Consider the following 120,061-nt stretch of genomic DNA (forward strand, 5'->3'; position numbering starts at 1 on the left):
GTTATAATTTAAAACTTTCACGGTCCAATAGACTGAGATGACAGGTAATGGGTTAAAGAACGAGAACACACTTTATATATATAATATTTTATTTTAAACTAGCAATTTTTTTAAAGAAAAAGTTGACTAATAATAACAAATATCTCTTGTAACCATACTTCTTATGAAAAATACATTGATGCCATACAAACATATATATTACAGAAAATAAACGGACAGAATGTTATGTTTCTTGGATAAAACCGAATTTACTTACTTTCCATATATATATATATATATATATATATATATATATATATATATATATATATATATATATTTATATATATATATATATATATATATATATATTTATATATAGAAATATGTATATGTAAATATTATGCAGAAATAGATGGGCAATATAAACTAAATATACATTGCATATTTAATTTAAAATTTATAATAATCGGGCGTGATAAATAATTTAGTTTAGATCTGTAGTAAATTCCATTCGACATTACATTTTTAAATATTTTGCAGGTCATCCAATTTGACCATTTTCACACAGGGTTACTGTATTTTAGGGATTGTAGAGAATCGTGAAATAATGAAAATTTAATGTTATTTTATTATTACTTATCAGTTCAGAGATAGTTAATGAAAAATTGCAAGACAAAAAAGAATGAATTTTATGCTCTCTCATTTTTGATTAATTGGTGCAACCCCTACACTTACCCTAATATACTCATTCTTAATTTTACTTTTTTTGTCACTCCACTCATCCATTTAAATGCCTATTCTTATTTCCGCCATATGCATTCGCTGTTCCCCTTTCTTTTTAACTGCTAACATTCAGTTCCGTACATAATAAATGGTCTTAGCACAGTTTTATAAAGAATTTTCCTTTCAGTTGCATTGGAATCTTTCTGTCACACAACATACCACTCGCTCTTTCCACTTCACCTATTCCGCCCTAACTTGCATGCATCTCCATCTCTTTTCCCATTCTTCTGAAATACCGATCCTAGGCAACATAAAACTATTACTTTTCACAATAAATTCACCATCCAAAATTATTATTTCATTTGTAGTGATAACTTCTATACTTATTCTTTAATAACGAAGTTTATTCTTTAAATAAACATTCCAAATACTCTGTTTTTGTCCTACTAAGTTTTAAACCTTTTTCCTCAAGAGATTGTCCCCACTGTTTCAGTTTTTGTTCTAAATCCCTTTATGCACCACGGAATGTTACTCTGATATCGGATCCACCATACAGAATAAATGAAATTCTTTTCAGTCCTCTGGGTTACTGTTCTCTCTATTTGTTGTGGGATTTGTGAGTATATCATAATAGAAGGCCTAAGAATAATGACTATCAATTAAGAACACCTCCAGAATGTCCTTAATTTTTACATACCCACTGGGAACTCCTTTTTATTGAGGGCCCATTACAGAACCTCTCAAGGAACTTTATCCTATGCTTTCTCAAGGTCAATGAATACCATACGAGCATTTGTCTCTTTATTCCTGCATTTTCCATCGGCTGCCTTATAATTAAAATTGATAGTGTATCACTCTTGAGAATGGCTCCAAAATGGGTGCCGAAACGTCGAGTAATAAATTCTCAACGCGGTTCTTCCCGAGAACTAAGTAATTTTCATATATATATATATATATATATATATATATATATATATATATATATATATATATATATATATATATATATAATACACATATATAAGGTTCTTGAACTCCTAAGTGGAGCATAGAGCTTCAGTGAAAACGCGGCATCGGGTTCTATTTTGCGCTAAAACCTTCACCTCATTCCAAGACTTTCCTTGACCTCTTATCTCATCCATGATGGATCTTCTTCAAGTTTGTACTAGGCGACCTCTTTTTCTTCCTGCACGGGGATTCCACTCTAATCTTTGCAATACTGGAATTATTTGTTTTGAGTGTGTGACCAATCCAACCCCACTTTCTGGATTTTTATTTGATGTTCTACCCTTTTTTGTTCGGTCAGGTGTAGTAGATCTTCGTTTCTGGTGATGTTAGGCCAGAAAATACGAACAATTCGTCGTAGACATTTATTAATAAAGACCTGCAGTTTAGTAGGGTAGTTCACTAAGGGTTTTTGTCAATTTCCAGGTTTCATATCCGTAGAGTAAAATAGATATGACATTTGACTGGAATATGCGGATCTTTGTCCTTGTAGTATACTCGCCAGATCTCCAAACAGGGTTGAGCATGCTGAATGCTTGTTAAGCTTTTTGTATCCTCATACGAAAATCGTCCTCTGTAGCTCCGCTTTCTGTAATGACACTTCCAAGATACGTAAAGGTTTCCACATTTTTAATCTGCATGTTGTTGATAGTAAATACCGTATTGTTTCTTGTATTTACTCTCATGGATTTGGTTTTACTAATATTGATTTTCAAACCTACTTTATTGGCTTCAGTCTAAAGTGTTTCCAATTGATCAGCCACATCTTGGAACCTTTGTCCTAACAGGCAGATACCTAACAGGCGTATTCCAGATCGCTTAGGCGTGTGGTTAACGTCCATTGTATCCCTCTTGTGTAGGAGTCTAGTTTGGAGAGAACATAGTCTACTGCTAAGTTAAAAAGAAACGGAGAAAGCACGCATCGCTGTCTGACTCCAGTAAGTATGCCAAATTCGTCGCTGTTGATTCCATTGTGTGTCACGTTGCATTTCGTCTCAGTGTACATTGACTTTATAATAGAAATTATTTGATGCGGGATGTTTCTTAAGCTGTCAAAGGCACGCTCGAAGTCAACAAAAACCATGTATAGGGGGTGTGTTCAATACAAACCATTGTTCCATTATTACTCTCACCGTATTAATGTGGTCTATGCAGGAAGATTCTGGTCTAAAGCCTGCTTGACCAGCTCGAGCTGGTCAAGCTCGAGCTTCAGCCCTAACTCTATTAAGGTGTGGACACACCTATCATACAGCCTTCCGATCCTACTGCGATCATACAGCAGGACGACTGTATGCCAGCGAAATAGACTGTCCGAGTGCCAAAGGCCACATATGTTTAAAATTAGTTTATTCAAATATAATAAAAAAAGATTTTATATGGAAGCAATTTATAAAATAAAAATCATTAAAAACTTTTTCAATTTATAAAATAAAATTTTACTAATTTTACATGGAGGCAGTAAAATGCAGATACTAACTAATACAGTATCTTATCTAATACAGTACTTACAAAATAATAATACTGTTACATTAAAAATACTGCCAAACGGAGCCTGGAAGTGATAGCTCTTCTAAAATTTGTATCTCACCTGCACAATTTTTCTTTCAATTTAAGTTCTCATTGAACTCTATCATTGAACACTCATTGAACGTGTACATCGGCATTCTGAAGTATTAAAAAAATTTAGTCTCGTCATCCAACAGATGAAGTAAAAGTGTAACAAAATCTGTTTCTTCGTTATTTTTTTCCAACCGTCAGGTACCCAATATTTACATTCATTGCTCTCGCGCGGTTATTTAAATGTTTTATTTGAAAGGAATATAAAGCGAGCATGACATGTGTGCCCATTCCTTTCAGATCGATAATTGGAAGGATGCATACCAGGTGTGTGCAAGCCTTTAGACGGCCTCATTATAAGGTTTAAAGAGATATTACCATTCACATTCCATTCTCATTTGATGATTTTCAAAAGAAAATTATGTTTTTAATGTAAATTATTTTTATAATATGTAATTCTGATTATATTAATAAATTTAGAATTATTTTGTTTTATAGGCTTCATATTAACAATAAAATAAAATGTATGGAGATGTTGTTCACTACTCAAAATATTATTTAAACTAAATCGTCTGAAAACCCAATATATTAATGAACATTTCATCTATAAAACACAATAAGCAGTTGAAAACCATAGAACTATATAGTGATCTTTACGAATTCATACGTTTAGGAGTGTCTTATTTAATACCTGTCATATTTGACAGGTACCTGTCACTTTTGAGTTCCGTTTGTCCATTATGACTATTTGATTTAGTAGCAGATTCTCTACTATCCCAAAAATACGGTAACTGTTTTCGAAAATGACGAGGGAAAGAATAATGTAATACTATCGATTTTTATTAAAATTGATCATGACCAAATGATACAATTAAATCGTGAACATTTCCATATTTATGCTTTTTTTATTTTTTTATATAAAATTATTTGTGTGCATTTCTACGTGGAAAATACTACCTCAATAGGGTATCGATCGACTCAATACGATTCTTCGTATCGTAAGATGTTCGTAAAGCTTGTCCAAATTCGGCTGTAGTACCAGAAAACATTATTGTTTTATAATACAATACATTTATAATTGCAAAATTTTGTATTTGTTAGCTTTGGAAAATAGCAAAAGAAAAACTGGTGTCCACTGGTGTAAAAAAAGTTAAGGAAGTTCAATTGCTGTGCTCCAAAAGAGATATAATTCTTCGGGTTCATATATGCATCTGAAGCTGAAACTAGACATCATGATTGCCTGTTTCTTAGGAAAAACTTATGGAAGGGTCGTTACCCAAAGTCGGAAGAGGTGGTGATTTGTTTTTACTTGCAGTTAAGAAATCTTAAATAATAAACTTCATATTTTACGTATAATCCAGTTTTCATTTTCATAACCCATTCCGGTAGGAATCAATGAATAAGCGTCACCCAGTAATGTCTTTAACCATAATACTCATCCATCAGCTCGACTCCTTACAGGCACGAATTGGAATTCAAATACACCTTGCGTGTGCGCGGCTAGAACCATACACCTAGCAAACTACTCACTTCAAAGGGAATCTGTCAGCCCGTTCAGCCATCGAGCCAACTCAAACTTCGTATTAAAATTATTTATATTATTGACTTAAAAAATGATAAAATCAAAGGGAATTTACTAAAAGCAGTTAAATTGAGTCTAATGATTAATTTATTAAAAAAAAATTTGCTTTACTGCCATGTACTTCCTCAGCATACTATACAATAAAAACTTTTAAAATATGCCCCCAACTTCCTTCGATTTATACGTTTTCAGTGGTCCACCGAAAACAGCTCATCCCGATATTTGCTCTGAAAATGCTCTGCAGCGTTAAAATTTGATATATTATGTATCCCTTTTAAAAATGTTTCAGCATGTTCGAAATATCTAATGGATATTGCCAAATATCAGGAGAGACTATCATCAGGTTTTCAGTGGTCCATTTATATATATTATATATATGCGAATAAATCAAATAACACAACATGTATGTATTTTTAAGTAAGGGGCATTTGAAACTTTTCGTCAAATAATCGAACTATTGTCCTTTTTAAGCAAATGCTCGGTATCACTATCTTTTTCAATGCTGACATAACCGTCATTAAATACCACGCTGGCGCTGCTAACACCTCTAGCAATTACAAAATTATCGGAACTAAAAACTGTATCATAATGGGTCTCAGATATGTTTCCAATAGACCTACTTAATCGTTTGTTGTTACCTAAACCTGTTTTAGGTATTAGAGAACTTTTATTAATGGGGAAACTATTGTTACGCGTAGTACTTAGCCGTGACAGTGACGGAAATGCTGATACTTTACTAATAATCGACTGCAAACCGCCGGATATAGTTTTATAACTATCTGAAACTGATGAGCTATCTACGTCATGTGGAGGCCTCGATGTATTTGGAGTATTAAGTGTCAAACTTGGTCTAGTTCTATCTAAATTTGGGGCGCTTTTCGACCATAAAGCAGTTCTATTTGGGCTTGGTAACATAATTTGACCTCTTTCCCGTTGATGACATGTACTTGGGCCCCAGGTTTTGCCTTTTACTCCATCAGCTGGTACTAAAAAAGACAAATAATACATAAATACTATATAAATTTAACCGAAAAAGTTTTGCTCCACCAAAAAGTATGATCATTTTCATAGTAGATTTTCTCGTGAACTGATTAAAGGATTCCGCTAATTTTCTTTTTATTAAGCAATAAAACACTAAAAACTTTTGTTTTCAACACTTCCACAAATTTTTATTATAATTAATTATCACTACAGATCTTTCGGCAGAGTGTCTTTCTCAAGTGAGCTATTTTTGTTATGTATTTTTTGATTTGTTAATTTCCATAGATTCTAATAATGATAGCTAAGACCTTTATTTTGAATGTAAAGAATTTGAAATTGGTTATTAAAAGAATCATTATGACCTAGAAGGTGAAGTGCGTAAGTAGAATGTGTTTTTATATTATTGAAAGCCCTTTTGTGATCTACCATCCGTTTGTTAAAGGTTCTACCCGTTTGATCGATGTAAGTTTTTGGGCAGTCGCCACATGTAAGTTTGTATACCCCAATGTGTAAGTTCTTTTTCTTTTGGCTCTTGTTCTTAATATATTTACTTGTTTGTTCTGAAAGCTGGAGTTATTCCTTTATTTTTTATACGTTTGGCTATTTTTGATATCTTGCCTGAATATGTAATTGAGCAGAAAGTACGGGGTTGTTCTCTGTTGGTGGAAATACTAATTTCAGGTTAAACAGATTCTACCTACGCACTTCACCTTCTAGATCATAATCATTCCTTTAATAACCAATTTCAAATTCTTCACATTCAAAATAAAGTTCTTAAGCTGTCATTATTAGAATCTATGGAAATTAACAAATTAAAATATTCAGATATAATTCTTAATGACCAATTTGAGACAAACAGTTCTCATCTCCTCGACTTATTTAGTTAAAGACTATAAATTGTTGGACGTATAACAAAAATAGCTCACTTGAGAAATGTACTCTACAAAAACAGTTGTAGTGATAATTATAATGAAAATTTGTGAAAGTGTTGAAAACAAAAGTTTTCAGTGTTTTATTGCTTGATAAAATGAACTTCCATCAAGTAACGGTCGAATCCATTACATATTGTTTTTATTATTTTAGATTGTTTCTTTGACATTTCCATATGGCTTTTTGGGCAAAAGTTTACATAAACTTCTCTTTTGGGCTCATACTGGTGGAAAAAAGGGAATGTTTTTCTTATGTTAAGTTTGAGACACCGTGTAGGGAGGACAAGGTACAAGGGTGGGTATACATCGAAATCATTTTGTAATCTCATATTTTGTGAACATGTTGTTTTTTGAATTTCCCTGATATCTTCAAAAACAAATAAAATGGACGGTTTTATTTTTTAACATGTATTTTAACTGAAACAATACTAAATTACGAATAAAAAATTAACAACAGTTAACAAAACTTAGAAAGAGTAACAAAACAGAAAGAAACATAACGTAAACTAATATCAAATGTTTCCCCCTCTACTTTTAATAACAGCTTCACATCGCCTAGTCATGATGGATATTAAGCGGGCTATTTGATTATGGTCTATGTAAATTGAGATACCAATAACTATAGTTTCTATATCTTGCAGGGAAGCAGGAAGGGACTGACCAAGTCTTAATTGTCTACCGATAATATCTCATAAGTGTTCAATAGGATTCATGTCGAGACTGTGATTGAGCCAATTAAATTTTTGAATATTTACCTCACTTAAATAATCAATAACATTGTGTTATCATGTTTTATATTCTTATATAAGGTATGAAAGGAACCATGTGTTCAAAGAAACAAAATTTCTGCAATGTACCTTCCGCTTTTTAAAGAGCATCCGCGTAAAGACACCAAATTCAAAACATCACAGAGCCTCCATTAAACAATCTCGTCTTTCTTATGTTACACTTTGAATATCCCTCACCTACCGACAACTAACTCTTAAGCGTTGATCAGAATAATTGTAAAGGCAATACTTAGACTCATCCGTAAAAAGAACGTATTCCTGGATGTTCTAGTTTACATGTTTTTTAGCGAATTGTATTTCTACGATGGTCTGCATTCAACTCAGGTTCATGGATTTTTTTCAAAAAAGAAATACCAAACCTAAACAAAATTTTACAAGAAGTTAGAGACGACCCGGATTTGCCTCATATCGGACGAACTAAATTGTGGCAAGTTTTAAAAGAATTACATTTTCGGTGGGAGAAATCAGACCGAAAATCACTTTTGATTGACCAGGAGGAGATAATGAGTTGGAGAAGAAATTATCTAAGATCCATACGAAAATTTCGGGCTGAAGGAAGGCCAATCTTCTACCAGGATGAAACGTGGGTAAACTCAGGTCATACTCTAAAAAAAATTTGGTTAGATAAAAATATATTAAGCTCCAGGCAAGCCTTTATGGAAGGTTGGTCTACTGGTATCTCCCCACCTTCTGGTAAAGGCAGTAGATTAATAATTTCTCACATTGGCAGTGAAAAAGGATTGGTTAAGCATGGTTTGTTGGAATTTCAGTCCAAAAGCACAAAAGACTATCACGAGGAGATGACAGCTGATGTTTTCGAAGAGTATTTTGAGCAGATGATTGAACACATACCACCAAATTCAATTATAGTATTAGATAATGCACCTTATCATTCACGACTAGTAGAAAGACTTCCAACAACTGCGTGGAAGAAACAGGATATTCTTGACTGGCTGCGGAATAAGTATCTGTCTTACGAAGATGGAATGGTAAAAGCAGAACTTTTAAAAATTGCCCGGCAACACAAATCTAAGTTCAAGAAATACGTAGTTGACAAAATGGCGGAAAGGCGAAACATCACAGTCCTTAGACTTCCACCCTACCACTGCGAAATAAATCCAATTGAACTCATTTGGGGACAAATGAAAAGTTATGTGGCTAGAAAAAATACGTCATATAAAATACAAGCTGTACGTGAATTGTTATACGAGTCTTTACAACATATTACAGAAAAAAAACTGGAAAGATGCAGTAAGACATGTAATAGAAAAAGAACAAAAAATGTGGGATCTTGATAACATAATTGATGCAATCGTAGAGACACAACCGCTAATTATTAACCCTTAACACGACTCGATTCCGAAGTTGATCCTATTTATTTTGAATTTGAATAGTTTTCTAATCGTAATTATATAAGGTAAGTAAAAGTAGTTGTAATCGTAAGGTATTAAAGGGGAAAGACGCAAAATGTCGCCTGTCAAAATGTTCAATGTGTTTTAAATGTATCCATTTTTTTTTCAAATCCTGAGAAAACTAAAAAGCATTTTTGAAAAATTTAAAGGCAGAATGAAATATTTATTAGAATAAATAAAGTTTCTTTTGCATGCAATATTTTCAATTAAAAATTATACTATATTTTCTCTTTTATTTTCACCCCTGTTACATAACATTTTAAAATAAACATTGTAGAAGTTTTCAGTGACTTTCTGCCCTCAGTAATAATGTAATCTTTCATTCTGCGTTTAAATTTTTCAAAAATATTTATTAGTTTTCTCCGGATTCAAAAATAATGGATACATTTAAAACACATTGAAAATTTTGCCAGGCGACATTTGGCGCCTTTCCCCTTAATTAAATAAATGTATCTTTTACAAATGGCAAAAAACTTTTTATTTTTGAATAAAATAAAGAAGTTTTATTAAAACAAAAATACAATTTACATAAGCACAATTTAAAAAATATATTTATTTAGTTCAAATAAATGTTTCAATCATATACTCTACGACACTGGTCGGTCATCTGTAACTAAAATACCTTCGTAATCGGATTATAAGGTTGACTGCTGTATTGTATTCCTTCAGATACAAGGTGGGTTAGTCGAAAACATCTTAAACCGTCAGTTTCAGGTTGGTTTTTACTATTATATCGTATTACCTATCCTCTCTGTATTTCAGTTCTCTAATTAGGGTTAAACTTGTAGTGAGCTATCGACAAATTGTGAACCGATTATAGTTTGCTTTTGAATGGAAATAAGCGTTTCATTAAAATCCGACAAGGAACATGTTAATGACTAAAATTGTCTATTTACTTTGTTTTTAAAGATATCAAGAAAATAAAAAAAATAAAAAACAAAATATGAGACTATTAGGGGTATTATTATAAGCAGAAAATTAAATGTAAGTCATACTTAATGACTTAAGGTATAAACATCTTGGGAATGATAAACTCTGAAACAGTTCCATTCAATGCAAAGTGCCACTGTACATTTTGAGCAACTCCATCTAGCATTTCTGTGATACTTGGTGCACCGTCGCTGTTAAACTATATTTTCTGGGAAATCACCACCCTCATGATGTCGTACAGTTGGTGGTAATTGCGCAGCAGGTCGGATTTTCGGTTTTGTCGATTTTTCATTGCTAGCTAAATAAGAGCGCACTATAATTCGTTCAAACTCTAACAATAAGATTTATGAATTATCATTTGTTAATTGAAACAGTCTCCAGGCATTGACAACAGTTATGTTGATCATGTTTGTAAATAGCACCCACCACCATTTTTTACCTATAACAAAAATCCTTACTTACTTACTTACTTACTAGCCAACGCCCACCCTTGGCATGTTAGCCATTTGGTGGCGCGCTGACCAGTATAGACGAGCCGTTTCTCGTAGGCGATCTTCATCCTCCTCGGGTGGGTCTGTTTTCAGGGCTGGGCACTCTGGAAGGTGAGCAGCATCCATCTGGGGCTGATCACATAGTGGACAGTTGTCATTTTCGCGGACGCCGATGCGATGTAGATGGGAGGCCAGGTAGTCATGCCCCGTAGTTGTTCTGAACACGGCTACACTAATGGGTCTCGGCAAGTTGCGAGGGATTGGTGACTCTATTAGGTCGGCCCAAGATTTTCCAGCACCGACTTGTATTTGCTGCTCTTTTATCTTCGCTTTGATTCCTCTTCTAATGGTGGACTTTGCTGATGTGTACGATTTGAAGCTAGGGGGCTGTGGAAGAGTAGTGCCTTCTTTTGCAAGTTCATCCGCCGCTTCATTTCCTTCAACACCGACATGACTAGGGATCCATTGTAGAGTAATCAGCCACCCTTTTTCCATCAAGTTCGATAGTTGGACGCGGCAAGATATTGTTTTGGCACAGTCGGTGTATCGATTTGTCGACAGGGCGAGGATTGCGGCTTGGCAGTCGATGAAGAAGGCAACTTTTTGGGGGTGTTGGAAATTCTCAAGATTTTTTGTAGCTTCGTGTATAGCAGCAATTTCGCCGTCGTAGTTGGTGAGAGGGGCACCCACAGCTATAGAGCATTTGAAGAACGTTGAGACATATCCTGCTCCTGTTCTTCCCGAGTCCGGCATCGAGGATCCATCGCAGTAGATGTGGAGCCACTCATGTGCTGGGTACTTGGTGTGTATCGTCTCTAGGGCGACTTTCCTTAGGGCAATGTCTGACGATAAGTGCTTCGGGTCGTTATGGTTTTTAAGCAGTAATTCTGTGTTTGGTAGACAGCGGGCCAGTGTGATTTGCGCTGGGAAGGGGGCGGTTTCCGACAGGACAATGTGGTATTTTTCCATGATTTGGTTTGCTACTGTAAGCGGAGTGGTTTGTGTTTTAAGACGTGAGGCTACTTGTCTATAAAAATCCTGTAGTTGCTTACTTCCTGGTCTTGTAAATCCAATCCACCCATGCATTTATTAAACATACTCAAAATGTGTGGTTGTTGCACATCTACTTTCTCTTTGGCTACTGATGACCAGCGCTTGACCGTACTAATAGGTTGCAGTTTGTCATAGTTGGTAACAATTGAGACAGTGTTATTGTCTTGTCCCTAATAAAAAGAGGCGCTTAATCACTATCATAATAGTGTTCAAAAGAACCTCTCCCTTTCTTTTTGAATATTTGTACTTTTGTCATCGGACATTTTTGAGTTCGGTTTTCTCTTATCCTAACAGTGGCACAATAACCTTGATGACTCAGCATTTTTAAAAAACCATGGCTACTAAAATAATTGTCGAAAAAAATTACGTGATCAGAGGGCACTACAATAATTTTCAGTAGATCAAGAACTACCCGAGATCCTGAGCGTAAACTTGAGGATTTCCTTTAACACCATAGTAAGTGTCAAAGGCATAAAAATATCCTGTGGAACTGCACAATATCCAGTTCTTATAACCAAAGCGTACTGGTTTTCCCTTTATATATTGTTTACTTTAATTACTATTTGAATGGGAATAAGCCACAATTAAAGGTTAAAGTAAGTTTATTGACGTTTCAATTTCCACTTCGAAAATCGTTCTCAAAATACATTAAACATTAGTAAATTAAACAATTAATTTACTAATGATTATATTTTAAAAACGATTTCCGAAGTGGAAATTGAAACGTCAATAAACTTACTTTAATTTTTAATTGTGGCTTATTCCCGTTTAAATAGTAATTACTTTAAAATGCCACAAGCAAAGAGCTTCAGAACAATATTGTTTACTTTATTTATGCCGACCATAAAACTTTACCATTGCTTCGTCGATTGACAGGTTTTCATGTAAAACGCCCCACTATTGAAATCTTTGATTCAAAAGTGACATTAGTTGCTGCAATTCAGCCATTCTGTCGTGATTATCCAGATTAATGTCATCTACTAAGTTATCTAACTTTTGATTTCCTGGAATCGGTTCCTTGACATAGTTTTTGCGACCACAGACACTCCAAGATCTTCATCAAGACTCCAATAATTATGTTCGCTTGGTAGTTTATGATAGCCTGTTGGGAGTAAAATTGCCACTAAAAGTTTGAAATTAGCTATTGATAAAGAAGCAAAGAAGTCGTGTCTATTTTTTGTGATGAATACAAATTTGTTTGATGCATCAAATAGTCAAAAATTTCGTCATCTCGAACAACTTTTCAAATACTTCAACTGGACTACAGTTTTCCAGTTCATTTATTAGAATTTCCCAACGGTCAGCCCAACCAGAAGTTGCTGGTATACTAGTTTTAACAAATTTTTTAGTCCATTTTGGACTTATCTTTATTTTTTGGTCCTTTTTGATTTTAAGTTGTTTAACCTTTCAGACAGTGGCAAGCTGTCTTTGTCCTCACTTTCTTATGTACCACTGCTGTTTATATGCTGCAACTCGATTTCACCGACTATGTCTGTAGGAAATATATTTTCGACATCTCGTAAATCATTTTCGTCCAAGTCCTCTTCATCGGTCTGTGGGGCAGCATCGGGCGGTATAATAACAATGTGTACTTTGCTCAATGTTCAATACTTGCTATCTGGTAAAGCAGCATCTAAATGACGATACTTTCTATCATAAAAACTTTTCCAAAATAACCACATGTATTTTATATAGAAGGCTTCCGCCCCGTGTCCCCAAGCGAGTTCACTAAACTTACCTAACTTATGTAATCAACAATTTTAGCAAAATCGACAAAATTTGTTGAAAACACAATAACTTACACTTACAACTACACGTTTGGATATAATAAGCACTGCGAACAAACAAAATTTTAATTTCACTTGTCTTGTAGTAAAATCATGTAGTGCTCTTCCAGACAAAGGCGTGACCTTGCTTACAAAATTGTATAACAATGTAAACTAACACTCTGTCATGGACTCTTGATATTTCTCAATAGGAGGCGCTACAGTGAAATTTTGTTTGCTGTCTCCAAATAGATTCAGGGGGGTATAATGGATTAACATAAGAAAAGCATTTCATTTCTTCCGCCCGGTATAATAATCCCAAAAGAGAAGTTTGAGTAAACATTTGTCCAACAGTGTAAGTACTAAATAAAAAATTTTAAATAATAAAAAAAGCGTTAATCCGTAGAAATAATATTATCTTAAATAACTAAAATAAATTGAAACATGTAAATGGTACAATAATTTCGAAATCGATATTTTGTTTACATTGCAAAATCAAACAAATAACAATATGAATTTTATTATTGGCCAATTTATTAACTTAAACGTAACAATGTTATTCAATGTAGTTATTTAATTTATTAATTAATCTTTTAATACACTAACTTCAAATACTTACATGCAATCGCTCTTAACCGACTAATTGCAGGGGACCCAGGTGGACTATTTGGTGATATAAAACTACCTTTGTTATCTACGGTATGCTGAACCGTAATTGTATGCCTAAAGTCTGACGGGAAACTTATATTTGTACCAGGTTCCTTTTTCAGTAACTTTATTCGGGAACGCTTAAATTTTCCTACAAACGTTGGTTCTTGTTGAAAAAATATAATTAGAAAATAGTATTACAAAATAATAAATTATTAACATCAATGATAAAAAAATTAAACCACTTCCGTTTCGCTGCTGATATCGTGCTGATTTCAGATAAACTGAGTTACCACCAGCAACATATCCATAAATAATGCAGAAATCGAACACGTAATATATTCACAAATACGGTATTCAAAAACGAAATACTAAAATGTATCTCGAAAGGAAGGTTTTTGGTCAGTTCGTGCTCCCAGTATTGACTTAAAGCGTAGACAATTTAATACTTAACAAATCAGAATGGCTTAGCGAGGTATCGAACGGTCGATGTTAGGATCAATTCTAAGAGAAGAATTCAAAATGTTAAGAGCCGGAACAAGGATTACAGATTTTTAAAAACCCAAACGGGCTGTGTTAGACAAAACGTTTTCGGAATCCATTATTCCATCATCGGTGTCCTAGAAAATATGTAACCACTTAATTAAAAAGAACATGAAGTTAAAATTTTGACCAAGGTTAATGTAAAGTGTGGTTAATACTTACTAGGAGTACATGAATGTAGCCACTAAATACATGGGTAAAAACCCTTTAACAAATAATTAGTTACATTTGTTTTACATTATATTTTATAAATTATTAGGATGTTAAAGTTACCGTTGGATTAGGTAACATGGCGACATATGACTCCACGTTGAAGTTGCAAGTCCTGAGACGGTGTGTCTACGAGGACTTTATGGAAGCAGCTGATTGAAATGACAATGTTGACAAGTTAGGACGGAACAAGTAACAGAGTAGTCAATATAACTGTATGTGTCTACTTAAGACAAAAGCCAACGTTATTTAAATTTGTTAGAGTAAAGGATTTTTTGTTATTAAATTAATATAACAGTATCAACCATCAATGTTGTTATTTTTTAAAAATTAATTTTTATGTGTATGAGATGAAATGTGGAGAGAAGATAATGTGGTTATAGTTAGGCAACCAACTATGCATGTGTGTGGTAGTGTAATGAAAAAGAGATTTTTATATTTAGGCCCTTTATGTTTCTTCAACATTTGGTACCTGGAAAATAGAAACTAGACACATGTAGAAGGTTGAGTTATTGAAATTTTGTTTGATATTGGTGAAAATGAATGAATATATTTAAAATATGAAAGTGTTCTTACATGAATGAAATAAAACTTTTGTAGTATAATGGTCATGTGAAATTTAACTTATAACTCGATTATAGAAGGTCCTGTATGTCAAAAAACAACATTTGGTACCTGGTAAATGTAAAATTAATTAAGTTATAAGTACATGAAATTAAATATCTGATAGGGTGTTAACAGACTAAGTGGTATGGAAGTTTTATTTTATTATCTATTATGTGAAATGAATAGAAATTGATGGTTGGGACATGGTTTTTTTAGTAAGTTAATAGAATAGTACCCAACTTATAACTTAAGAAAGGCCCTATCTGTCATAAGCAACAGTAGGTACATGGAAAATATAAAGATAAGTTACAAGTTGAATGATTTGCAGGTGTATAATTATCCAAAATGTGAAAATGGAATGGTTGTGGGTTGGCTCTGTTAGAATTAAGTAAAACAAAAAGTATGGGGTCAGCTTTAATGGTAATTAAGTTGTGGGATTTGTTTTTAATTCTTAATGGATATTAAGGTCTTAAGGTGTTCATTAAACTATTATATAAAATAAACAGAATTTGATGGCTGGAGCATGGTTTTGTAGTATGTTGTAAGTATACTACTCAACTGCTTTATGACAGATAGGTCCTTTCTTAAGTTATAAGTTGAGTAGTATACTTACAACATACTACAAAACCATGCTCCAGCCATCAAATTCTGTTTATTTTATATAATAGTTTAATGAACACCTTAAGACCTTCATATCCATTAAGAATTAAAAACAAATCCCACAACTTAATTACCATTAAAGCTGACCCCATAATTTTTGTTTTACTTAATTCTAACAGAGCCAACCCACAACCATTCCATTTTCACATTTTGGATAATTATACACCTGCAAATCATTCAACTTGTAACTTATCTTTATATTTTCCATGTACCTAGTGTTGCTTATGACAGATAGGGCCTTTCTTAAGTTATAAGTTGAGTACTATTCTATTAACTTACTAAAAAAACCATGTCCCAACCATCAATTTCTATTCATTTCACATAATAGATAATAAAATAAAACTTCCATACCACTTAGTCTGTTAACACCCTATCAGATATTTAATTTCATGTACTTATAACTTAATTAGTTTTACATTTACCAGGTACCAAATGTTGTTTTTTGACATACAGGGCCTTCTATAATCGAGTTATAAGTTAAATTTCACATGACCATTATACTACAAAAGTTTTATTTCATTCATGTAAGAACACTTTCATATTTTAAATATATTCATTCATTTTCACCAATATCAAACAAAATTTCAATAACTCAACCTTCTACATGTGTCTAGTTTCTATTTTCCAGGTACCAAATGTTGAAGAAACATAAAGGGCCTAAATATAAAAATCTCTTTTTCATTACACTACCACACACATGCATAGTTGGTTGCCTAACTATAACCACATTATCTTCTCTCCACATTTCATCTCATACACATAAAAATTAATTTTTAAAAAATAACAACATTGATGGTTGATACTGTTATATTAATTTAATAACAAAAAATCCTTTACTCTAACAAATTTAAATAACGTTGGCTTTTGTCTTAAGTAGACACATACAGTTATATTGACTACTCTGTTACTTGTTCCGTCCTAACTTGTCAACATTGTCATTTCAATCAGTTGCTTCCATATAGTCCTCGTAGACACACCGTCTCAGGACTTGCAACTTCAACGTGGAGTCATATGTCGCCATGTTACCTAATCCAACGGTAACTTTAACATCCTAATAATTTATAAAATATAATGTAAAACAAATGTAACTAATTATTTGTTAAAGGGTTTTTACCCATGTATTTAGTGGCTACATTCATGTACTCCTAGTAAGTATTAACCACACTGTACATTAACCTTGGTCAAAATTTTAACTTCATGTTCTTTTTAATTAAGTGGTTACATATTTTCTAGGACACCGATGATGGAATAATGGATTCCGAAAACGTTTTGTCTAACACAGCCCGTTTGGGTTTTTAAAAATATATACCTTTTACAAAGGATTTTAATAAATTTTTTTTAATATATGGTATACAGCCAAATACAGGAACGTAGATTCCTTGTGGATTACAGATTATGTGGAAAGGGTAACACATATGATGCAAATAAGAGCTGGGCCGGAGACATGGCGAGAATTAATACAGCCAGGCAGACTAAGCTCATAATGGAGTAGCGTCCAGATTTCAGGTATATATAGGTAGGGGAAGACAGTGATGAGTAACTAATGAAATGTAGACAATGAAAATAATCATCATGGGTATCAGCGAAACAAGATGGCCAAATCATGGCGAATGTAAATAAGATGGATACAGTTTCTACTATCAGGAAATGACACACAAATCCTCGCATAGACATGGAGTAGGTATCCTTATAAAAAGGTCCCTACCAAAGTACATTTAAAACGTAATACCTATATAGGAGAGAATCATTATGTTAGAAAATGGGTGACTACAAACAACGATGAAGTTTATAAAGAATATGGAGAAAAAGATAGAGAAGTGAAAAAACAAATAACACAACAAAAGAATGAAGAATGGGAAAGAACCTGCTTAAATATTGAAACATACATAGGAGGTACAAGAACTTCGGAGTCATGGAAAGTACTGAGAGGATTGAAACAAAACTCAAAAGAAAAAATTAAATTGGGAAATATACAGGACAAAGAATGGAAGGACTATTACAAGCAACTGTTAACGGAACAAAGACCACAATTCATTGGAAAAGAAAACAAGCGAAGACGAAGCAGATCCCCACAACACGAAATAGAAATAACAAATAGGGAAATGAGAACGGCCATAAAAGCAATCAAAAATAAGCAAGCACCGGGACCTGGAGGCATCTCACCGGAGTTTATAAAGTACGGCTCAAAAAAATTACACCGGATGATAAAATTGATATTTCAGAAAGCCATAAACGGAGAACAGCTCCCAAAGGAATGGACGGAGGCATATATGGCATCTATATTTAAGAAAGAAGATAGAAAACGATGCGAAAACTACAGAGGAATAAGCGTAATATCATCAATAGGAAGATTATATGGGAAGATACTGCGAGAAAAGATAGAGTAAGCGATAAAAGGCAAAATTGGGGAGAATTAGGCAGGCTTCACGGCAGGAAGATCATGCATAGACCACATATACATACGGAACAACTGTTGGAAAAGAAAAAAGCAAAAAATAGAGATATGCATTTGGCATTTGTGAACCTGAGAAAGGCGTATAGAAGCTACAAAAGCTCTGTATAAAGAAAATAAAGCGTCCATTAAAATGGAAACAAGAATCATAGGAGACTTCACCACAACAAAAGGGCTCCTGCAGGGTTGTTCCAACCCTATTCAAAATATACTTATGAGGAAGCCTTGACTACATGGAAAAGAAAATGCGAAAGCATGGGAGTAGCGGTACGAAACGAATACCTATATACGTTAAGTTTTGCAGACGATCAAATAGTGATTGCAAAAGATCAAGAAGACCAAGAAGAAACTACAAGAAGAATATACCAAGGCTGGCTTAGATATTAAGCTAGCGAAAACAGAGTACCTATTTACAAGTGAAGAAGACATAGAAGATCTACAAATTGACGACAACGTCAATTTGTAGGGGAAGAAATTACAACAGGAACAACAGAGGAAGAAATTAAGCAAAGATTACGACAGACAAGAACAGCAATCCCACAACTTAACTCAGTATGGTGGGATAGACACCTAAATATGAAGACAAAAACACAGATTTATAAAACATTAGTGCGAAGTATTATGATATATGGGGCTGAAAATTGGATTATAATCAAGATAAACAGCAGTAAGATAGTAGCAACAGAGATGGAATGCCTGCGAAGATGCTGCAGAGTAACAAGAATGGATAGAAGAAGTAATAAAGAAATAAAGCAAAGAACATCGATAGAAACAGACATACTAACATATATAGAACAAAAAAGACTAAAGTGGTATGGACATATAAGAAGAACTAGCGACAGCAGATGGATAAAGAGAATAAACGAATGGAGCCCCATGGAAAGGAGGAAAAGAGGGCGACCCAGAAGATCCTGGAGGAACGAAGTAGACGACGTCATGAGTAAGAGAGGCCTAAACGATGGAGAATGGGACAACAGAGAGAGATGGAAGCAGTTGATCGAGGGAAGACAGTGAATACGTGAATACTGTAGAATCCCTGAATATATGTATATATATATATATATATATATATATATATATATATATATATATATATCATTATGTTACAGATATAAGACAAGCCGATTAATATAAATATAATCCAAGTATATGCTCCTACGCCAGATAAACCAAACATAGAGGTCGAACATGGAAATTAAAATCATTCTCGGTGAGCTAACGCCAAAGTGGGAAAGGGAGCGGTAGATGATGGTGGATATTTTAGATTGGAATAAAGAAATGAACAAGGAGATATGTTCGTACAGTTCTGTCAGAAGAAGAACACTAAAAACAATTAAATTTGACATATACATATAAGACACATACACTTGTGAGTAAACTTGACTACGCTGTTGTGCAAGTGTCTATCCACATATATGTTAAATTCTTCTTATTCTTCTTTTTATATAGACATGACTCTGTCTGTTTTTCAATGTGCCTCCAGTAAGTTGTCGTTCCATCGTTTTCGTGGTCTTCCTACTGGGGAACCGTCTCTTGCCGTCTTTACTACTCTATGTGTTGTCATTCGGCTTATATGATCTTTCCATTCTACTCTTCTATTTCTTACCCAGTTCTTGATGTTCTCCACCTTGCATCTACGTCGTATATCTGTACTTCTAACTCTGTCCCATAGTGTTTTACCATAAAACTGCAGCATACGTTGTAAATCATCTTCACTTTGAGAGAGTAGTATTGCGTCGTCTGCATAGCAGATTATGTCAAATTAGAAGTAGAAAATATTGTGAGCAGTAGTAATTTTAATTGCAATGACACCGATATTTATAAAGTTGGTAACTAAAAAATTATATTGTATGTAAGAAAACCTGTTTCTAAGTGTTTTCATCTCTGCTGTTTCTAACATGCTTTTTGTCCTCTCTGTGTCAGGTCTTGTTTCTGCCGCGTATGTCATTATTGGTCTGATGACTGTTTTATAAATTCTGCCTTTCGTTTCTTTCCCGGTATTTTTATTTCTCCATATTCGTTCATTTAGGCAGCCTGCGGCTCTGTTTGCTCTATTCACTTGATCTTCCACTTAGGTTTCGAGCTTTCCGTAGCTAGATAATGTGATGCCTAGATATTTAAACTCCATCACTTGTTCTATTATCTGACTTTCCAGATCCAATTTACATCTTACAGTAGATTTGCTGTTGTAACCATGCATTTTGTCTTTTTTTTGGGGAAATTAACGTGTTAAATTTTCTGGCGGTTATATTAAATTGGTGCAGCATACGTTGTAAATCATCTTCACTTTGAGAGAGTAGTATTGCGTCGTCTGCATAGCAGATTATGTCAAATTAGAAGTAGAAAATATTGTGAGCAGTAGTAATTTTAATTGCAATGACACCGATATTTATAAAGTTGGTAACTAAAAAATTATATTGTATGTAAGAAAACCTGTTATGAATGAAAGTCATTATGCAATAAATATAAAAGTAAATTAACATAAAAAAATCAAAATTAATACTGGGTATTTCCTTCTCTGCGTTGTATTACACTTTTCATGCGATCTCTTAAGGACCTTATTAAATTTTTTGACTGATTCCTGAGGAATCGATTCCTACTCTTCATCTAATGCAGTATTTAGCTCCGCCAGTGTCGCTGGTGCTGGATTACTGATCCCAACCCTGCGTTTGAGCTAATCCTATAGGTGCTTGATCGATGGGATTCATATCCGGACTCAATTGAGGCCAGTCGGCACGGTAGAACCCGATAGAGAAGACCAAAGCCATCATTCTGAAGGGTAAAAGGAACAGGCCACGGGTAGAACAACAATGTGCGTGGGCGTGTCTAACAGAACAAGTTTGCTGCGAGCTGCGCCTACGTGCCCAGTGGAAAGAAAAGAGCTGTATGGGAAAAGAGATTACCTTACTATCGCCGAAAGAAGACAAGAAAGGGACAGGTCAACTGAAAGGTATCAATAAGAATGAAACAGCATGGAAGATGTGGCACACTGGAAAGACTGTGGTCACAGGCAACTGGATTATTTTCTAACGCATGCATGTGTTCACAGGGCACTGTGGAGTCTGCCTTCCCAGGTTCAGAAAGGCTGACACGGATGAACGCCTATACTGCGGACACCCGGACACTGTGGCACATACGATGTTGGAGTGCAACAGATGGACAGTAGAAAGAAGCAGAATGGAAAGAAAGCCAGGTGTAACTTTTGTGACAGTGAGTGAAATGATTCAGAGAATGATTGAAAATAAGAATTAGTTCACAATCCTTACAGTGATCAAGAAGAAGAGAAAGAAAGACAGGAATACGAAGAAGCGAACAAGTGAGTCAGACTGTGAGGAAGGAGAAAATATCCAAGTGGAAGTGACGGCGTTCTAGAAGCGATGAGTGTCTTCCACGTGCTATCTAAAACGGAGTTACCCCAAAGCAGCCCAATTTTTGAAATCAAAAAAAGGGGAAACAGGGAAAACGGACCGGAAGCCGCCCTGCTGACAGTCCGTGGATAATAAACGTAGTGCTTCAAAAGTATTTCCCGGCCTACAGCTGCCATTCCGCCTCCACAGCGCTGAATGACAGAGGAGGGTCTATTTTACCTACTATCGAGCATCTTTTGGGTCCTGATTTAACAGGCATTTAAACCTTTACTTTCCAGGAGTTCCCATTAGTAGCCAAGCCATTCTTAGTTTCACGCGAGAGTACACAGGGTTTTCTATAAAATTTCTATGGAAAATTGTTAATTTTTAATTGCTGTAAACTGCTGTAAACAGCTGTAAACAAGGTCAGGATAGCCTTGATGATTTCCAATCTCCGATAGGCGTGGCACAAGAAGAAGAAGAAGAAGCTTTCTGAATGGTGTTGTTCTTGTAGCGATTTTGCCTGAGAATGTGCTTTATTTTTATTATTTTTGTTATTTCCTTAGATCGATATAGAAAATTACAAAAAAGATACATTTACAATTATTTTAATTAATGAAACCAATAGTTCTAGTTATTAGTTATGCATACCTTTCCTTTTTATAGGCGTAGGAGTTTGTTGAGTTATCATAAAAAATAGCTCCCGTTCTAGTAAATCGATTTCTCTAGCATGCAATTCTTGTTCTTTTTGCTTCAGTTGTTCCTCATGCATTCGTTGTTGTAATTGGGCCCTATTTAAATTTTCCTCTCTACACCGCAGCTCCTAAAATATTATAAAACGAATTATTTTATATATTTATTTAGTGTGGTTAATTGTTTTGCATTGATTATTAAAATTAATTAAGTAATTATTTTTGTTTAACAAATCTCTAAAAATCTTAAAAAAAAGATACATTTAATTTTTGTACCATTTTCATTACGGAGGCACATACGTTAAGATTTCGATAGTTGGGTGTCTTGCAGATGTCCTTCTTTTACCAGACTCACAGTCTTGTTTAGCCTATAATAAATTCAAATAAATAAAGTACCTGCATTTTGAAAAAGGGTTGAATTTTCATATATTGAGCTATACTTCGTAAAATAAAGAAGAATTTTCGGCATGACTACCTTAAAATATTTGTGCAAAAATTTTTTTATAGCTTTAATAGTTTCTGAGATATAGCCCTTTTTTTAACTCCTACCTGGTTGCGCGAGCACATAAAGTACGTAATCTTCTTTAATTATTGAATTATTAGGGCAATAATATAAAAACACCTCAAACAACGTTATTTGAATTGATGTTATAGTGAATTAAAAAATATATAATTAAAAAAATATTTAAATATATAAACAAATAAAATGAAAATGATGAAATTATTTTTGCTTAATTAATTATTACTCATTACTAATTACACATTTAATAATATCTAATAAACGTAATATTAACGTCGCAAACACTCGACTTGTTACATTAAACGTTACGGTTTAGATTGCAGCACACAGACTAAGTATTATATGTCTATGATAAAAACATTCATTCATAATGGCACTGACATATATGATAAGAAAATGTATACTGATCATGGTTCTCGGACACCAAGATCCATCAGGAGAAGACAAGCACACAGGGCTTCCCAAGCCGTTATCCATCGAAATCCCTGTGACAATAGAAAAGAAATAAGAATAAAATCAGGTATGGGAATAGGCACATGGAATGTGAGAGGTCACTACGAGCCCGGTAAGACACAAAACACCATACACGAAATAATAAGGCTCAATATAACAGTTCTTGGGATAAGCGAGACGCGCTGGCCAGGAACTGGTAAATGTAGCATAGACGACCACGACGCATTCTACTCCGGAGAAGAAGGCAAAAAGCACTGGAATGGCGTGGCATTCATTGTACATAATGAAGCCTCTAGTTATATTAAATCTGCAAGTTACATTTCGGACAGAGTCATCATGATTCAATTAAACTCAAAGCCAGTATATATTAATCTGGTCCAAATTTATGCGCCCACAGCGAGCAGTAGTGAAGATGACATAGAGAAATTTTATGATGATATAAAGATGGTAATAAGTCATTTGAATAAATAAACAAGAAACATAATTCTAATAATGGGGGAAAATACTAAAGTAGGAAAAGGTAGACAAGAAAACATTGTATGCAATTTAGAACTTGGACAACGTAATGACAAAGAAAATCTTTTTATATCATCTGGTCCAAACATAACCTTCGATGAAATGGAAAAAGCTATACAACTATCAAAGAATAGGAAAGCAACTAGTCCAGATGAAATTCTCAGCGAAATAATCAAACTACTCGACGATAAAGGCAAACATTCTCTTTTACACCTCTTTAATAAAATATACGAAACAGATACAGAAATATATACCAACAGATTGGTTACTGTCAACATTTATAATGATACCAAAAAATGAGCCCTAATGAGCCATGTACTGAACATTTTCTTAAGAATACTTCACTCGGGAATTTACAATAAAATAGAAGTTAAACTAAGCGAAACACAGTTTGGTTTCAAAAACAAACTTGGAACCAGAGAAGCATTATTCAGTTTGCATGTCCTGGTTCAAAGATTTAGGGATATAGAATAACCAATGTATTTGTGTTTTATCGACTTCGAAAAGGCCTTTGACCGGGTCACCCACGACAAACTCATAATTGTCTTAAAGCATGTGGGAATTGATGACAAAGACCTCAGTATTATCAAAAATTTGTATTGACATCAATGTGCAAACATACGAAGCAGGGATTAAAATCCACGGGATTCATGTCAATAATCTCAGATACGCAGACGACACGGTACTGACTTCATCCAATGAAAAAGAGTTGCAACTACTTATAAAACAGGGTGACCGAAACATGTGTTGAATATGAGCTAAAGCTTAAGACTTCTAAGACAAAACTTTGGTTGTCAACAAAACAGTGAACATCAGAGCGTATGGAATAGAGTTAGAAAGAATCCATAATATCACCTATTTGGGCGCCAATGTTAACGATAACTAGGATATAAGCAAAAATAAGATTTCGCATTGAAAAAGCCAGAGCTGCCTTCTATAAACTAACGAAAATTCTGGCTAATAGAGATATTTCATTAAACCTTAAAATCAGATTAATACGCTGCTACATATTCTCCACATTGCTGTATAGCATCAATCAAAACAATAAAAATTCGAAAGTTACAATATTTTGGTGATGTAATGAGACATCCAAAGAGGTATAACCTCCTACACCTCATAATACAAGTGCAAGATCGCCGGAAGAAGCGGCCCATGCTGAAGAAGAAAATCCTGGCTCCGAGGATACTTAATCCAAAGTTATTATTTGCCAATATGATCGCCAACGTTCGATAATCGGATAGAGTACTAAAAGAAGAAGATAACAACATGAACTCTTTTAATTTTTCAGGTTATGTTTGTGCGCTTCTTAGGAAGCGCACGGACGTATACCGCGTTTTGTTCATGGAGCTACATCAGAACTTCACGAAACGCCTCCAATAACCGCCTAGTTACAAAATTCAAAATGGGAGACAAAATTCCATTGGCCATTTGAGTTTTGCCGAGCTCTGCACCATTCTAAACGTCGAGCCTTATGCTGAGGTGTCAAAGGTAACACCAAAAGCGGTCGGTAAGCTCTCAGTCACAGTCCAAGTAATATTTGATTAACTGTTCTTCTTGAGACTACCCTTCTTGTAGTTGCAACTAAATTATTTCTTACTTGATGTACACTGTCCCGTCTATTTCTGAGAGCAAGAAGTCTAAGATGCCACAAATCGCAGCCTTGCAATATTCTAGGACGTCTAGACCCTCCCCGACGCCGATAAGTCGCATCGGGTCAAAAGTCTGGAGGAGATGGTCGAATACCTCCTCCAAACTTTTAACGCCCTTGACGGATTAGTTCCAACTCTTCATGAAATTTCCGGTAAACCAAAACCGGCCTCGCTCATGCATACAATGCGTCCTATTTCGAAGTCGCTTAAATGACGAAATTGCCGACGATCGCGAATGCGTCATTTTAATTTTTTTAGTAAATCAAAAACAATCCAAAATGACTAAAGACTACAACTAAACTAAAGTTAAATACGCAGAAATAAGCTTTCTTATCTTTTTTGTTTTTGCGAACAAAACGAAAAATATTTCAGTTCAAAAAAAAAGATAACGAAGTAAAAAAATCACACAAATATTTTTAGATAAGACTTACAAAGAAATACTTTTGATCCAAATAATTAACCGTATGAAAACACTATATATATAATAGGTAGTTAAAAAAAGTAAAAAACTATTTAGAAAAGGGACATTTTTAAATACTTACCATTTTCATTGCTTTTTATATTTATATTCAACAAAATATATTGTTGATTGAATTTCGAAGAGTGCAGTTAAAATATGCTATCTTTTAACACAAGGTTTACCATTACAAGTAATATAAAATTTTAAATATAAATATTATATAAACATTCTAGAATGTAAATTCAAAAGGAATTTTAATGTAAATGATATTTGTATAAATTTTTATGACGAAAAATATTTGTTGCTCTAAAAAACTATGTGTTTTATTAAGGGAAGCAATGAAGCAATAAACTAATTCTTTGCAGTTGGATGGATCTAAATGAAACTTATTGAATTCGATTTGTAAGAGCGTTAGGAAATTTTGTGAACTAAACTGATGAGATGGAAATGAAAATTGCATTATTGCACAAGGAAAAAAGCGCATTTTGAAGTGATAAAAATCGATAAATTTGTAATTCGGAAATATATGGGAAATATATCTTTATGGGAATGAGTTCAATATTACTACTCTGGTGTTTATGGTGTCACTGAACTCGAATATTATAACGGCGATGGTCTCCGATGAACCTGATGCATCTGGGCCTCATCTCCTGGAGTTTTGTGACAATTCGATACAAATTAGTGCAAACTCGTTACTTAGGGGTTTTGGGTCGCTGAACACTAATATCACGTCGGCAATGGTGTGCGATGCATTCCGATGCACAAACAAACAAACTAGACTAGGCCCATCCTTGGCAACAGGTGCGTCGAAGACCATCGCCCACATGATATTAGTGTTCAGCAACCCCAAAACCCCCAATTAACAAGTCTGTACTGATTTTTGATCGAATTTACACAAAACTTCAGGAGCCGAGATCGTCTTGGACACCAGGTGACCCGCACACTATCGCCGACACTTATATTAGTTTTCAGCGACCCGAAAACCACCGAGTAATGAGTTTGTATTGATTTTGTATCAAATTTCTACAAAACTACAGGAGACACAGGCCCTGTTCTGCGCACCAGGTATTTCGCACTCCATCGACGACATGATATTAGTGTTGAGCGATCTTAACAACCCCCGAGTAACGAGTTTGCATTGATTTTATACCGAATTTCCACAAAACTCTACACCAGGTGTCTCGCACAAAGATGACGAGCACACCGTTGCCGACATGATATTAGTGTTCAACAAGCTCAAAAGACTCTCAGTAACGAGTTTGCACTGATTTTGTGTCGAATTTCCACAAAACTACAGGAGACGAGGCCCAGGTGCACCAGGTGCCTCAGAGACCATCGCCGTTATGATATTCGTGTTCAGTGACCCAAAAAAACCAGAGTAATAATTGGACCCATTTCCGTCAATTATTCCAAATTACAAATTTATCATTTTTTATTACTTCGAAACGCACATTGGAATATGCATTTTCTTGTTCAATAATGCAATTTTCATTTCTACATCATCACTTTAGTTCACAAAATTTTCTGACGTTCTTACGAATCGAATGCAACAAGTTTCATTGAGATTCATCCAACTGCAAAAAATTAGTAGGTTTTGGGTCTTTTACTGCTTCATTGCCTTGCCTATAATGTTTCAGCAAAGTTTTCTAAGTAACTTCTAATTGACTCAAATGCAAATTCTTTCATATTAAAATTGAGGTTTTTTTTTATTCATTTTATGGCTTTTTCGTAAATTTTTATGTTTGGTAATTTTTCCAAATTATTGATTAAAAAATAAGATAATTCAAAACAAATTTATGCGCGCGCCCATCCAATAGGTAACCCAAAACTAATAAAGGTCTAGAAAATTGTTTTGACAAATTTTTAAGCTAGTCATGCCGATAATAGTTTTCTACAAAAATTTTATTTTTTTTATTATTTTACGAAATACAGCCCAATATATCAAAACTCAATACTTTTTGCAAAACGGAGGTTGGCTAGGAACGTTAACTTATTTTTATAATAATAGGCACTTTCATCTACCTTTTCCCAAATTTTCATTCTCGATTTATTTTTTTGGGCCATAGAAGTCATAGTCAAAGAAGCACAAAACGCGGAACACTTACACTGTGTTAAGCGAACTATTAAAACGTCTTGATTTCTACTGTGAATAAAAGTAATTAGATTTTTATTGAAAATCGTCACTTGTCATGCGATAAATAAATAAAACTTTTGTTTTGTACCTCGTCACTGTATCGTGTTTTAACTCTTAGACTTGTTTTCATTTGATTCATGTAGACTGCACCGCTATCGTATTAGCTGAAATCAAGCATCGATAAACGAACAGAGATATTATTTCTCATCTCATCCTTTGTTGACCAGTAGATGAGGCAAAAATCACAAAATATGTATAAAACAATGGCAAATTAGACGTGTTATTTATTATTTCTATTCCTATATACTTTATAAATATTAAATACGAGTACGGTCCTGACTAAGGTACAATATACCACGTTTAAAGCTTAAAGTCGTATAAAGTAGTAGTGCAACACTAGTGCTCACCAATATAGACTGACGTGAATACTCGAAATTCCATTATTATAAAAAATATCAGAAATATAACCTGCAAAATACAGAAAGAGAAACAAGTTTGGGTCTAGGTCAGGAACGACGACCAGTTTTGGGTCGGACTTGCGGCATCTTAAAATATCATGACTTCAAACGATATTACTTTAAATACCACTACCAAGAATTTCTAACAACCGAAATTGTATTTATTTTTCCCCAAACAGTACGGTCGACTCACTTCTGCACTCTTAGAAGTTTGTAAACATAAAAAAGTCACAAATAGAAATAAGAAGATTGATTACTCCAGCCGATAGACTCGTAGTAATGCATGCCCTACAATTCCTAACAACATTATAGAAGCAGAACTACAAAAGATGGGTATCATTGCTGTGTCTAAGATGACTATCTAAAGAATAGGTATGCCTGAAACAGAATACAGCCATGTCCTTAGTTTTTGAAGGCAAACATTTATCACTCACCTAGAAAATATGTCTATCCCCGATTATTTTAATATATCACATGACAACACCCTGTATCGTCTGTACCTTTCCACACATGCATATAACTGCTCAAATTGTAAAACTATTAGTCACAAAGAAACAAAAAAAATGTCCTCACAGAACTGATCTCACCCCATTAAACCCTTCCCCAGCACCTATCCAACCTAGAACAACAGTTCAGGAATCTAATCAGCAAACAAATTTAACAATGTCTATTCTAGTAGAACCTATAAACAATACTACCCAAAACCCTTCTCCCAATACATCATCAGTCTCAGATACATTTACCGAAAATCTAGCAGAGGAAACATCTCCACCTTCTATAAACATTCCCAGTAAAACCAATCAAGTTAAAAGACAAATATCGTCCTCTCCAGACATTATTGAAAACAATTTACAAACTAACACACAACCTTTTATGCCTCCTATTCTAAACAAACCTAAGAAAAAATTCAAAAAATCAGATAAAAACTCCCGCGAAGAGCTCACTCTTTCTCTGGAATGAATAAATGATAAAATAGAGAACAGATCGCCCGCATTTATTCTAAATTATAATGAGATTAATCTCCAAAAATTATTCCAATGAACCTACTGAACGAATCGATATTCTTAACTCCATACATTGTTATATCCATAATTCAAAACTAAAAACCAACATCACCCGTTTAAAGAAGAAACTAAACCCCAATAAAACATCTTCAATTTAAGAGTCCGATGAACCGCAATCTCAATCCGAAATCTAATGTCAGATTCTTTTATTATGTAGTGGAACCTTAATGAGTTTTACACCCATATTGAACAATTAAAACTTAATAAATGAACTATCTCCTAAAATACTTTGCCTTCAAAAGACCCATTTTAAAAATACCAATATAAATTTTCGAAATTATCAATGTTTTCTAAAAAACACAAACGCACATTAAGCCAGTGGCGGAGTAGCTATCTTCACTAGAACAGATATACAAGCTACCAATTGCATTAAGTACTAGTCTTGAAGCTGTAGCTGTAACAGTTACTTACCAAAAACACATAACACTTGCAATATATATCTGCTTCATCCCCGCGATCTCGATTTATAAGAATTTAGAAATCTTATAGATCAAATTCCGAACCCAAAAATAATTTTAGGTAATATGAATTGCCATCATCTGGCATTGGGATATCATTAAACTGACAAATTCGGTAACTTAATGAATTATTTCATTGATTCCTCAGATTTAATACTACTTAATAATGGAAAATCGACCCGATTTAATTCTTACAACGGCTTATTTTCCGCCATAGATTTGACATTATGTAGCCAATCATTATCAACTTATCTCTTATGGAATACTTTAGAATCACTACATGACAGTGATCAATTTCCCATTCATATAACATTTAATAAATTTCAATCTCCTAAATTCCCAATATATCAATCTTGGAAATTAAAGAATGCCAACTGGAATTCCTATCAGATCGACATCTAAAAGAAAATTGAAAATTTCCAATTAAGCAGTGACATAAACTGACATTAGGTCCTTAAATAATATCATAGCAGAAGGATCCTTAACTAATATCGATAAAACTAAACTTTGTAACAGACAACCAGTGCCTTGGTGGACCAGCGAAATCTCACTAACTCTACCTTTAACAAAACGCGCGTTTAATAAACTTAAAAAGCATAATACGGAAGAAAATTTATTCAATTTTAAAAAACTTAGAGAAAGAACGAGATCATAAAAAAAAACAAAAGAAATACATGGGAAAATTATGTCTCTTCTATAAATTCATTGACCCTTCAGCTGTCATTTGGTCTAAAATTCGTAAACAAAGCCATTGCAAAAATCTATCTGCTATCCTCTATTATCACCATAAACGATATCAATAATCCTTTAAACATCGCCATAACTCTTCAAGAATTAGAATTTGCTATTTCTGAAAAAAATACCTCGGCTGGACCAGATGACATACCAACAATATTTATAAAAAACTTTTTTTTTAAAAACCATTTACAACTAAACTAGTTTTACTAGATTTATTTAATATTTGTTTTCTAAAACATAAATTTCCTGACTTTCGGTCCCAGGTAGTAATAATTCCCATCATCAAGCCAAATAAACCTAAGGATAAGCTCACTTCTTACCGACCCATCTCGCTTACCTGTAGTATGTGTAAAATCTTGGAAAATGGGCATGCTGCTGCTTACTACTCTGATGAAGAAAACTCCTACACTTACCAATAAATTGTAGTATACTCACAGGCGAGACTACAGCTATATTAAAAGTCTTAATTTTTTCTGTGATAATGACGCACTCAAAACGAGTTATCACTGATTCACTGCGTGAAATCAAATGCTTTATTGCAATTAACGCAAATTTATACAACATATCCCATTATACAAGTAATAAAAAATGAATTAGAAATACTTCATTCCATGGGAAAGGACACAGATTTAATTTGGGTACCATCGCACACTGGAATCTGGGGAAATGAAAAAGCGGATCAACTAGCAACTACAAGCCGTATTAACTTAGAAGAAACTACAAAAATTACAAAATATCCTTACAGTGATATGACACCTCTGATTAAAGTTCATTGCAATAAAATTTGGCAAAATTATGGGAAAATTCAGCAACCAAATTAAACCCAATATACCCAGAGATGAACAGCTCTTTGAATAACCCCACAAGTAGACGAGATCACGTAATTATAAACCGTTTAAAAACTGGTCATACTGCTGTCATATACAAATTTTTAATCAGTAAAAATCCACCACCAATTTGCAACAACTGCTCCACTTCATTGACAGTGAAACACTTCTTGATTGACTGCCCATGTTTCCAAAATCAAAGAAGAATACATGGAATTTCAGACGACCTCAAATCTAACCTTACAGATAAAAATTTAAATGTATTAAATTATTCAAGAGATATAAAATTGTATTATACTATTTAATGTACATAATCATTAAAACTATTGTGTTTGTCATCCTACTAATAACCCTGCGTGGTTGATGTTGAGTAAGTGTTTTAAATAACAAAAAAGGTTGAGTTTACCCACGGTTCGTAGACTTACTATGGTTGCCTCTTCCGACTGGAGTGGGGATGCTTGAGTTACGTCACCAGAGTACACAAGAATACAAAACCCATTTATTATCACAGTTTGTTCGTGGTAATTATCTTTCAGTTTATTATTTGCTTTATTTATCGTTTCTTAAATATCTCGGTTTACTTTATATTTTTTATTTGAAATTTTGGTGTTGTTTTCTATAAAAACTTATTTTGAATTATCGAAGAAACGTTATTTATTGTAGTTGTACATCGTATCTATTGTCTTCGTTTTTTTTATAAGGTAGGTTAAAACTTTAAAATTTCATTGTGTATTAACGTAATAATAATGTTGATGAAATTTTAGAATGCCAGGCACAGGTTGTAGTGTGAAGGAAAGATATTAAAAAAATGGAAAAAATAGTTATGTAATTCGGTAATTCATTCAATAGTTAATCCAGTATTGATGGAAATTCAGTATACGCGACAAATTTTGAGTGTAAAATGGAGATTGAAGTCCTAGATTTACGTAAATCCTGCATTAACATTGGATAAACGTTAACAACCGGTTCTGATTAATTTTAAGTACCAAACTGTCTACATATCAACAGTTTTCCATAATTAGGTATTATAATCCACTAGACATCTTTATTTCATAACTATCTTTACTATTTTCCACACATCAAAGACCTAAAAACGACGATTAACAATGTTACGATTCAAATTACTGTACTCTCGTGATGTAATTTCGGGCTTAATGTTCATTGGTTAGTCGGAAGAGGCAACCCTAGTAAGTCTACGAACCGTGAATGTCAACCATGAAATTAAATATTTCGGTTTGGCAGTGTTGGGATGTTTGTATAATGCATATGTTGTATGCTTCAAATATAAAGAGAGAAAGCTTTTAAAAAGTACATTTTAATTATACTATTTTATGAATTATGCAATTTTTAATTTATATGAAACAATAACGAGTAAATATTTGTCTCTTTCGAGATTAATTGCAAACATCTGTTGCAATCTGACAACTGCTGATTTGACGATTGCCAAATCTATACCCTAATATATCAAAAGGCAATTGCCAAAAAATATTTAATTAACTGCAATTAATCTCCAAAGAAACAAATATTATTCTTGTTTTATATAAATCAGAAATTGCAGAATTCATAACATAATATAATCAAAATGTACTTTTCTAAAGCTTTATCTCTTTATATTTGAAGCATACAACATATAAAAACATGCCAACACTGCTAAAACAAATTTTTTTGTCCCACTTTTGACATTTGCGGCTATAATCAGCTTGTACTTTCGGTAAACTCAACAAAAAAAAAATATTAAATACATTTAACAATACCTATAAATATTGATTAATTTAAGTTCTACAATTAGACTACAAAAATAATTTAAATAATTACCTCTTCATATGATCTGCGAGCCTGATGACCAGAAAGCATTAAAAACTTTTTTTTTAATACATGGTTAAAAGAATACTTAAAAAACTAGCACCTTACCTTAGGAATAAAATCTAATATTTATCATTATCATCAATATAGACATAAAGATAGATCGAGGCTTGGAATTTTATCTTCGGGGCGTTTTATCTGTGACTGCAGTAGGTATTATCAAAGTCGATGCGGAGTCGGATGTAACGTAACCTCCTGTTGATCCTATTACTTACTCACTGATAAACTTCCTCGAGTATCTGCGTTATTTGCAGCCATCATGTGTATAGGGGAACTGTCTGACATTTTCGGTACATTTGGGGATGATTGTTTTTATTTTTATTTTTCTGAATATATGTGGGTAGAAGTGTGATGTACTATAATTTGTGTTTCTTCAAATAAAATTCGGGCCTATATAGTCGGGTTTTATACGACCAGAATGTAAGAATTCTTCTTGTAATACTATTGTACTTCCTAGCATTGCCTAGCATCAATAAAAGGAGATGTTCAAACACAGGAACACAGGCTTCAAACTTGGACTCATCACTCCAAATAATTGGATCACATTGACGTTTATGCTCTTTTGCCCATAAAAATCGGTTTCTTTGTAACAAGTGGTTTTTCTTTTGCTTAAAATGTGATATGTTTAAATATTTGAGATGTTTGTAAAAACTTCCTTGTAGAATCCATATCCCAATTCTCGAGAAGAAACTCGGCGATCTTGTTTAATAAGTATCGAAATAGCATGCTCATCTCTTTCGGTGATCTTTTGAACTACGACCAGTTTTAACTTTTGTTGCAATATTAAACATTTTTTTTAATTGTGAAATTATATTTCTCACAGTTCCTTGAGGAATATTTAAATTTTGGGCAATTTTATGTCCAGAATGTCCTTTGTTATGAGCCGCAACAATGGAATTTCGTAAATCTTTAGATAAACACTTTCCGTGAACCATTATGACAAGCAACTAAATTAAATTAACTGCAAACTAAATTCATGAATTATTTCTTGAAAACTGAACTTTCTACACACCTGAAAATATAATTTCCAGAAAAATCATACAAGAGATTTTATTGGATAAATAAATATTTATCACTGATTGGATGATGGTCCAATTAATTTGCTCCAGACATTACTTTTTGTTTTTGTTTATTTTATAATTATTATATAGTTAGATAATAGTTAATAGTTAGATAAATTCTAATTCGGAAAAATAAAATTGTGTTGCGTATTGGTTTTGGTCCAGTTCCTATGTAACTGAGCTCGTAATATGTTTTGCAATGGATAATATTCTAAGTGATCAAAATGGCAGTTTCTCTTGTGTTAGGTCCACCAATTATATGCTATATTTCTGTATTTAGTATGGCAGATACTAGAGGAAAATTATATCAGTGCTTGATATAATCAGTAGGTCACGTTTGGATATGCCCCCGCATCGCATTTGATAATGGCTACCGCAGTTGTCGATGACACGTCACGGCGGACTAAGGCTAAAGTGAGCCATAGGCAACATTGTAATGCTGGGCCTATTTTTCAGGCTAACGCATAAGTGTGTATGACAAATACTTTTCATTTTTCCAAAGCATATGGTATGTAGTTCTATTTATTTATCGAATTCCAAGAAAAAAAGAAAAAATAATATAAGTGTAAAGAAATTAAATAAACATAATTTATTAAAAACAAATAATACTTAAACAAATATACCCAGATTGATTAGTTATATTGCCTTTTTTCTTAATTTTATTTTAATGAAAAATCATCAATTAGTTTATCATAATTATTAGAGTTATTTAATATCTCATTTTCTATAAAAGTAATGATAAAATTTATTTTTGTTTGCCTACCTAATGAGATCTTAAAAACATTTAATCAGAAAATGATCTTTCACAGCTTGAATTGCTTATTAAAAGTGTTAAATAAATTAATATTATTTTCCTAAATAAATGACTACATGAATACAGGCGAAATAATATTTCTTTACTTATAAAAGTCTTAAATTGTAATACCTCATTTGTCAGTTCTGCTAGGTTTAAATTTTGTATATAACACTCTAGTGTTCTTGTTTTTTAATTATTGAAGAATCTTAAAACATTAACTTTAAAATGCCTTTGCCACTGAATCTTATTTGATGTTCTGGAATTTCTCCATAAAATAATTTTTATGTATTTTCTGTCGTTTTTTATCATTAGTATCCAATATCATTCACTTTTTTGGTTATTTTTCTAAATTGTCGAAACTACATCTATCAATGAACTATCTAACATCTATCTATGAAATCTATCAAAAACTGTTGTATTTAGGGATTCGTCTTTTTGTTGAAGAGTTTTGTTTGAATGTTTGAAGCATATAATATGCAAGGCATCTGAACGAGCAGACCACCTGGTGTCACAAATAGGTTTAATACTCAAGCTCTTACAAAATTTTTGTAATACATTCCACCTGTATAGAACGTATAGAACTTGAAAGAAAAAAAAAATACGTACAGTTCCCAAATAATATTGAAAAAGTGGTCATTTTTATGCAAATTGTGACAGCAGCGTTTCCAATTTTTAATAAACAAATTTTTTATTGAATGAATTGCGCATGGTATAAAATGGGCAGAAACAAATATGTTGTTTTATTATATTTACCTGATATATTAAACGTATTATCATAACACTGTCCCCGATAATTAGTGATGTCTAATCTATTATTTAAATTCGATTATTAAAAATTCTAAAATAACTTTCCCTTAGTTTCCATTAGTATGAGAAAATATAGGTAGAAATCTCAAAAATCGTTTATACTACTTGGAAGAACATGGAGAATAATGCCGGTTAGCTGATCTACGTGAGGTATACCAGGTGTTGAAGTAATAATTAGAGAGCAAAATTTGGCTTTCTTTATTTTGTTCACTATGGTGAGCTGTAAATCTTTCGATATAATAGAAATAAATTCATCATATATTATAGACGGCAAATAGTTTATAGTACCGATGCCGCAGTATGCATATTTTTTTCATGTGTTCTCGCAAAAATTGATCGGACTCTGATAAATAACGTATGGTCCTAAAGTTTTGGGAAAAATTTCACCTGGTCTGATTGAGAAGCAAAATGCATTTAACAAAGAAGGCCATGGAATTGAAATGTCATCAGTTATTGACATTTAATAAACAAAGCAGAATATTTTGGTTTGTGCTCTGCAAAAGTCTTATAAAATTGATATTCGTCGAGGTGTTTATAATATGGTTGGGCGAATGTCGAAACGAGATATTGTTAATATTTATCGAGATCAAAACATAAGCAAATCGACAATTTATCGCACAATCAGAGAATGTGAAGAAGGGATACCATGTGTTAACTTGCGTAAAAGTGGCCGACCGCGGATTTTGAACCATATAAGAGAGGCAAGAGTGATTGAAGCAGCTAAGAACAAAATTGGGGTCTCACAGCGAAAACTGGCCAGAAGATTTCATGTTGGAAAGACTACAGTATACAGGACCCTATCGAGTAACAATATTATCTACCGGAAAAGAAGGAAAGCTCCAAAATACACAGAGGATCAATTAGAGAGAATTCCGAGATGTTGCCGCGCGTTAAGGCGAGTGCATTTTGTCAACAAGTTGATCGTGATGGACGATGAAAAATATTTTACTTTGTCCAACTCTGAGATGAAGGGTAACGATGGGTTTTACACGAACGATTACAAAAATGTACCTGATGAAATAAAATTCAAAAGTAAGAAAAAATTTGAGGACAAAATTTTGGTATGGTGTGCAATTTCTGAGGCTGGCTTTATCTCACAGCCCTCTACATTGGTGTTGTTCGAGGCGAAGCCTTAAACGCAAATATTTATATTTAAAGATGTCTCTCTAAATTGCTTAAGTTTGTGAACACACATCATGCAAATGATCAAATAGTCTTTTGGCCAGATCTTGCTTCATGTCATTACGCGAGGATCACAAGGGACTGGAACGAAACTAACAACATTGCCTTTGTACCGAAAGCAGACAATCCCCCCAACCTACCTCAGGCTCGCCCAATTGAAGAGTTCTGGGCAATATTAAGTCGGAAAGTCTATAATAACGGATGGGAAGCACAAAATCAGGAACAGTTAAGACGCCGCATATATACAAAAATTAGAGAAATTGACGCCGAGGTCGTCCAAAGGATGATGCAACGTGTCAGGGGAATTATTAGGCAAATCGAAAATAATGGTCCCTTGTCTGTCATTTGAATTTTGATTTATAATAAGGATAGTTAAGTTAAATTGCTGAATAATTTAATAAAAATATAAGATTATTGTGGTCAGAGTTATATGCTTTTAAAATTTTTCCCAAAACTTTAGGACCATACGTTATTCCAAAGCACCTATAGAATTACTATTATTTTCACTAAAAAACACTTCATTTTACCACGAAACGCTAAGAGTATGAAGAAATAAATTTAATTGTCGCTACCACACGTTTAAGTACTTTGCTCCAATATATTTTTTTTCATTTATCATTTATTTTTCCAGTTCAGTGTCAATGCGTCAGGTAATTTTATAAAAATTAAAGTTAATGTGGTTACTTCAGTTAATGTGGCCACTGGAGTTTTCATGCTCTGATAATTTTTTATGTATATTTTTCCAAAAATTCGTCCATTTTGTCATTACTGTTGTTTGCTTAGAAAATAATTTACATACGTAACACTACAATAAGGTGTTGGTGTCAGTATAAGCCAACAATTCTCTTTAAACTTTTTTCCTCGTTATTAATTGTTCTGATGAAAGTTACATACGTTAAGTATTCTGGAGATAAGGCAATATCGTTTATAAAACTTTTAGATTCATAATTACGTTAAGATGATTTAAAATTTTTATTTTCTCTTTTTGTTTCATCTTCACAATCGGAATTGCTTTTTTTCCTGCTGGTATTTTTGTAGAGTAGTTTCGATCTGCTTTCCGTTTTCCTTTTTCACTTCCTCTTATTTATAGGAACTTATTTTAAAGACTATGTACTAAAAATAAAGAAGAACATTATCTTCAATTAAATTTATTTTTACTCAATATCACAAATCTCACATAAGATGCAATACGTAACGGTTAGGAGACACTGATTTTAAATACCTACGTTTTATTTTTAAACATGTGCATAGTTAGGCTCGTTAGGCGCAAGGCTCTATCCTATTTACATACATCGACACTCGCGTGTGTACATGCATAAGCACGGAAGCGCTCGTCCACACCGGATACGTTTCAGCAATAATTGTAAATATCACGTTTTTCTGTTAAATAATTAAAAATTAATTATAAAAATTGAAACAGAAAAACCTAATTTCGGGCCCTAGGTACGTATCTAGGTTGCCTAGGCCTTAGTCCGCCCCTGTGCCAAGAATAAATAATTTTAGACTACGGCTTATAAATCTCGAATACAATGTATTATTACAATACATAGGCAACGGCAAGCCTACATTACTTGACAAAATCAACTGTTTCTGTTTGCAAAAATTAAAAAAAGAAAAAATAAAATTGTGAGAATTAAAATTATATTTAACGGTACATTATAGAGCAAATAAATAAATTTCCTCTGAAATAATTCAGTAGTATTAGTTAAGGTGCTAGTGAAATGAAATGGTTGTAGAGATTGGAAATTACCTTTTCTTTTCTGCGAAGATCTAATAGAACTTCCTCGATTTCTTGCCGCCAGTCATCCTGCATGATGTGGAAACTTTCGTGTGGTGTTTGTGTGAATGAGGAATGTACAATTTTGTCTAAATCATCTAGAATCTGTTCAAATGATGGTCTACGGTGAGGATCCGCTTCCCAACATTCTAAAATTGTTTAAATTATATTTTCATAATTGATAGGAATTACGTCAATAGAAATAAATACTTAATTAGTCAATGTTCAATATTATCTTTAAATTAAATATTGCATTTATATGGGGTTAAGCCACAAATGATTGTAATGATAATGACATTTTTAACTATAGTTCAAGATATGAAAAATCCTCTGAATTTTTTTATATGCATCTATTTGCTTGAAATTTTGACAGTAGTTAAAAAATAGCTCAAAGATCAAAATCTACCTTATGACAATATGTGCTTTTCTTCTGGGGGTGGTTGCCACCCCAACTTGAGGGTGAAAAAAGTTTGTCAATAAAAACATTGTAGTGAATTTTAAGGCAAAAATGATCTTTTTCAAAAATGAGTTTTTTCGAAAAGTCAATACTGTTGGAGTTATTCGTGACTGAAAGTTCACGTTTTTAGACGATTTTCCGCAAATAACTCCAAAAATTTTGATTTTGTCTGAAAAACTGTTTGGATATATAATTAAGCTTATATGATGTTGAGTAAGTGAAAAACTTATGGAAAATTTTTTAAAGATTTTAAAAAACCTTCAAAATGACCACTGGTAAAAGTGATTTGCATGAGAATTAAAGTAGGTTATAACTAAAATAAAATCCGCTTAGATGATTTGTGAAGCAGAAAAATCTGAGTTTAAAATGAAGACATTTTCGAAATTTTTCAAAAAATCCCCTTTTTTTCAAAATAAATCAACAACTAAAAAATATATAGAAAAAATGCTAGAATACAAAAAAAAGCAGCTTAAAAGTGATTACTTCTTTGCATATTTCCAAATTATTCTGAAGTTCTTTTTTAGTTTTTGCAATTAGCACCCAGTCGTCAGCAAATACTCCTTCCGAGCTCCTCTCTTTGCAGATTTCTAAACCTTACATTCAGTTTTTTACTTCTTGTTGTGTATGTCTTAATAATTTCGTCAATAAATATTATAAATAGTATTGAACTAAGTGCTCCTCTCTGTCTTGGGCCTATATTTATTGTAAAATTATCTGATGTATTATTACTAATTACGGCATTGCCATAGTTTCTGTATTGGTACTTTATCTATGTCAAGGAATACTATGTATATGTTTTTCTCTTGCAGCGCTTTTTGTGTTATCTGTTTTAAAACAATATATCATCCTTTATACTCCTACTAAATACACTTTGTGCGTCGTCTGATGTGTGTTCTGTCATTGTTCTTAATTGTTTGTTTATTATCTTTTGAAGAGTTTCATACATGTACTTAGCAACGTCAATCCTCTGTAGTTATTACATGCTCTCTTATCTCCTTTTTTTTATATGGGTACTATTAGTGACACGTTCCGATCTTTCGGTATATCTTCATGTTTCCATATTTTATTCATTATTTTTAGTAACATCTGTTCTCCATTTTTACCCATATTTTTTATAATTTCTGTTGTTATTATATTCACTCCAGGAGCTTTTCCATTACTCCAACGTTTTTATTGCTTCTTCTGTACTAGTCTTTTTCTTCTTTTTATTTCTTCTCGTATCTTTGTTACTACCATGTAATGGTCGCGACCTATTTCAGGTCCTCTGTGTACTTTTGTATTCATTACTTTTCTTCTATCATTGCTTTCGACTAGTATATAGTCAATTATGGATTTTTCGTTTCCACCTTTTACTTCTCTAGTATACATGTGAATTTCCTTGTGTTTAAAAATGTATTATTTATTGTCATATTGTTTAAAGTGCAAAATTCTAACAATCTCTTTCCATTGCTATTTCTGGTCATTTCTCCAAATCGTCCTATATGTCTAGTGTATATTTCGTCTTTTATTCCTTCGCTACTGTTGAAATCCCCTGCAATGTATATTTCTCCTCTTGCGGCTTCTGTTGCTTATCTCTTCCCAAAATTTATCTTTGCTTTGTGCGTTATCATCTTAGTTTGGTCCATATACTACTACTACTACTACTAGTAATTTTGCCCGTCACATGCAACGGGAGCTCCAAATTGTTTGCATTTTGCTAAGGAGCCTGACATGGGGCAAGATAAATTGTAAAAAATACGTGCTGTACTGAGTCTACTACTAAATTACTTTCCTTCTTATTTAATTCCCGATGAAAGTATAGTAATTTTAGATGAGAGTATCGTACCTTTTAGAGGTTGTCTTAAATTATGACAGTATACGTCCTTACGGAATTAAACTCTATACCCTGATGGGGAACTATTTAAATTCTGTACGCATTCTATATCGTGATACTGATTAAACAACTATATCCGTAACACATCAGTTACTTCGTAAAAATACTAAAATTTGTGACACTCTCAGATTCAATAGAAAGTATTTACCAAAAGATGTTAAGGATAAAAAATTAAACAAAGGTAAAGTTATTGGTCAGCAAAACAAAAATGTAAAAGTAATTAAGTGACAGGATAAAAGACCCGTTTTATTGTTATCAACCAATGAACATCATGATGATGTGCTAATGGAGACTGGAAAAATTCGTTATGACCAAGCTGTTCTAAAACCGTCATGTATTATAGACTACGATTCTTCCAAAAGGTAGTAGATTACAGGTAATAAAATGTTAATTAAATGTGTACAAAACTTCATATTAATTTATTTTTTCAGTGATCAAATGGGACATACTATGTTGTATTAAAAAAATAAAAAGATCGTATAGAAAAGCGGCATTTTCTTCGTTTTTTGATGCTTGTTAGTTAAGGCGTGAATACTTTATAACAAAAAACAAAACGATAATAAATGGTTCATATTAAATATTCGAGATGCATTGTGTAAAGATTATGTTTCGGGTGCCACTTATTGAACAACCACCACGGCCAAGAAACGGATACACACGATTGTAAAAAGTGGCCCCGAAAATAAAAAGAGACAGATGCAAAGGGTGTTATCAAATATTAAGAAAAACATTTAACAGCAAGGATGCAGATAAAAAAGTAAAAAAGCAATTAGATTATGTGAAGAAGGTAAAGGAAAACCAGACTACTGGTTAACATGTTTCAACAATGTCCACGAAAAAAAAATGAACAATGTATAATTATTCATGAATTTCACTTTTTTACAAATGTTTGTATTTTGAGATTTATTTCAATAAAAATCTTATAAAATTTTAATAGAACTTAATTATGAATTTTTGAAAAGGCTTTGAAAAGGCACTAAAGCATCTCTGCCGTGGGCTAAATGACGAATGTGTCGTCAACATATGGGTCTGAGCATTGATGTGGATAGTGCTTAGCTCAAGTCTACCATAAAGTCATTGGCAATTACTGGAGCTAGTGGGGAGCCCATTGGGGTACCATTTTATTTGTCTGTCAAATTGATTTTGGAAAATGAAATAAGTGTTGGACATACAACGTTTAATGAGAGATAGGTGGTCTTGTTGGATGCTGTATTTATTTTTCAAAATGTTTAAATACAGTGAATAAAAAAGTAAATAAAAATAAATAAATAAGTACACAATAACTTTACAAATGTAAATAAAAAGTACATTATCTCTCAATAAACATGGTATGTCCAACACTTATTTTATATCCCAAAATCAATTCTACAGACAAATAAATTCTGCCCCAATGGGCTTCCCGCTATCTTCAGTAATTGCCATATCTTTATGGAAAACTTCCGAGTCCCGAGTACTAAAAACATCAATGCTCAAACCCAAATATTGGCTACGATTTTTTGATGATACATTCGTAATTTGGTCCCACGGCAGGGATACTTTAGTGTCTTTTCAAACCCATCTGAATGGTATACATCCTAGTATCCAGTTCACGATAGAGGTGGAAACTGATTCATTCCTACTGTTTCTCGACATTTTATTATAAACAAAAACCAATCCCAAGGTTTTCATCACTCTGTTTATCAAAAGCCCACCCATACCAATCGTTACTTGCATGGCAACTCTCATCATCCACCTTCACAAATTAATTCAGTCATTAATACTGTTACGATAAATATTATGACGCATAAAACTGTAAATATATTATTTCTAATTCTATTCTATTCTAGTAATTTCGCCGCTCAGCTGAAAGACCTGTTTGCCAACCTGAATTTTCGATAGGGTCGCCGTCCGAATTCGAAGGGATTCTCGAATAACTGTATTCTATATTTAAGGAGGGAATTTTGTTGGAAACAGTTAGTCTAAAAAATAACATCGCGCCGAGTTTCGAATTGTAACGCGTATTGTAATAAATGTAAATAAATTATATAATTATTAGTGTGAAATAAATTAGTTATATTGTACAAATAAAGACTTTAAATAAACTTGTAAGTGTTATAAATGTAGAACCTTTGATAATAAATAAAGACAATAAATTAGATTTAATAAAAATACTACAATACCCTTGTCTCTAGATCAATACACCTTTGCGATGATGCAAGTAGACCCGTTGAGCTCTCTAGTTTAAAACAAGCCCTCATCCAAAACGGTTACCGCGAAAATAAATCAATAGGAGCATCCACAGACATCAATCTCCCACTCAACCTCAAGATACAGAAACTCATCGCATGAAAGCTTTTGTTCCTTACATCAAAGGTATCACTGACAAAATCGACAAAATTCTTAAATCAAGCGGGATAAAAACAATATTTACCCCCCAACAATAACTTCCACCTCTTGTCCGATCAATCAAAGACAACATTCCAAATGAACAACACGAAGTTTCTGAAACTCCTTGTGCAGACTGCCCCCGATCTTATATAAGCCAAACAAATCGTATAATCGAAAATAAGATTTATGAACATTCCACTTCTGTTAGCAATTCCGATTCAATTTTAGAGAAGCCATAGAAATTAAAAAAAAAACCAAATTGTCTTAATAAAAGAGATAACGGCATCCGGTTACCTTCGATACAGACCTTTCATAAAGAAAATATAGTCCGCTCCACCCTCCTATCAAAATATCGCCGTCAGAAATATTCGCGCCAACCCCCACGCCAACTTCCACCAAAACCACGTCACCATCAACGGTATAAATGAACCGTCCGCTGTTCCCAGCGACCAGTAGCAGTAGTGCAGTGATTAGTGACCACTGAAGAAGACATCAGGGAGGATGTCGAAAGCTCTAGTAATATTCGACGCTGTTCAACCAGGAAGCTTGTTGAGTTTAATATTAATTTTTGTAATAGTATTAATCTTTAGGTTAGCTTTAGGTTTAATTGTACGGAAGTGATGGATTCGACTTTTACTTAATCGAAATTCATTTTATCTAACACTGAAAACTTTTCTTTTTAACACTTAAGTCATCTATTTTTGGTATGCGTATACACTTTTAGTCTTTAACTGAATAAGTTGAGGAGGGGCAACAAGACAAACATCTCTCTCCTCCTTAAGTTATTCAGTTAAATACTATAAAGTGTAAGCGCATACCAAGAATAGATCACTTGAGAAAGACACTGCCAAAACAGCTGCACTGATAACAATTTATAATAAATTTTGTGGAAATGTTGAAAACAAAAGTTTTCAGTGTTTTATTGTTAGATATATTGCTATACTGCTATAATTTTACTTAATTATCCGTGGCTTTACACAGCATATTATATATATATATATATATATATATATATATATATATATATATATATATATGAAAGTAAAAGATTGCATTTCATTTCGGAAAGCAATCGGAACTCCACCATTGCTCTACACGTGTTTCGAGTTATTCAACTCATCATCAGGAGCACTTGTGGAAGTTCAACTGAAATGAAATATATATATATATATATATATATATATATATATATATTACATATACATATATAGATATATATATATATATATATATATATATATATATATATATATATATATATATATATATATATATATATAATTAAGTATGTAAAATTATAGCAGTATGCATTATATTAAAATTATAGAAGTATGCATTATTTTAAGTTATTTATCAGCGGCTTACAAGCGAAACACACTAAGTCAAAATACATAGTTTTGAGATAATCTTGTTTTAAATATTCTGTTAGAAGCACGATGTACAAAACTAACGTTAATATTTTCATATTCGTTGTGAAAATTATACTTGTACTGTAGAAAGTTAGGAAACTGTTTCTCATACTTAAAATACTTTACCTTTAACCAGTTGACCGTTTGCTCTTTTTGATCCTCTTTCTTATTAACAATAGTAAATTGTGCAAGCTTTTTCAAATCTAAGAATTCGTTATAATTAACTTCACGGGTATTATAGGAAGATTTATTCCCTTTGTTGCCCATTTTAGAGACATTTTCATATTCGTGAACACTAAAAATCTCCACAATTGTTTTGGCACTTTCAATAGCGCTATGCATGGAATCTGCTTCCATATAGTAATGTCCACTTTCCATGAACTTTTGCTCAATTATCCGAAGACTTGGATGATTTTCAACAATATGTAAAAGCAGAGCAGATATTTGAATATTTCTGTTCTGTTCTCCACACGTATCTGAAAAAATCGTTAGATGTTCTATATCAGATAATGAATTAATTTACATTCCCAGGCAAGTACCAATTTCACAGCTTTCACGCTTACCATTGACTTCGGTCCAAAAATAACAGAATGCATCATTTGGTGGAGCAGATTCATAAATTGTAAAATTTTAGACATTCAGCTTTCTAAGATAATACAAGAGACTTATTTGCAATGATGGAATTTGTAAAACGCTTTTCATATCACATGTAATTGATTTAAATTTTTTATTATTTTTTGCTATTCCTTTGTCTGAATTTTTTCTTTCATTGCAGCCCCTTTTCTGTCTAAATAACACCTATAATTAAGCTCTGTCGCTTGATTTTCTTGTTGGGATGCTTTTGTGTATTTGTTACAGGTCAAACATTGGTCTTTCTTAAATTTGAAAAATGATATATTAAATTAATTGCAAAAGATTCGCCCATAAGTTATCTGACTTAAGCTTGGCAAATTGTCCTGTTTACACTTTTCCACGAACAGGTGGAAATTCCTTTTTTTAATATTGAGATTGCAATCTACATTAAGTCTTTTTAAAGACGTTCTAGTGTAGTGACTTTCTACAACAGGAAAGCTTTCAATGTGTTTTTTTGCTCTTATTCTCGTTTCCTCTGAAGTTTTATTGCCACTTACGGCCCCTTCTGTCTATTCCACTATATTCACCGCTTTCATTCTACTCTTTAAAGGCATTACTTATAAGCATATTGGAAATAGATAATGTTTTACAAAAACATTTCTAACACACTTGACTTTTCTTTCCCATACTTGGGAAAAAATAGGATTTTGCGTTGGATCGCATTTTGCTATTTTCTCCTTTTCTAGGCCTGCGACGTTTTATTGCATTAGAAAGCACATTCAATAATATAAAATATTTCTGTCTTTGAAATGACATAAGTTTGGCATAGCAACTTCCGGTTCTCTTCAGAAAAGTTATTTTGGCACTTAAATCGACATTTAGATCAATCAACCTCTTTTGGAATTTTAGGAGCTTGCATTCTACCAGTGGTACTTTTGTAGAGTTTTCCTTCAACTCGTTTGCTTTTTTCAACATTTCTTTTCCACACAGATGGTCTTGGGGCGTTCCATCGGCATCTTTTAGGTCCTACTTGACTATTTTCATTTGAATTTGTTTTTCCATCGGCTGCTGTATAGTTTCCTTCACGGGTATCTAAATTATCACTTTCATTACCTGGCGGAATATAGCCGCTATCCTCCATAAATTCATCAGAAGCCTGGTCACTTATTTGAGGAGAACCTGACTGAATATCTTGAAAAAAATTATCAAAAACAGACATTAAAAATTGTAAATGACTTGTGAAAATTTCTTCATAACTAATCCAATTTTGCAATGGAAACGTTAAATATTTGATTTTAATAAAACGATAACAAAAGAATTAGATCTTGATAAATGCTAGTTAATTCAAAAAGCATTTTAAACACAATATTGTTTGTGTATGACTTACCCTTTTTTAGCATATTCAGTATTTTATCAGCACGTCTCATTTTTCTTACAGGAATAATTAATAAGTACATACAAAATTCAAAACCGTTAACGAACTTATCACGAGAAACACTGGAATAAAACTGACAAAACCTATGCAATATATCCAAACAAATAATTAATTTTTTATAAGTTTGAACAAGTCGCTCTGCGTACGTCAGTCGGTAGGTTCATTCGTAGTCAAGTGAAATACATTTAGTCACTTAGTGTGTTTTGCCTAAATCATATATAGTTTTTGAGACTTAGTGAGAAACATAATAAGCCGACGATATGTTCTATATGCATATTAAATGTAAAATAGTGATTTTTTTCTAAATCTAGTTTATATAATTCTGTTATTGAGATTATAATAACTGATACTTACTCTCCATAAGTTCTCTCCAAGGCTGTGGACATGTACTGGGGATAGGCAGTGTCAACTTATTTACAGCAACTCCGTACGCAACAGCTAGCGTATCTATACCTTTATAAGGTGTTTCGCCAGTTAGAAGCTCCCACAGAAGTACTCCGTAACTCCACACATCACTTGCTTTTGAAAATGTTGAGTGTTTGATAACTTCTGGTGCCATCCAAGCATACGTTCCAGCTTGTGACATTCTAGTTGTTTTGTAAACTTCTCTAGCTAGACCAAAGTCAGTTATTTTTAAAGTTTTAAACAGAATATCATCGTTTTTCATCGTTTCGCTAAGCAGAACTGAAAGAAGAAAAAATGTCCACTAAATAAACGTCTACTAAGATGAAACGGAACGAATAAGCTTTGGTATGAATATAATCAATATATTTTAATTTATTAACAACAATAAAAAATTAGTGATTAGAAAATAAAAAAAATGACTCCACATTCTGACTACGTACTTCACATTAGAAATATATATGTATATATATAAATATATATATATATATATATATATATATATATATATATATATATTCTTTAATGATAACAATAAAACAATCACGACAAAGAATATATTCATTAAGTTACACAAACATTTTAAAAACTAAAAAAAAAAACCGTTCCACCTGTGTACGAGACCCCTCAAAAAAGTGAAAGATTTTTATTCTTGTACTTTTTGTTTCTACTTTTGTACCTTTTGTTTCTTTATTTTTGTATTTTTTGTTTCTTCGCATATTGTATTTTTGCAGTTTCTCGTCTAATTTGGGTGCTTAAAACACCCAGCAGTGTGACGAAGAACACTTTCATCCTAGTTCAACCAACCCTAGAATGGGAGCCCTTCGCATCCTAGTTAATAGGCGCCCTCTCATCCTAGTATGGGCTCGCTTTTGATCTCAATACAGACCGACGCTTCCAGTCCTAATTTTTAGGTCACCTTTTATCCAAGATTCGACTGTGTCAAAGTCCATCATTCGGTGTAACGTTATCTTTTTACTCCGTTAAATTTTTATTCTACAGTAAAATTATAACGTTAAATTGTTACTCTTAGAGTAAAATTTTCACGTTAAATTTTTACTCTGTCAAAATTTTACTCTCTGATTCGGGGTAAGTACCACATTGGAAAAGTTGATATCTACTATACTAAAGATATATAGGTTCTTCTTCTCAAAAAAAAAAAAATAATACATTGACGATGAAGAAATACCATGGGTATATTCCACGTTATTAGTAACTAACTCGGACTAACCGGGAGCTCCAAATCCATGGGCTGTCACAGTTAAAACTTCCGGCTACAAACAGCTATTCCATATTACAAGATAGCATTGCATATCTAAGTTCCTCTCTTAGTTCCCTGATTTCTTGTTTTTTGCTGTTTGTCCAAAGAAATAAATTTTGTTGTTGCAGGTACATGTTTTGTTGATTTAGATATCCTTTGTAGGTCTATTTTTTGAACAGCTTTGATGACAAATTGGTTCAGTTCTTTGGATTTTATTTTTATTATTATTGTTTGTATTTTTTGGAAATATCGTTATTTAATAATTCAACGTAGACTTTGACATCCTTTATAATTCGCTGGATGTGTGCCCCACATAGAATACATTTTGCTGGTTTTCCGTCTTCTTTTTTCTTTGCAGAATTATGGTAGTCGTCTTGTCCAGCACACTTGACATCTGAATTTTAGTGATTCGTGTATGGCCATAATTTTGACATCTTTTACATTGAACTAGGGTTTGAATAAAAGCAAGGATATCAGCTACTTCATCCTTTTATTGAAGACGTTTCGTGTATTAAATTTATACGCATCATCAGTTCATCTACAAAATTATTTAAATAAGCAAACATCCATAGATATAAAAAAAATTGCACATGGTTTACTTTACAAAAGATATGCAACAATAATTTGATGAAAAGTAAAGAAAATAGCTAAATTTATGAAACCATATAGATTAAAAGTATAAAACGTTCAGTTTGAGTCATCAAAAAAAAAACAGAACTACTTAAGTCAGTTTTGTAAAAGTAAAAAAGAGTTCAATGAACATATTTAAAAAAAAACTTTAGTGTAAGTTATTGCTTCCAACAGGTTTCTTAACTACCATTCTTATCATCCATTTAAATATAAAATCAACCTCATCCAATCCCATAGTTTTAAGTTAAACAAATTATCACATGGGGTTAATTAAAATTTTACTTAGAAGTATTCTTATTGAAAAGTTCTACCGCTCCTCTTAATTAATAAGTATCTTTTCTCGAGAAATTATAAATCCAAAATGAATGATTTACCCAATTGTGACCAATTAAGGTAAATTTCAAATAATATTGTTAACCCTTTCGCTACGGGCCAAGTATCGGTTGCGCTTTGCTCATATACGTCGCCGGGAAAATTTTGCACTTCGCGAACGAGACGGCCACTCAGTAGTTTACATTCTTTATATTGAAGTGGTTGAATCGTTTTTCGTTTGTCGGGAGTTTGTTTATATTCGTTTTATCGAAGTAGTGGAATTTTTTTTCGTAAAACTTAAAAAAAAACGGTATTTAGAAAGTACGGCGCTAGAGTGGGTGATGTGCTGCCGTGTATGTACGGCATTAATATGGTGTATTTGCGGATCGTAACGTACATGAACGATACTAGTAAGCAAGATGGACAATGTAGAACGTACTATTACGATTATAGCTCTCCAAAGATGTAAATATATACTTAAAAATGTTCGGTGACAGAACCTGAACGATGGAGATTAATTTGCGTAATAGTACGGCGCTCGCTCATCAAAGCTGCAAATGAAAATCGCACTTTTACGGCAACAGTATCGAAAGGTATACAGTTCTGCAAACTACAACACATGGGACTCCTTTGACTACGTTAATATCCCATTATTCTTCACTACCCTATTTTCCCCAAGTGACAGATAAACTTATCTAACTATTTAAAAATATACTAGTTAAATTAGAGTAGCAATAAAAAACGCAAAAACTGTCAGGACTTTTTTCCAAGACAAAAACACCCTTATCCTCACTGAAAGAAGTCAATGTTGTTTATCACATTCCCTGTGCTGAATGTAAGTCTTGTTACATAGGTGAGACTGGGCGGTCACTTAAGGGTATATTAACCTCCCACCGCACTGAGATTAATTTATCTAAGCACACATGTGCTCTGGCAAAACATGCTATCACTACTAAACATAAGGTCAATTATGAAGAGGATAAAATTATTTGCAATGAAAGAGAATTTCACTAAAATACAGTTTAAACACCCAAATGGCTCAAGTTACTAATGTCAGTTCTCTCAATAAGAGAACTGACTTTAGTAACTTGAGTCAAATCTATCACTCTTTAATCTTGTGGAACTGAATTATATTCTTTATACAGTTTCTACAGTACAACTAGATTCTTTATACAGTTTTTATTAGCTAATATTTAATAATTTTTATAGACCTTATACCTTAATGACTCATTAAATATTAATAAATTTATACTTGTTAATTGCATTTGCATAATTGCTTGTTGGATATAGTAAGTAAGCAATTTTGATTTATTCATCTGAATCGTTAGTGATTCCATGTAAGCACTAGTTGCGTCCTCACATGTTACTGCAAAGTTGAGATCAATATCAATGATAGAGGTGGTTTTTTTAAATCCTTGTTCAATTCATTGATGTCAACTTAAACTAACTTTGGCAACACCCTGGTATGCTACTTGTTGAATTTGTGGATCTCTTCCAATATAACCTTTGAAGTGATCGCATTGTGCCGGTAATTTTACTTTGTCACTTATTGCTTAGAACAAGCCGTTTAATTAACTGTTAACGATTTATTACTTACACTTAAGTTTTTTTAACATGTCTGTTCTTTGAACTCTTTTTAAACTTTTACAAAACTATCTTATTTCTGTTTTTTTTTAAACTCAAACTGAACGTTTTGTACTTTCAATTTTTCAGATTTTCGTATTCCTGGATATTAGCTTAGATTTTATCATTCTGTTTAGTGTTCCTACAGCTTTACTTCCTTTAGTAATTCTTTTGTCTATTTCAATATATTCTTCGGCTCTATTTTGTAATCGTCACTCCAAGATATTTGAATTGATCCACTTTCTCAAAACAATATTCTCTACTTCCGCAACTCATTCTTAAGTTATCTTCGGGCTTTATTTTCTTTGCTCTCATTTCGAATTATTTTGTTTTATTTTCGTTTATACATAGTCCGAACTTTGATCTCGTAATCAATGCAATATCGTCTGCGAAAGCGATAACTTGTTGTCTCTTGTAGTATATTATACCATCTGTCTATACACCACTTTGTCGTAGAATAGCTTCTACTGTAAGGTTAAAGTAAGTTGTGGACAGTGGATCTCAGTATCTTAATCTCTTCCTTACTGTGAAAGTCTCTGATAACCTTCCTTCCAGGATTACTTTATTTAATGTTTCTTTTAAGGTCATTTCCCTAAGAGCCATCACTTCGTACAGTTTTCTCTATCGATTGAGTCGTATGCCTGCTTAAAGTCTATAAACAGAATGTGCAAACCTAGATTTTGTTCGTATTTATTGAGCAATATTTGCTTCATCGTAAAAATCTGATCAATTGTAGACCTTCCTCTTCTAAACCCTCCCTGATATTCACCTATTATTTCAGATTCATATTTTGTTAGCCGGTTTATTATTAATAAAGCCAATATGCTACATCCAATAAAGCAATTCCTCTATAATTTTGACATAGGCTTTTATCTCCCTTTTTTGTGGATCGGATATATGGATGCAATTTTCAGCCTTGTGGTAATTTCCAATTTTTCCAAATTCGTTTTATTAGGTTGGTTATGTCTTACTTCATTTCCCAGTATTCTCGTTTCTATTTTCTGCAGGTCAGTTTTGATTTTTTCTTTGCTGCTTCATAACTTTTCATCGTTTCTGTTATATTTAGTACATTCGTTTGTATTTTAGCCTTTCTTCTGGCTTCTAAATCCCTTTTAAATTCCGTATCGAACCAATCTTTACAAAGCAAACGTGTTTATTTTTCCTTATGTCTTTTCTGTCGCTTTCGTTATTATCTTCTCTATTAGTGTCCATTCTTGGTCAGTATCTTATTTGGAATTGTTTCTTCTACTCTTTTTGTTATACCCTCTTTTAACTGGTTTTTGATGTTTTCATCCTTTAGTTTTTTTTTACATTAAAACGCTTGGTTGCATTTAGTTTTTGCTTAGGTTCATTTTTGGAATTTCTTGTATTAAAGTTGCTACTACCATAAAATGGTCCGTGTTGCTGTCTGCCTCTAGGAAACTTCTTACATTCGTGATGGTATTGGCGTTTTTATTTTCAATTAAAACGTGGTCTATTTGATTGGCAGTATTGCCATCCGGGGAGATCCATGTTGTTTTATAGATGTCTTTTCTGTCAAAATGTGTACTCATGATTTCCATATTTTGTTCTAGTGCAAAATTTATTAGTAGCATGCTGTTTTAATTTGAAGTTTCGTGTTTAACTTTTCCCTCCCGTGATATTTTTGTAAATGTTTTTCTTCCGATTTTTGCGTTATTACTAATTTTAGATCGTACTTCGGTAGGTCGCTTAAAAGGCCTTCTAATTGGTAATAAAAATCCATTTTTATATCGGTGTGTTTATCTTCACTCGGTGCCTGTACGTTCACTATAGATATTTTACGGTACTTTCCTCTTAGACGCAAACAGCAGATCCTTTCCAAGATTGGTTTAAAGTCTACTACACTTCGTACTCAGTTCGTATTGATTCAAGATGCTGCTTAGATTTTTCACTCCTCACTCTTCATAAATACTTCATTCTACGTAGCTATTTTATTTGGTTTCCCTTAATTTACATCCTTTGTTTGTTTGCTCGTCTGTATAATTATCTTTTTTGTTTACATTTTCCCCTTACTGTTTACCTTTTCCGTCTTTAATTGTTCACACTGAGCTGCTTCTTTTCTATTAAATGCATTGCCCATGTCTTCCAAAATTCCTTTATCTGTATTGCAGTTTAATTCCTTTCCATCAACTTTCAGTTTCATATACTCTATTTGTATCTTCCTTCCCTTGCTATTTTTCTTATTGCAGCATGTATTCCTCTTTCCATTTTTGTCTTTTTGGGGACTGCTCTTGCTCGGTGACCTCTTCGTTACTTTGCTCTTTTAAAAAATATCTTCGTCTCCACTTTCTGCTTTATTTCTTTTTTTTTTTTTCAGTTCCAGTTCATTTTGTCCTCAGAGGCTTTGACCTTTATCCGATCGGTAATTGAAAACACTTAATTTTTAATTTACTGATAACATAATCCAAAAAAATATAACCGATTTACTTCCTCTATAAAAATCCATGTTAACTACATTTTGCGCTATTTATTGTATGCAAATTGTCCTCGAAAACATCCAAAATTTGAGACAAATCTTGGAGCAAATTTACACACGTCTAACTAGCACGATTTCCAGTACCGGACTCCCATATACAAAATATATTATATTATTAATAATTTGCTTAAATATAGTTTTTCAATATTTAAGGAAGGTATACTTTTTAGTGTTAAAAAGAAATTATTTAGTCATGAAAGTATGCTTTCAATCATCACCTAAAATAATATCCAGCCTAGTAATGTTTAAATACATTTAAGACCCCTAAAAGATATCTGATATGGACCACGGCTAATTAATGACATGATCTTATTAACTTAGGATGTGGTGTTCGTGTAGCTTCCTAAAAAGTTAAGACAATCGATAACTTAATGGTATTCTTTCTCAAGCTAGTTTTTAAGTCTGTCCTTCGATGGCCTATTACTGAACACATGTTACTGAATAACGAATGATTTGGTAGTTGAACTAATTCCGGTCCACAAAATTCTGTTATAGAAAATTATTTAGAATACTTTTTCAGTATAAAACAATATTAGTAAGATGATAGAAGATTTATGTTGAAGTGAAGGGGTGCAAAAGTGCATTCGTTTCAATTTATAGTATAGTATAGATAGTAGACTTTTTTAATACGCCTTACTTTATTCGTTAACGGCCCACGATGTTTTCGATAACACCTATCGGATCGATTTTGCTTTTTGTTTAAACATTTTTTTTTTGTCATAAGCTTTTCTGTGCTCAATTAGTCGGGCTGATTTATTATATGTTTTTAAACGTTTTCCTTAATAACTTAAAACATAACGTTAACTTGACGTTGACTTGGCACTAACTTCACGCTGAGCCGATGTTGAATTGCCGCTAACTTCACACAGAGGCAAAGTTGTCTTGGTGTTAACTCAATGTTGACGTTGATATATAAGTTGTCTGTAATATCTTCCCCTTTTTCTTAGTCCTTGATAATCCTATGCACATACACATACTAATAACATGAAATTACCAAATCTTTGTAGTTTAATTATAGTATGCAACTCACAACCAACCTACTGCTGCTTCTATATCTAAAATATACTATATTAAACGCTTTTTTACGTTTATATATACCTTATATAGTCTCTTTGTTGCAACTTTATCTGCTTCCGTTCCCGAGTGAACGCCCAAAAACCAAGGCAAATTTTCTGCACTTCTTTGGATTTTATGTGCTCCTAATAACCGAAAATCTTTCATGTAGCCAAATAGGCCAGATAACGAAAAATAAAAGCATACATGGATGAAAAGTGTGTGAATATAGTACAACAGATTAGTTTAGATATAATATGCATAGACTTATAATGACAAGTCTTAGCGCTGCAATATATACCCGTTCCCCCAGTGCGACAAAGAAAAATTATGCAAAGTAGTTCCTGCATCTCTTTCTACTTCTTCTTCAAGTTCCGCTCCTATCAGAGATTGGAAATCATTCTGGTAATTATAATTGTGTTGGTTACGCGCCTGAATAGTTCAATTGAACTGCATCCAAACCATTCACGGAGATTGCGTAGCCACGAGATTTTACGTCTTCCTACGCTTCTTCTGCCTTTGACTTTACCCTGAATTATATTCCTTAGTAGTTCGTATTTTTCACCTCTCATGATGTGCCCCAAGTATTCCAATTTCCTGATTTTTATGGAATTTAAAACTTCGCATTGTTTTCCTAGTTGTTCAAGAACTTATTCGTTTGTTTTGCGATCCATCCATGATATTTTCAAAATACGTCGGTAACGCCACATTTCGAATGCTTCTAGGTTTTTAATGTTGGATTTTTTTAATTGTCCAAGCTTCAACCCCATATAAAAGTATAGAGAAAATATAATATCGAAGCATTCTTATTCGAAGCGATATATTGATATCGCGATTACAAAAAAGTTTTTTCATTCTATTAAAAGTTGACCGTGCAATTTCAATGCGGTATCTTATTTCTTTTGTCTGATCAGTATCTTCTGTGATCCATGCTCCAAGGTATTTGTACGAAGATATTTGTTCAATTTCTGTATTATCTAGTACTAGCTTAACTTTGATGTTTTGTGCTTATGTAAATACCATGAACTTGGTTTTCTTCAAATTCATTTTTAGTCCATAATCGTTGCAATATATATTTAGATATATTTAGTTGTTCAGCAAGGTGTTCTAGTGTTCTTCTAGTGTTCCTGTCAGAAGGACGGTGTCGTTAGCATATCTTATGTTATTAAGTGGCTCACCGTTTATTATAAGGCCCTCACTGACCTCGGCAAGCGCTAATTCTGAGATGGCTTCACTGTATAAATTGAATAACAAGGGTGATAAAATAAACCCTTGGCGGACCCCACGGCGAATCTGGATATCCTCGGTCAGTTCATTTTCAACTTTCACTTTTGCTGTTTGGTTCCAATAGAGGTTACATATGATTCTAATGTCTCTACTGTCTATGTTTTTATTTAATAAAATTTCTTTAAGCTGATTATGCTGCACTCTGTCAAATGCCTTCTCAAAATCAATGAAACAGACATATACTTCCTGATTTATATCTAAGCATCTCTGCGAAAGAATACTTACTGCAAACAGTGCATCTCGTGTTCCCAGTCCTTTCCTAAATCCCATTCGTGTATTACTTATGCCTTCATATAATTTCTTATGTATTCTATTATGAATTACTTTTAAAATCCATTGAACTCCTTTGCATTGGCTTTTTTGTGTAGCAGTATGAATGTTGATTGGAGCCATTCTTTAGGTATTATACCTGTTCTATATATGGTATTGAATAGATCCAAAAGAAGATCAATAGATTCAGTATTCACAATTTTGAGTAATTCGATACGAAGTTCATCAGGCCCGGAAGATTTACCACCTTTAGCTTATTTCATTGCATATTAAATTTCTTCTCGTATAATGTCAGGCCCAGTATCATCCTTAAATTCTTTTGGTGCTTCTGTTCTCTCTTTGTCTTCAAAAAGTTGTGCTATATATTGTGTCCATCTCTGCATTTTTTGGTTTATATCTGTTATAAGTGCACCACTTTCATCTCTTAGTTGCCTAGTTTGAAGTGTTTTTCCCATTCCTGTTAATTCTCTAATTCTTTTATGCGTGTTAAAAAAGTCATATTTTTTCTTAATTTCTTCTAGTTCTTGGAACTGCTCATGTAACATTCTCTCCTTAGCTTCTTTTATTCTCTTTTTAATTAATCGATCAGTTTCATTATATTTAATTGGATTTTTTGTTTTGAATGATTTTCTTTCATTCATTAATAGTAGTATTTCTTCAGTCATCCAGTCTTTATGTTTTCGTTTCTTTGGTTTTTCTCTTCCTTCTCTTTCTACTGAGCGGGGTCTATTGTCCACGTGACCTTCCCACTACCAAACACAAGTGAGATAGCAACGTAAATATAACTTACATATTTAATGTAATAAGTCGAGTGGTAGCTACGCGTTACTATTTCAACTTTATATAAATAAATACATAAATTTGCATTATAAAGCTTTAAAATAACTAACCGATTTTTTTCATTTTGTATATAAAAAGAAATAAAAGTAAAATTCTACTGTTAACATATTTGTCCTCACATAAAAAGGGTTTAATTATTAATGTATAATTATAATAAACTATTTTAAAAGATATATCCACACATTATTATTTGTCAGACTTAGGCTTACAGATTCAATAATATCTAATAAACATAATATTTATTATTATTAAATTTATATCAAAAAACAGTGGAAGATTCGAACTGCGATTATCCAGGTCCATAAGTAGAAACAATACCACTCGACTTGGTACATCAAAAAGCTATATAAGTTGCTACCTCACTTGTGTTTGGTAGTGGGACGGTCACGTGGGCAATAAACCCCGCCGATTAGAAAGAGATGGCCATTCAATATGTCCACGTCTTCCAATCCACCTGTTCGGAACAATTTCGTTTAGGTACATTCGAACATCTAAAGCATAATGCGGAGGCGCACCATCCTGTTGAAACCATAAACTTTTATCAAAACCTCCAAGATTAATTGTACTGGGAAATAAATTGACTAAAGTAGGTACGAGATACCCACTTAAAAACTGAAGGTATGATGACCTGTTTAAATTACCTTCGAAATAGTCCATACGTTTAACTTTTGTGGGTATTGTGTATGATGTTCCCGCATCCAGTTGGAGTTTTCTTTTGCCCAGTATCTACAATTCTGACGGTTGACCTCGCCATCTAATTTGAATGTAGCCTCATCAGAAAATATAGTATTTTGAACCAAGAGAGGATTTCGGTGGCTGTTATCCATCATTATTTCGCAAAATTGTATTCTTTTATCTGGATCATCCTCGTTTAATTCCTGTACAACTGTGCATTTTACTTACTTTTACGTACTTTGTGTACCGTTGTTTTGCAAACATCGAGATCACTACTAACCTTACGAACAGAAGTGTGCGCTTCTTCAAAAGCAAGTAGAACATCTAATGTTGTAACATAATTTACAGAGGGACGACCTGATTTGCGTGCATTTTCAACCGTACCAGTTTCTCGAAATTTCTTTTCAATCTTACTTACTGTTGACTGCGTGATGGGTATTTCTGGATATTTATCATTAAATAAATTACACACTTCCATCTGAGTTCGCGATTTGTCTCCATACCAAATCATGAGTATTTCAATTCTTTGCTTTACACTCAAATTTATTTCTACTTAAAATTAATTCTAAGCAATAATACAGAACATTCACGATTTAATACAATTATTGTACTACTTAATTGTTATTGAAAGTTATTAAAAATAATTAGTTTACCAAAAATTAGAAGTAGACTACTTTTTTGCAATTGATAATAAAACATTTATTTTCTAAGCGCATATCTTTCAAATCATATCCATTAGACCCGAAGATTATACTTTTTTGAAATCAGCTCATTTTTATCGATCTAAAGATGTCCTAAAATACAGACTGTTACATTTAAAAAAGAGCCGATGACGTCATCACTGTAATGTGTATCACCTTATATATAATGAAATTTTATTGTAAAATATAGAACATTAAATATAAAAATCGCCGTGTTTTATATTTTTTTAAAATGGCTTTTCATTTAGGAAATATCGAATTTATTCCATACTTTACGGACACACTGTATAGGAGAAAAGGCAAAGAAAAGATTATTATACATCCCAAATCTAATATGGAAGAAAAAATATTGCCTAGAGAATGGTCAAATGCAATAATTGTACCAGTGCAGAAGAAAGAAATACAAGAGACTGTCAGAAATATAGAGGTACATCCCTTTTATATGTAGCAGCAAAACTATACGAAATAATAATAGAAAGACAAATCAGAATTGAAATAGAACGTAAAGCGTACGTACAAAGCAGATTCAGAAAATGACATAACATACAAAACCATACATTCGCCATGCAATATATAAAAGAAAAAACCTTAAAAAATACAACAGTATACGAAGTTTTATAGAAAAACCATTAGGTTCAATCGAAATGAAAACTATATGTGAGAGCTTGAAGAAGCCACAAGTACGGCGAAGGCCTGATAGAAGCAACTAAAAGTATATATAAGAAAACAATAAATACAATAAGAACACAAAACACGCAATCGCAACAATTTAAAAGAGCGAAAGGAGTTAGACAAGGAGGAAATTTAAGCGAAGTACTTTTTATAAATGTAATAGATGATATAGTGAAAGAATGTAAGAAATTTTTTAAAAAATACTGTATAGGATGGAATAGAATGCAAATGATAAATGCAGAGATATGGGTATTTGCAAATTCCATAGTAGTATTCGCCGAAACAACAGAAAAATTTAAAACGTAGAATTTAAAAAAATGGAACTTGAAAGCAAAGCTAAATGTTATTTACATTTACATTTACAAGGAAAGACACAGATAATGCAAATAACAAGGAAAAAGGCAAGGAAGACCTAATCGAAGTGGTGATAGATCAACAAAAAATAAAGCAAACAAACATATACAAAAACCAGAGATCAGAAATAAATAAGAGAGGAAGCATCGATGATGATTTCAACAAGAGACCAGAGAGTACAGGAAAACTTTTCCAGGCACTAAATAGAGGATTCCTCAACAACAAACAAATGTCAAGAAAAACGAAGATGATAAGATACGAAACGATATATATGACAACGTTAATATACGGAGAAGAAAACTTTAGAGAAAAACAGAAAGTGTAGACCAATAAAAGAGTAGATATTACAAAATAAGGGTAAATCTTGGCAAGAAGTAACACAAATGGCGAAGAACAGAAAAGAATGTAGAAAATTCATCAAAAGCTAGACGTATTTTTAAGATTAATATATTTTTACATAAACTTTGAACATTACATAATTTGAATTACCGTACTTACCATTAGAGCTCTTTAAATCACGATGTATAAGCGATATAGGAGCTCTACAATGCAGGTAATCCATACCTCTAGCAATTTGTACCGCCCAATCCACTAACACGTCAGGCCTAATTTTTCGACCTGCCAATATACGATTTAAAGAGCCGCCTCTACAGTATTCCAATACTAAACAGAGGTTTGGCTCTTGTAGACAAACTCCTTCTAACGACACAATGTTTTCATGACACAACAAACAAAAGAGTTTTGCTTCTTTGATAACATTTTCGAGTGTAACCGTAGCGTCCGCATCTGCATCTTGACGAGCTGCTTTGACAGCCACTTCACGGTTTTTCCAGATACCACGATACACTTTACCAAATCCGCCAATACCTATCACTTCTTCAAGTTCTAATTCGGAAAAATCTATTTTCACAGGATCTATGTCTGCTATAATGTTATTGTAATGATCCGAAAAATCTTGAGAGGGTTCTTGGTGAGCGACAAAGTTGGATGGAAATATGCCAACCTGAAAACAAAAAATATGTATACAGAGTGACCAACTTTTGTTACAAAGGCCGTTATATTTGTTATCATAGGAGATACCAAGAAAAGTTAATTACAAAAATAGGAGGCAATCCTAAGCTTCATTTTAAAATTAGTTACAAACATATAGGGTCTTCCATAACACTGTACGGAGTCAAAGATTTTAAATTAAACACCTTGTATTTTATTCTAAATTTAACATCCGCTTCACTTCCTCGTTACAAGAATATAAAGTTATTTTGTTTATACAGACTATTTAAAAAGATAATTAAAAATCAATGAAAATCGTAACAATTTCAACACTCTGTATAATTAAAAAGGGTGACAAAAGCAACAAGCTGTTGTAGCCATAGTTTTTTAATAATAGTCAAAAATTATAAAAATGATTAACTTTGATAACATTCATTAAATCGAATAAAGGGTAAGTCAAAACTAAGTAAATACTATGTAAATTTTAAATGGACCACACTATATTCTATATTACTATCGAAAACTACTATTACGATACTTCAATTTTTATGAAGCATCATTCTCTATGCCTAAAGTCATTTGTTTTTTAGATATTTTCCTTTTTATATGCATGAAGTATTAAGTAAGTACGTATTCAAACTTTTAACAAATTTTTAGTTGGTCATGATTGATTGATAGTTTTTTATTATTGTTTATTACATAAGTATTATGGTACACCCTAAATTAGTATCCATTATTGTTTATTAATTCAGTAATTAATTCACCCCGAATTAGCAATAGTGCATTTTACTACTGATGAAATGATAAATATGATCGGGATCTTGGGAAATGCATTATTATCAGCTAGAATTTATGAACAACGGTTTTGTGATAGGAATCAACCTAGACAAGATACCTTGGAAAAATTGAAAGATCGGATTACCCTTAGTGGTTCAGTGACCATGAAAAAAGTGAAAGAACAGAAACTAGTCTAATTTACTATTTTTATTGATGCCACAAGAGAATAGCTTCAAACACTATTAAGAAATTAGTCTGACAGAGGAAAACGAAATGAGTGTCTTAATTATAAGAATAGTGTTAAGCGAATGAGCCTTGGAAAAAAATAATCAGCAGAGAGATTTTTTTGATCACGTCCTATTTGGAGATGAGGCTACATTCCATTCTAAACTAGAGAGCTCAGCGGGTCTACTTGCATCATCGCAAAGGTATTGATCTGGAGACCGGTGTTATTGACTGAATTAATTTGTAAAGGTGGATGATGGAGTTGGCATGCAAATAACGATTCATCCCTACCGTTTCACGACGTTATCATACAGTAAAACCAATCCCAAGGTTTTTATCACTCTGTTTATCAAAAATCCACTCATACCAATCATTAGTTGATTGAACTAGACCCGCTGAGCTCTCTAGTTTAAAACAAGCCCTCATCCACAATCGTTACCGCGAAAATCACATCAATAACAGACCGTCATCAAACGAAAACTTTTCCTCCTTACATCAAAGGTGTCACTGACAAAATCCTTAAATCAAGAGCAATAAATATTTACACAACAATATTTACCCCCCAAGAATAACTTTCATCTCTTGTCCGATCAATCAAGGACAACATTCCAAATGAACAACACGGAGTTTACGAAATTCCTTGTACAGACTGCCCCAATCTTATATAAGCCAAACAAATCGTATAATCTAAAATGGAATTTATGAACATTCCATTTCTGTTCGCAATTCCTATTCAATTTCAGCTCTAGGTCAAGACCATCTTCATTCAGGTTACAAAATTGATTTTGTAAACTCCAGAACCATAGCCTCTATCTGCTTCTACAGTGTGACCCATTTAGATTGGAAACACCTCTATAAAATTTGAAGTTGTTAACCGATTTTAGTCAAATTTTTTTTGTCATGTAATAATAGGTCTATTGCGGGACAAAATATGAAATATTTAGTTAAATTTTCAGGGCATTCTCCGATACTTTTTCTTCGCCGAAAATGGAGAATTTGTATTAGCGATTTTTTTATTAGAAAAATTTCTACGTCACTGGATTTAGAGTGGCTTCAAATAATTATGACAAAAATTTCATTAAAATATATTTATTAATAACGAAGTTATGACAACTTAAAATTTTAAAACTCACTAAGCTACGAGTCAAAAAAGAACACCCTGTATCAACAGATAACCATAAAACTAATTATTTTTCAAATAATTTTAATATTAAACCACTACTAGCCAAAAAAATGTTTAAAATAGCATAAAAATTTAATGCAAGTAACGCACTTATATTATTATTAACCTTATATGCTACAACTTAAATCTCAGTTGCCATGACAACGATATTACTGTTTGACAGTATTTGTGTCATACAAATTTCAGTGCTAGCATAAATGTGTGCATAATATCTGCAACAATATTTACTTCAAATTATTTTAATAATATTTTGTGTCATGGCTGCAAGATTAAGTTTGAGAGAAAAAATTGAAATTATACGTCTTTTGGGAGATAACGATAGAAGTGCCAGGGAAGTTTGTACAATATTTAATGACAGACATGTGGATCGTCCTAATATTAGCTGCGGTACGGTAAACAAAATAAATAAAATATTTAATGAATATGGTGCAGTATCAAAACTAATTTTAAAAAATAACCCGTTACAAAGAAGAAGAGGAAATGATCAAATCATTTTAGACCATTTCAGAAATAACCCTAATGCCAGTTTAAGGAATGCCAGTTTATATTTGAATGTGCCTCGAGAGAGTATTCGGCGATGTCTTAAGGTAAATAATATTAAACCTTTCAAACCAAAATTCTTACACACATTACAAGAAGGCGACGAAGCAAAACGTTTAGAATATTGTTTATGGGCCCAAGGGGAATATTTAAACAATATAAATTTTCTAAAAAACGTGTTGTTTACCGACAAAGCCACTTTCACTACAAATGGAGTAGTATCATCACAGAATTGTCGCTATTGGACAGCAGATAATCCCCATTGGGTAATAAACTGTAAAAGCCAGTATTCTCAAAAAATCAATTTCTGGTGTGGTATACTGAACGAGCGAGTTATTGGTCCTTTCTTTTTTGAAGAAAACTTGAACTCACAGAACTTTTTAGAATTTTTAAACACCGACTTGTGGGATGCTATTCATGAGCTCCCAATTAATGAACGATTAAATTTGTATATTCAGTTAAATGGTTGTTCTGTTCATTACGCCAGAACCGTGAAGCACTGGCTAAATACAAATTTTCCGAACCGTTGGATAGGCCGGGGTAGTCCGTTGATAGATTGGCCACCCAGATCTCCAGATCTCACAATTTTAGACTTCTTTCTCTGGGGAGTTATCAAACAAAAAGTTTACCAAACCCGTCCAAGAGACGTAAACGAACTTCGTGCAAGAATTCGACAGGCATGTGCAGAAATTACTCCCCAACAACTAAGAAATGTAATTAGAAATATTCATAAACGCTACGACAAATGTATCCAATTAGATGGTGGATTGGTAGAGGCAACTAGGATTTAAACTAAAATTATGTTTCCATGTTTCTGTTAATACAGAGTGTTTTTTTTAACGTTAATACAGAGTGTTTTTTTCTTAGTGAGGTTTAAAATTTTAAGTTGTCATAACATTGACATTTTATTACATGACATTAAAAAAAAATTTGATTAAAATCAGTTAACAACTTCAAATTTTATAGAGGTGTTTCCAATCTAAATGGGTCACACTGTATAAACCGAGAATTATCCGAAAAAGGCCAAAATGTCTCAATAAAAGAGATGACGGCATCCATTTACCTTCGACATGAAGACCTCTCATAAAGAAAATATCGTCCGCTGCACTCTCCAATCAAAATCACGCCGTCACAAATATTCGCGCCAATCCTCACCCAAACCACGTCACCATCGACGGTATAAATGAGCCGTTCGATGTTCCCAATAGCAGTAAAGCAGTAATTAGTGATGAGTGTAGTAGTGACTGAGAGGCTAAAAGCCCTGAAGAATTTAATATAGTTTTACATTTTTATTTAAGGTTAGTGATTCGGAGAAAAAAGGACTATATTGTATTGCGGGTTAATAAAATTTTTCTCTGTGTGGTTTAAAAGTTTCTAGGAAGATTAATAATCGTATTTTTATCTACGCTTCAATAGGTAGATAAGGCAATACATGTATTTTTTCCCATAATTTCTTAGAAGGTATATTTTTTGTTTTGGAAAAACTTAAAAAAGGTAGCCATTGCTGTGTTGAAATTTTGTTTTTCGTTACATTATATATAGGGATACAAAATGAATAGTTTTATTTTTTGACGATAATTTAAACAAAATAATTTCTTGCCATTTAATATTTTGATTTCAATAATATTGCTGACCCATCATATCTCTCCATACGATCTGTTTTAAAGCAACTAAAGTTTTTAAAGCTATAAGCTCCTACCAGGAGTGCAGTTCGTGCACCGCAATCGGGCAGCCAAAACAAAGGGGGCCTTTATTCACGTGTTTCTCAAAATAGAACTAGTTTATCATCAATATTATAATGTGTTTATTCTGTCTGTCTTTCCGTAATGAAAACCCCAGCGCCACCTATCACAAAAACTACTACTAATTTTAGTAATATACGAGGCGTGTTTTTAAGTAAGTTTTGGAATTAAAAAAAGACGTGCAAAGATATGGCAATAATTTTATTTTTACATGAAAGCCTGTAAAATCTACTTTTCTACATAATTTCCGTGAATATTGAGGCACTTGTCATAACGTGGCACCAGTTTTTGAATACCCTCCTGATAAAATTCTGCCGCCTGATCGTCTTGAAGACGCTGACCGCCCAGGTGTTTCTTTAAGTGCTGGAACAAATGGTAGTCGCTGGGCGCCAGATCAGGGCTGTATGGAGGATGATCTAGAGTTTCCCATTTAAATGATTTGATGAGATCTTTGGTCTGATTAGCCACATGTGGACGGGCATTGTCATGCAGCAAAACGATACCCTTACTCAACTTTCCACGTCTTTTGTTCTGGATTGCACGGCGCAGATTTTTCAATGGCTCACAATAAGACGCATTGATTGTCTCATTACGAGGCAGAAACTCCACTAGCAATACTCCTTTTCTGTCCCAAAAAACTGTGCACATGATTTTCCGGGCAGAAATTGTTTGCTTAAACTTTACTCTTTTGGGTGATGATGAATGTCGCCATTCCATGGATTGTTGTTTCGATTCTGGTGTGACGTAGGCCACCCACGTTTCGTCACCAGTAACAATTTGGTCTAAAAAATCTTCACCTTCACTGTGGTACCGCTCAAGGAAAGTCAATGCACTGCCTAAACGTTGGGTTTTGTGCAAATCCGTCAACATTTTTGGAACCCAACGTGAACACAATTTCCGGTAATTCAAGTTCTCGGTAACAATGCGATACAAAACACTACGAGAATACTGAGGAAAGCAGTCGGACAATGATGAAATTGTAAAGCGTCTGTTTTCTCTCACCTTTTCGTCCACTTTCTGCACCAAATTTTCATTAACGACCGAAGGACGCCCACTCCGTTCTTCATCATGCAGATTTGTGCGGCCATCTTTAAATGCTCTCACCCATTTCCTTACCATTCCATCACTCATAATGTTTTGTCCGTAAATTTCAACGATCTCACGATGAATATCGATCGGTTTTACGCCTTTAGCACTAAGAAATCGTATAACAGCCCGTACTTCACAATCAGCGTGACTCACGATTGTTGGAGGCATCTTAAACACTGGAGTAAACAAGTATACAATGAAGAATCAGACTGTAATGGCGTCAGTGCGTAGACAAGAGATGTAGGTAACCAGCGCTTATGCGCGGAACGCCGACCGTAGCGCTGCGGCGGCGGAATCGCAAAACGGTACTTACTTAAAAAACATGCCTCGTATATTATAAGTTATAATTATGTCACTGGTTTATTATATAGAAATATTTATATAAATATATAAATATTTTTTATTTAATAAAGGAATAACGTTGTTTATAAATAAAAAGAGGCTTTGAAAAATTTATATATTACTATGTATTGCCTTTAAATGATTTAGAGCGTGTATCACTCTTACATACTATATAACGACACCGCTTCGTTGTTTCGTTTCGTACAGGTATCCTAATAATAATCGATTAAAAAATTGATTTGATAATTGAGACACTTATTATGGAGTGAAAGAAAATATATTTTATTATTAAAGAATTACTGTTCTTTGTAATTGTATACACAATAATCAATATAATAATTTGCTTATTCTGTCTGTCTGTCCGTAATGAAAACTTCAGCGCCGGCATAGAAAAATCAATCAGTGTTTAGTTGTTACTAACCGTGAAGAAACGATGATGACAATTAGACCGAAGTCTGTTTGTTACCAAGTGGCGAACAGGATACTATAGCTTATGTTTAGTGTACCGTTTTGTGCGTCTTAAAACGTTTTATTTTGCATTTTTCATATTCATTCATAATATCAAAATAAATCTGCATAGAATATTTTTGGTGTGACAAAACAAAAGTATTTTAGTAGAACATCATACGTTATAGAATCCCGATGCGTTAGAATCGGGCTAAATTCTAGTAAGTTAATAAAATCAAAGTTATTGAAAAATCAAATTGCCTATGTCCCATTTTTCCATAGCATAGTTTAAGAAATAAAAGTGTAGTGCAAAATGTGTCAGACCATCATTGTCTACTGTTTACACACATTAACACGTTCCTCATTTAATAGCAAAATACGTGGCAGAGTGCACTATAGTTAAAGGTTTTTTTTGGTTAAAAGCGATACTAGCTTTGGCTTCATATTCATATACCGCTTATGCTTATTATGTATTATGCTTTGTAAATGAAAACTTAATAATTATTTGAGCAAAGTTAAAGGGATGCAGCATCGGCATTTTTTTCTGCGACCAGTAAATAAAAGATAAAATGAGAGAAACCATATTATTCATTTTAATAATATGTTCATTAAGTTTGTATTTAACATACAATAAAACGTTTAATTTTTGGTCTATAGAAATAAAGAATAAATTAAAATATTCAGTAAAAAAAAGGTGTTTTTTTGTATTGTAGCATTTTTCTGTACCTTTTTAGTTGTTGAGTTATTTTAAACAAGGGGATTTTTGAGAAATTCCGAACAAACTGTCTTCATTTTAAACTCGGATTTTTTCAAAACTAAACCTTCTAAGCCAGTTAAACTTTTAGAATGTAATTTTTGTTACTTTCTGCGCCACAAAAAATATAAGCGGACTTTATTTTAGTTATAGCTTACCTGCATTTTTAGGCTAATAACTTTTACTAGTAGTCATTTTAAAGGTTTTGTTAAAATCTTAAAAAAGTTTTTATAAGTTTTCTACGAAAAACTTACCATTGTCTGGTTATTCAACATCATATATGTTTGGATTTTTGTAATTTCTGTATTCGGTGAATAAAATTATTCTACTTTCGAACAGCCATCACTTTGTGAATATTAAGTATACGGTAATAATAAAAACCGTATCTCTTTGTTTTATAAGCTTAATTTTATATCCAAACAGTTTTTCCGATAAAATCTAAATTTTTGAGTTATTAGCGAAAAACCGTTTAAAAACATACTTTTTGACGTGTAATGTGTGAACTTTTAGTCACGAATAACTCCAAAAATATTAACATATTCACTTTTCGAAAAAACTCTAAGAAATTTTTTGTCTTAAAACACTATTTTAGCGACTACCATGGCTTTTCCATCCCCGAGTTGATGTGGTAACCGCCTCCAGAGGAAAAGCACATATTGCTATAGAGTAGATTTTGACCTTTAAGCTATTTTTTAACTACTGTCAAAAATTCAAGCAAATCGATGCATATAATAAGAATTCAGAGGATTTCTACTATTTTTACTGACATATCCTGGACTATACAGGGTGTTTCAAAAAGGTATGTTATAAATTAAATCACGCATTCCGGGGACAAAAATAAATTTATTGAATCCAACTTACCTTAGCACAAAAGTGTACACAAAAAAAATACAGCCCTTTGAAGTTACAAAATAAAAATTGCATTATCTCCTAAACTACTTGACATTTTGTAATAAAAATGGACACGTTACTTTCTTGTTCTGAAAGCATTTTTCATATAAAAGAAACAACAAAATCTAAGCGCACTGAAAAATTTTAAGGGGGGTGTGCAGCCCTAAATCCCCCCAAACTTTTGAGTACGTTCAAATGAAAATAGTTTTGTGGCATCATTAGTTTAACACATTATTTTTAAAATCTTTTTGCCTCCTCCCACTTTTTTGAAAACCTAGTTTTTTCCTAGTTGGCCATAAAATTACAATTCCAAGTCCAAGCTATCATTTATTGTGTGCATTTGATATTTTGTTAATTTGAAATTTTGATATTACAATGGACTACACATTTCAGGAAATGGCAGATATGCATAACTTTGGGTAAGTTGGATCAGATTAAATTATGATTTCAATAAACTATCGGGGATATCGTAGGTGAATGTCAAGGAAATAGTGCAGCAGCCGCAAGGAGTTACGCAGTAAAATATCCCAATCGAAATACACCTTATAGACGATTATTTCTCACCATTGATCGTCGTTTAGGGGAAACGGGTACATTCCAACTGCAAGTTGCTGGCAATAGTGGCCGTCCAATCATTGAAGAAGTCCCTGGAACAAGTACAAGGGTAATAACTGCTCAACAAAATATTCCTCACGTAAGGGTTTGGAGGCGTTTGAAGTATCAGCTGCTTAAACCCTATCACTTAACAACGGTTCAAGAGTTATTGGTTGAAGATTATCCTAAAAGGATTGGATTTTGCGATTGGTTGTTAATGGAAAACACTTAGAAATATTTTGTTTACCGACGAGGCTACCTTCAGTAGAAATGGAATAACAAACCATCATAACGAGCACATTTGGGCCGACGAAAATCCTCACGCCAAAAAAACGATTCATCACCAAAGGACTTTCAAAGTTAATGTTTGGGCAGGAATTGTGGATAACAATCTAATAGGCCCAGTATTTCTTCCCAAAAATTGAAATGGTGATAATTATTTGCAGTTCTTGGCAAACGATTTACAAGAGTATTTGCAAGAAGTGAATATTGCAATAAGGCAAAATATGTGGTTTCTACAAGATGGCGCTCCACCGCATTACAGTAATGAAGTCTGGGAATACCTTTGCAGGCAGTATCCTGGTCGGTGGATTGGAAGGGGTCGTGACGCACCTATTTCTTGGCCACCCAGAAGTCCAGGTCTTAACCCCATAGACTTTTGCTTTTGGGCCATGAAAGAGAAAGTGTATTCGAATGTGTATTGAAGAAAATGGGGGTCATTTTGAACATTTATTGTAATATCATATTTATAGAGGTTATAGACATTTTTTGTACTTGTTAATTCATTTAAGCCATTTATTTTGTTGCACGTAATTTTTTAAATGTTAATGAAAAGGGCCTTTACTCAATAAAAACTGTTTTTTGAAAAAAGTGAGAGGAGGCAAAAAAATTTTAAAAATAATGTGTTAAACTAATGATGTCACAAAATTCATTTGATTTGAACGTACTCAAAAGTTTGGGGGATTTAGGGCTGCACACCCCACTTAAAATTTTTCTGTGCGCTTACATTTTGTTGTTTCTTTTGTATGAAAAATGCTTTCAGAACAAGAAAGTAACGTGTCCATTTTGATTACAAAATGTCAAGTAGTTTAGGAGATAACGCTAAAAAAACAATTTTTATTTTGTAACTTCAAAGGGCTGTAACTTTTTTTGTGTACACTTTTGTACTAAGGTAAGTTGGATACAATCAATTTATTTTTGTCCCCGGAATGCGTGATTTATTTTATGACATACCTTTTTGAAACACCCTGTATATCTGCAATAAAGACATTTGTCCTTAAAAAAGCAATAATTTGTCCAATTTTCAAAAAAGGGGACTCAAACCTGCCAGAAAATTATAGGCGTCTCACTGCTACCAATTATTTTGAAAATTGTCGAAAATTGCATGGCACAACAAACAGTAGTTTTTTTGAGGTCAATGGTATGTTTTCTGAATGTCAATTTGTTTTTATCAAGAAACTGCAATCTTAGGTATTTTAAACCTTATATTTTATATTACATAAGCTTCAATTTAACTCAGTCCTTTTGTGTGACTTGAGCAAGGCTTTTGACTTGGTCAACTATGAAATCCTCCTGCAGAAATTTGAAAAATATAACTTTTATTCCGAGATTATTGAGCTAATAAAATCATATCTAAAAGATAGGGTGCAGGTTGTGAGAGTTGGTGGGTATTGTCAGCAGAGAGTGTGTTAAATATTGGAGTACCCTAGGATTCAATACTAGGCCCTGTTTTATTTTTGATTTATATTAACGATATTCCGAATATGCAATATGGAGAGTTCTATGATGGCACGGCGCAGGACTGAGCAATGGTTTGCTGCAAATAGGTCGGTTCTAAACAACAATAAAATTAACCAAATAATTATTTTATTTAATTTAAAAAATTTCTTTATTCAGACCCCATTATGTTCTACGCCGTGAAACATAACATTTCTATGCTACACTTCAGTCGACAAAGGATATATGTCAGTTGGCAGCTCTGTTCTGTCATGTCACTTTAATTCTGTAGAAGTGGCATATTTTTTATAAATATCGTTCATCTACAAAAAAAAATGGTTGGACTGAAAATGCATTTATATTATTAATTCTTTTCTTGGGGTGTTATATTTAATATTCATTCAATATCCAAGGTCTTTTTATAATTTGACTTGTTTTTTGTACATACATAACTTCCCCCGCACATGCTTCTTTCTTTTAACCTTATAATTCGTCCCCTATGCAGTTAGTATCTTAAATATAATTTAACTAACTAGTTTAATAATAATTATATTCATTTTATCCTTGTCAATTTGCTATTTAAAATTTTAATTATTTTCAATTTTATATAGCGACAAAATATTTTAAAACATGTAGTCGCTAACTTAAGATTTATTATTTTAGTTTTTTTTGGCCCAAAATAAATTTTTCCTGTTGTTGGGTGGAACTTTCTAAAAACCTCATGGTGTACCATACAGAGGGATGACAACTACAGCAGCATAGCAGATATACAGAATTAATAGCTGCTTAGGACCACAACGGGCTCGATCCCATCTCCGATGGGATCGATAAAATAAATAAAAACTTAAATTTTATATTGTATTTATGTACCGTAAAATGGGGTGTAGTTGACCGTTTTTCGAGTTCAACTAAAGATATTTTCTAGATAACAAAATAAAATGTAGCATATATTTTTGTATAATATGTGTATAAGTCTTAACTTTAATTTTAGTAGAAAAAACATCGGGTATTTTAAAAAATCGAACTCCTATGGTTGACGTTGACTGCCTATGGTTTTACTTAATAAAAATGATTTTTAGTTAACGGGGGTAAAGATAAACACACTAAAATGATTTTAAATTATAATAAACATTTTAATAAAAACTTTTTATTGCAAAAAGAAAGTTACTTATTTAAAATTATATGCAGAAAAGTCCAAAACAAGCTCGCCTCTTCCGTAAATTTTTGTCGGAATTAATACTTTTTTTATGTTACTTAGAGGAACATTGTATTCATCAAGAATATCAGGCCATATAAATTTTCCCAATTTTGAGAGTTTTAGGAACTTAACATTAGCTTCATCATCTTTAATCGCTGAAATTTGTCCTACAAAATGTTTAATATTCTTCTTAGTTTGATATTCCATTACAACCCATGAATTTGCTTCTATATCATTAATGTGAAAGTATTCTGTTTCCTCAGTAATATTACTTTGAATGTCTGCAATTTCAGGGTCTTCTTGGTCAAAATTTTCAGTCACGCTCTCTGTTCCGGAACTTGCTTCATCGCTTTCTTCAAAAACATTTTTCTTCACAATTTGTGTCTTGCTTGTAGAAGGCATGTTATCGTCGTCAATTTCTTTCTCTGGACTGTCTACATACGCAACTGATCTTCCAGGTATAACATTCAGTTTCTTTCGTTTTATTGTAGGCTCACGTTTTTTGGGATTTCTGTTCTTTCAAATAATTTAATAGTACCTCTGATACATCAACACTGTTTCGATGAGTGGTTTGCTTCTCACTAGGAATTTTTGCTAAAAGTTTATCTTTAGACAGGACAAATACCACAAGCATAAAACCCTTTTCTAGCGTTAACTGCAGAAGGCGGGGCTATTTTCTCAACAGACGATGAGTTTGGATTGGCTTTCTTCCATTCGTGCAATAATTGTTTCCAATAATTCTTCATTGGTCCAAAGAAGCTAACGTCGAGGGGTTTTCAAACATGCGTTGCATTTAGCGGAAGACAAATGAAAGCAATGTTATTATCTGTACAAATATTGAGCACTTCTTTTGTAAAATAACTCGAAAGATTATCTCCTATTAAGAACTTCTTTCCTTCAATTAAACGAGCATGAGGCAAAAATATAGTCTTAAACCAATCGGTAAAACAAATTGCATCAAACCATCCATGATTAGATCGATTATAACGCGTACCTTTACTGCAGCGTTTCTTTTCACAACATGGGGTGCCCCTAGGACCTCCTTGGCGCCAAGAATCCCACAAATTTGTAGCCTTATAAACTACATAACGCGGTAATAGGTATATCTCCAGTTGGCCGAAACACATAACATAATTGTCACAGCAGTTTTAGTATAATTTATTTATTGTCTGGATATTTGACACCTCTTTGATAAATTAGTTTCTTTTTTTCCGGATCATCACTTTTTCCGTAATTAAATATTGCAGCAGGGTTGACACCTTCAAGTGTTTTGCTTAATTCCTCAAAAAAAAAATTGTTAATGTTTCAGCATTGACGGCAGCACGAGCTCTTTTTATGTTGTTGCTTAAGCTTTCACTTAAAGTTTGTTTATGTCTCTCTAGAAATCCCTTATCCCAACCATACCTAGGAAAATTCTTTTTAAAAAGTGAGTATTTACGAAGACGGTTTAGGTAAGTATTTGCAGTTAACCGAAGATCCAATATATTTAATGGGAATATCCAATTCGCACAAGTAATCACTGCATCCACAAAATCATTTACTTCAACTTTGGTAAAAACAATTTGACCACCATGTTGTTTAATGCATCACCCATGTATTCTGTTCATTAACGTACCCTTTGGAATTTTGTATTTTTTCGATGCTGCATTAACACTTATTTTTCCATCTAAAACTTCTGTTAAACACTTTTCTAGCGTTTCCGCACTGTATTGTTTAAGAATTTTTGCACCATCCTTACGCTTATACACCCTCGGCATTTTACAGATTTATTCGATAAGTGCTTAATTATCTTTAAAAATATTTTACGCGTCAGCTCCCGTCCGCGTTTCAAACTAAACTAACAAACAATGAAACAATAAGCAGCGCCAATTCAATCTAGGTACGATGCAAGATCATGCAAGTTTTGACTTGATGGACATCTTCACCCCTGCAGTCAACTTCGCCCCAAATTCAAGCGAAAAGTGCATAAGTTGACAAATTTTAAGATTATAACGAAACTTAAAAACTTATTCAAAAGTAGTATCTACATTTAATGATTCGTTGAAATATTACCAACAGTTGCCAATAATATTTTTAATATAATGATTTTTATATCAAAGTTTAAAATATTCATTTTCTTATAAATTAAGTTAATAATTTCGAGGACGCGTTTTTAGTATATAAAAGAAAAGAACTCTTAATTTTTACATAAAATATGTTCAACATACATTTACAATGAACATAATTAGCATAAACTTTACTAATATTAATAATAAAAAAAAATATGCATGTTGGAAACATTTTCGAACTTTTCAGTCCACTTCACCCCAGCGGTCAACTACACCCCATTTTACAGTACAGTTAATATCTTGGTTTATTTGTCCCAGTCAAACTCATTTTTCAGATTTACTTCTAAGATAAGACATTATCACACCTGAGAGACCGAGCTAGACCAGGCCCAACAGTTGGCTCCCAAAGAAAGTTGTGAGGTTTATAGTTCTACACTGGCTACTAACTTTTGGAGTTACCCATTGACACCAACTGTTTCTGATGGGTTGTTCGATTGTTACAGCATTCAACATTTATCATTTTCATTAGATTCAGTAGATAGCATTTTCACTATATTTGATTTTGGAATCAAAAGAAACTTTTAATAGATTAGAGAGGAAAGCCATGGAGTATGAAAACTGCAAAATTTTGGAAAGTTTAATTGGTACACTAATAAACTGACATGAAGAGAAATAACAAACAGAATAGCTAAAGGTAGTAGGAATGTTATTTAATAAAGATATGGAGCTAAAATGGGCTAATGAATAATAAAATAAACAATAATGAATTACTGCAAATATACAGACAACCAACAATAATGATACTTGCTAAAATTTAAAGATTAAAATGACTTGGTCACAAAGCTAAAATAAAAGAAAACACAATTAAAATAATCACCTAAACTAACTAAGATAACCATTTCACCTATTTTTTGCATGTACTAAGTACCAAATAAAAACAAGTATTAAAAAAGAATAAATTTGCATCATTGGATGCCTATGGAATTCATCATTTTAAAAATATTTTCAAAACTTACCTTATCTCCAATTTTCCCAGTCCACCATCCTTCATCTCCAGATATTTTTGCATCTTCAGACAATACTTCAACAATTTGTCCCTTAAGCAAAGATAACTCATCTCCACCCTGGGCATTATAATCATACAAAGCCGTCCGAAGATAAGGAAAATTATTTTTTTGAGCAAGGGGGTGTTGCATCCAGTGTTCCACTTGAAACTTTTTTCCATTTAGGGATCGTTCCATGTGCCCCAGCTTATACTGATAATAATGAAAGTGCTTCACCAGAGAAGGCATCCGTTTAGGTGGGTGGAATCTGTAAAAATGAGCTAATTCAGTTCTAAACAGTCTTATACTTACAACATTTAGAAGAAACCATTATTATAAAGAAGTTGGCAGTTCTTATGTCAGATGAGTATTTACACTACAGGGAATGCTGTAAATTCCTAGATAGGACAGAACAGTTGTAGTTTTTAACTCATCTTAAACTCTCTTGTATTGGCTTCACTGATTTTTGCTAAAAATTTGCAAAATGGATCTGTCAAGTTTGAAGAAACTCCATCAGTGAGCGGATCAAATCAGTTCTAATTCTTCTTCTTAAAGTGCCCTCTCCTCAATCGAGGTTGGCTACTACAATTGCAAACTCTTCTCTGGTTTCAGCTGTTCAAAATTAACCCTGTTAATTCTCGGATATTTCTTAGCCACAACAGTCTCTTTTCCTTCCTAGTCCTATCGTTTCCTCGGTCTTTTCTTTTAATATTAGTTGAGAGCATATTGGTACTTAATATTTCTCAGTATGTGGCCTAGGTATGATGTTTTCTAACTTACTGTGTTGAAATGTTCTTGTTCTTTGCCTATTCTCTGTAGCACTTCTTTGTTTGAGGTATGCGATGTCTATGAAATCTTGAGGATTATCTGGTACATCCACATTTCAAAGGACTCCAATTTATTTACGATTGATCTTTTGAGGGTCCACGTTTCAACTACATAGAGAAGAGTCGACAAGTAGCATTTTGTAGATGAATGTTGAATATTACATAGCAGTCTTTTAATTTTTTCATAAGATTTCCTGGAATATTCTATTCTCGATCCTATTTCTAGATCAGGATTTAGGCTGCTATCAATCCAACATCCCAGGTATATCAGTTATAATAACTACCCCATTATATTGAATAAGATCAAAAGTAGTAATACAAGAAAAGTCAGAAAAAATAATCAGATTGCATATAAATAAAAAAATAGTATATTATTATGATAATCCTATTTATCAGCAAAAGAAGTCTACTAGACTTTGCAAAAATGGTATTATCTGAGTTTGTTAAGTGAGTTCCTAGGACAATGTTATTAAAGGATAGTTTATTTAATTATATGAAACCAACATATGAATCCCTGTTAGACAAATAATGATAGGAGGTAATTGGTTTTTAATAGACTAGAGAATTGGACAAAATCTATCATAGTCATATATCATATCAGTCAATAATGATGGTACAATTTTCTTTTTATACTTGGTTTGCTAATCCTAGTCCTAACTATGTAGTAAAATTAGTAATTACTTTTTGCTACATTGGTTACATTTTGACCTGACAAAGTTTATAAGGACAGTGGCTGGACATTACTATAAGTGCTGGTAGTCAATATTTAAACAAAAAATATTCACATGAAGTTTATTAACAAAATAGAATTGCATAAATTAAAACAAAAGTTTATTTTTGAAATTTTATAGACATTTATAGATTAGTATTTACAAATGGAAAGTTTTTAATGAAAATTAATTAACATCTTCTTCCTCCTCAGCTCATCCATTTTCAGGGGTTGCTGTCCCTTACTTTTCATTACCACTCATTTCTGTCCATTGGGTCTTCTTCACCTAAACCTTTCTCTCTCAAGTCTTCTGCCACACAGTCCTTTCATCTTCTCAGTTTTCCTCCATCAACTTCTAACAGTTCTATCCTTCATTCCACATTTCTATGTCTGACCATTGCAGTCTTTGTTCTTGAATCTTTTTCGAGACTGTAGTCACTGCGGCTCTTTTGTTAATCAAGTTGTTCCTGATCCTGTCCCTTCTAGTCTTACACAACATCACCGTAACATTTTCATTTCAGCTACCTCCATCTTCTTTTCCTTTACAGGCCACACTTCACCGCCATACACCAATGCAGGTCTCACCACACTCTTGTATATTTACCTTTCAGCCATTCCCTGATGTTTCAATCACAAAGTACCCAATTCATTTGCTTCCAGTTAAACCAACCAGCCTGTATCCTGTGAGCATTTTCTCAATCAAGTGTCCCATTTTCCATTATGTAGGAGCCAAAATTCTCCTACTCTTCCTAATTTTTCTCCAAGCAATTCTATGTCCCCAACGATTCCTCTACCCCCTAACCACATATATTTCATATTAGCAGGTCAAAAACCTCCGTTTTTGACCTGCTAATATTAAGTCTCTTCAATAGTCCTTCTCCGTGGCATAAACCCAAACTGTTCTTCTACTATCGATGTCTGTCTCCTTAACCTTCACTCTACAGTTCCCTCCCAAATTTTCATTTTGTGTGACATTAATTTTAACCCTCTATAGTTTTTACAGTCCTGAATGTCCCCTTTGTCTTTATACAATGATACCATCACACTCTCTCTCCTTGCATTGGCATCCTTTCTTCCTCATATATATATATATATATATATATATATATATATATATATATATATATATATATATATATATATATATATATATATATATATATATATATTTCCATTGCAAACAAAATTATCAAAAAACCTTTGTTTAGAATTAGAAGACATTTTACCTGTAAGTTAATCTCTTTATTGTTTGTATAGTCGAGTATTAAATGACCATATTTTAATCTTTTGAAATATGTATAAATGATGTATTGAAAAAAACCAATTTTAAAGTAAGCTATTTAGTTTTCTCTGAAACCAAAAATTAGGCTTTTCCAAAATCATGGTAAACACAATTTAAGCTTTTTGATTGGACGGTCGTTTTTAAATGGGAATTTGGGAGTCGATAAGGAGACAGGAGAAGTCAGTCATATTTTGGTCATCAAAAGGAAACAGTCGTTTTTCTCAAGATAGGGTGTGGTTCGTGAGTTTTGGATACCGGCGTAACGAAAAGAAGTGAATAGTTTGAAGACGGAGATAACAAGTGGATTAAAAGAGGTCTTTGTATCTACCGTGGGCATTTTATAAAGTATATGTGAAAGTATTCTTACGGCATCAAGTTGACAAAAGGAGGTCCTGGTGTCATAAATAAGTAGCGGAGTTTGGAGAAGTGAATCAGGCGTTTTTTTTGTGTAGTCTGAAGGAGGTTTGCAGAGACGTAAAGAAGGAGCCAAGGTGCCAAAGAGGGGAGATCACATCTTTGAGAAGACTGGACTTTTCTGGGTATGTTCCAACATACAACTCAAGAAGAAAATAAACTGTAAGTGTTTGTACAATTGAATTTTATATCTGTGAAGGATCGTTTCGACATCATGGTCATTAGCATTCAAATTTAAGAACTGAGGTTTTGTTAGGCTAATCAAAAGTTTAAAGTTTTGTGGTTTCTTTTTTTTTCAAGTAAAGAAAATTTTAAGTAAAATTGGTTTTTCACGTAATATAAATGTATGTAGCTTTATAATCTTATTATCATAATAATTTGATTTATTTTCTTGTATGCTGATTGATAAGATAACGACAGAATTTAATAATTGTTTTATTCGTTCATATAAAATAAAGAAACGTAAATCTTTGTAATATAATATATTTGTATTATTATCCTTTCTTCTCTTCCCGATAAAAGACAACTAGAAAATCTTTTGAATCCATCGAACACAGGTAATATACGGATTATTTTACTTTTGATAACAGATAAGTTATAATTTTTTTATTGGCTCAATAAACTAAGTTTGAACTCAAAATAAACAATCATAACAATATATATATATATATATATATATATATATATATATATATATATATACATATACTGATCATCATTTGCCACAAAATATCAATCCCTTCCTCTCCTAGAGCCTTCTAAACCTCCACAGGGATTCCTTTCGGTCCTACTGCCTTACCACTCTTCATCCTATTTTAAGACTCGACAACCTCAGCTCTTGCTATCCCTGGTATTGCATTCTCAATAACACAATGAAAATGAATTAATATACACTCCCGTTATTCATGATTATTCTTCTTTTTTAATAACAGAAGTCTGCCACAGTAACTTATATGGGCTATTAATACTGAGAGATAGGAATTTGTTTGTATGTTGTATGTTTTTAAAGAGTACATTAGAGTGTTGGATCTGCAAGATTCTAGTCCAACAGTTTTATATTTGTCTGCCTGATGCTGGATAGCATAAATTGGTGCTGTTGTTGACAGTCTCGATTCCAGAACTGACTGTTTATATCAGTTCTCCTCTCCTGATTTGTTTTTGTGCTACATGTTACAGTTATTACCACATCCATCTCTAACAGAATGTGAATCTCTTAGTTTATTCTGTTTAATTATTTTTCTTTCTCCAATTGAATATTTAAATTTTTTATGTCTTCATTGCTCTCCTTTTTTAGTAAAGGGTGTTTCCATTTCTTTTTCATTTCTTTCTTCAATTTCTCTTACACTATATTCTAAATTAACAGGTTCAAATTTATCTTTACAATTATTGATTACTAATTTGTGACTGATCTCCACTACATCCTCCATTATCATAATATTTGTTCCCAAATCACATAGGTCTAACATATTTACTTCAGCTTCCATAAATGTTTCTGAATCTGGAAGCAAATGTGTAATTGTTGTATCACAAGAATTCAGTGGAATTTGAATATTGCTATTTTCTAATAAAACAACAGGTGTAGTATCAATAATATTTTCCCATTCAATACCACTATTACTGATCACAGTTAAGTCATACAACCTTTTTCCTCTACTTTTACTCATCTGAAATTAAAAAAAATTATTTTACAAGACTTTATATGAATAAACACGAAAATTTGATTTTAATAAAATGCAATAAGTAATAAATGACAAATTAACTGGTTTTGCAGTATCTTGAATTGGAAAAACATTGCAAAAAATCAGTAACTAAATGAAGTAAGTAAATTCGTAAAGAAATCAATAGTATTTTTGTAGTAATTTAGATTAAGATATTTAAATTAGTAATTTGAGGTTATGAGAGCAAAATAGACAACTTACCTATCTTTAGTAAATACTTTACAAATCTTTAGTAAATCACTCACTAGGTTTACAATTTAATGTTTACATATAAAATTTATTATTACAACTTTGTATTACACCAAAAATAAACAAATAAACTAAAAGAAATACTATTTTTTGATTAAGCTACTAGATATGACAGATGAACGTGCTCAGTTTATTAGGTACAGCTACTAAGCAAGTTTGACAGTAAGTGATGTTTACTCAGCAGCTCCAGCTGTAACTGCATAAGTTCATGTAGATACAACCATTATTGCCTAGTATCAGTACTTACAGCCAAAAAGCTTAGTAGGGTCCATTCGCTTAGCTCTGGCATATTTTAACAGATTCATGGAAACATACAACACAAAAGTTCCTATCTCACAGTATTAACAGCTTAAACAAACTTTTATTACAGAATTCTTTCATTGAAAAAAGAAGAATTATTATAAATAGTGGTACTGTATGTTAAACCCATAAAATTTTGGGTAGTATATATTTAAAAAATATATTTCAGTTGTTTATATAAATAAATATTGATTGTCAGTAATTCGTAAAGTTCTATTTTATTTAAATTAATATTGGATATGGGCAGGTGTGCTTGATTGTAATTTTCAGTCACTTCTAGTCTGTCAAAAAGTAACTAACATGGCATAAAAAAAATAATTACTAAATTCACTAGACAGTTCGGTTGGGAATAGCAAACTGACTATTATATAACACATGCTTTGTAGATACCCCAAAATATAATATTTATAAAGAAGATATGGCCAATTCACTCTAGTATTAGATAGAACAAGGAGTACTTATTGACTAGACATTAATATTTCATTTTTCAAAAAGAGTGTAGATACCCCCTTTTTGTTTAGTAGGGCAGATTAGGCTGTCGGTTTTTTTTTTTTTAGGAATATCATATCATTTTTTGTCTTTTATTTGTAGTATTTACAATTATTGATTGTTATGACTAAGTTATGCACAGTAGTACACTATTATACTTACTATTTTCTGAAAATGGGGACATAAGTACCTACCATAAATAAATAAATATAATTTTTAAAGTCATTAATTTTAAAATGTTCTAAATTATCATTGTAAGTGAGAGAGATAAAATTAAAGTATTAGAAGAAATTCATTTCTAAAGTAACAAAAGAAAAATAATTTTTTTAATTTTTTAAAACTTCCCCTTTGGAACAGTTTCAATCAAATTTCCATTATATGTATATTAATTTCAAAAGTAAATGCCACAACGAAATACTCTCAGAACAATATTTTGTATTGTGTATATTTTGTTTATATCTACAAACTGGCTACCTATTACTATTAATCATAAACTTATTGATCACTATGCTATTGCCATTTAATATGAATATTAGAGGTTCCATGTGCAAAAAAATGATTCGCTGGTTATAGAATTAAAACTCTCAAAGAAATTTAACAAAAATATTAAAATTAAAAACCTAAAACTACTTCTAAGATATAAATCTCTACTTCTCATTGTAATTCTATTGCCCAGTATGAAAGCTACCTTCATTCATGTTAAAAATGTAAAATAATAAAACAGACAAGTAAATAACTTTTTAACTGGAGTAAAATCCAATATAACATGTTCTTATATTGTGTGAATATGTCCTATATTTTGCACTAAGTTCTCATCCAGAAGCATGCATATGTATTTACAATATACTAGTATATATGATAATATTAAAAAAATGTTTACTACAATTTACCAATTTAAAGAGATAGTCCTTGTTGGATAAAATATAAACTGAACAAAATCCATCATATTTTAGATGTTTCATTGACAGAATGCATAGGGCCAGATGGTTACACAAACACTGCTTGATGTTTACTATATTATTGCACTACACTAGAGGTTTTAAAGAAATGTACCAACTTATTGTTTAAAATTAAAGTCGCGAAATAACATTAATGTTGTCTCAACATTATTATTTTAAAGTTGTTGCTAATATCAATGTATACAAATAAATCTCTTATTTATTATGCTTATAGTAGCCATCTTTTGCGCAATCTCTAGCAAATTGTCAAATATGTCAATATGTGCATAGAATACTAAGAAGAATAATATATCATGAAATATGTTGACAGGTTGACAGTACACACACATATATTGACATAAAATATATTGTCATATTTTATACAGAATAGGACTTTTCGGACGTTTTTCACATTTGGTCCCATTGAAGATAGCTATAATTGAGCTGTCAATTAAAGTTCATAGAACGAAATGTTGGCGGCGCTTGACTGTGTTGCCATGTTTTTTTAATAAATCGGGAAATAGCATGTGATTTATAATTAATAAAAATCCAATAGAACGTTAACAAACTAACAGTAAAAAAGAAATTCTTTCAAAGAATAATAAGAATAGTATTCAGGTACTTTCCACAGACATCTAGTGACCATCTGTAACCATCTGGCAACTGGTGGTTTGAGGATTGCCAAATCTATCAGCTTATTATCAAAGGCAAATGCCAAAAAAATGTAATAATTAACTGCAAGCAATATGAGAAGAAACGAGTATTTATTCGTTCGTGTTGTATATAAAAAAATAAAAAAATTGCATAATTCATATAATAATATAAAAAAATGTATTTTTGAAAGCTTCCCTATTTGTAATTGAAGCCTACAACATTATACATTATAAAGACATGACAACACAGTCAAACATCAAAAATTTGTTCTATGAACTTAAATTGACGGCTCATTATAGCTATCTTCAATGGAACCAAATGTGAAAATCGTCCGACTTTTCTTTAAAAAATACCGTCAGCCATTTTTTTCGAACAGTTTTTTTTTTGTAGACAGACATGTTAGGTTAGGTTAGTAATAGAAGCAGAAATATTAAACTAATAGTTTGATTTCTTTGAATATAAGTAACAATAAAGTGTATGTGAACATGTGACCGAGGATAGGAAGCATACCATTTCTATCGTCTGAGCAAGGAACGATGGTTTTAATTTACTTTAATTTATTTTATTTTAATCTGTTTTATTTCTGTTCGATTCCGATTCGACCATCGATTTAATTTGATTCGACAATCGATTTGATTCGATTATCCATTCGATAATCGATTCAATTCAATAACCAATTCGACAATCGATTCAATTCAATAACCAATTCGATAATCGATTCGATTTATTTTATTTCGATTAGATTCGGTTCGATAATCGATTCGATTCGATGATCGATTCGATTCGATGATCGATTCGATTCGATAGTCATAATAAAGTGCATGTGAACACGTAATTAAAATAAAATCAAGATGTGGCACTCTGGGAGTGACCAAGGAAAGGAAGCATAGCTTTCTTATCGTCCAAGCAAGGAGTGATGGTTTTGATTTACTTTCATTTATTTTATTATATTTTATTTTATTTCTATTAAAATTAAGAATGCTGCTTAGAATAAATATATGATGACTATAAATAAATTGATCGAGAATCTTCTTCTTCTTCCTCTTTGTAAGCTTTTCTGCTTGTTCATTGGCGGAATAATAGCTCTATGGAAGGTTTTCACTCCATCTTTTGCTCGGTCGTCCGATACTTCTTCTGCCGATTGGTGACTTATCCCTTGCTATTTTGACGACACGAGTCTCCTCCATTCTGCTTATGTGGTTATTCCATTCTTTGTTTTCTATTTTGTGTCCATTTATTTATAGATACACTTTACGTTACATTTTCTTCTTATATGTACACTTCTCTTTCGATCTCTCAGCATATTTCCTGTAATCCTTCTCAGTACTCTCATCTCGGCCGTTTCCAGTAGTCTTTGCGTTGTGGCTATGTCGGGTCTTGTTTCTGAGGCATATTTCATTATTTACACTAGCTTTATAAATTCTTGATTTCATCTTAATGTTCCTGTCTGTTTCGCCATATAGTATTACTAAGCCAGTCTATTTACTTTTTGTTCAATGCTGATGCCATCAATATATATATATATATTATTGTTATTAGGCACTGAATAAACCTAATAACAATAACAAAATACCTTGAAATACAATAAAAAAACGGGTGTGGCAGTCCAGTGGGACTGCCGGTAGAAGTTACACTTCTATACACGCATTCACCGTTACAAATTTATTTGGGAGTCAATCTGCACAATCATTACATATGTAATGCTATAGGTAAGACATAGCAGAAAGAGAAACAGAATTAATAACAACTTACTAACAATTAATAAACACCATTGGACCTGTAATAGGAGTATAATAACTGAAGGGTTGAATTAATATTTTGATGAAAATGTATATTTTCATATATATATGAAAGGAGTTGAATGCAAAAATTTTTTTACACATACTGTGCAGTAAAATTTATTTTTTATTTTGTTATTAATATAAAAATACAATACACTGCAACATAATTTATTATAATAATACAATAAAAATTAAAATGCAATATTCATATGTATTTAACAAGGACAATAATATACATAAAAAAATACAATACAATACAGTGCAACATAATTCAATATAATACTACAAATTAAAATGCAATATTCATAAGTATTTAAAAACGACAATAATATACATAACTTTTCTACTTACGCATATGTATTTACAATTTACCATGTAATAAGATTAATAAAAAAGTCCTCCCCGGCTGGGAATCGAACTCCGGTTTCTCGCGTGACAGGCGGGGATACTGACTACTATACTACCGAGGACATGACACAAACGCATTTCAAAATTGACAGTTCTGGGTCATACAGTGATTTATTGAGATTATTATTTTGAAATACAAAAGACTAATATAATTATGAACATTTAATAAATAATACAAAACATATCACATAAATAATAATATTAATAAATATTTTATTATATATATATATATATATATATATATATATATATATAATATTATATATATATATATATATATAATATTATATATATATATATATATATATATATATATATATATATATATATATATATATATATATATATATATATATATATATATATATATATATATATATATATATATATATATATAATATTAAATATATATACAAAAGGAACATTTTTATATTTGAGAGAGGAAGAGAGAGAAAATATATCTTCTGTCTTTCTCTTACTCATTATCTTACATATGTAATGATTTCACAGATTCACTCCCATACAAATTTCCAACGTGGAGCGCGCGTATAGAAGTATAACTTCAAAAAAATTAAAGATTTAATCAAAAAATGGGTGTGGCAGTCCAGTGGGACTGCCGGTAAAAGTTACACTTCTATACACGCATTCGCCGTTACAAATTTATTTGGGAGTCAATCTGCACAACCATTACATATGTAATGCTATAGGTAAGACATAGCAGAAAGAGAAACATAATTAATAACAACTTACTAACAATTAATAAACATTTGACCTGTAATAGGAGTATAGTAACTGAAGGATTGAATTAATATTTTGATGAAAATGTATATTTTCATATATGTATGAAAGGAGTAGAATGCAAAAATTTTTTTACACATACTCTGCAGTAAAATTCATTGTTTAGTTTGTTAATAATATAAAAATACAATACACTGCAACATAATTCAATATAATAATACAATACAAATTAAAATGCAATATTCATAAGTATTTAAAAATGACAATAATATACATAACTTTTCTATTTACGCATATGTTTAATTTACCATGTAATAATATTATTAAAAAAGTGCTCTCCGACTGGGAATCGAACCCCGGTCTCTCGCGTGACAACCGGGGATACTGACTACTATACTACCGAGGACATGACACAAACGCATTTCAAAATTGACAGTATCATACAGTGATTTATTGAGATTATTATTTAGAAATACAAAATGTAACGATAAGATTACTTTATCGTTACTGAGAAATTTAAAATAACTTAATTCTGCCTGTAAGGTATGCAACCAACTATACATGTAATCGTATTATCAATTGTTTATCAATTGGTCAAACTGCTTACCTGCCGCTTCCACTTAGCTTGGAACTGACGGAAGCCGACGATTTCAAAAGTGTAAGAGGACTTTATATCTAACCTTCGAACGGGTCAGAAGAGTGATCCTTCAACGACCAATGCCACGAGGTTCAAGTTATCAGAAAAAAATTTTAAGTTATTCAGAGGTGAATTTAAGTTAAAGAAGGCGTTTTTTTTTTTTAAATATTAGAAGTTTTGGGAAAAGAAGATTTTGGTTTAATTGTTGAAATATTGTTGCGATTGGTCGCTGGAGGAAGAAGGAATATAAAGTCAATACAATAAAGATTATTTTGGATTTGGGGTAATAGCTTTCAGTTTAGTTTAGTTTGGAGTTTTTTTTTGGTTTTTCCCGGGTATTGGAGTAGCGGTTCAGTTTGGTGCTAGAACAGTGGGCTTACAGCTTTCACCCGAACGAGTCCCAGCATCGTAAGGCGTCCGGAAGAAGAACCTTCTCGGCTTGAGAGTAGTCAGGTTCTTTTTTTTATTGTTTTGTACTATTTTAAAACTAAGTTACTTAAATATTGTTTAAACTTTTAGTGAGTGAACGAACCAAAACTTAATAATAATTCTAGTCAATTTTCATAATTCATATTTGCGTATCATTATCTATATAACATTAAATTTTTTCTTAAGGCTGTTTTATCGGTGCATCAAAACCTAGAGACAGTGTTTTCTCTGTTATTTACTGACAAAATGTCCCGAAATTTGGACACGTTATTCGAAATTATGTTGCCTTTAAACTGATGGTTTTACTTTTTTTATTTTTTTGAAACTTCTGTTGAAAAATTGGAATATACTGTTTAACGTTCTATTATAACCAAACTTTTTACGACCATCACTCGAAAGAGTTTTTTTTTCTGTAATCGTTGATTTTTGTTTCACCTTTCTGTGTCCAGTAATAATCGAGAGAAGCGTGTTCCAACGTTAAAGAAAATTGCCTAAAAATACTGAAATCTAATAGTGAAACGTGTTACTCATCATTGGGCTTAGTTTCATCGTTATCGCCTTCGTGATGTCAAATCTCATGAACGTACGGTCAGTTAGTTCGTGTTAAAACTAATTTGAATGGAGAATAATGTATTTGTTGTCATTAAACTACCCGTCGGCCGGCGGCACTGAGTAAAGTTGGTCTCGCGTAAGCAGTGTAGAAAAGTAAGTGATACGCCCATTTCAAATCGCAGTTGGCTTGAACTGCTAAAACAGCCTTAACATCATTTGCTTATTTTTTTTGTCATTAAATATTTTAAATATATATATATATATATATATATATATATATATATATATATATATATATATATATATATATATATATATATATATATATATGTATTAGTAATAACATTGTGTCATGTGTCATTTGTGCACAAAGGTCCATTTTGTATTTTTACAGCCCTACTGGTAACGTCACTGATTCATCTTGGATCTGTTCCTTTCTGAACAGACCAATTGAAATATATCTACAGGTTATCTGATTGGAATCAACTTAGAAATTGTCAAACTGATACATTGTGTTAAATATAGGGAGGGGTAATAATTGTTTGAATATATAAATAGGTTGGTTGTCAGTAAATTTTGTTTTAATTAATGAATAAAACTTCATAATAAAAGTTCATACTTTTCTAGCATATTAGGGGGTGTAAATATATTGTAAAACAAAAAGGGATCAATAGGTTTTTGTATGATAGGGTATTTAAGTTAAATTGTACATTACGGTTTACAGGTTTTTCTATTTTATTATTATTAAATTGGGTTATAAGTATTAATCTGTTTTATTAAACAACCTTCTTTTTTTTAATAAGGTTATATCTAGTTACAGAAAACATAGTTAGCAGCAGCAATAAAGTCACTAGGTGAAGTGTTTGTTAGACTAAGAGTCCAGTAAACATCTTCCCTGGCGCCCAAATCATCCTTCTCTCCTATATTCCTGTTGTCAGTACTTACTCTTAGTTCGTTTTGGTTATTCTTATATTTCCTTAGTTAATATACATCTTTTCTATTCTTTACTGTTTTCTCAGGGCATGCAAATAGGCCTAACCCTACCTTGAGTATCAACTGGCCAGTCTCAAGCATACCCAGCTAGCCGAACTGCATTCAGTTTCAACTTTTATTTTAATTTAGTTTCAAACTTATCTTCACACTACTCTACAGATCTTATATCATCAGGGACATTGTCCCAAGGGATCTGCCTACTATATTTGTTACAGTAGCGCCCAAAGTGGAGCAATATAAATTTGTTACAAAAAGACTAATATAATTATGAACATTTAATAAATAATACAAAATATATCACATAAATAATAATATTAATAAATATTTTATTATATATATATATATATATATATATATATATATATATATATATATATATATATATATATATATATATATATATATATAATATTATATGTATATATATAATATATACATTATTAAATATATTTACAAAAGGAACATTTTTATATTCGAGGGAGGAAGAGAGAGAACATATACCTTCTGTCTCTCTCTTACTCATTATCTTACATATGTAATGATTTCACAGATTCACTCTCATACAAATTTCCAACGTGGAGCGCGCGTATAGAAGTATATTTTCAACAATAACATTACCTTAAAATATAAACATTCATAGTAAATATCTTAATACTTTGATATTCTTACCTCACAAATTCACGAACAATAAATAATACCAATCGCACAGAATCATCATCATCCAGCCTTAAGAGTCCACTGCTGTACATAGGCCTCTTCTTCATGTTTCCAACCCCGTCTATCTTGCGCCGCTCTCATCCAGTTTTTATTGAGTCTTATTAAATCGTCAGTCCATCTTGTAGGTGGTCGACCGACGCTTCTCTTGTCTTCCCTTGGCCTCCATTCCAATAACCTCTTTGTCCATCGCCCATCTGTCATTCTGGCTATGTGTCCTGCCCATCTCCATTTTAGTCTGGCTATCTTCTCGATGATGTCAGTCACTCCGGTTTTTCTCCTGATGTCTTCGTTGGTTATTCTGTCTCGCAGAGTTATTCCTAACATGGACCGCTCCATTCTTCTCTGCGTGACTCTCAGTTTGGTAGCTGCTGCTTTTGTTAAGGTGAGTGTTTCTGCTCCGTACGTCAAGACTGGGAGGACGCACTGATCAAATACCTTTCTCTTTAGGCATGTGGGCAGCTCACTTTTAAAAGTTTCTCTCAGTTTTCCAAATGCTGCCCACCCAAGGCCGATTCTTCTCTTCAATTCATGAGTCTGGTTATCCCTGCCAATCATAATTTCATGTCCCAGGTATTTATATCTATCTACGAGTTCTATTTCTTTTCCACCAATACTGATGTTCTGGTTGGGTACCAAATTGGTCATGATTTTTGTTTTCGAGATATTTATATTTAAACCTACACTTTCTGTAGCCACAACGAGTTCCTGTACCATCTCTCTTGCCATACCTAGATCTTCAGCTATTATAAGTATATTATCGGCGAAACGTAAGTTGTTTAGATATTCTCCATCTATTTTTATTCCCTTTGTCATCCAATCCAAATTCTTAAAAGCATGTTCTAGCACCGTATTAAAAAGTTTAGGTGACGTTGGGTCTCCTTGTCTAACCCCCCGTTCTATTTTTATGCGATTACTGTTAGTATGTAATCTGACAGTGGTTGTTGCCTGCAGGTATATTTTGTATAATAATGTAGTATATCTATAATCTAGCCTTCATTCTTTAAGCGCCTGTAATATTTTGCTTAGCTCAACTGTGTCAAAGGCTTTGTGAAAATCGATAAATATTAGAACTAGAGGTTTATTGTATTCCACTGCTTTCTCTATTAGGGTTTTTATACTTTGTAGATGGTCATTTGTTCCGTAACTTTTTCGGAATCCTGCCTGTTCCCTTGGTTGATAAGTCTCTAATTTTCTTTCCATTCTCTTAACTAGTATTCGCGTAAACAACTTATATATATATGGCTGAGGAGGCTAATCGGTCTGTAATTCTCTAAATTTGCTTTATCTCCTGCTTTGTGTAATAGAATCATAGTAGCGTTGTTCCAGTCTGTTGGAATATTGGCGCTGTGAAGGCAGATATTGAAAAGTTGTTTAATTTTTTCAAGTAATACATCCCCTCCAATTTTTAGTGCTTCTGATACTATTCCATCTTCACCCGGGGTTCGATTATTTTTCATTTTCTTCAGGGCTTCTTTGATTTCTGATTTTTTTATATCGGGCATTAAATCTGATCCTTGGTTTAATACCCCAGTTTTTAGTGTAATTGGAGGTTCCGTATTGTTATCTTTTTTTCTTGATCTATATAACTCTGTGTAGAACTCTTCGACTATTCTTAATATTTCATCTCTGTTCGTTGTTTCTTCTCCGGTGCTGTTTCTCAGTTTGTTAATTTCTATTTTCCCCTTTTGTACGCTCCTCTTCAAAACTTTCATGTTCTTATTTTGCTCTATTGCCTGTTTTGTTTTTTCTACATTGTAGTTTCTTATGTCTTTCCTTATTGCCTTTGTGATCGTCTTATTTATTTGATTTATCGCTTCTTTGCTTGTAGTGTTATCTCCTTTCATTTGTCGCCTTAGTTCTATAAGAGTTTTCGTGGGTTGACTCAGTTTTTCATCTTTTTTGCTTGTCGGACAATATTTAGTTTGAGCCTGTTGTATTGTGTTGACTATTTGTTTGTTCAATATATTGATGTCTGCTGTTGTGGTATCTTTCAATAAATTACCAATATATTTTTCGAACTCCTGAATGTTAGTTGGTTTTGTCCATTTCTTTGGTTGTTTCTTATTTATCATTTTGAGTCTTTCTTTTTCGGTTGATATCGTTATTTTAGCTCTTACTAACCTATGATCACTGCTTGTACTGAACTGGTTTAGCACATTTACGTCTTTAAATAATTCTTTTTTGTTTGTTAAGAAATAGTCGATTTCGTTCCTTGTTTTTCCATCAGGACTTTCCCATGTCCATCTTCTGTGTTTTTTCTTTTTAAAGAAGCTGTTCGTTTGATAAAGATTGTTTTCCAAAAGGAAAGTCAGTACATGCTACACGGAAATCGCACAGAATGAATGTTCATAACCAAAATTTTATTCTTCAAACAATTAAAAAAAAAAACAATATTTACAACTTCTTATGGGACAAATTGGAAATATTTGAAAAGGTTTTTAAAAACCCCGCCCATTCTGACGTCAGAGCTAAGGTAGTCCATTATTTTGGCATACAACAATCGTTTTGCTTGCTTACAAGTTTTAAGTTGCTAAAGTAAGTTCCAAACTTCATCATTCCCTGATAAAAATCATAAATAAAGCCAATATAATCGAGTTTTTTACTTTTTAAAAGTTTTCTTATATGCAGTCGTTTGTAATCTACAAATTATTGCCCCCTTATTTTTTTCCTATAAAAAAGCGGGCTTCAATTCTGTCTTAATACAATCATAGCGAGTTCCACTGTGATCTGTGGTTCCACCCATCGATATAATATACTAAGGATGCAGCCAATTGATATTTTTACGTGTAACAGATAGACAGTGGTACTGACGTCACATTACTAGCTACAATGTCCGACGTGAATTTGACAGGTGATTCATTATTTTCCGATATTTTAATGTTTAGTAGGTAACATTATGTGTTCAAGTCAATAATTTAATGTATTATTTTTGGGAAATTCATAAATTCGTTTTCAGTCACATCAGTGGCGTGCGATGCGCAACTACGTATAGAGGTACGTAGTGCGCAACTACACGTATATATTTTTTTAAAGTTACAGGTTTTTATATACTTTAATCTTATCCGTATCTTATCTATATCGTTGTTGCTAGCTCAAGTTTTAGACTTCTAACAAAAAAACTATAAAATAAGGTACATTTTTCACATTCTGTGAATAGTATAACTTTGCTATTATTCATTCCAGCCCTGAGAATTCAATATTGTATCTTAAAAATTGTAAAAATATCATAAAGAAACAATTGTTATACTAATTTTTTAATTCACCGGATTAAAGAAAGTAAAATAACATTCTGCTTATGTTGTTAGTATATAAAACTCAATTGTGAGGAAGGGAGAAAAGAAATTGTTGAGCTGATGGACCACAAAATTGATTTAAGGATTGCAAATCGGCATACTTTTCTTTGGATATGTTGATCAGTCCTAAAAAAAATATCAAAATATTAAAAACAGTTTTAGAGATATGACACGTGGATTTTACCATTATAACTTATTTTAGGAAGAATTAATTTACTTTCGTTCAAACCGCTACTTCTTCGGTTTCTTTATTTGATTAGAGCAGTCTCCCACATTGCATTGTAAAACTATCTATACTTAATCATTCTTGGATGCTCCTTTGATACCTCAAATTCTTTAATTAGGCGTATCGGAAAGGAACATTTCTTCCTATACATTGTGGAAAGATGATTGGTCCTCTAACGAAATATTCCATTATTTTCAAAATTAATCTTTACCACATTAAGGGGTGCTGGCTTTTCTCTGGCGGAACGTATTAAATCACATAACTCGTGAATGGTTGAGTACCGATTTTTGTGTTTTATAATTCCCATATTCTTGTCAGTCTCCATATAAGAATGGCCTCTAACAGGAAATATTATAACTTTGATATAATCCAATCGTTTCTGTTCATGAACGACATGGTGTAGAAAGCGAAACATTGTATAGGTTTTGTTTTGTCCTCCGCAAGTGTCACAAAAAATATGTAATCAGGGAACTTTTCCATGTAGGTGATTGAACAGAAAGTCGTTCAAAGGAGAAACAACATTTTCACTGCATTTTTTGCCAACTGTTTCTGGGTATACATAGAACACACTCTCTGATGTTAAAAGTACATAAACATTGAAGAGAAACATAGAAAGCTGTAGCTTATAATAGACGTCATTGCTATTTATATAAGTTCCTACTATAGTCCGGACAGATTGATTCGCTCGTCACATCCTGGGAGCTTGCTGTTCTGGATTTTACGCTTTCTCAAATAAAATTCTGCTGCTCGTTTCTTGTGAAGGTCAGTTTCTATCTGCAGACGGTTTATTTCAGTCTCTATGTTTGTTGTACTTTCACAAGGTTCCACCATGTTCTTTTTCAGACAGATCGACATAGCTAAAAACTTCTCACAGGTCCCCAGCGATCCATAGGTTGTAAAATTGTGGATTAATAATAGTGTATAGTATTTTTCATATAAAAATGCGTGCACGTCCCAATTTATATAAAGTGACGTCACTTATATTTAAAATTTCCAGAACGTCAACCTTAGAGTTCAAATTTTCCTAACACAGCTAATAATACAAAACTCATACGGAACTGCTCGATCTTTCATAGACGTCAACATGGTGGAATAATAAAAAAAATGTAATCATCATTATATTGGAAATTTTAGAATTATATTAATTAAATAACCAAAAAAATTTGTTATTATTAATTATATAAATTTTATGAAATGACTCTTTAAGTCTAATATTCCACAAAATAATAATTTTAATTAAATATATTAAACAATTGTGTCCGAACTCAAGGGTTTTCTCAAGAATCTGCCTGACTGTGAAGATCCCCAGACTGTGCAGACACCTACCACATATTCGTGGATTTCAAAGCCGCATACGACTCAGTCAACAGACAAAAACTTCTACAGGCTATGGTGGAATTTCAAATGCCGCTTCATCTTGTTCAACTAACGGAACTTACACTCACAGGCGTAGAGAGTGTAGTCAGAATCCAAAACGACTTTTCCAGACCCTTCCATTGTAAAAATGGACTGAGGCAGGGAGATGGACTGTCGTGTCTCTTATTTAACCTTGCACTAGAAAAAGTAATTCGAGAGTGCCATAATAATACGAATGGCACCATCTTTAATAAATCTGTACAAGTGGTTGGATATGCAGATGACATAGACATTATTGCTAGGTCCACAGAATCTCTAATCGAAGCATTTCGATCACTAAGGGCGTCTGCACTTAGAATGGGATTAAACGCACAGAAAACCAAGTATATGTATTGTACTAGATCAGGCAACCAGATACCTAGACTATTAATTGATGATCTGGAACTGGAAGGTGTGGACACCTTCGCCTACCTGGGCTCGCTGCTGACCAAAGACAACAATGTCAGCGAAGAAATTAAAAGAAGAATAGTGCGTGAAAATAAGTGCTATTATGGCTTGAGGAAACATATGGCCCCAAAACTACCCAGAAAAATTAAAGTTACCATATATAAAACACTAATAAGGCCAGTGTTAACATACGGGTCTGAAACGTGGTCACTTACACAGAACGACCAAGAATTGCTTAAACGTTTCGAGAGAAAAATTCTAAGGAAAATATATGGAGGAATCCAAGAACAGGGTTTGTGGCGTAGGCGCTACAACTTTGAGTTATATAGAAGTTTTGATGAACCTGACGTTGTAAAATGTATTAAATTAGCACGCCTTCGATGGATAGGACATGTAATTAGGCGAGATGAAGATGCAACGATCAGAAAAATTTTCGACCGAAGAGGACCAGTGGGAAGACGTCGTAAATCTCAAATGACGTGCACACATCTTTATATGCAAAATACTATAGAAATATTTTTATTTTATTATTTACATAAATGGAAGTAGCGGAATTGCTAATAAATCACCCTTTTAAATGATAATAAAAAACATAAACTCGAGATGAAGATGCAACGATCAGAAAAATTTTCGACCGAAGAGGACCAGTGGGAAGACGTCGTAAATCTTGAATGACGTGCACGCATTTTTATATGAAAAATACGATAGAAATATTTTTATTTTATTATTTACATAAATGGAAGTAGCGGGATTGCTAACAAATCACCCTTTTAAATGATAATAAAAAACATAAATGTGCAAATAAAATGGTCTTAAAACACACAACGGTTTATATTAATTGTTTTTAAAACTAAAAAATGTGATTTCTAGAGCAAAATAGTTTAGTAGTATATCCGGCAACCCTGTAATTTGTCGGACCGGCATTTATGAAATATTGGCACCAAAACTGTCGACTTCTTTTGTATAAATTGGAATAGCAGGTACTTACATATTTTATGCACTACAACTATTTATTAAAAAAAGTTATACTTGAAGTCTGCTTCTATTTGAGAAGCGTGAGATGAACTATTACTTGCTTCTATTTGGGAACCTAAAAATGGAGTTTAACTTGCGTGCTTCTATTTGAGAAGACAAAGAGGACCAGTGGGAAGACGAGCCAGAGGAAGACCAAAACTTAGGTATCAAGATAACATAGAGGATGATCTAAAATCTATCGGAGTTAAAGAATGGAGAAGAGCTGCCAGAGACAGGGGCGAATGGAAGATTGTTCTGAAGAAGGCTTTGGCTCATAACGAGCTGTAATGCCACTAATGATGATATTAAACAATTGTATGCAACTGATAATGATATACTACAAATTTTTTGACAGTTCAGCGTGTGACAAAATTGTTTAAAGTGTTGCCGCTTTTTTAGAGTAAGAATTTTGTTTATGTTTTGATTTCCTACACAATTTGATCATAATATATTATATATTAATAAATTGTATTTATAAATACATATTAACTTTAGATTAATAGCTTTAAAAACTAATTATTGTTGTGTATTGTGATTGTGCTATGCCAAAACAACTAAATAGTCTGTAGAAAGCTAATAAGCTTTCATATAAGATAGATTATTTTGAACAAGAAATAATGGCGGGACGTTGTTACTATTAATGTTCTAAATAGTTGCAGTAGTCTTAAAACTAAGTGTATTTACTGCTATATAATAGTTTGACAAATAGTTGACATTTTAAAAATTCCTCACTTACTAACTCTTCTGATGTTTTGGCAACGCTGTGGGGTTCTGACGTCGTAAATCTTGAGTGACGTGCACGCATTTTTATATGAAAAATACTATAGAAATATTTTTATTTTATTATTTACATAAATGGAAGTAGCGGAATTGCTAACAAATCACGCTTTTAAATGATAATAAAAAACATAAATGTGCAAATAAAATGGTCTTTAAACACACAACGGTTTATATTAATTGTTTTTAAAACTAAAAAATGCGATTTCTAGAGCAAAATAGTTTAGTAGTATATCCGGCAACCCTGTAATTTGTCGGACCGGCATTTATGAAATATTGGCACCAAACTGTCGACTTCTTTTTAGGTAGGTACTTACATATTTTATGCACTGACACTGAATTTAATTACAAATATTTAATAAAAAAAGTTACACTTGAAGTCTGCTTCTATTTGAGAAGCGTGAGATGAACTATTACTTGCTTCTATTTGAGAACCTAAAAATGGAGTTTAACTTGCGTGCTTCTATTTGAGAAGACAAAGACGACGTGCGTTAAGGGTAGTTGGATTTGAATAGTTTAAGCAAAGAATATAGACGTTTACAAGCGTCTATATTCTTTGGTTTAAGTCTGAAAAACTGACAGGCGCAGAAGTTACAATAGAGCAGAAAAAAGGCATGTCATGCTAATCGTATATATGTCTTTAAATTAGTGATATATATTAGCGAAAATAATTTAATTATTATTTTTTATTTATTAAACAAACTATTGTAGAAAATACAATTAGTTTTCTACATCTATGTTGAATTTGGTCGTGAGAATTTTTCTATAAAATTCATAGAATACAGAACAATCTGAATGTTCCTCTTTAAACATCAAAAATATTTTTTTCTAATTTAGCTCTTCTGGTAGATAAGTCTTGTTGAATCTTTTGTGCTATAATTTATGCAAGGCTATAACTTCTTGTCTACATACGTTCTCCTCGAGTACGATATTTTTTTCATTGGAATATCCCACCTTGCATGTAAAAACACAATCTCTCAAAATTGCTTCATTCTCATATTTCTTAGGGTGTCTCGTTTCCTCCTGTACAATGCTTATCAGTCCACACAAATACAAATTTTGTTCATTAACAGAGGTTAAATTCTTAAATTCTCTCAAAATTTGTTGTTTTGGATTTGTATATCTTGGATTCGGCCATCATATTGTCGGCCATTTTTACCCTCAGTTTAACCCTTAACTGGTATGGCAGGGTCAAATTTGACCCTATTGGAAATTCTTTTGTAATTTTCGGAAAAACTAGGCGATATGGCAACATACCATTTGAGGTATTCTTTCAAGGCGTGCAACTGCTTCAGTTCCGCTATCAGTCGCCCGCAAGCAATTAGTGGCTCCACGTGAATATTGTGAATTGGGTCAGATTTGACCCTGCCATACCGTTAAAGGATAATTTCTCGTTTTCGGGTAAGAAGCACAATACTGTTATTTTTCCAGAAAAAAATACAATTTTGTTTGTTCTTTCAATTTAGAGTTGTGATCGAAGTATAATATGTCGAACGTGCGTGACAAAAGGGCGCCTTTGACACAAAAGGAAATTGAACATATTGCTGAAACTTTATGGGATACCGACAACGACCTTTCCGATGCAGAGACGATTGTTAGTGATCACGATACGGATAGTGACTACAATGCTGATAGTGAGAGTGAAGATGAAGCTGTTGATGGCAGTGATAGGCACTCTGTCGAAGAAGTTAGCTTATCTGTTGAAAGTGAAATTGTTGGGGATGAAAGTGGCTATTTCTACGGAAAAAATAGAAAAAAGTGGGCGAAAACGCCACCTGCGTCTAGCCGTACTCGCGTCACCAACATAGTGTCGCATATTCCTGGCCTTTCGGGACCATGTCGGACCAATAAGCCAACTACACCCTTGCAGGCGCTCAGTTTTTTTCTCGATGGATACATTATAAATGAAGTTATCGCAAGAACGAATGAGAAAATAACTGAACTGCAGGCAACCTATGGCGATCAGGCCTTGTCATGTCAGTTTATTAATCATGTCGATGAAGTAGAAATGCGAGCATTTCTCGGTCTTCTCTATCTAGCTGGAGTGTTCAAGTCGAGTCACGAGGACATAAATTCGCTTTTTGCAACAGATGGAACAGGTCGTGACATTTTTCGTGCAACAATGACTCTAAAGAGATTCAGTTTCCTGCTAACAGCCTTAAGATTTGACAATCCAGCCACTAGACGACAACGTATTGAAGACGGAGATAAACTTGCTGCAATTTCAAATTTGTTTTACAGATTTATTGGAAACTGTAAGATAAACTATTCTTGTGGGGAATACGTAACCGTGGACGAAATGTTGGTTGGATTTCGGGGAAAGTGTAGGTTCCGTATGTTTATAAAAAGCAAGCCTGTGAAATACGGACTAAAAATATTGTGTTTGTGTGACGCTCGTACACATTATTTGATCAATGCTTTTGTATATACGGGCAAAGATGAAAATAGGGCAAATCCAAAGAAGCTATCTATTCCAACCCAAACTGTGCTAACTTTGATTGAACCAATAGCAAATTCGAACCGTAATATTACAGGGGACAATTGGTTCACGTCACTAGAGCTGGTTGAAGAATTGCAACGCCAAAACTTGACATACGTAGGTACTATTAGACGGAATAAAAGGGAGTTACCTAAAGAGTTCCTAGCTAGTAAGCAACGTGAACCACTTTCCTCGCTTTTTGGATTTACTAAGGATATAACAATTGCGTCATACGTTCCAAAAAGAAATCGCTCAGTTTGCATGATGTCTACAATGCACCATAATAACATGGTCGAAGAAGGAGCAAAGAAATTACCAGACATCATCTCCTTTTATAACCTAACGAAAGTTGGCGTTGATGTACTGGACCAAATTTGTGCCAATTACAAAGTAGGAAGACGTACTCGGCGTTGGCCTCTAACTTTGTGGTACCGAATGATGGACATCTCCGCCGCAAATGCAGGCATAATTTATAATGCTGCTAATCCAAATAATGAGATGGTTCGTAACCGTTTCCTTATTGATTTAGGGAGAGAAATGATCAACGAACACTTAGTTCGAAGAAGTCAAATGAAAAACATTCCTCGGGAATTGAAGGTAACCATAAGGCGAATCAGCAATATCCCAGATGAGGCCCCACGAAGCATAGATAACCCTCAACGTCGACAACCTAAGCGTGCCAGATGCTTCTTATGCCCTTACAGTGACAACAAACATCCAATTGTATGTGACGAGTGTAGCAGGCATATTTGCAAAGACCATTGCAAAACGTCCAACATGTGTACAAATTGCTCCGAACAATAAAATACTGCGCAAAATGTAGTTGTCAGAATTTTTGTTTATTATGTTTTTTCATGTTTTTAAGTATTTTTCCCTAGGTTTAGGTTTGTTTTGATTAAAACAATTCCGTTTAAAATTATTTTTAATTTTTTCTCTATTTTTTTTTACAGATAAGAAAAGCCATGTTAATTTTTATAAGTTTAGCCAGAAGTAGGCCAGATATTATTAAAAAGTATATGTAAACATTATTATTTATAATAAAAAGGATTTATATTCGATCTGAATGAAAATTTTTCTGTTTTCTATTTGCTGCATGCAAAAAAAGGCACAGGGTCAAATCTGACCCCGCCATACTTTAAGTGTAATTTTAAATCACCATACCAGTTAAGGGTTAACTCACATAAATTTTTTAGTCAACTTTAATACAGTTTTAACACCAAACTACTACTACAAACTTCGGAAAATACTCAAAAGTAAACAAGACCTAGCACAAAATGAGCGTTGTTATGACCGACTGTCTGATTGATGCCGAAATAAGAAAGTCGTTTCGTCTCGATGTTTTGGACTTAGCTAATTGTTTTCCCGTACCGCGTGGACTTAGCTTATTTTTGTCGTGTATGGTTATATATTTTTGGACTTTTGTTCGTGGTTTGTCTTGTCTTTTTTCCGAGTACACTTCAAATGTTTGTTCAAAAAAAATTAATTAATATTAATTGAATTAAAAATATTTGCAGTGATTTTTTGACTGGCAACTTATTATTAATATATTCTCCTTATTTTAAATGTAAGTAACAGCTTGGGTTTGATTAACTACCTTATGAACGTAGTGATCCTGATGTTTGATCTTCTACTACCAGATTGTAGCAAGAACAAATAGATGTTTGTGAAATAAACACATTACTTTTTAAAAAAGTAATAGAAGATTAGATGTAAGAAAAGTAGTAGATGGGAAATCGTTTATAGCAACACCAATTAGTTCTTTGTGGGGTTAATAATTTAAGAGATTACTTATTTTAAATAAAAACTACTGTAGTAGATGAGAAATGGTTTGTAGGTTAATATAAAACTAAAAAATCGTATGTAGGGTCGGCGGTTTAGTTGTTACTAGGATGAAATAATAGAACTTTTCATCAAGAAATACTGTCCGCTATTTTTTCGAACAGATGTTTTGTAAAAAAACGTGTTAGGTTGGGTTAGTAACTTAATAATAACAAAAAAGTGCATGTATTTAAGAATACTTGTGCAAGTTTATAAACACATATTTACGATAAAAAATACCAAAGAAAGTATAGTTATTGAAAAAAAAAGGATTAAGAAAATAAAAAAAGTGTATCAATTAGCAAATCAATTTTTTAATCGATTATAATTTACGACACCAGTACGAAAAGGAACAACAAAGCGAAGTCTTTATAATATCGAGTATGGAAGAGTGATACACGCTCTAAATCATTTAAAGACAATAAATTTTCTTCAACCTTTATTTTTTTAAATAGGTAAAAGGTTTCGCTTTCTACACTTTGCAAAGCATCTTCAGGTCAAACGGTTCAAAGTAAATTAAACGATAAAACTTTGTACCGTTTGACCTGAAGATGCTTTGCAAAGTGTAGAAAGCGAAACCGGTCGTTTTGGTAGTAAAATTAAATTGATTGTGAGTAAGTCTAATTTTATTTCTTCTACCTATTTGGAATGGACTCACACAAGCAACATATTCATGATTCTTTATTTTTTTTATAAACAATGTTGTTTCTTTATTAAATAAAAATATTTATTTAATAAATAAATATAAAATTTATATTATACGTCAGTGACACATTTGTCTGTACGAAAAACATGGCGGCTGATCAAAAGCTCTATTACGAAAAAAAAAAAAACAATTATTCTGTGTGCGCCAATCTAGTAGTCGAATGCCAGATTAGTTATTATTGAAGAGAAACTCATTTATTAAATGCATAATCATTATCATATATATATATATATATATATATATATATATATATATATATATATATATATATATGATAATGATTATGCATTTAATAAATGAGTTTCTTGATACTTGATACTTGTGCAAGTTTATAAACACATATTTACGATAAAAAATACCAAAGAAAGTATAGTTATTGAAAAAAAAAGGATTAAGAAAATAAAAAAAGTGTATCAATTAGCAAATCAATTTTTTAATCGATTATAATTTACGACACCAGTACGAAAAGGAACAACAAAGCGAAGTCTTTATAATATCGAGTATGGAAGAGTGATACACGCTCTAAATCATTTAAAGACAATAAATTCTCTTCAACCTTTATTTTTTTAAATAGGTAAAAGGTTTCGCTTTCTACACTTTGCAAAGCATCTTCAGGTCAAACGGTTCAAAGTAAATTAAACGATAAAACTTTGTACCGTTTGACCTGAAGATGCTTTGCAAAGTGTAGAAAGCGAAACCGGTCGTTTTGGTAGTAAAATTAAATTGATTGTGAGTAAGTCTAATTTTATTTCTTCTACCTATTTGGAATGGACTCACACAAGCAACATATTCATGATTCTTTATTTTTTTTATAAACAATGTTATTTCTTTATTAAATAAAAAATATTTATTTAATATATAAATATAAAATTTATATTATACGTCAGTGACACATTTGTCTGTACGAAAAACATGGCGGCTGATCAAAAGCTCTATTACGAAAAAAAAAACAATTATTCTGTGTGCGCCAATCTAGTAGTCGAATGCCAGATTAGTTATTATTGAAGAGAAACTCATTTATTAAATGCATAATCATTAACATATATATATATATATATATATATATATATATATATATATATATATATATATATATATATATATAATGCAATTAAAGAGAGAGCAGAATGGAGAAAAGTAGTGGAAACAACTAAGTCACACCAGAAACTGTAAAACCAAACCCAGAATGGGATGATCCCCCACACAAATTCCTTACATTCCACACATTCATATTCCTTAAGTCTTCTTCCACTTGTTGTCTCCGACAGAAAGGGTTGTCGAGCTACTGATGATGATGATGATGATATATTTGGTCTCTACTATTTAAAAATTCTGTCAGGAAATAGCAATATATATATATATATATATATATATATATATATATATATATATATATATATATATATATATATATATGTTGTTATTTCCTGATTGAGAATTTTTAAATAGTAGAAATTTTTTTATTTCCTGGGTTTGTCTGTCTGTTGTAAATAAAAATACTTAACCATTCCTTAAATGTTTCAGCTATTTGCCATTTTCAATGAGCACTTTATTTTATAAGTAACGGAAAGTAAGCAAATTGACAAAACGTTTAAGCAATAGTTAAGTATTTTTATTTACAACAGTCCGACAAACACAGGAAATAGAGAAGTCTTCATTTATAGAGAGAAAGAGAGAGAGAGAGAATAGAATAGAATTAAGTTCTAATATAATGAAAAACAGTAGCATAATTAATGCATATTTATTAAAAAATTGATTATAGGTATGTAATTTTAAAGATATATACCTACAGTAATTTTTTTTATATTATAGTGTACTAACTTAAATACAAAATACACGGAAAATAAGTATGTGATATTGCTTAATTATATTTGAACCCTATATTACAATCCTAGTCCTAATTATCATTAAATCTTTTATACATGGAAATTAATTCTAATTCTTAAAGTATAAAACTATTAACTAAAGTATAAAACTATTAACTAAAGTAGGTATAAAACTATTAAAGTCTTAAATTCCTTAACCTTCCTCTTTCTCCTCTGCCTGGGCCTCATGCACAAAATTCATTAATTTGCTACGAAGCAAACTAGCCCTCTTGGGATTTTTAATTTGCCGTATTTCTGCATCTAAATGTCTGTAACAATATATGAGATTATTTCAAGTTATATACTTGATTTATTGCAACAAAAATGTTTAAACATGAAAACCATACAAATATTTATAAAGTAAGTACTAAATTTTTTACTTACATCAAGAAACCATCAACAAGATCTGCTTCAGATTTAGAATCTGTTTCATGTTTTTCTAAAAATCTTGTAGCTGCCTCCATAATTTTTGCAGCATGCACGTCCTTACTATTCTCTGCCTTTGGGACAAGTTTCCTCCTTTCGGGTTTAATTTGAGTTGCCTCTAAATTAGTTTCTGATGATACTAAAGGCGTCTGAGGCATATCAGATTGTACGGAAAATTCTGGCTCTGATTCTATGGACATTCTTGTTGACGGCGATTCAAGTAAAACTTCTGAGGACTCTAATATTCTTTTTTGTAATTTCCTGGATGGCCCTGGTCCTTCAGATAAAGTTTGCCCATTCCAGTCTAGCTCAAATAAGTGACTCGAAGGCCCATCATACAGTACTTCTATTTCATTAACAGGGTCTCTAAGCTCACTTACTTGTTCCACTAGATTGGACACACTTGAGCGTACAGGATTACTGCCATCCAGGAATTTTAAATTGTCAAAACATCATAAGGAGGGGCAATAAACTTCTTCTATTCCACTACCACTGGTCATGCTGCTCCTTATTTTGTTTTTTTCAGCAAAATACTGAGTGCTCAGACCGTTTATCTTTTTTCTGATATTATCCATCCCGACGTTGGCCGATGGGTATTTATGGTTAAAATTTTCGTCTATGGATTTTAGTGAAAATAATCTTTTTGTTTTATTTTTGTAATCAATGTTGGTTACCTCATACAATTGGGGATGTAATTCATATAATGATATTAAAAAATAACATTCCTCACGGGAAATTGTATGTTTTTCCTAAAAAAAAAATACATATATTATCTTCTGTCTTATTAATTATATACGATATAAGTAAGCTTACCTCTTTTCCACAACTCATTTTTTTTATTTTCAAATAAAAAATGTTTATAAAATAAACTGCTCCACGTGACTTGTTGCCAAGATCAACAAACAAACAATAAAAGCTTGCGAATGCGTTTACTTGGTAAAAGCCCTACTTTCCGCCAAATCCACATAGGTTGGTGACACTGAATTCACGTCCAATAAATGCGAAAACTAGAACATGTTCTATTTCGTCAATTTCTTCACGAAGTTATTCACGGCAAAATTGAATTCCAAATTATGCTTTACACACGTCAAATTTGACCTTGAAGCGACTTCATGAATTTCTTTATGAATTGATTGTTGGTGTAAAGCCCGTATAACGAGGAAGTTGCCGTTAGGTATACAAAATGTAAAACTGACCATCATTTGTTGTTTTAATTTTTGAAATGTTTCATAATTTTTTTAAAATATAAAAATACAGAAACATAGTATGAAGCTTCGCACTTGTCTACAGTACCGCCAACTGTTGTTGTTTTTTTTTGTATAAATTAGAGCTTTCATACTTTTATCCGATCCAGATCTTGTATTTCCTTGCATCTGTCGGAGAACCGCTTCTAGCTTGATTCTCTAATTTTCTTTCTTACGCTTCTCTAAATTTCTTTGTATTTATTTAGGTCATGTGTTTAAGTTTTATTTGTTCTTCCATAGTTAAAGAATTTCGACTGTCAACCCTACAAACGATTTGTTAGTTTTATAATAACCTACAATTTATTTGTCATTTACTACAAGTTTTATTTAAAAATAAATAATATGTTAAATTATTAACCTACTAAATAACTTATTTAACTAATACAAATAATGTGCTAGTTCTATAATAACCTATAAACCATTTTCCATATATTAAATTAGTTTTTATTTAAAAAAATAATTTGTTAAACTATTAACCCCACAAAGAACTAATTGATTTTATATTAAGCTACAAACGATTTCCCATCTATAACATTATTTTTCTTTTAATAAGTAATATATTTATTTTCCAAACATCTATTTCTCTTGCAATAAAAATAATCTCCTAACGATTATCTTCTTCTTTTAGGTGCCGTCTTCTTAGCGAACGTTGGCGATGACCTCTGCAAAGTCTTCCCTATTTTGGGCTTTCCTATTTTCCCTTCTATAATAAGCTAAAGGAAATTATACCTGTCGTGTCTAAATATGTGTCCAAGATAAGACGTTTTACGCTTCTTTACAATTTCTGTGAGTTTACGTTCTCCATTCATACGCTTTAAAACTTCTTCATTTCTGACGCGGTCGGTCCAAGGAATTTTCAGCATACGACGAAATACCCACATCTCAAAGCTTTATAAACTTCGTAACGAGCTGACTGTTAACGTCCAAGCTTCCACGCCGTGTAATAGTACACTATATACATAACACTTTATCATACGGTATCGTAGGGACAAATCAAGATTACGGGTAGTGAGTAACTGTCGCATCTTTAAGAAGGTGTTTCTTGCCTGTTCTATTCTACATTTAACCTCTTGTTCTTGGTCTAAGGTTTCATGTATCCAACAGCCTAGATACTTAAACTTTTTACTTGTTCAACTAGATTGTTGTTGACTAGTATGTTTATAACTGGTGTGTGTTTTTTTGAAATTATCATTGTTTTGGTTTTTTTACATGTACTTTAAGACCGTATAGTTCTTCTCGCACTACTTTGGTTAACAGAATTTGTAGTTCTTCTTCACTGCCAGCAATCAGTACTGTATCATCGGCATACCTGATATTGTTCACGATTTTTTCATTGACTTTTATTCCTTCCTGTGCTTCATCTAGAGCATGTGCAAAGATGTCCTCTGAGTACAAGTTGAATAATAATGGTGATAGTATACAACCTTGCCTAACTCCTCTTTGGATGTTTATGGTTTCAGTATCACCCATTTCACTTCTGACAAAGGCGTTTTGGTTCCAGAAGAGTTCACGTATTGTATTAATGTCGATTATGCACCTAATAAATGAGTTTTTCTTCAATAATAATAATTAGTATGGCATTCATTCATTTAACAGTGGCGGCCGGTCAGTGTCGGCAGGGTCGGCAGTGCTGTAATTTAATTTTTCTTAATTATTTATTCCTTAACTAAATAGACGACCCTACAAACGATTTGGTAGTCTTCTAATAATCAACAAATTATTTTCCATCTATGATAATAGTTTTTATTTTAAAAATAAGTAATTTGTTAAATTATTAATCCAACAAACAACTAATTCTGCTATCTTCTCTGTTATCAGGCGCACACTTAGAATAATTTATTTGGGTTTCTTCTTAATTATTTGACACTAAAAACAATTATTTAGCCGACCCTAAAAACAATGTGTTAGTTTTATAATAATCTACAAACCATTTCCCATCTATTACATTTAGTTTTTATTTCAAAATTAAGTAATTTGTTAAATTGTTAACCCGACAAAAAACTAATTTATATAATATATAAGAATAATAATCTATAATCTATAATTATACATATTACCCATATTACCGATATTACATTGTTTTTTTTAATAAGTAATTTGTTAATTTTACAGATGTAGGCCCAGGATGCCGGAATCTACAGAGCTCTCCAGATCTGCATGAACCCCTCAAGAAGAAATAACAGTCTACAGACTTTGAAGGACACGATCTCTTCGGGTTAATACAACACACAGTAATTCGTAAGCCGGTTTCTCGGAAGATCACTTCAAGCATGCTTCTGACAATCTTCCAATTCAGATTTTCTAGTGCATGGCCAATCTTGGGTAAGGCCAAATTCTTGATGTCATAATTGCACACGATTTTCTTCAAATTAGTTAGAGCACGCCATATATCCTCGTAGCTTGCCCTGTCTGTATACGACTTCCTGGTGACCATATACAGCAAAGATCGAGGACAATCTTCTAACCTCAGTACTCTTATGAGCCAGCATATGGTGCAAGAAGATTTATGTGAACTACTTTTGTAGTTCATTGTACTCATTTATTCTCTTTTTAATTTCATACGGACCTTCCCATTGTCTTTGCAGTCGACGACGTTTTGGATTATAAAGCCAAACAAGATCACCTACTTCATAGCTTTCATTCTTGCATCGAGAATCATATTGATCTTTCATTCTGTCACTGGCTAACTGGATGTGTTGTCTGGCAAGTTCATGAATGTTATTCATTCTTAACTTCAGGCGGTCGACATAATCTTCGCTTGCAACATGTTCTTCGGAAGGTCTGCAGCCAAACTCTAGGTCACAGGGCAAACGAACTTCACGACCTAACATTGGGCAGGCTGGAGTCTGGCCTGTAGTTTGATTCATGGCCGAGCGGTAGGCCATTGGGAATAAATGAATGTGCTGGTTCCAATCTCTTTGATGTTCTGATACAACTTTGGACAGGTGTTTACCCATCGTTCGGTTCATTCTCTCGACCATTTCATCTGATTGAGGATGCAGGGGTGTCGTTCTGATCTTATTGACACCAATTAATTTACAAACGTTTTGGAAAAGGGTTGACTCGAAGTTTTGCCTTTGGTTGGAGTGGATCTCCAAGGGAACACCAAATCGGCTAAAGAATTCTTTAACAAGTACCTCTGCAACAGTAGCAGCTTTTTGATTTGGTATTGCATAGGCCTCAGTCCATTTCGTAAAATAATCCCTGGCTGCCAGGATATATTTATTTCCATCATTTGTTTCTGGAAGTGGACCTGCAATGTCGATTGCTACTCGTTCCATATGACTACCAACATTGTACTGTTTCATGGGTGCCCTCTTTTTACCAACTGGACTATTACTGGTTGCACACTGTTCACATTTCCGGCACCATCTTCTTACATCATCTTTACAGTTCACCCAATAGAACCGTTCTCGAACCTTTTGCAGAGTCTTCGTAATACCAAAGTATCCACCTGATGCACCGTCATGCAACAGACGCAATACTTCTGACACTTTACTTTTAGGTACAATCTGTAGGTTTCTGTACCATCATCGTTCTTAAAGGTTCTATACAGAAGATCATCTTTCAGCACTAGGCAATTCCATTGGCTCCAGTAACACTTGATTTCGGGACTACATGAACTAATGTCTTGCGAAGAAGGTTTTTCACTTCGACGCATCTAATCCAATACTCTTTTTATACATGGATCATCTGCTTTAACGTCTTGTAGCTGTTGAGGCTGCCATTGATCATTAATGACGGTGGTTCGTCTCACGGGGCAAAGTCGTTCTTGTAATTTAAGACAGTGATTACAATTTACCGTACGAAGAAGAAACTTTCTGCCATACAAGTATTTATGGAAATGCTCGCAAGCCTTCACTACGCCTAGCAATTCTCTCCTGGTAACGCAATTTTATTCCTAATTGCTTCCTCTTCATCCAGATGTGTGTCCTCCATGCTAGCCTCTTGTCAAGATATAATCCAAGATACTTTACAGTATTTCTTTATTTACTTTATTGCTTTTAAAATAACAAAGTTACACAGCCAAACGTACAGATATCGTAAATCCAAAAAAAAATAAAGAACAAAACTATACAATACGTGTCATAATAAAAGTACCTATATCATTCATTGATTATAATTGCCCAAAAAAGTTTAAGCACATTCGAGATAAAATTAAAAATTGATTATTGTCAAGAGAAAGAACAAAATTATTTAAACTGGATAAACAGTACTAACTTTCAGGTTTCATTGATAAATAAATTGGACAATTAAATAAAAGATGTTCGATTATCTCAAGTTTTGTATAACAAATCGTGCAAATTTCATTACGACTGATGCCGTGAGTGCCACTAAGAGTAAGTTTCAATTTGTAGTTATTGCAAACTCTTCACTGAGCTATTATTCGGGCTATATAGATTGGCAAATTTAACAAAAGATAGCTTCTGGCATAAGAGAGAACGGTAAAATTGTAAAAAATTAAAAAGAAGGATGAATCTCTGCATTAAAGTATAATCGACTTCGTAAAGTTTTTGTATCATTTTTCTAGAAGTGAGGCTTTAGTTTTATTTAGAGAAGAATAGGCTAGTCGATCATGGGTTTCTTCAACATTGATTAAGACAAATAAGCTTTTAATCTGTAGAGCCCAATTATATTTTTCTGGGAGATTAGTAAGCGCACATTGGCGTAGAAACAAATCATAGTAAGTCGATTATTATTCATTTTTAGAATTTTCAGTAACCAGTTCAAGCACCATTTAAATACATTGTGTACAATTTTAAGATGGTCAGTTTCTAATCAAACAACGTAGTCTGGTGTGATCAAAAATAAAAGTAAAATTCTTTTAAAAAACTGGATTTGGATTTTCTCCAAAATATCCTAATACCGGAGTCCCCAATTTGGTATACAATTAGCAGTAATACTTAAAACTAGAAATTCAAAAAGATGAACTGTGTAGATCCAAGAACGGATTGAACTTCTTCTTAGTAGTGGTAAGTCTTCTTAGTAGTGGTTGACGTTATTGAGATTGATACAACATCCAGATAGGTGAATTTATTAGTGACATCGATTTTATGATTTTTATAAAAACATTCTGTTTACTTTTAGTTTATTTAAGTTAGCATAATTACGCAAACTGTAGAGTTTAATCTGATATCTATTTCCGAGTCTGCGAGGATAACAATATTATCTGCATACAACAGCATTAATAGTTCAGTATTTCCATCTATAGGGATGCCGCTGCAGCCATTGTCTTTGAAGTAATACTCTATATCACACATAACCATTAAGAATAAAACAGGGCCTAATACTTCTTAGTGGAAAACTCATGATTCGACAAAAAATGGCGATGTGTAAGAGCCGTTAGTTCGAAGACGTGTAGTGGCATTCGCTTAAAAATTCTGGAATAAATCAACAACACATAAACTGAGGTACGAGTGATTAACTTTATTAAATGCGCATTTAAAATCAACGAACATAGTAAAAACATTACGTTTTCGAAGCCGGAGCTGTATTTGTTTAACGGAGGAGAGTGTGTATACAGTGTCAGTGCAGCCTCTATTCGGCCAAAATTCTGACTGATATTCTGGAAGTTGCTCGCGCCATGGCATGAGATGTTCATATCAAATGTGTATAAATATTTTACATAAACAAATTATTAACACAATGCGTCGATAATTATTAGTGTATTCCATTGGTCCTTTTTTATGTATCATTGTTGTGATTATATTACCCCAGGATGAAGGATTTTGCTTTTCCTTAAGTTTCTTTATTAAAAAGTGAAGTTAGGTATAAGATCCAGTTGTTAGGGAGATATTTTAAGAATTTATAAGAGATTCAGTTAGAACCAGGAGATTTGTTGCATTTACAGCTGTTGAAAACTGTGTATACTTTATTGAAAATAATTGAGATGTAGAAATAGAGGTGATTCGCGTCAAAGAAATATGTATTTGCTCTAATAATTATTTCTTGAGAATTTCTGAAAAATGTTCCCATAAATCAACCAATACTTCCATATTATGTTGGTTGCAACGTATCCTTTTAATTGTGGTCTAAAACGTTTTAGCGTCCCTACAGTTAGAAAGGTTTGTTATAATTTCTCTATTATGCAGTTTTTTCTTTCTGATCAGTGAATTTTTGTACGCTCTTTTGGACGAGACATGAATTATTGAGATACTCTGAGAAAAAAGAATTTTGTCTGTAGATTGGTAGTCTATCTTTCACATTTTTTTAAATTTGGCTGATGTATTCATTTATTATTATTACCATTTTTTTTCCAATAATAAAGTTTTAGTTCAATGACAGTTTCATTTACCGCGTCAAGAAAATTATTCTACGCATCATCCATGTTAGGTATAAGTATAACTCAGGGGAATTCAGCATTTATAATTTATAAGTGAAAAGAACAGCAGGAGATATGAAAAAACTAAGTAGCTCTAATTATTATTGAATTAAAAAAAATGTTTCCACGTGAAACGTACAAATCACTTACCTTATAATGGTGTTTTGTAGGACTTAGGTAATTCATGTGAACTTGAGGAGTGACTACTCAATTTGTCACTGCTCTCTCAACTTTCTTGGTTATTTGCAAAATGAGTGCTAGATATTTCCATGAAAGCACCAAAAAGCGGACGGTCCGTCATGTCACTATCACCGTAGTTGAAGCTAACACGTTGTAGTACCTTCTCAGGCATCTCAAGTTTGCTTACTGAGCATGCCCTTAGATATTTTAGCGACTTGTGCGGACAAAATTAAAGAAATATAAAGAACTCTTACTCACAATCTATTTATTTAGTAAGCGACGATCGGTTTCGACTACTACACTTTTCTAGTCATCGTCAGTTCACCGGTGAAGTACAATCTTTACAAAGCAAAAAAAATACATATTGTAATACTACTAATTTAACCAAACCTTGCATCAGGTGTGATACGAAAAGTGCCAATATTATTTATGTTAGTTAAAATTGATGGTGGGGTAGGGGTGGTTTTTTATTGAATGTACAGTTAACATTAGTATAAAGATAATACAGTATACTCCCTCTATAACGAACACGGTTATTACGAGGTTTCGCTTATAACGAGATACATTAGATGTCCCGTGAAATTTCTATTGAACTATAACCGTCTGTAATAAGATCCAAACACGTGTTTTTTACGTTTTTAGTCCGGTCGTGGCTATAAATAAATACCTTTTCAAACAGCCCCTCAATAAACTCAACTGCAGCCCGCAATAAACTTCTTTACAATGAATAAATACAACTGTTTCACATCTTTAGAAAATATATGATAGAATGATACTGGACCATTTAAAGCAGTTAAAAATAACAGAGTTCTTAAAATTGCAAAAGCAATAGTTTATGTTATCCTTGAAAATACGATTTATACATTATGTAGTTGGAAAAAAAATAAGTACAGCTTTTTATTTTAAACAACTCTCTTATGTTTTAATATATTTCATTGACAATAAAAGTAAATAACTTTTTTTCAAAAACGCCATTCAAACAATATTTATTAACATCTTATATTGCTCCGAATGGCTTCACTATAGGAAGTTAATGGTTTAGAAAACTACAGATTCATATGTATGCACAGTATTATGATTGTCTGATATAACGAGATCGGCTTATAACGAGGTAATTAGTCTGTCATTTCAGTTCTCGTTATAGAGGGAGTCTACTGTATAAACAGTACTTACATTATGGTCCGAGATCTATTGTTAAGAATGCGTGTTTCAAATGCTCATTTTTTCGTTTTTAACTTAATATACATCGACCTGAAAAAGGGAATGTTTCTTAAGAAGCTAGTCTAAAAGCTACTTTGTATTATGATTGATTGCAAAGAAAAACACGTTAATATTTTTAACTTTGTCAGTGATGTTGTATTAAAGAAATTATTCTCCTTTATTCTAGAGATATATTTATGAAGATGTGTGTAATTTATTTAATTTGTGATGAGTTAATAACCTATTTCGAAATGATATATACTTCATCAAATTTACTTACCGTTGCACGTCATCCGCGTCATAGCCCGTAACGTCACATGATACCAACACGAAATATTTATGCGGTAGGTGTGTTCTTTTTTAGAATCACTTTGCCGATACACTGGCATAACAGCCACTAGAAATATTTTATTATATATGCGTAGAAATAATATTTAAATATTTTTATTAATGCTAACCTAAAGAAATACACAATAATATGTTTCATTTAATTTGTATAAATGCATTATAAAGCGTTCTTAAGAAGAACATTTTTTCGGAACACACTGTAACTGTAATCGAACGAAGGTGATATTTTGGCATAAATTGGTAACACTTATTTGACAGTTGCGGTGTTGACACTTTTTGTACTTTATTATTTTGAATTTTAAAGTGAATACCTCTTGTTTTATATTTTTACCTATTTAATAAAATCTGTTCTTTTTAGAACAAAATTAGTGTGTTTTATTTCAAAAATGTCATGTAAGAATTTAAATAGTCGTTGTAAAGAGTATAATAATAATTATGTGACCTATTGGATTTAAAATGGATTCAGGATTTTTTTATACGTTGGCAACTATGTCAACTTCGATCTCTGTCAATGAGAATGACGTGCAACGGTAAGTTAATTAGATGGACTGTATGTAATACGACACTAAATTAGAAAAAAGGGCGGTTTTTGCATAAAAAGTTTGCCAAAGTTATTATTCTAGCCAGTGAATTACTCCGTGAAAAAAATTTTTCGTGAAAAAATTAGCAAATGAAACGAAATATGAGAGTATAATAGTTTGTTTCTAAATTAAATTTAAGTTTAAGAAATTTGGGGATAGGTTGTAGACTATAGACTTGTGAGTTCGTCAGTGTATGATTAAAAACTGTATGTAAAATAAATTACAAAATTAAAAAAAGTATAATAATCACAGAAACACATAGAAAATACAGAAAACACTTCACACACAAGAAAATACACAAACACAAATTGTAGATCGATCTAGTCTCTACACAAGGAACAAATTCTAAGGGACTAATTCGTGCCTGATACAAGAAAATTATTTACCCATCTTTGACTGCCATAGACAACGCACCCTACCAGTGAAATCACAAATAAACAACCTTCCGCTGAATGGTTAAAATCAGACATTATAGATTGGTTGAAGAAATACAATGTTAATTTTGAAGAACATTAGTTAAAATCAGAATTGTTACAATTGGCCAAGACGAATCGACAAGAATCACCAAGATTTTAATGCTACCGAATAAGTAATGACATACGCTGAAGAAACACGACCTGACACAGAGAGTTAGACAGAAAAAGGATGTTAGGAACAGCAGAGATAAAAACACTAGAAAATTGATGGTAAAACACTATAGGGCAGAGCTAGAAGTACCGATATAAGACGTAGATGCAAGGCGAAGAACGTCAAGGACTAGTTAAGAAATAGAAGAGTAGAATGGAACGATTTTATCAGCCAAATGGCTACAAATATAGTAGTAATGAGGACAAGAGACGGTTTCCCAATAGGAAGACGATCAGTAGGAAGACCACGAAAATGATGAAACGACAACTTACTGGAGGCACATTGAAAAACACACAGCATCATGTCCACATAAAAAGAAGAAGAAGAAGAAGAATTAGTATGGGCAAATTACAAGACTTATTACAATACAAATATTTGCAGAGATGGATATAAAGATGAACAAGTATGTGAAAGGAAGCAATTCAAAAGTGTAACGATGTCGCCTGGCATCAGTGGTTTATTAGAGAAGAGACTATGTGTAATATTAATATCGAACCTGTAATAATTAACATTGAAAATAAAAATGAAATATGATAAACGAAAAACATATGTTTAAATCTTGCAACAATATGAATTAAGCTAAATAATGTTTTATTCTTAAAATAATTTTATTGTTACAAACCTATAACATTAACACGCTGTCAATATTATTGCAGGTTTAATTATTTTGTTTATATATAAATTGTTTATTAATTTACTAATCACGAATAATATTAAAAGAATTTATTAAGCTACTTCAAATGTAGCTGTAAATCTGCACCAAAAGTTTAAATTAAATCTAACATTTTACATTCTATTTATTTCATAATGTCAAATTTTATAATATAATCCGTGATCGGGACAGTGGCCACTTTCTGTCACTTGCTGTTGCGTGGAGTAATTTATGACTTATTTCGTATGCTTTAAATCAGCGATACTCAAACTTTTTTACAAATTTTGGCAAAAATGTATTTAAAAAAAAAGGGCATTATAAATATTACAAAATAAAACTTACAGTCTGACCCAGTTCACAAATTCAGTGAGAAGGATGGTTTGGCATAGCTACAACAAGTGAATCGATATCAGGATCAATTGTGCTTAGTTTCATTCGTTAATTTGGATAAAGATTAAGCCTACTGCGAAATTTATTTTTCATCATTTGTAGCATAGCAGAAAATTCAGTTTCACACAGGTAGGTGGTCGTAAAAGGAAGTAAAAGTAACAATCCTTTTTTTTGATAAGGCTGGATATTCATTTTTAATTTAGGCAGAATTCGGCTAATTTTAATTTTAAAAACTCTATTTTCAAACACCCATCACAAGATAGTTCTATTAAAGACTCTTTTTCATCCTGTTTTAATGTTTCAGGAATGCTATCGAAAATAAATGGTTGTCGGATCCAAAGAAACTGAGCATAGTCTTCGTCAAAATATTCTTTAAAACTATGTATTATCATTTGACAATGCTGTTTTATGTTAAAAATAAGATCATCTTTCATCATCTTGATAAAAGCATTTATTTTGTCGTTTACAGAATATAGATTATGTGATTTACCTTGTAAGCTTAAGTTTAGGTCATTTAATCGATTAAATATGTCTATTAAGTAAGCTAGTGTTGTGAGCCACAATTCATATAGTAACCGATCACGCAGTTCAAAATTGGTTTCCATTAAAAACACATGTATCTACTTCAGAACGCAACTCGAATAACATGTTAAACATTTTTTGATAATCATCTTACCTCTGTATGTAGCAATAACTGAATATGATTACTTCCCATTTCAGAGCATAGTTCTGAAAATAAAAGCGAGTTTAAGGCTCGAGATTTTATGAAATTGACTATCTGAACGGCCTCATGGAAAACATGTTTAAATTTATCTGGCATTCGCTTTGTACTTTTACTACAATGGGTAAAAGTACAATTTTCTGCAACCAGTTCTACTTTGGCAGTTACACCTCCGTATTTTTCTGTCATGGCTCGGGCACCGTCCGAACAGAAACCAAAGCATTGTTTTCAGTCTAATCCATTTTCCACAAAAAAAATTATTGATTTTCTTGAATATTTCATCAGCAGTAGTTCGTTCCGTTAACGTCTTACGTATATATGTACTCTTCTTCGATTTTGGTTTGAAATATATATCGGACATAAACCATAAGCTCAGCATAGTTTGTTACAGCTGTGCTCTCATCAAGTTGTATTGCAAAAAAATACTATTTTTTATCCGGTTTATCAATTTTTATTTAATATTTAATGCCATCATGTCGATCCTACGACGTACGGTATCATTGGATAATGGTATAATACAAAGCTGTTTACCTGAATTCTTCCCAAAAATACACATTACCATATCTTGTGCGGCAGGCAGAACCAGAGTGTGTTCGTAGTTCTCTGGCAGAACTAGTTCTTCACCGACCGGCAGAACTAGTGCTTTTCCACACTTCACAATTCATAAACTCACGAGGAAGGATGTCTCTACTACTTTTTGGTTGCTGCCGGTGAAATTCGACATTAATTTTTTTTGTGTCTCTCATCTCCGTTAACTTTCGAACCAAGTAATCCTTAGGTTTATTTTGCAACACTGAATGTTTTGTATTGTGGAGTGAAGTGGCGTTTTAATAGCGAAGGTTTCATACATTGGTTAGAAATAATTTCCGAACAGATTACTCATTGGGGTCTTGGCTCATTATTTATATTCGTGAATGTAAATCCCATATTATTGTATTCAGTATCATATTTCCTAACCGACACTTTTAGTTTTTTGAAAAAACTCTTTTTGTCATCACACTGTACAGGCTCTGACTCTGAAGTAGAGCTCGATGAACCGGGATTTTCAGACTTTCTGTTGTCTCTTTTAAGCCACTTATCCATTTTTTATATGCAAAAATTAGTACGAATCAGTAACAGCAAATTACTCGTTTCGACAAAACCAACCACAACGACTGACGGCCACGAGGAAACTGATGGCGTGAATGGACGTGAATCAAGGGCGGTGACAATTTGCCGTGATTCCAGTATTGCTAACAATGAATAAGACATTACGCGCTTTGGTTTCAAACTCACAGCGTTGCCATGCGCAACATAACATTTGTGTAAATTTTATTAAAATTCTTCGTTTCTTCTAGTTTATAGAGTACCACCTTTAAGTGCTTTTCGTATCACCAGTGGTACGCGTACCACAGTTTGAGTACGACTGCTTTAAATGATGACGCACGGGTAAAGAACCATGGACTCAACTGTACACACGTAAAATCCATGTAAATTTAAAGATGTATATTACTTTCTGATTATAAATAAAAATTTTATAGCAGTTTATAGTTAAAATTTTTGTTAAAAAGTGATAAATTAATTTGTTTATAAGTGTTTTAAATAAAATTAAGCCGTTAAGACATTGGCAGTTTGGTTAAAGGAAGATCAAAACAGATCAGAACAATTCAAAACAAACATTTTAAGCTTTAGTAAATGTTTCTATGTTAATTTTTTGCCGATATATTGAAAATTGATTTACACGCTCCCGAATTTGCTGTGATCTGACCGTGAGCCTTAGAGCGCGATATTAAAAGTTCAATATCTTAGTTAAAAATTAATATAGAAACATTTACCAATCCTAAAATGTTCGTTTTGATTTGTTCTATAACTTCCATTAGCCAGATTTTCAAAATTTAGAGCTTAGTTTTGTTTAAATCTCTTATAAACAAATTAATTCACAACTTTTTAATGAAATTTTTAATGTTTAATTGTTATAACTTCTTTATTAATAAACATAAAGTAATTCTGCAAAGTTTTTTAAAGCTGAAACAATTCCCTTTAAAATGGAGATGTTTTAAAAGTTAATTGCACGTATGAAAGCTAGGTTATACTTGGAAAAGCCCCATCGAATGCCTATTTTGCAATTGTTTTTCACGAAATTTGTTATACCTCCAGTTGTTAGTATAACAGGTAGTTATAGTAATTGGATTAAAGTTTATCCAACGCGTTTTCGTTATTTTTTAAAAAGGGATAATTTTCACTTTGTTAAAATTAAATATCTGTAATAGGTTAGATGATACAATCATTTAAACAATTAAATGGTTAATAACAAATTATCTGACGGGTTTTTAGCCTGGTCCCCTCGAGAAATCGAATCCACGCATCAAAAACATAAAAAATGTCAAGGTAGCGATGGGATATAAAAGTGCATACCGTAAAACTGGGTTACTTTGCACCATAGGGTTTCATTTTCTTAGAATGGATATAATGTTACTCGAAAGAAGATCTGAACTTTTTATTATAAATATCTATTCAATAGGTCGTAATATAGCTCTTATTATAGCTGTTTTTTAGTTATATTGTATAATTAAGACACTATCCTAATTTTATTAGTGGTGCAAAGTATACCCTAGAAGAGTCATACTTTGCACCGCTTGATATTTTAATAACATTTGGCTACGAAATGCTTGCTGATTATAGTAATCCTATCTGATTTTAAACTTTGCACGATTTAAATGCAAAAAAATGTTGGTCGGGCCAGTTTTTGAATATAAACCTACCTACATTTATGAAAGAAGCCTAACGGGAAAGAACATTGATACATTTTAAATGAACAAACCTTATTATAAGTACAATAGTAAAAATACGAAGTTTGAATCTAATCCCGTCACAGTTTGTCGCATTCTGGAACAATGTAAAATCCTCGTTTGGAAATTTTCTTGGGAGGATTTATGGAGCCAATTACATTGTCCCAAGAATACCATATTTCGTCGCGTCTTTCTGGCCATTTCCAAAACTTTAACGATTTTGACATATCGTTGATAATCGCTCCGTCATTTTCTATTGCTGTTATGACTCCAGCGTAAACATGATCTTCATAGACAAGTAAAACGTACTCACCAATATTTTTTTTAACATGATCTAATGCAGAATTTTTAACTTTTTCGGCAATATTTGTTCCAAGAGAACCTGAGGCGAGTTTTTCATTAAATTCGCTTTCTTCTTCCATCTCTTGCAGCTCATTTATTTCATCATCTGATGAATCCCTGCCTAGTGGAAAGTGGTCGTCCAAAGCAATATCGTTCTCTGAATCATCTACGACTTCTGGCTCAACAGCTTGATGAAGTGTGGAAGTAGATACTTCAGTTAGATCTTCTTAAATAATTTCAGAATGGGCAATACTTTGTCCTGCTGGAACATTTATTTTCTTTTTCTTCCCACGTGTCTTAAACTGGGTGGCTTCCTTTCTTTTATCTTCTAAATATCGAATGAAAGTGTTTTCGATATCTGACGAACTTGATTTATTATTATTTTTTGTTCTATGACTATCAGTTATCTCACTAGATTGCTGAGTTGTTTTTAACTGCTCTAAGAGCGGTGTTATATCACAAGGAACGATACCACATTTCCTAAATCCCGACTTTAATATCTCATCGCTATTCTTTTGTATTTTTTCGATTAATGATCGTAAAAGCGTTGGAAAAATGAAATGATAATGCTGGAAAATGAAATAAAATTTCCCTCCAGGAATTTTTTATTGGGGCAAATAATGCAACATCTAGCGGTTGTGTAACGTGGGTGCTATTCGGAGGCAAACATATAAAATGAATGTCGTGTTTTCGACACAAATCCAGGACTTCAACATTAATATGAGAAGACAAATTGTCTCCTAAAACGACCTTCTTTCCCTGAATTTTTTTAAGCCGGGGCAATAGAATAGTGTTAAACCAATTTGCAAATGTCTGTGATTCGAACCAACCAGATGCAGTATTTGCATAAACCGTACCAGAGGGGCCATTTTCAGTCCAGGTGTCCCACAAATGCTTGGATTTGTACACCACATAAGGGGGTAGTAGCTCACCAGCTGCATTTCCACACATCATAAGAGAAATGCTACTTTTTGAAGAGTTACAAATTCGTTCAGGATATTTAACCTCACGTTTAGTTAATACCTTTTTTTTTGTCCGGGATCGTCTGTTAAGT

General features: G+C 32.6%; 1 protein-coding gene across 3 annotated transcripts; it reads right to left on the reverse strand.

The window, feature by feature from the left end:
* Positions 1–1,720: 1,720 nt before the first annotated feature.
* Positions 1,721–82,583, reverse strand: slpr (mitogen-activated protein kinase kinase kinase slipper). Of its 3 annotated transcripts, none has more exons than XM_072529791.1 (9): positions 82,269–82,583; positions 75,364–75,658; positions 60,310–60,814; positions 47,589–47,918; positions 39,094–39,269; positions 33,450–33,470; positions 22,317–22,488; positions 13,819–13,998; positions 1,721–5,835 (listed from the first exon to the last, which is right to left on the reverse strand). In XM_072529791.1, the coding sequence occupies exons 2-9, from the start codon at positions 75,637–75,639 to the stop codon at positions 5,291–5,293; spliced, it is 2,205 nt and encodes a 734-aa protein (XP_072385892.1). In that variant the 5' UTR covers positions 75,640–75,658; positions 82,269–82,583; the 3' UTR covers positions 1,721–5,290. The 3 variants fall into 3 exon arrangements, with proteins under 3 accessions (XP_072385892.1, XP_072385893.1, XP_072385894.1); XM_072529792.1 differs by having other exon boundaries at positions 75,364–75,671; XM_072529793.1 differs by lacking the exon at positions 33,450–33,470.
* Positions 82,584–120,061: the final 37,478 nt, after the last annotated feature.

This window comes from Diabrotica undecimpunctata, chromosome 4, assembly GCF_040954645.1.
Source record: "Diabrotica undecimpunctata isolate CICGRU chromosome 4, icDiaUnde3, whole genome shotgun sequence".
NCBI classification, from domain to species: domain Eukaryota; kingdom Metazoa; phylum Arthropoda; class Insecta; order Coleoptera; family Chrysomelidae; genus Diabrotica; species Diabrotica undecimpunctata.

Bases quoted from the DNA above. Each gene is read 5' to 3' on its own strand.
- slpr (XM_072529791.1), bottom strand. From the start codon at position 75,639: ATGCCTTCTCTGGTGAAGCACTTTCATTATTATCAGTATAAGCTGGGG. The intron at 33,471-39,093 runs GTAATTTCCAAT...TCTGGTCATCAG, and splicing joins ATCTTCGCAGAAAAGAAAAG to GCTCGCAGATCATATGAAGA. The intron at 22,489-33,449 runs GTAATTATTTAA...ATAATATTTTAG, and splicing joins CTCGCAGATCATATGAAGAG to GAGCTGCGGTGTAGAGAGGA.